The sequence below is a fragment of the Drosophila obscura genome, unplaced genomic scaffold (genome assembly GCF_018151105.1).
Source record: "Drosophila obscura isolate BZ-5 IFL unplaced genomic scaffold, ASM1815110v1 contig_185, whole genome shotgun sequence".
In the NCBI taxonomy this organism is placed as follows: Eukaryota; Metazoa; Arthropoda; class Insecta; order Diptera; family Drosophilidae; genus Drosophila; species Drosophila obscura.
In genome coordinates, this window is record NW_024542773.1 from 1630534 (window position 1) to 1769983 (window position 139450).

General features: G+C 44.5%; 13 protein-coding genes across 32 annotated transcripts; 6 read left to right on the forward strand and 7 right to left on the reverse strand.

The window, feature by feature from the left end:
• Positions 1–4306: 4306 nt before the first annotated feature.
• Positions 4307–10881, forward strand: LOC111077188 (DNA topoisomerase 1). 3 transcript variants are annotated; one of them, XM_022371359.2, is made up of 8 exons: positions 4307–4641; positions 6316–6551; positions 6649–7765; positions 7865–7947; positions 8875–10004; positions 10082–10332; positions 10418–10611; positions 10715–10881. In XM_022371359.2, the coding sequence occupies exons 1-8, from the start codon at positions 4615–4617 to the stop codon at positions 10815–10817; spliced, it is 3141 nt and encodes a 1046-aa protein (XP_022227051.2). In that variant the 5' UTR covers positions 4307–4614; the 3' UTR covers positions 10818–10881. The 3 variants fall into 3 exon arrangements, with proteins under 3 accessions (XP_022227051.2, XP_022227052.2, XP_022227053.2); XM_022371360.2 differs by lacking the exon at positions 4307–4641 and adding an exon at positions 5825–6231; XM_022371361.2 differs by lacking the exons at positions 4307–4641; positions 6316–6551; positions 6649–7765; positions 7865–7947 and adding an exon at positions 8558–8777.
• Positions 10882–13667: 2786 nt separating this feature from the next.
• LOC111077189 (dystrobrevin alpha) lies at positions 13668–16258 on the forward strand. The gene is given in 7 exon segments (XM_022371363.2): positions 13668–14032; positions 14102–14330; positions 14395–14697; positions 14699–15310; positions 15371–15488; positions 15556–15691; positions 15753–16258. Coding segments are annotated over 7 exon segments (2001 nt in total). The 5' UTR covers positions 13668–13791; the 3' UTR covers positions 16115–16258.
• A 46-nt stretch (positions 16259–16304) lies between these two features.
• LOC111077190 lies at positions 16305–18900 on the reverse strand. Its single transcript, XM_022371364.2, is given in 3 exon segments — positions 16305–17210; positions 17267–17975; positions 17977–18900. Coding segments are annotated over 3 exon segments (1941 nt in total). The 5' UTR covers positions 18742–18900; the 3' UTR covers positions 16305–16743.
• A 1311-nt stretch (positions 18901–20211) lies between these two features.
• LOC111077186 (histone deacetylase 6) lies at positions 20212–26875 on the forward strand. 4 transcript variants are annotated; one of them, XM_022371356.2, is made up of 9 exons: positions 20212–20419; positions 20882–21160; positions 21220–21350; positions 21418–21601; positions 22673–22944; positions 23022–24435; positions 24506–25129; positions 25359–25428; positions 26298–26875. In XM_022371356.2, the coding sequence occupies exons 2-9, from the start codon at positions 20939–20941 to the stop codon at positions 26672–26674; spliced, it is 3294 nt and encodes a 1097-aa protein (XP_022227048.2). In that variant the 5' UTR covers positions 20212–20419; positions 20882–20938; the 3' UTR covers positions 26675–26875. The 4 variants fall into 4 exon arrangements, with proteins under 4 accessions (XP_022227048.2, XP_022227047.2, XP_022227050.2 ...); XM_022371355.2 differs by lacking the exon at positions 20212–20419 and having other exon boundaries at positions 20821–21160; XM_022371358.2 differs by lacking the exons at positions 20212–20419; positions 25359–25428 and having other exon boundaries at positions 20821–21160; positions 24506–25090; positions 26298–26387.
• Positions 26876–30049: 3174 nt separating this feature from the next.
• LOC111077172 (p21-activated protein kinase-interacting protein 1-like) lies at positions 30050–31867 on the reverse strand. Its single transcript, XM_022371332.2, has 3 exons — positions 31015–31867; positions 30867–30943; positions 30050–30812 (listed from the first exon to the last, which is right to left on the reverse strand). Exons 1-3 carry the CDS (start codon positions 31795–31797, stop codon positions 30125–30127), a joined length of 1548 nt encoding a protein of 515 aa, XP_022227024.2. The 5' UTR covers positions 31798–31867; the 3' UTR covers positions 30050–30124.
• A 234-nt stretch (positions 31868–32101) lies between these two features.
• On the forward strand, positions 32102–33776 carry LOC111077175 (cell cycle checkpoint control protein RAD9A). The gene is made up of 4 exons (XM_022371335.2): positions 32102–32197; positions 32253–32479; positions 32546–32697; positions 32760–33776. The coding sequence occupies exons 1-4, from the start codon at positions 32164–32166 to the stop codon at positions 33721–33723; spliced, it is 1377 nt and encodes a 458-aa protein (XP_022227027.2). The 5' UTR covers positions 32102–32163; the 3' UTR covers positions 33724–33776.
• Positions 33777–36195: 2419 nt separating this feature from the next.
• Positions 36196–40591, forward strand: LOC111077179 (probable ATP-dependent RNA helicase DDX46). Its single transcript, XM_022371340.2, has 5 exons — positions 36196–36386; positions 36505–36801; positions 36868–38161; positions 38238–39238; positions 39302–40591. Exons 1-5 carry the CDS (start codon positions 36370–36372, stop codon positions 40419–40421), a joined length of 3729 nt encoding a protein of 1242 aa, XP_022227032.2. The 5' UTR covers positions 36196–36369; the 3' UTR covers positions 40422–40591.
• Positions 40592–43980: 3389 nt separating this feature from the next.
• LOC111077182 (inhibitory POU protein) lies at positions 43981–74607 on the reverse strand. Of its 9 annotated transcripts, XM_022371343.2 has the most exons (9): positions 74068–74607; positions 73308–73752; positions 65907–65963; positions 65210–65386; positions 45879–46080; positions 45668–45808; positions 45343–45574; positions 44636–44799; positions 43981–44578 (listed from the first exon to the last, which is right to left on the reverse strand). In XM_022371343.2, exons 2-9 carry the CDS (start codon positions 73431–73433, stop codon positions 44517–44519), a joined length of 1161 nt encoding a protein of 386 aa, XP_022227035.1. In that variant the 5' UTR covers positions 73434–73752; positions 74068–74607; the 3' UTR covers positions 43981–44516. The 9 variants fall into 9 exon arrangements, with proteins under 9 accessions (XP_022227035.1, XP_022227038.1, XP_022227037.1 ...); XM_022371346.2 differs by lacking the exon at positions 74068–74607 and having other exon boundaries at positions 44636–44793; positions 45879–46056; positions 73308–73964; XM_022371345.2 differs by lacking the exon at positions 74068–74607 and having other exon boundaries at positions 45879–46056; positions 73308–73964.
• Positions 50677–52321, reverse strand: LOC111077184 (serine/threonine-protein phosphatase alpha-3 isoform). The gene has a single exon (XM_041592711.1). The coding sequence runs from the start codon at positions 51882–51884 to the stop codon at positions 50850–50852; it is 1035 nt and encodes a 344-aa protein (XP_041448645.1). The 5' UTR covers positions 51885–52321; the 3' UTR covers positions 50677–50849.
• Positions 61992–62855, forward strand: LOC111077185. 3 transcript variants are annotated; one of them, XM_022371352.2, is made up of 2 exons: positions 61992–62012; positions 62161–62855. In XM_022371352.2, the coding sequence occupies exon 2, from the start codon at positions 62203–62205 to the stop codon at positions 62797–62799; it is 597 nt and encodes a 198-aa protein (XP_022227044.2). In that variant the 5' UTR covers positions 61992–62012; positions 62161–62202; the 3' UTR covers positions 62800–62855. The 3 variants fall into 3 exon arrangements, with proteins under 3 accessions (XP_022227044.2, XP_022227045.2, XP_022227046.2); XM_022371353.2 differs by lacking the exon at positions 61992–62012 and adding an exon at positions 62088–62105 and having other exon boundaries at positions 62158–62855; XM_022371354.2 differs by lacking the exon at positions 61992–62012 and adding an exon at positions 62088–62105.
• Positions 74608–76999: 2392 nt separating the features above from the next.
• On the reverse strand, positions 77000–80798 carry LOC111080036 (WSCD family member GA21586). Of its 4 annotated transcripts, none has more exons than XM_022375406.2 (5): positions 80758–80798; positions 78320–78472; positions 78121–78247; positions 77682–78050; positions 77000–77611 (listed from the first exon to the last, which is right to left on the reverse strand). In XM_022375406.2, the coding sequence occupies exons 2-5, from the start codon at positions 78452–78454 to the stop codon at positions 77289–77291; spliced, it is 954 nt and encodes a 317-aa protein (XP_022231098.2). In that variant the 5' UTR covers positions 78455–78472; positions 80758–80798; the 3' UTR covers positions 77000–77288. The 4 variants fall into 4 exon arrangements, with proteins under 4 accessions (XP_022231098.2, XP_022231099.2, XP_022231097.2 ...); XM_022375407.2 differs by having other exon boundaries at positions 77688–78053; XM_022375405.2 differs by having other exon boundaries at positions 77682–78053.
• Positions 80799–84602: 3804 nt separating this feature from the next.
• On the reverse strand, positions 84603–110179 carry LOC111080041. Its single transcript, XM_022375422.2, has 19 exons — positions 109644–110179; positions 106160–106431; positions 99669–99713; positions 96764–96899; positions 96440–96646; positions 95522–95629; positions 95323–95463; positions 95079–95231; positions 94863–94993; positions 94585–94668; positions 93907–94060; positions 93427–93827; positions 93020–93361; positions 92740–92959; positions 91007–91132; positions 89440–90833; positions 88667–89379; positions 86845–87191; positions 84603–86769 (listed from the first exon to the last, which is right to left on the reverse strand). The coding sequence occupies exons 1-19, from the start codon at positions 109791–109793 to the stop codon at positions 85870–85872; spliced, it is 6024 nt and encodes a 2007-aa protein (XP_022231114.2). The 5' UTR covers positions 109794–110179; the 3' UTR covers positions 84603–85869.
• A 1998-nt stretch (positions 110180–112177) lies between these two features.
• On the reverse strand, positions 112178–115327 carry LOC121404090. Of its 2 annotated transcripts, XR_005967689.1 has the most exons (3): positions 113657–115327; positions 113038–113533; positions 112178–112963 (listed from the first exon to the last, which is right to left on the reverse strand). XR_005967689.1 is itself a non-coding variant. In XM_041592704.1 (2 exons), the coding sequence occupies exons 1-2, from the start codon at positions 114596–114598 to the stop codon at positions 113528–113530; spliced, it is 948 nt and encodes a 315-aa protein (XP_041448638.1). In that variant the 5' UTR covers positions 114599–115327; the 3' UTR covers positions 112178–113527. The 2 variants fall into 2 exon arrangements, 1 of the variants encoding a protein (XP_041448638.1); XM_041592704.1 differs by having other exon boundaries at positions 112178–113533.
• Between the last annotated feature and the right edge of the window lie 24123 nt (positions 115328–139450).

The window sequence follows — 139450 nt, forward strand, 5'->3', positions numbered from 1 at the left end:
TACCAATGCCACAAATTTCGTCTACTGCAGACCTAGTCCACGATTGGGGCCAATTTCTAATCTCAGGGGCTTGACTTTCTTTACGCCTCTGGCTCTGTCCAAGATAATAGTTTGTGAGGTCTCGGTGGAGTAATTGCACCTGCCATGGCTTCATTCACATCTCCCAGTAGACACTGGACTAATCTTTTTTCACGTTATTCCAGCTGCAATCATTTTCCACAGATGTAACGAGTGTAGAGACATTAAATACAAAAAAAGGAGTATATGTTTTAGCAATAAAGAAATTTAATGCAAAAAGAAATACTATATGTTAGCAAGCCAAGATAAGGAAAACTATAAGGTACATATGTACATACATATGTATGTATGTTTTTTATACATACATATACATATGCATGTGACTAAATATTTAGCTGAAAATGTCTGAAAAGAGCAAATATTTGCATTGCTTTTGGAGATCAACTTCAAAGCACCCACCCCTACTCGTCTGCTTCAATTTAGTTGAACTCTTTCGATTCATTTCCGATTCTCTTTTCAGTAATTCATTCTCTAAGAACATATTTTGATTATCTTTTCATTAATTTCAGATTCTCATTCGATTCGAACCTTCGATATTTCCGTAAAACAATCGAACCGAAAAATACAACAACAAAAATTAAACATTAATGGTTTAATTGTGTAAAATGTCAACGAAATGTAATGTACATATGTACATATATCAGACAACGTTAACTCCAGGGATAATATGCATTTAAGGGTATTTATTAGATGCAGTCCCTGACACTTTTGTCGGCTGCACGGAGACCGACCCTGCCGCCTGCCTGCGTCGCGACGCGGCGGTGTCCGTGTGTCCCTGCCTTTACGTGAGTGTGTGCGTTTGTTTTACCTTTAACGCACACACAAAAACAATCAAAACAAAGCAAAGGAGCGACAGAGAGAGATAGAGATAAAGATAGATAACGGAAAAACATGAACCTGCCTGCGCGCCTTCGACCGTTGCCGCTGCTGCCGCCGCCGCCTGTGAAGGCAAATAAAATGCAAGGGTATGGGATGGTGTATTGTACGTTTTTCTTTTTTCTTTTTCCCAGGCACAAAGTGGCCTTTGGCTTTGGGATTTGCACAGGTGACACGAAGATGTCACCCAACATCCGCATCCGCAACTGTCTGCGGGGCCATCAGCTGTTCCCCTTTCCCCCTACTCTTCCGTTCCCTTCACAATATACTACTCACCGCAAACATCCAGCCAGCCCTCGACGCGACTGGGGTAGGCGAGGGCAGAGACGCGGCTTAGATACGTTCGTCGTCCCATTGTGTGTATATGTGTGTGTGTGTGGGTGGGTGGGATGCTGAGAGCAGGTGCTCTCTCTCTCTATGCTCCTTATTTCCTCCTTCCAGCAAGTGGTTGCGGTGCTCTCTCTCTCTTTGCTGTTTGGGGATGCTGCTGCTGTCTCCTTCGTATGTCTCCTTCTTGATGATGTTTGGGGATGGATGCTGAGTACCCGGCTTTTGCTCTCCAGCTCTCCGTATCCCACTCTCGCGCGCGCTCTCTCTCTCTGGCTGATAGTGGGACAATGCTCTCTCTCATTTACCGTTGGCCTCTTATCGCCTCTTTGATTGGGGGATGGGGATGTTTTTCCTTTTTTTTTTTGTTGTTGTTTTGAGATTTATTTTGGATATTTATTGATTTTGTGGGAATCGATGCCAATTTTGTTGTTTATTGTGGCATACTATTTGTGTGTGGATATTGCACTTGTCCCATTTAAACCGTAATGTTTGAACGAAAACACACACAACAACAACACGACACAATTAAATGATTTGTTTCTATCTATGGGCCATCTCTTTCAGCTTCCCTTTTCATATCAATATTCAGTGATTATCTCTGTTTTAGCCTTATTCGTTGGCTGGGGCTCTTAACAGCTGAGATCAGCCCCCGGGGCCATGGAGATCATCCGTGGAGTGGAGCTATGCTATGCTTCTCTGCTTTTTGTTTGTGGGCATCGGTATCGTATCTCTTCTGTTTCGGTTTCTGCTTCTTTATATACATACACGTACATACACATACATATTAATGTATAATTTATTGTTTGGTTTAATATTCTCCAATGAAGGCCGGCCGCCGCATATTGGAGTTTTTTTTATTTGTTGTGTCGCGCGCGCTCCACCGAAACCAGAAATCGCTTTCGTCAAAAAATACAAATATACATATACACTATATGTACAGATGTGCTTGCATGTGTGTGCGTGTGCATGCGTTTTATTTTTGTGTATTATTTTTAACAATTTTTTAAACACACGAGAGACAGCGACACAACGAAGACGAGAAAATCACGACTCCAGCATGGGCACAAAAGCAACAATTGTATGAGGTGGGGAGGGGCCCTCTGTTCCACAGAATTTTTTGACACTCTCGAGCAACAATAAAAAAAGAAACACCAACAAAATAATGTACAAATATATTTACAGTGCACTGACACTGCACTGCACGTTGACGATGCGCGGGACCGGACCGGACAGGGAGAAACTTTTGAAACAGCGTGCGCCTTCGACGCGCGCAGCAACCGCCAAAGTATTTGCCAATTCTATAACATCCACATTCAGGGGAGGGGGTATGAAGTCGGTTAGCAAATGTGGCGAAAATCGCGTTCAATTCTTTGGGCTTATCAAACTATCAACGGACCTTTTCTGAACTCAGAAAACACTAATATTTTTTTTGTTGGTTCATTGCTTAAAAGATTGAACCAGCTGACTTCGAACGATTGCGATTTTGGACATGTTTAAAATCATGTTCGAGGCAAGGCCGTTTCAAATACGCCCGCCCCGCCTCTAAATGTTGCTGGTGCCTAAAAATGTTGCTCGGCTGACGGCAAGGTAAAAAAGGGTATGGACAACAGGCAAAACGTCCGGAAAATTTTTCGCATGCTAGGTATGACTCACCCCAATAGTTAATATACTTTGATTGCTTGTAAGCAAATACGGTGAGGTGAGGTTCTTAGGAGCCTTGTTATGTTGCTGGGCCATTATTTCACATTTTCCATACCTTTCCATAGGCCATAACCGACTCATTTTTTCGTTACGAGTATGAGTGCGTCATTGATGCCCTGCATATTGCTGGAACAGCATATTGTCGGCAATGTGAAAATATAATTAATATACCATCCAGATTTCAGATTTTTAAATTCAGATTTAATTTGTCCCACCCTGCAACATACAGGTACCGTCTGCAAGGTGTGTTGGAACCACGATGTAGAATTGTTGCTGGCGTGTTGCGAACTCAAAACCAAGCACATTCCCTACCTAATTAACTTATGTCATGGGTTTTTAAACGGTATTTTTCAAATAGGTATTTGAAAATAAAAAACCGGAACTACTTTTCCGATTTCGGATTTAATATTCGGTGTGAGTATCCAGTCGTCTTCTGGGATTTATATAGTCAACCAATTACAATCTCCATCAATCCATTACAGATACACAGATACTAAGGCCAGCAGCCTGTGAGTCTTGAAAACCAACTTATGGGTCAGTTGGGTTGTTAGAAGGAGGGAGAGGGCTCCTGAGCCATCTAAAAAGGAATATTTTTTAGGAGGAGGATTTTAAAGAGGCGCGAATCCTAAATATCAGCAAGAATAATAAGGGGAAGATGAATCGCCTCCAGGCGGAACGGACCTCAAGGAAAGCTCAATCGAGAGATCCAACGATCTCTCTCTCAAGTAAAATTTTACTTATTATTTTATTCTTCGAGAAGGCTTGCTCGATTGCTTCGCTTCATTTTGAATGTGTCGCCGTGTTCCGTGGCGGAATATAGAATATATGTATCTATATTTTTCGGCTAAATTTCCAGTTTTAACAGCTAGGCCTTTGACCTTATTTTAGAAAGAATTGATTCATAACTTCGATAAAATTATATGTTCAGTGCTGAGAGTCCTAGCTGGCTGGTAATATGTAACCGAATTTCAAAACCGGCAAATATGATTTCCAATCAACTATAAAGAACGTTAGCCCATTGTCGACCACGGGGGTATTAAATATTTCCACGAAAGTTATGAAGATGGAATAAGCGTAGCGTAGTTCATGTGAATGATATCATGCTCATTTTTGTTTTGTAAGCAAATAGGAGGATAGAGCTTTAAGGAGCATTTACACCTTAATTGACGGTGTTCGCCTGTTCAAATAGGAAGGGGCTTAAGTGGACTAAGCCCTTTTACGGTATAATATGAAAATGAGAAGGTATATTTTGGTATATTTCGGAGGGTCAGACGGTATATTTTATCGGCAAGTCCGCGGTCACACTGGTGACCAGCGTGTGTGTGTGTGTGTGTTCGCGTGGTGCGCGCTGTAAAAAGAGAAAGATTTCCCACTTCTAAGTATTATTTTGGACTTGAGGAAAAATTGGCAGTGTTGTGTGTTTGTCGCGCATCGAACTTGGAAAAAAGCATATCGAACCAGCACCGAGCGCTTCGGCTTCCAGCAATATATAGCATATATATATATATATATATGTATGTCAGCATAAGTTGATTAAAAACTATAGACTTGGCGTGAGATTAGCAGCAGAAAAGTGAAGTTGAAACTAAAGAAGCCGAGCGCCGCATTGCCAACCAGAAATTGTGCAAAATGAGTGGGGATGTGGCTGCCGAAAATGTAAGTAGTCTTTTTTTGTGTGTGTTTGGGTTGGAAGGGGCTAGGAGGCGAAAGAAGGCAAATGTCTTGGTATTGTATTTTTATATAATTTACTTGTTAAATGGTGCATCAAGAGTGCAAACGTGTTGAATATTTCAAGAAATCGGGCCAGGCCCAAAAGCCGTGACTGGGGTCGCCGCAGCGGCAAGTGTCTCTCCCCACAGCTGAGATAAAACCCCCGTGTGCGTACAACACATTTCATTAAAAACGGGGCAAACGCAATCGCAAAAAAGCAAACGCATAAAGGCCTTTTAGTAATTGACGAAAATGGCGACAATGCAAGTAGCGCAGAGCAAGCAGGAAGGCCACAGTCCCGAGAGAGTGAGTGAGTGAGTGAGCGAACGAGCGAGAGAGTGAGAGAGAGACAAGAAGAAAGCGAAGTCGAAGTGTATTTGGCACAGTGTGACCGCACATAAATACCGCTTTTGGTATTTTCGAAATTCCAGACCTCTCGTTGGGAATCGTCCAATGATCTTTACCCCTTATCTTACTAAAAAAAAATATCTTCTTCCCCTTTATCTTTTGGATGTACCCGTCACCCCTTGCACCCAAAAATGTCTTGTCATCCCCATCGTTTTAGCAATAATTAAATAACTGCTGAGGCCCTGTCGGCTGTCTGCCGTGAAAGTGTGGCCACACTAAGCATAAACTCAAATCACATGTGTTTGTTGTTGTAATTTACATACAAATGTACATATGTAATTGCAAATGTGTCCTAATTTTTTTTTCCACCTACAATATTTATCCAAATGTTTTTCTGATAAGCGTGTGCATTTAATAGTGTGTGTGTCTACACACCACCCTGAGAAAGAACAGGCGGTGGTCCTGGTCCCAGTCCCGGTCCCCGTCTCCGTCCCCGTCCCCTCCCCATCATCCATCCCAGTACAATCGCAACAACAACCCTGCAGTGCAGCCTTGATCTGATGCACAGAGCAAAGCGCCCACGTTGAAAAATTATGCTCCAAAGAGTCAGAAAAATGAAACGAAACGATTTTCTGTATTCCATTACGTTGCTCATGTACTTGTCCATACGTGTGTGCAAGTGTGTGTGCGATTGTCTCTGAGTGTGTGTGTGTGCCCATTGTTTGGCATCGTTGTCGTCGTCGTCGTCGTCGCCGCGGTCGGTCGGTCGTCTCTTAACCTATTCCAAATGAAAAAAAGAGCACCTCAGAGAGCGGCACGAGCACACACAGGAGGAGGAACATTTCCTGTCGCCATCGGACATCGTTTTGGCTCTTTAGCTGCTTCTTCATACCCTTCTTTTCCACATTGAACATTTTCTTACGCGCTGGGAGCAACAACAACAACAACAACAGCACAGCAGCAGCAGCAATCGAAAAACATTAATTTGTTAGGGTTGATTTTTCACCACGTGGTGAGCGGTGGCACACAGACGAACACCACAGCCAGAAAGTCAAAGAGACAAAAGGGCAAAGAATTAGGCAAACAAAAAAATATATAATTAAATAAAAAATTATCAGTTCAGTTTATGGTTAATTTGTGAGAGGCACAACCCTGCGAGAGCACCCCACAGCGATGATGGCCATACAGGTTCTTGATTTTTCTCGCACAGAATTTTCCAACAGCCATACTCATCCATTTGCCTCCCCGTCTCTCTATCTCCCTCCCTTACAGACTATCCACGTACAAAATGGTGGCGGCGGCGGCGGATGTGAGGTGCAATCGAATGGAGTGACCACCAATGGACACCATCACAATCACCACAACAGTCACCACAGCAGCAGCAGCAGAAGCGGGGGCGGCAGCAGTAGCAAACATAAATCCTCCAGCAAGGACAAGCACCGTGATAAGGACCGCGAACACAAGAGTTCCAGTTCAAGCTCGTCGAAGGATCACAAAAGCAGCAGTCGGTAAGAGGCAATGGGAGTGCACACCCATTTTTCATCAAGGTGTCATACTCAAAAATATCCATTTGTCTCTCTTCCTTTCTTTCTGTCTGTTGTATAGAGACAAGGACAAGCACAAGAGCAGCAGCAGCAGCAGCTCCTCGTCCAAGCATCGGGACAAGGAACGCGAGGGTGGCGGCAGCAACAACAGCACCAGCAATTCGCATCGCAGCAGCTCATCGTCCAGTCACCGGGACAAAGATGGAAGCAGCAACAGCAGCAAGCACAAGTCCTCATCATCATCATCGTCTTCTGGGCACCACAAGAGCTCGTCCCGGGATAAGGAGCGACGGGACAAGGATAAGGATCATCGTAGCAGTAGCAGCAGCTCCTCGAGCCGCGACAAGCATCGCGATCACAAATCCTCATCTTCATCGTCGAGCTCCCGTGATAAGGAGCGCAGTCACAAAAGCTCCTCGTCCTCCTCATCGAAGAGCAAACATTCCAGTTCGCGTCACAGCTCCTCCTCACAGCCTAAGGATCCCTCCTATGATGGTGTGTTCGTGAAGCCGGAGCCCGTCTCACAGCCAGCGCATGCGCACATCAATCACACAGCAGATCCCTTCCATCTGCAGCATCAACAGCAGCTAGATGTCACCGATCCTGCACTCTGCAATGGCCTTAGCAGCGGCAGCAGAAGCGGTGACATGGGTGGCCATGTCCCTGGCAGCAACAGCGGCATCGGCATCGATGGCGTTGGCGGTGTCTATAAGAACGGATACGAGGAGAATGTTATGGTTATCAAAAAGGAGGATGAGAGCTTCAATCTGTCGCAGGCCAGCTCCTGTGACTACTCCATGTCCCAGTTCCGAGCCGATGAGCCACCGTTCACACTCAAGCAGGAGGATAGTACCTACAACGAGGAAGATAGCACCATGAACGATAACGATAACGATGAGGATGAGGAGATGGCCGTCGATAATGATGCTGATGAGGACGAAGAGGATGTACCGCTGGCCATGCGGAAGCGCAAGCAGGAGGCGCCCGATCACAGCCACAGCAGCAGCAGCCACAGGGCCCACCATGATGGTAACGATGACGATGATGACATTCCCCTGCTGGCGCGCAAGAAGGTCAAAAAGGAGCACAAAGAGAAGTCCAATAAAAAGAAGCGTATCAAAGAGGAGGCCGACGACGAGTATGGCAGCAGCAAGCACAAAAAAAAGAAAATCAAAAAGGTAAGGCCATGATCCACCCAAATCTGGTGCGTTACCGCCCCGCCCATACCCTCTGGAGCCATGGTGTCTCTCATCCCACACACACATTCCCATTCACAGGAGTCTTCCGAGATCAAGACCGAAGTTGTCTCTCCCACCAAGCGGAAGGGTGCCAAGGAGGAGGAGGAAGAGGTGTGGAGATGGTAAGCTATAAGCATTCCTTGAGTATCGTTTTTTGGCCATCTGTGTGGATGTTTGGATGGATGGATCATCATCCAACACTCTTTTGCACCCAGTCCACCCTGTGCCCACATCTCTCTGCTCCCATCTCTGGTCTGCTGCCCACGCAGTCGCATTCGAAATTCCCCGTTCGAATCGTTGACGTGTGCACACACACACCTACACCCACAACACCCACACACACATCCAATCCAATCCATGTGTCTGCTGTCTGGCTGTGCGCGCACACATGTGCCTGCCCTGCCGAAGTTTGAATGTCACTGACCTACATTTTGAAAGTCATAATAGCGGCCAACAACACTAAAAACAGTATGTTCCAGAAGTCTGTTTACCTTCGTTTCAGTCGTTGGTTACACGCTTTTCTCTCTCTGCCTGCGTGTGTGTGTGTGTGTCCGTGAGCAATTACTGTATTTTTTTCGACACTGCTAAACATTCGCCGCGCAACGCGTGCGCCTTGCTATCAGCTGTTCGCTGGGCTCCCCCCCACTCCCATCCAACAAAAACACGTAAACCACTTTTGAGGTTATGTCAGCCGCTGCTGCCCTGCCGCCGCCTTGCCGCTTTGCGTAATGTGAAATTAAAAAGAAAAACAAAGAAAAAGCCACAACTGACAAGCGCTGCGCTAAATGGCAACTGCGCTGTCGCCGCTGTGCCGGTGTCTATGGGGAAAACGAAAATTGTATTTTACTTTGCAAGACCAACGTTTTGCTGCAGTCTACGTTTGCGTCGCCGCCAAGAGGCGAAATCAGACAGCGGCAGGCTCCACCACCAGCCAACAGGGAACCATCAAATGGTTATACAGATAAAATAGAGAGAGAGAGAGAGACTAAAGAAGTCAGAACGAAATAAACTAATATTCGAATCGCACGCTGTTTTGTGTCCCATTCCAGGTGGGAGGAGGAGAAGCGCGAAGATGGCGTCAAATGGTCAACGCTGGAGCATAAGGGACCGGTATTTGCACCGCCATACGAGCGTGTGCCTCGCAATGTACGCTTCTTCTATGATGGGCGACCGTTGGATCTGTCCGAGGAGACGGAGGAGGCGGCCACCTTCTATGCAAAGATGTTGAATCATGATTACTGCACCAAGGATATATTCAACAATAACTTCTTCAAGGACTTTCGCAAATCGATGACGTCCAAGGAGAAGGAGATAATCAAAGACTTCCGCAAATGCAATTTCCAAGAGATGCACGAATACTTCCAGGCCGAGTCCGAGAAACGTAAGCAAGCGACCAAGGAGGAGAAGCTGGCCAAGAAGAACGAGAACGAGGCCCTGATCAAGGAGTATGGCTTCTGTATGATCGATGGCCACAAGGAGAAGATCGGTAACTTTCGGCTGGAGCCCCCAGGGCTGTTTCGTGGTCGCGGCGAACATCCAAAGATGGGCATGATCAAGCGTCGCATCGGTGCCTCCGACGTTTCGATCAACTGTGGCAAGGAGTCAAAGGTGCCGCCACCGCCGCATGGCTCGCGATGGAAGGAGGTGCGACACGACAATACCGTCACCTGGCTGGCGTCCTGGATCGAGAATGTCCAGGGACAGGTCAAGTACATTATGCTAAATCCCTCGTCCAAGCTGAAGGGCGAAAAGGATCACATCAAATACGAGACGGCGCGGCGACTGGACAAGTCCATTGATAAGATTCGTGCCACCTACCGCGACGAATGGAAATCGAAGGAGATGCGTGTGCGACAGCGTGCCGTGGCCCTGTACTTCATCGACAAGCTGGCCCTGAGAGCGGGCAACGAGAAGGATGAGGATCAGGCGGACACCGTGGGCTGTTGTTCGTTGCGCGTCGAGCACGTTCAGCTGCACAAGGAGCTGAACGACAAGGAGAATGTGGTCGTGTTCGATTTCCCCGGCAAGGATTCCATACGCTATTACAACGAGGTCGAGGTGGAGAAGCGCGTCTTCAAGAACCTCGAACTCTTCATGGAGCACAAGAAGGAGGGCGACGATCTATTCGATCGCCTCAATACCCAAGTGCTGAACGAGCATCTCAAGGAGCTGATGGACGGTAAGCCAAATGTTTGAAAAAGGGAGAAACCGCCCCCACCTAATCACACTAATCCTCTGCCTCTAATCTCAACACAGGACTCACGGCCAAGGTGTTCCGTACATATAACGCATCGAAAACGCTGCAAAATCAATTGGATTTGCTCACCGATCCGAGTGCGACGGTGCCAGAGAAGTTGCTCACATACAATCGCGCCAATCGTGCCGTTGCCATTCTGTGTAACCATCAGCGCTCCGTGCCGAAGGGCCATCAAAAGTCCATGGAGAATCTGAAGGAGAAAATACGCGCCAAGCGCGATGCCATCGATGACTGCGAGTCCGAATACCATGTAAGTAGTAGACTCCCTCGAACGATTCGTGTTTATATGAGAGTACAACTTAAATCTGTTTTCATGTTGTAAATGTTTTGTTTAGGATTTCAAAAAGGCTGCCAAACGTGGCTCGGTCAAGGAGAAGGTGAATGCCGACAAGAAGGGCAAGCAGCTGGAGCGTCTGAAGGACCAGCTTAAGAAATTGGAACTACAAGAGACTGATAGAGACGAGAATAAGACCATTGCCCTGGGCACATCTAAACTAAATTATCTCGATCCACGCATATCGGTGGCTTGGTAAGTGTTTTCCCCATCTTGCTGTTGCTCCCCCCATCCCCTTTCCCAAAAATTAACTAAAAAACTTTATTTTTCTGGCTGTTTTGGTTCCGTTTCTCTGCAGGTGTAAAAAGAATGGAGTACCGATCGAGAAGATCTTTAACAAAACGCAAAGAACCAAATTTCTGTGGGCCGTGCACATGGCCGATGAGAATTATCGTTTTTAAATATATATACTTTCTCCTCCGAATATTCAAAATGCCCCCACACCACACCACCCCCACACCACACCACCCCCACTCACACAAACACACACACACATATGCATGCACAGTGCAGGATAAGGGTAGACATCCCAGCCAAAAGCATGCCCACCACCACCACCACCAACAACAAAAACAACACCAGGAACACACCCACAAAAGGGGAAGGCGCGGGCACTAAGAACAACCGGGTAGTACGGCTAGTAGCGCACACAGGACACAGCTTTTATGCAAACTGTAATGCATATTAATGGGATTCCTGTCCAGGACTATCTGTATCTCTAAGAATGCCTGCTTCGTGCCTGTTTGCCCCCCACGTTTGTTTATTATAACAAAAAGTGCGCCACTCCGCTGAAGTTTAACTTGCGAATCGTCGTACACTGATTACCCACACACACACACATACACACACGAGTTTACACTTCTCTATACATATTTATAAATGTACTATATGTATGGTATGTGCGTGTGTGGCGTATTCGTGCATAATCATAGACAAAAAACAACATCAAAAACAACTAAATTAAAATGCGAACTTTTTGTGAAAGGAAGACAACAATCGGTTGTCATCTAATGTCGTATGCTGTCTTAAAAAAAAAAAAAACAAGATAAACACCAACCAAGCAAAAGAACATAATTTTTCTAGGTTAAACTTAAAAAAAAAAAGAAACTTTTTTTTTATATAAATATATGATATCTATAAATATTATTTTGAAATAGGTCTTCGGCGTACGCTTGATTAATATATTATTTTAATTTTATCAATATGCATTAAGTATAATCACTTATATGATAAAATTAAATAATTACAAGTTTTTTTATGTTTACCTATAGTTGATTTTTGTTTAGCAAAAGAAATGTCTTTTTTCACTATTAAATATAAACGATTCGATTACGATTCATACGGATTATGTATTAAGTGCAGAGTGAACAGATCGATCGATACAGAGCGAGCGAGAGAGAGAGAGAGAAAGAGCCGTGTAGCCCAAAACATTTTAGCATAGCATAATTTATTCAATTGAAAATTAAACAAAAACTACAACAACAACAAAAAATTCTCGTAAGCAAGAAATCCAAGCAAAAAAGAAAACGTAAAAAAAATAATGATCGGTAATTGATCAATTCAACGGTGTACCGTACCGATCATCGTTGATTGATTCCGATCAAATGCACCGATCATTTTGTACCTTAATCATTTTAGTAAGAAAAGAAACGAAAAGAAACAAAACAAAAAAAAACAGTGTAATAAACGAAAGAACAATTCTTTTGCAAAACAAAACCTTTTCATAATTTAAGTGAGAACCGAAACTGCTTTACATACACACGTACACACATATAGCATACATGTGCACACAAACACAGATAGACAGACAGGTTTCAAAATACTCTTTCTTCTGTTTCGCAATCCAATCCAATCCAAAATCAAGTGCAATTCAATCAGCAATGAAACGATAGAAAAACCACCACTCAAAAACCACGAAAATAAATTTCTTATTTTATACTTTCTAAATTGTTTTTAGCATGTGCAATTAGGCGGAGGAAAATTAACTTAAAATATTAAGTGGGGTAAAGTGTGTTTACAGAAAAGTAAAAGCTAAACTACTTCCAGAGGAAAAGCAATCATGCCAGGAAATCGCTAGCTAATTATTTTGTATTTTATAATTGAGAGAACCAGCCGCTTAGCCTCAGGCATGGCTGTACCTGTACCCTGGCAAGGATAACATACACACACACACACTTTATCTTGCTCTCCTCCCCCCTCCACCAAATCCACCCATCATATGATTTATGATGATGTTTTGTATGTAGTACTGTACTGTATTTAAAATTACTCAAAAAAAAAAACCCAAACAAAACAAACATAAAAAAATGAAATGAAAGCAAAAGTTTCGGCAACTTGGGCTGCTGCTGGAGTTTGGAGTTCGTTCTGCTCCTTTTCAATGATTGTGTGCGAGTCCCGGCCCAAGCCACCCCCAACCCCCCTTAGCATAAATAACTAAAGGATTTATACATAAACCAACTCCCCAGCCCCCCTCACCCAACAAAACACATATGATAATTAGTAATTACACAAAAAACAAAAAAAAAACATTAATAGTTTATATGCGTAAAGTCGTATATAGACAAACAAATACACGTGAGAAACGCTTTCAAAAGGCAAAACAAAGGACCCCCCCCTCCCCCATTTGTCTCGTGTAGTCCCTATCCCAAAATACACACATAAACATGGCATATTACAATATTGATATAAGCAAACAAAAAACAAAACAAAAATGATAACATAGAAGAAAACAAAAGCATAAACAAACCACAAAACTATTTTAAAATAGAAATGCAAACAAAACAATTGAACATAAGTTAATGTAATTGTAATGGAATGATGCAAATATACATACGACAACATATATTTAATTTTAAAACTGAATTCCAATATGATTTATCTACTTTTTGTGTGAAGGGGAGAGGCGGCCGACCAAGGTCAGGGAACACAGTAAGAAAGAGAGGGAGCTACTCTCTCATTGCTCATTGCTGTCCATGAGTTGATTTGACCTACATCTGGTGGTCTATCAAGTTCATGCGCAACACGCAACTAACAGCAAACATCCTTGAAATTTTATTATGTGCCAGATATATACCATACATATACATCAAATAGAAACTTAAGACGTATAGTCCATTCAAGTTTGAATTTGAATTCAAAATTGTACGGACCAACGGTCGACAGATTGATTTTTCTCTGATATCGATAACAGAGTGCAGAGTCGATAGCATGCTGAGTGATCAGCGTTGCCATACATCCCGTTCAAATTTGACTTTTGCGCTAACGAACGCCGTGGAAAAGGCAAAGAACGCGAAAAACTGACGCTCCTCGCGCCAAAGAGAAACCAAACTCCAGTTAAATCGTTCAGCAAGTGCAGTTAACTATAGCTAGAGAAATATGTCGGGTGCTGCGAGTCACACACAATTGATAAAGATGCGTGCCAGCGCCGAGGCTGTGGCGTCTCTGGCCAGCAGCAACAAAGGAGCACAAATGCAACAAGTGGCGTGCAGCAACAACAACAACAACAGCAGGAATCTATCAGCCATTATGGAGCAACTGCAGGTGGACTATGGCAAATACAAATACACGGTCTATCGCTGTGCCAGCAAATTTCTGGCCCTACAAAAGATCTTCCACAGTGAGTAGCACCACACACACACAAACACACACGGAGGATCTTTAATCATTGATCACTCCGCATGGACAGCCGGCAAAATACCATACAAACTAGTGCTGGCCATATTGGAACGCCATGGCATGCCGGCAAGCAGTGGCAGCAATCTCAATCTGATGGTGCCGCCCTTCCAGTTGACCTCGCTGCTGCACGACATCTACTTTGCCTGCGAGAAGCTGGGCCACTTTACCAAGACCAGCAGCTACACGCTGGAGACGGCCACTGCACTGCTGGCGAACTTCTTCTGGAACATCTACGATCCGTGAGTGGTGTCAAGGAGACCAGACCCCCCCTGCCCCATACTTTACTCTCCTCTCGTTTTGCAGGCAGCGACGACATTCGATCTCTCTGCTGGAGATCAGGATTACCTTCCTGCTGCTGTGCAAACTGTACAGCAGCGAGCACTTGGTCGGCGACTTCTTTGGCCTGCTGGTGGAGAGCAGGTCCCAGAGCGTGTCGCGGTTCGCCTTCGAGCAGCTGCTGAACACGCTCAGCAAAATGCTCAGCTATTTGGGGGAGGCCAAGGCCTATGGTGTGCACAATCTGCCACTGATGATGGAGCAGTGCTTTGCCCGTTGTCCGCACAATGCCAGCGGATTGGGGGAGCAGCAGTTCCACGGCCTGTGGACTACCAACACAGACGCGCTTCCTCATCTACGGCAATCTGTTGGCTCTGATCAAGCGTATCGAGGATACCGAGCATTTGATACACAGCAATCCCTGCGCTGGCTGCCGGCTGGAGCACATCATTGGCATTCGTTTCAAGTGCCAGGTGTGCCGCGATTTGTCGCTTTGCTTGCCCTGCTTTGCGGCCGGCTTTGTGGGTGGCCGGCACGAGGCCTCGCATCGCATGTGCGAGGTTTTTGTGGAGGATCAGCCGCCCCAGCGTTGGACTCGCTATTTGGCTCGTCTCTGCGGATGGATTGTCCATCCGCAGAAGACGCAACACGACAGCGCTGAGGAGGAGGAGCGACGCGGCTTCTGCAATGCCCAGGAGAGTGCCAACGGCGGCAGTCTGGGGCAGCCATCCACCGCCCCCGAACTGGCACCCATACCCGCGGAGACGCGTAGTTTTCGCTGCAACTCCACCACAAAGCCACCAATGATGGAGCAGCAGCAACAGGCACAGCCGCAACAGCAACAGCAGCAGGAGCTCTGCTCGCTAACGGGCTTGGCCACAACCGCCAGTCAGGCCTCAAACCGAATGCAATCGATAATCGATCGCCTGCAGCTGCAGAATGCGTAAGGCCTGCCCTTCTGTCCCACTACTGGTATTTGTATAGAGTTCTTTTTTGATTGCAGGAAACTGGAAACACAGCTGCAGATGGTTTCCACAACGTCCAGTGCCCAGATCTCAGAGTTTTTGAGTGCCCATCAGAGTTTTCTGCTGCAGATAATTGAGGATATGCGTCAGCTATCGGTAGGCATTGGCTGCAGTTCTGACATCCCGGCAACCAAATGATTTTTTGTATTACCTTCTCTTGCAGCGGTCCTCCACAACAACATCGCCTTCGGGGCCATCAGCTCCTTTGATCAGCTCCACTTTCCTGAACTCGAGCACACCCCAGCGACAACAGGCGTTCGATATGTATGCGCCCGTGGGTGCCAATCTGACACATTCCAGTGCGTACAGAGGATTCTCTCCATCGGTATATATCCTTCATTAAATGCTTTTCTTTTTCAGTTAATGGCGCCGAGCTGAATCGCAGCTATCTGGAGGCCAACAAATCGGACTATTCTCTGAACGACATTAGTCTGTGGTTCGATCAGCGACGTTCCAGCGTACAGAATGGTGTGGGAGCAGCTGCTCCCCAATCGCTGCCCCTGCCACTGCCCCTTGGCGCTCTGCTCGAACAGCATCCGGTTAATGGGGATGGCAGGGACACAGAGATGGCAAATTTTAAGCTGCTGCTGCACAAGGTCAAGGAGATTGTCGAGGACTCCTATAGCGACAATGCCGAATTGTCGGCGGCCACACAGAATCTGGAGAATGTGCTCGACAGCATCATCAAGACCGAGGAGCATCAGCGGCGCAGCAGCACATAAAATTGTGACTTAAATTCATACGATTTATGGTACATATATACTCGTATATATAGGTATAATTATATGTTTTATATGTTTGTAAGCAAAACGAATCCATCCTGACACGAGATCTAGAGATCTTTATACACTGTAAGGCTCTACACTTCCAATCCAATGCTTTAATACCAGACAAGATCTGACGGATCACACAATACACTCAACATATCCATCCCAGAAAGGTGCAATGTGGCCATTAAACGATCCAAAAAGAGCTTTGTGTGACTCACTGTAAAACTACCGGGAAATGGGGAGTGAAAACAAGAGAAACTCACAGGCACTGGAATGACAGTAGAAAGGTTTCCCTTTCCGTAGAAGTAGCTCTCTCAACTTGCATTAGGACGAACTGCGGAGATATCGATTGAGATATTACCACAAGAAATTGAAATTACTAGAATTAATTCTATGCGGAGAAGCAACAGAATTTGGGATACAAAAACCCAACAAAGTAAAGTCCTTAACTTCATTAAATGCCTAAAAAGGCCAGCACAAAATATGATTATATGGGTCCAAGTGCAACAAGGCCTTGTAATAATAATTATAATTCTAATATATACATAAAAAGTCCCCCCCTCCCCTGACCAACACAAATATTATTCATCCTCTTGCTCTTGAGACTTTATCACAGATGCCAGCACATCGCTGGCCATTTGCAGCTGATGCAGATGCGTTAGTTGCTTCAAGCGATCAGTCTTTTGTTGCTCTCTGCCCTCCTGCGGCTTTAGCAACTGCGACCAGGCCAGCAGCTCCTCGCGCAGACTCGCTTCCAAAGCGCCTGCCACATCGGCGGGTGCCGTATTGTATTCGCTCAACTCCAGAACGGAGAGGTTGCAGTGCAGCTGCAGCAGATCGTGCAATAAACGATGCAGCAGCAAACGGAGACGTGCCTGGGTCTGCGCATAGACATGCCAATGCTGGCCAGGATCATCGCGCAGCAGCAGCACACCACACCATTGCGACAGGGGCTGGCTGTTGTAGAAGATGTGCTGGACGGGATTCAAGGCAGTGTTCGTCGTCGTGGTGGTGGTACAGAAGGCATCAAGCATATCCACATCGGAGCCTGTAACGAAGACGAAGCTTAGAACTATTTATAGACCGATGAGTGGTGTGGCTTACCGCGATCAGAGGAGGCTTGATCTGTGCCCTGCGCCGTGATCAGCTCAAATTGCAGCTTGGAGACGAGTAGCTGCTCGAAACGCGCACAATCCTGGGCCGCCTGACCCTCGATAAACTTCAGACGCAGGGCACAATGTGCCGTCTGGCTCATGATCACGGCCAGAAAGTCCTGATGCAGTGTGGCGGGCGCGAATCGAGGGGCCAGCGCTTCGGTCTGATGCAGCAGTGGCCCCACGTCAATGGTGGCCAAATGCATTTGTCGCATGCTGTTCCCCGAATCCTCTGTACCATTTCTTATCTCATAGATGGCCAGCAGCTGGAGTTTCTCGGCCTGCAGCAGATCCTCGAGCTGCAGACGCACCAGCAGCACAGCCGTGCAGTCCGGCAGCAGTTGGGAGGCCTTGGCCACTGGACGCCAGTTGAGACGACGACTGTGCTGTTCCTGGCACGACCAGAATTGGGCCAGTTCATCGTAGTCCTCGGGCGGCTGGCCGTTTGGCTCCACGGGCAGCTCGTACAGACGATGCTCGTAGCTGAGGCTGCTCCCGCCGTTGTCCAGATGGATCAGCGGGCGTAGGCAGTGGACAATGGACAGCCGATTGTTGCCCGCTATGTTGGCCAGCAGTGTGCCGCAGACCACAAAATCGCCACAGACCCTCGTCCAGACATCGCCAAAGCGCCGCAACAGCTGCTTCTCCTCCAGCAGCAAGGGAACGGTGGCCGGGCGGGCCGAAGGTCTGCAGCTCCAGCGTGCGGGCAAAGTCCAGCTGTGTCTGGGCGCGCTGGCTGCACAGCTCCGCCTGTGCTGTGTGCACCTGCTGGAGCAGTCGCTCGAAATTTTGATTCGGGAAGGTGTCGGCGGCGGCAGTGCTGCTGCGGCTGGAGGACTCCTCTTTGAGTTGAGCAGGCTGAAAATCGGTGCGCTGACGCTTGCCATTGGTGAAGCGCAGCTCCACGTAGGCCTGGTACTTGATGGGACCGTCGACCATCTTGAAATCCGCCACGTGATCGTGCTGGGCCACCAGTTCAAAGTTGGCGCCATGCTCGGGGAGTCGGCGCAGGACCAGCAGCAGCTGCCAGCAGTGTACCAGGATGTAGATCTGCTCCTGCAGCCACACAAACTTGCCAATGCCGATGGGCAGCTCCTCGGCAGACAGCAGCTTGCTGTGGTTCACCGATGGCAGGGATTCTTTGCCATGGCTGGACACGGTCTCGTCCTCGCGCCTGAGAAAGCTGCTCATGGGGCCATCGTAGGCCTGTAGTTTGGCGGCCAACTGTTTCAGCCGACTTTCCTTGAGATCAATGTGATGCAGCAGCTCCTTCTTGCGGAATTCGTAGAACTTGAGGTTGCGGCCAAGCACTAGACTGGACACAGTACGCCCGCGGCCCCGTCCCAGATGCAGATTGGAGCAGAAGGCTATGCTGGAGCGCTGCAATAGCAACTCCGGCACATTCTCCTCTGTAAACGGCAGCATTACACAAACAGTTGGCAATGTTGACAAATTTGAGCGCAAAAAGGAAATCGGAAAACCGCGGCTGGCGCGCAAATAGAGATGTCACAGACACGATTATGGAAACAATCGATACCTAGCTGTGATAGCTTCACAACAATAACTTTATAATTTATATTGCATTTATATGTAGTGACACCACAATCAAATCTAATCCAGTCTAATCAATCTATCAATTATAGGAAAGAGATATATAATACAAGATTGGAACCAACATGGTACGCTTATAAACCAAGACCAACTTGTCAAGGTTGCCTTATCAAATCGTACCTTAATAACTCTTAATAATTATAATGTAATTCATACAGGATTTAGTCATAAAATGCTAAATTTTCTCCATTCCCGAATGGTTAACGATAGTCAGGCGATCGATTATTCAACAAGTTGTGACTATCGGTTCGAACAGATGTTTGCAAGTAAAAGAAAGAAGAAGACGGACCACAAACAAAATTACTTTGCCGCCCGCCAGCCCGTTCCGCCCGCCCAAATATCATAGCATTGATTTGCTCCACTGCTGTTTCTTGAGCCTGGTTCTGGATCTGGTTCTCTTGGCCCGTGGTCCAGCTCAGCTCTGTATCTAGCCAATATCCGACTGCAGCTGCCGTTGCCTCATTAAAGTGCATCACAGTTACACATATATGTATACAAACATCTTTCGTGCTGTGCCCACGTATCAATTGTGTGTTTAATCTCTCTCTCACTATTGAGATTGCAATAAAACTGTTAACCGAATGGGTGTTTGTGAGCTGTGATCAAAACATACCGTTTGTTTTACAACAACTGAAGCGCGACCAGAGGCAGCAGAAGCAGGAGCAGCACATCACACATACACACACCCAAGGGCAGATGTAGGCGCATGCAAGCAGTGCGAGTGCGGGGCGGATTGTGAACGCAAGCGAGATAGAAATAGGCATAATTTATAGCACATATACAGTTAGTAGTGCTAGGAGCGAAAAAGTTGCTGGAATCGATAAGAGCCCAATACATACATATATACACATGTATACCAGAAGGTCTCTCACGCAACCTTAACAATATCCGTAGACCCAAAAAGCAAGAGCTCCACCAACAGTATTACATACCACTGCACGCACCCACACATACTCACACACACACACAAAAACACGCACTGAAGCAACGCGTCCGCCCACAAGTCGCTGGAATCATTGCACCGCCCAGAGCTCCAGCTTCAGTTCCAGTTTCAAGCTCCCCATCCAGCAAACAACAAAAAAATATGGTAAGTGCCTTTTGCCATGGAGTCGCTTTTACCAAATGCGGCAATGGCCACAACAACAACCACCTACACAAGCGCGCACACATCAACAGCCAACACCACTCACAGAACACTCACTATGTATGTACGAGGCGCCCGCTGGCCAAGCTCCCCAGGCAAACTCCAAGTCCCCCAGTCAGTGTCTGTGCGGATTTCGTGGTCATCAGGTTGGCCCGCTCTAATGTGCCACAAAACGAAGTGAATTTAATTAATAATTTGCGCTAATTTATAATCGTCCGATGCAGCGATTTAATCGCCCGACAGCAACAGACAGTCCCCCACCGCAGCCACCACAACCCACAAGCAGGCGTAATCAGCCATTATCAATTGCTGTTTGTAGTGTAGAAATCCCCAGAGCCCAATAAAAAGGTGCGACGGTGTACAGTGAAAGGCCCCTTGAACGGACATGCAGGGTTTCGAGGGGATTAACAAAGTTTACACTATTAAATGAATGCTACAGATTTCAAAGTTTCAGAGTAGAACCCTTTTGCATACAGTAAAATCTGTGTATAAAGTTATCTGGAAAGGAGACTCAGAATATATAAATTTGCGATAACATAAAAATAAATAATATATGAATAAACTGATCGAGAAGAAATAATATGGACCATCATTTTGTTCTGTTTGCACTCAAAATCTCTTGTAAAATGTGTGCTCATTTATAGAAAGAAGGGCGACCCCCTAGAAGTAAATGTCACGTACAAAATTTCGTGTGTATTTTATTTATTTTTTTATAGTCGGGGGAGCTACATACATACACAGTACAACAAAAACATAAACACACATTAACCACAGAAAATTCCAATGCAATCTCTAAATTTATTCGCACAGAGCTCACCGGTCGTAACGAGACGTGGGGCACAGCAGGCAAAAATACAAACACGAGCCATGGCTATGAAGTCGGGTTCGAATTCGAAAACGGCATCGGCATCGGCGGCGGCATCGGCTTCAGCATCATCGTCGGGTGCGATCAAAAGCAGCAGCGTTGGCGGCGAGCTGCCCAAACGGAGCGAAACACTCTTGGAGGCAAAACGTCGCGCTCGGAACATGCTCAAGAACCAAGGCAGCACTCAAGCCATGCAGGAAACGGTGACGGATATATTCCAGACAGTGAGTATTCTCCCGGAATCCTGCCAGTTGAATGCTAGGTAAATTTTTCCCCAATTCAGGCTGTCAAGTCGCTGCCTCTGGTACGTGGCGAAACGGCTATGGTTTACCATCAGTCGATGGAGCAGCATTGCTGCCGCTGGGATCCCAAACACTTGGAGTGTCCGGATCGTTTTAATCGCGTTTTGGATCGGTAAGTTGTCCCGCCCAATAACAACAAAAAAGGAGGCTCCCCCCTATCTTATTTTATTATGCCTCAGCTGCAACGAATTGAAGCTGTTGGATCGCTGCCTGCCAGTGTCCCCCAGGCTGGCCAGCAAACAGGAGATACTACGCCTGCATACGGCTCAGCATTTTGAACTGTTGGAGCAGACGTCCGAAGTGTGCGACGATCAGAGCATGGAGGAGCTAAGCTCTCGTTTCGATTCAATATACATACATCCGGTGAGAAAAATCAATCATGAGGATGGGTTCCATTGTTTCATATTCCATATTTACATAATAATAAATATTTATATATTTAATTATATTTATATGCATAAAGATGAGCTCCAATTGGATTTGATTAGATGATTAGATAGAAATAATTGCATATTCATTAGACTATTCTACTAATGCGGGGCCATACCCCCGTAAACACTTGGAATCAGTGGAAAATTGTCCGGCGAGGCTAGGCACTGTGCACTTTTTGTGGGTGCACGAAATCTTCAAGCTAAAAGCAAACTTCACTGATCATATCGATCAAGGAAATGCCCTGCATAGTTGTATGGGCTCAGCAGACCACAGTGCTGGGCCCTGCATACCTCAGAGAAATTTCTGCAGCAGCTGTCAAAAGTTAGTCAGACACCGTTTCTGAAGCCTTCTTACCATACGATCCTCATGAATATTTATTTTAACTCTAAGTTAAAGATGCTATAAGTTCTGGGAGCAAACCTTCTAGAAATTTACAAACATTTCCACAATATCCCTTAACTAATCTACGCTATACGAGGGGTGCTTGTTATGTTTCTGGCCTCGGTCACTTCTAGTCGTACTAGGACCAAATGTTCAGTTGCATAAAAGAGTTTGAAGTTTTATGAGTTAAACATACATACAACTTTTTCATGTACGACCACGTTTGAAATCGATTAACGATAAATCAAAAATTCATCTTTGGCAAAAATTGAAATTTAGAGATGAAAATGTCTTTGTCATGATTTCCTACCATATTTTAGGTGGATTTTTAAGCAAAGAATGCTTAGATCAGCTTAGTTCAACTTTTATTGATGAAGCACCATGAAGTTGTGTTTTTTATAGTTAGGCCAGAAACTTAAATAGCAGCCAAAAACCGTTGTGCTAGGGGTACTTTGGGAACGCCATCGGGCATTGAAAATCCGTTTTTCCGACTATATAGTATTATGCGGTTAGCTCCCTCTAGTATTTAATATTCAAACGATTATGCATACATATATATTTTATGTGTGCTTCGATCTGTGATAACCTCCCCATAACACACTGTTCTCCTCCGTCCTCTAGTCCACATTTCAGTGCTCATTGCTTGCCAGCGGATCCACCATCGATTTGGTGGATGCCATAATTACGGGCAGGGCGCAGAATGGCATGGCCATCATTCGGCCGCCAGGGCATCATGCCATGAAGGCCGAATTCAATGGCTATTGTTTCTTCAACAATGTGGCTCTGGCCGCCCAGCATGCCCTCGATGTGCACAAACTGGAGCGCATCCTGATCCTTGACTACGATGTCCATCATGGCCAGGGCACACAGCGCTTCTTCTACAACGATCCCAGGTGAGAGAGAGCGACGCAGAGAGAGAGAGAGAGAGAGCGAGTGGAGGATCTTGAATTTAACTTGTTGATTTTTGTAGGGTTCTGTATTTCTCCATACATCGCTTCGAGCATGGTGCCTTCTGGCCACATTTGCAGGAGTCCGACTACCATGCCATAGGCGAGGGCCCTGGCCTCGGCTTTAACTTCAATGTGCCGCTCAATGAAACCCGGATGGGGGACGGCGACTACATGGCCATCTTCCAGCAGCTGCTACTGCCCGTAGCAATGGAGTATCAGCCGGAGCTGATCATCGTCTCGGCCGGCTATGATGCGGCCCTGGGCTGTCCCGAGGGCGAAATGCAGGTGACGCCCGCCTTCTATCCGCATCTGCTCAATCCGTTGCTCCGTCTGGCCGACTCCCGTGTGGCCGTTGTGCTCGAAGGAGGCTACTGCCTGGAATCTCTGGCCGAGGGAGCGGCCCTCACGTTGCGCACCCTGCTGGGGGATCCCTGTCCCGTGCTGATCGAGCCGCTGCTTCCGCCGAAACCATCGCTGATCAAATCAATTCTCAACTGCATCTTTGCTCATCGGCCGTACTGGCGTTGCCTCCAGCTGCAGGGCACCTACGATCCCCCCGAGCTGATGGGCAAGAATGGCAGCCAGGACTTGCATATTGTGGAACGTACATGGGTTGGAGGACCGCCACCCGTTACCGTTTATCCAACGCGGGACACCTCTGTGGAGCACCTCATTCCCGAGCCGATAGTGGCCGATAATACGGCCCGCCTGCGCCGACTGCGGCTGGAGACCATTCTGACGGTGCCTGGCGTGCGTGTGTGCTACGCCTACAATCCCGAGATGATGGAGCATTGCAACCTGGACGACCTGGGCCATCCCGAGCAGCCGAAGCGCATTCAATTTATCCACAAAATGCACGAGGATTATCAGCTGCTGGGCCGCATGAAGCAGCTAGCTGCGCGGGCGGCCACCACCGACGAGATCTGTCTGGCGCACAGTCGCTCCCACGTGAACACAATGCGGCGAGTGCTGGGACGCGACAAAGACGATCTGCAGGCGCAGGCAGCGACCTACAATTCGGTGTACCTGCATCCGGCCACCTTTGGCTGCGCCACCCTGGCCGCTGGATCCGTTCTGCAGGCGGTGGACAGCGTGCTGCGCGGAGAGTCCCGCAGTGCCATCTGCAATGTCCGTCCACCCGGCCATCATGCGGAGCCGGACCAGCCGCACGGTTTTTGCATATTCAACAATGTGGCCATTGCCGCCCAGTACGCCATTCGGGAGTTTGGCCTGAAGCGTGTGCTAATCGTCGACTGGGATGTCCACCACGGCAATGGCACCCAGCACATCTTCGAGTCGAATCCCAAGGTGCTGTACATCAGCGTCCATCGCTACGAGAACGGTACCTTCTTCCCCAAGGGCCCCGACGGTAACTACGATGTGGTGGGCAAGCACACGGGAGCCGGCTTTAATGTCAACATACCGTGGAATAAGGTGAGACTTCTCTTCTCCGAGTCCGACATTCCTGTGCGCTCCTTTGCTCATTCATTTGTTCGTCTTACAGAAGGGAATGGGGGATCTGGAGTACGCCCTGGCCTTCCAGCAGATCGTAATGCCGATTGCATACGAGTTCCAGCCGGAACTGGTGCTCGTGTCGGCGGGCTTCGATGCGGCCATTGGGGATCCTTTAGGCGGCTGCAAAGTTTCCCCCGAGGGCTATGGCCTGTTCACCCACTGGCTGTCTGCTCTGGCCGGAGGACGGCTAATTGTGTGCCTCGAAGGCGGCTACAATGTGAACTCCATTTCGTATGCCATGACCATGTGCACAAAGACGCTGCTGGGGGATCCGGTGCCGACGCCACAGCTGGGTTCGGCTGCCCTGACAAGGCCGCCGACAACGGCCTTCCAGAGCTGTCTGGAGACGCTGCAGTGCTGCGTGGAGGTGCAGCGTCAGTATTGGAAATCGCTAGAGTTTGTTGGCTACCGGCTGCCGCATGGCTATCAGATTGGGGAGAACAACAACGAGGATTTTCTTGCCGCTTCTTTGGTGAAGTTGAATATTTCAAGTGACGATGCCCAGGGTGCGGCGGGCGGCGAACAAGCCGATCCTGGGCAGGAGAGGCCCAGCGACAGCAAGCCCAAAGTAAAGGTAAAGCCGCCCAATCATTCAACGGCCGCGCCAGAGGAGGTACGATGAGATTCGAGCACGTTATGCTGGACGGAGAAAACGAAACACAGAACTAATCTCTGCCATCTTTTCCGTCCAATCTCTTTCTTATTATTCTCTCTCTGTCTCCCTCATTGCCGCGATGCACTCTCTCGCTCGCTTTCTATCTCTCTCTTTCTGCCTAACAATCATTTGCATTCTATTCCAATCTCATAATCCCATGGTGGTGGTCGCGCATGCGCGGGACCAGATGTTTGCCATTCCCCCAAGCAAGACCTGTCCGCACATGCGAATGCTGCGACCGGAGCTGGTGCCGCAATGTAAGCAACAATCAAACAAAATGCCCGCCGTTTCTCCTGCTCCTCCATTCTGTTTCGTTTTTACGCGTATGATTTTGCACCCAGAAAGCACCCAACAAATGCATGAAGAAAGGATTTGTTGGGAGCACACCAATTTAAAAGTACCCATAGAATTATATTTGTGTATGCAATTTATGTGATTGCAAAGGATTCGATCCCATAATATGTATGTATAAATATTCTTAGCTAAAAGCCATGGCGGTTTAGTCTTTAAAGCCACGTCTGTCTGTCCATTCCGTTTCCCGACTAGTTCATAGAGAGTGTAAGAGCTAGAGCAAACAGATTTTCTGTAAAGGCTACTGCGAACTTTTTTTAAATTTTTTCTCGCTTCAATTTTTAAAATACGAGAAAATCGTTCAGTCATTAAGTTATAAATATTGGCGGGAAAAAAAGTTTCCCCATGCCTCTCCTGCCATTTCATACCCTGGATTTGCGTGTTTTTTTGGCTCTATTTTTTTATAGAGAAACATACAATTTATATATGTAAATATATGTATATATTAAAACTGGATTTCTGGATATCTTAGCTTCGAACCAAGTTATATACAAATCGAATTGCAACATGATTTAGCTGACTAGTAAACTTTCCGCAATCTGCTGGCTTTCTGGCCTTTGTCTGGCTCCTCAACGCTTTTAAATGCTGCTACTTATGGTGCATATATATTTTATTCGTTTTAATTGGAGATGTCTTAGGACAAAACAGCTTTGTGTATTTGGCTTTAACCCTTAATATTTTGTGTTGCTTTATCAAATGCTTTTTTTTAGATTTTTAAATATTTATTACTCCCTTGCACTCCCATTAATGCTGATAATTTTTCTAATATTCACAGCAATAAACACGAGGGCACCGTGCGGCGAATGCATCTCTAGGTCGGATAACTGGATGTGTTTGAGCTGCCACTATATTGGTTGTGGGCGCTATGTGGGCCGGCACATGCAGAGGCACTGCGAGGCACTCGAACATACACTGGTAATGCGGTTGCAGGACCATGCCGTGTGGTGCTATGTGTGCGGCATTTATCTCGATAATCCGCGACTCTTCGAATACAAGAATCGGGCACATCAGGACAGATATGGCCGACCGCTGGCCTGGCGCTATCCCTGTGCGAAGCGTGCCGATGGCTGTTATCCGTTAGATCCCGAAACAGATTCGGAGGAGGAGGCCGATCATATTGCCAATGGGAGCTATCTCCAGGAGGCCCAGTGACCCTTGCTGCTGCGCGTCCTGCACGCCCTCACAGATTATATGTGCACGCTGTGCCCACCATTCAGACATATACTCCAGTTCCTGGTCGAGCACATGTGGCCGCTGCTGGAACGCATTTACCTTAAGCTGATACAATTTTTTTTGGGCAATTGAAACAAACACCGCACGCTGTATGTGCTACTCTCTCTCTCTCGTTCCCCTTTGGGTAAAAAATGAGCGCGTATTAAGCGCGTTTGTTGCATAAATTAATTGTTGCATGGGAGCTGGCTGTTTGCGGTTCCCTTAAATGATAAAAAAGAAACCCCCCCTAAAAAAATAGAAATTGTTAATGTTATGAACTAATAATTAAAGTATATTATATATATGTAATAAAGATGTCCAGTGTTAAGCAATTGTAAGCAGTGTTGTCTACGGGTTTCTCCTTTCAGCGAGCAAAGTGTACTTAGCTCGTACTTCCGTAAGAATACCAGACAAAACGAGAGGGAACGTGTGAGTCGCTTCTGCGGACGCGACTCTACTTTTATGCCCATACTCAGTCAGCAGCGCCGGAGGAGGTGGGAGAAGCAACTGAATATTAATTTCTTTATTCTGACTATAAAAATGATCCGATCTGATTCAGATTGTAAATTGTAATTTATATTGATGGTAAATTATAACTAATGAACACAAAATTTAATTTGGAGCTAAGTCAGCCCCGGTAACTGTGTCGGTTTGGGTTTCACCATCGCAATTCTCCTGCTCAGCCTCGGGGATTAAGTCGTTCTCCGGCTCACACGATAGGGGTCCTTCACTAGGTCCGTTACTGGTTCCGCCAGTTTGTAGTTATGGTTTGGTCCGTCAATGATACGTGGGGCTGAACGAGTTGCCACCTTTTCTGTCCCTAGCTTTTTTCCCGAGCGGAGTACCTGGCCCGGGATGAGGGGATCATCGACGCTGTAAGGCTGGCGGCCGTTCTCGTCGCTGAACAAGAGCTCCTCGTCGACTTCATTCAACAGCGGCTGCTCGACCTTCTCGACGCTGCGGCGAAGATCAGTGTATTCGACCTCGCGACTGTCGCGAGGCGGCTACTCGCTTGAAGGGCTGCGTATGGGCAGCTTGGTGACAAGGCGGACCTTGCCATTTGAGTGGGCCAGTAGGCCCATGTCAATGCCCAACGCTATGCCGTAGTTCACAGCGGTCATTGGAGTCTCAAAGGCACGGATGTGCCGCATCACAACATCATCCGTCTGGGCAGTGACCTCAACTTTGTAGCACAAATTAGTGATTCCACCCCACACACTTGGTCCTTAGGTTACTCACTCTGACGTGGATCGCAATTCAATATGGCTATGATGTGCGGCAGCACCGATTCATAAACGTTTGAGTTTGGGGTCTCCATTCTATACTAATAGAAATCAAATAAAACTTTTAGACAAATTTATTAAATTTAAATTTTTGTTCGACGAGTGCGAGTTTTCAGTTTTTAGTTGTTACCTGTTAGATCTCTATCGCAATAATAGATTTTTGTTTATTTCTAAGGACTGTAGCTTGACTTTTGAATACAAGAGGCAACTGGGATCAAATATAATTCTTTAATTTATGTGACTCCCAAGAGGCCTTTGCATTTTTTCCTTTTTTCCCCCGGGAATATGGTCAGTTTACCCTAAAACCTAAAAAAAATATTAAAACGAATTCTTTAAATTTAAAATGTCTAACTCCAACCCTAACCCGCCCGATGCTACCCCGCTCCCATCGCTGCTACTCTATATAGTTGGCTTTTTGCAAAGCCAGCCTCATCATTTTAAGTAAATTAGTGGGGTAGGGAATCGGAAAAAGACTACACCCTCTTCCTACTCGTAGGCGCCTCCATGAAGCAGATTGAAAAGGATGTCTTGAGCAATCAAGAAATATTGCGCCACATTCAATCGTTCGATGACCTCAAGGAAGCCTTGAGATTTGGAATGATTGTGGGCATATCCCTGGATCTCTTCGCGCTGTGTAATGACATTTTGCATATTTCCTGCGAGGGCAGGCCACTTCTGAAGAGGACATATTCGAAGTACCGTGCCCAAGAGCCGCAACTGGTAGGCAGGCAAATCAGGATACAGATCAGACCTGGCAAGTGGAGCATAAGTGGGTCGCTGAAACGTAACGCGTAAAGCCCAAGGCCGATCAGGTGGCGCATTAATTGCCACAGAAGATCTCTCAAAAACTGTGAGAAAGTCAACTGGCTGCTGCCTCCTGCTGGGTCCCCTACCTAATGACTGGCAGCACTGATTGCCTGTGGAAGGACTCGCCGTAGCTGGGGTCCTGGCAGATGGCTGCCCGGCGGAAGTGACCTGCGGCCCCAGGGCATCGAAATGGTGGAGCTTGCAATATTTTTCAGTCTGAAAATGATTGAAAAAGTTACATGACTCCATGAAAAATTAAAGTTAGGTCACAAGCAACTATCGATGGAAATGGGTGAACGTGAACTATTTAACTGGCATAGTGACCCGCACGAAAACTGGATGAGGATATAAAAAAAGTCATAATGGACAATACGGAAATTTTTTATGAATTGGAAAAAGAAATGAGAAGGAACGTAAGAGTCGCTTCTGTGGACGCGACTCTACTTTTATACCCGTACTCAGTCAGTATATAAATTTGTCAGCTTATGATTTATGTAGAATTTTAAAATATTTCACATTTTTTTTTGCTACATCTGTTATCTACAATGTCGATTACACATCTTAAATGTTGATTATACATATACAATGTAGATTCTACATCTTATCCGCTAGAGGGCGCACGCACATTGCACAGGGCAGTGTGTGCAAGCGAGAAAGATAATAAGTAGCGTCAGCATCGCCGGAGGAGGTGGGGGAAGCAACTGAAAATTAATTTCTTTCTTCTGGCTATAATAATGATTCGATCTGATTCAGATTCGGCAATCTGAAAGATATGGTCATTCTCTACGATACTGCGTTTTTAGTTTTATCGTATCTTTAAAATTGTGGCTGGCACAGATTTCCGTCCTTTGACGGAGCGGAGGGGGCGGGCCGAAATTTTGAAATACACAAACAGTGTGATATTACATGAGTCTGGAATAAAAATTTGGTTGCTCTAGCTCTAGGCGCTCATCAAGACGGACAGACAGACAGGCAGACATAGACTCTGCTATTGATGCTGATCAAGAATATATACACTTTATGGGGTCGGAAACGTTTCCTTCTCTGCGTTACACACATCCACTTTTACTACCTTTTTGAGTATGGGTATAATTAGAAGATGATTATGTCTATGCCTATGCCACTTTGTAATTCTCCTGTTAGTTTGGGGCGACAGGATATGGTAGTTTCCCGAGTGGAATCTGTTGGATCGCCGCCTTCTAGAACAGTACTGAACGATGTGTTATTTGATAAGCCACTACTTTTAATTGTCAACAGAGCAAATTAAAACGAAATTAAAACAAAATATTAAACAATATTTCTATCGTGTTTGTTTTTTCACTTTGCGTTTGACGGGGGCGTGGCTGGGCGGCTGCTTGCGTTTGGGTGCACTGTCACGGTCACTGCCGCTGCTGCTTTGATCAGTGTTCTGCTCAGCCTTAGGTTTGGTTCCTTTTTTGGCTTGCTTTGATTTCCTTGCCTTGGGCTGTGGCGTTGCCTCAGTGTCATCGGATGTATTCGCATTGGCATCTTCATCGTCCTCGATGCTCACAAAGCCTTTTGCTTTGCTGGGCTTTTTTGTAACTTTTTTGGGTATTGGCTCCGGGTTGCTGTCGTTGTCGCTATCGCTGTCGGTGAGAGCCTCGCTCTCCCCATCGCTGCTATTTTCGTCAAAGTCAATCTCCGCCTTTTTGGGCTTCTTGGCTGCGTTCTGTGCTTTTTTGGCTGCTTTCTTCGGTGTTGGCGGCGGCGGCGGCTTGGCATCGTCATCAAACTCAATGGTGACAAAACCTTTTGGTACATCGATCTCCGCGGCCGGCTCGACTTCACTTGGCCTCGATGTGGCGACTGGCACTGCAGGGCTCTGTTTTGGACGAGCAGCGCTGCTGTCGATCAGCGAGAGATCGACCAGACCCAGGCTGGTGGGACGGCAGCCAATACTCGTGCTGGCCATGAATGTTAGTTCGCGTTTCTCCAGTTGACAGCGCCACACTTTGATTTCGCCAGCACTGAAGGAAGAATCGTTAGAGCACCGGGAATGAGGCTACTTTCAGTCTACTCACCTGGACACTGAGACCAGTGTGTTGTTCAGACAAGCCACGGCCTTGACACGAGCCGCATGTGCAGGCAGTATCTTTGGCTGTAATGTGGGGAATAGAGACAGAAATTAGATCAATAAAATACAAGCAAAATACTCATTTCAACACTCACCTCAGCCTCTTTATCGTCCGTGAGGGATATCCAAGCGATGCTGCCATTCTCCAGACCCGACAGGCATTCCGTTTCGCCCAGCCATGCCACACATATCGGCCTGGATGGGGTCTTTGCCCGCCTCGCCACATTGGCCGTCTTTATGTCCCAGATCTCGAGCACCTGATGACCAGTCAGTGTGAAGTGTTCGCCATCCGTAGACCAGGAGAGACAGTCGGGTGCCCCACCCAAGGTGGTCTTGCTCTTTAAGTTGGTTCTGTAGACGACGCGGCCTTTGACCAAGTTCCAGGTATTCAGAATGCGATCACCGCCAAGGGAGAGGCACAATTTGCTGCTGGGATGGCAACTAATGTGTGTGATGGGCGTGCCAGCATGCGCCTTCTTCCAGTCCCCAGCAACGGCCCAACTACCTACGCGAGTGGCCTTCAATTGGCCATCGGAGCTGCCCGACAAGAGGTGCGACATGTCCGGGGCGAAGGACAGAGCGTTTATGGTTCCACTGTGCGAGAGCAGGACTTGGGATAGCTTCCGCTGGCGCATGTCGTAGACAAATATGCGATCGTCGCTCCCACCGCTGGCCACCCAAGGGCCCTGCACCGAAATGCATTTGATGGCGCCGGCATGGGACTTGTCTGCAAACGTTTGCTTCAGCAGCACCTTGGTCTCGTCTTTGACCTCCTCCTCCACAATCTGGTAGCCCAGTAGGTACTCCTCGTAGGTGCCCACAATGATCTCAATGTCCGGACACATCTCTTCAGTGGAAACTTCTTTCTGTGGCGGCATTTTAAATTTGTTTATGGACGACACGAATCTTAGCACGTGTGTGCATCGGGGTGGCAACCTTTTGTTGCTTCAATTTCGATAACGATAGCAAGGTCCGATAAGCGCATTATAGTTTATTTATTTTGAAATCCATGCTTAATCGTGTCTTATGCAAGTTTAACTCGCTTAAATTGTTTTAAAGGAATTTAAATTTAGAACTGATGTGGCGTTCGAGCTGCATTCAATACCAGTATGCATATTCCAGTATATTCCAAAACCAGTATTTTGCGGCATATTTAGTCCCTCTGGATTTTTATTTGCTCTGGCCACACTTGTCTATTTCATTTCGTGCCGCCAGCAAAGATTTTTGCAATTTTGTATGGCAAAATGAAGTACACTTTGGAGGGCAGCAATGCTCGCGGTAAGCCATGGCTGTGCCATCACATACTGCTCATACTCAATCCTATTCTTCACAGTTTTGGCCAAAGCTATGCAGTCGCTGTCCAAGATTGGCAAGGAAATGTTCATCGAGATCGAGCAGGACGGTCTACGAATGAGGGCCATAAACGTTACACAGTCGGCTGTGGGCAGCATATTCTTCAAAAGGTCCATGTTCGAGGTGTTCGACATGCCACCAAGCTCGGACTTTTATTGCAAGATATCCATGAAGTGCTGTCTGGCCGTGTTTCGCAATATGAGCGAGGTGAGGCGGATTGTGTGACCCAAAGTTCGCACCGAGACTTTCATTATATCAGAATGCACATTTCAGGTCGAGTACTGCGAGCTGAACCTAATCGACAATGGGAACAATCTCCGGGTGAATCTGCGCTGCAAGCTAGAGACCACCAAAGAGGCCACCATTTCCATAATCGATGATCAGAACATCAACACAAACATCGACACGGACCAGAGACCAAATGTGTAAGTTTGTACCGTCAAGGGAGATTCATTGAAGAGTCAATAATAATGATAGCCCCTTTTAGAATAAAGGGCGACCACAAGCTGTTCATGGACATCTCCAACAATTTCAATACCACGGAAATGGAACTAACCCTGGAGGCCAACACAGACAGCTTGGTGGCCAAGAACTACATCGAAGGCTCTCGGGTGAATGATAAATTTATGCGAACGCAGCTGAAACTGAAGCCCAGCGAATTTGACCAGTATCAGGTGACCAACGAGACGGTCATTACGTTTTGCCTCAAGGAGTTTCGGGCCTTTCTGCTCTTTGCCGAGTGCTTGAATGCCTCGCTGTGGCTGGAGTTTGACGAAGCGGGCAGTCCCTTCATGTTAAAAATCAAGAAACATGGCGAGATAGATTGTCTCCTGATTATGTCCACACTGTCCCCAGACGATGTCAGCTTCTCGGACGATTACCGCCAGCGGGAAATGACCGTTCAAAATGATGATGTGCGAACTGCAGGTTCAAAGCGCAAGAGCAGCACTCCGGGACCAAGTGTGCAGCAAAAGCGACGACAGCACGATAGCCGGGAGGATAGCCCACCGGAAAGCCCGCTTTTTGAGTTTCGAGACTCGGAAGCACCGTCCGTGCAGCAGGCACGTATGCTAGCGGAGGTGGACACTGTTGTTCTGATAGAAGATGAAGCTGAGGAAGAGGCACTGCTGCTGGCAGCAGCCGATGCCGCATTAGAGGCCGTACGGTTGGCTCCTCCGACAACTGTGCCCGAACCACCAGCCGCAGCCGCACCCGCACAGCCGAACAGCACAGAAGTTTGCTTCTTCAATACAGACGATGTGCCAGCCACGCAGTCTCCCGTGCTTCCGGCCGACGATCCTGACGATGATGATGATGAGTGCATACCGCAGTCCCCCGAACGCGTGGCCAAGGTGCGCACCATCTTCTCACGTTGCTTTCAAAGCACATACGTTCCACGCGAGCCCTCGCCCAGCAGTCTGGCCTATGCTCCGAATTCAGATACAGAGTAATTCTCTGTAATTCGATGTTTGTTCATTTATTAATAAAAAGTATTAAGCTAGTAGTTCTCAGGCATTCCTTAAGCCTTCAGCCTCAGGCATCACGACCGCTGAGCCTATTGCAGGGATGTGTGTGTGCGGGTTGGCTGGGACTTGATGAGCATTTGGTCAGTGGTCGGCAGCGTTCTCAGAGCTCTCTAAATGTTGTTTTCAACTGAAATATTGGAAGTTTATTGGACTGGACTCTGAGAGACGAGAAGAGGCTTTGCCGGACGTCAAATGGGTGCCCCTCTGCTCATAAATGTCTTCATCGTCGACATCAGGGTAACCGTTGTATATATATTATATTATTCTGGATATTTTGAAGTCGAAATTGAGTTCAAGGTATACTTACGGTATAAAGGTATAAATCAATATATCTCTTTTCAAAATAAGAGCATGCTACCGCCAAATCGTCCCAACTACCACCGATATCTAGTCAAGCTTAGCTGGTCAAGCTGAAAAAATAGAGAGATAGCCTTATGTCTCTCATGCTATCCCGCTCTACGCAGAAAAGTTAGCCAAGTCTGAAAGAGCTCCGTTCATTTATTCTGAAAACTTTGTTTAATCGTTTAACTCGCTTAAATCGTTATAAGGCTCTTTAAATTTGGCTAGAGCGGGGCTAAGCTATTTTTTTCTCGGTTTCTGAGGTTCCAGTCCCACTCGACAAAACAAATCAAGTGAAATATTTATTTTTCCATATATGTATGTACATTTGAAAATGACCGCCAATCTCATTTTTCAAAATTTGCTCTCAATTCGTGGTGAGTTTTTAAAATTTGCTCTCTTTTCAGTGGTGAAGAGAGCATTTTTGTGGTGACTTTCCCCTCATTTTCGTGGTGTGAGAAACATGTTCTTAACGGGAACGCGAATGGAATGAAGATTCATTGTTGCGTCATTCCATACGCGTTCCCGTATGATACATTTGATTTGTATGGGAAAAATTTCAGCAACATGGGGAAATGAAGTAGCAGCATTGTTGTGCAACTTTGGCACGGAATGAGCAACAATCTGCATACCTTGGGAAAATGGATATTATGGACTTGAGATATTGTTTGTAATTTCAGGCTCCAATTAATGCAGAAACTACTCAGTCTCTGTTTTAAAGATATTAACGACATTTTTTAGCTCACGGGTACCAATAATAGGTATCAGAACCGGGATAAATGTATATATATAAAACAAAACATATGCATTAATAGTTAAAAAACATGTCAATCTAGTATAAAATCATAAATAATGTTTCAATGGAGCTTGGAACAACAAAATTAGCATCAATTAAAAGAAATAAGGTGTACAAAAGTACATACGCATACAAGAAACTTGGTTGACCAGCAACACTGACGTCACATTTAGTCAACATATACGTTTTATGCTTTGGCCGCTTTTGTTTGAACCTTAATATGTAAACAATTTAATGAAAAATAGTTCTGAAAACTATCCAATCCTAAACAAAATTCATTGAGGAATTGGATAAAATTATTTTTTTTAGGGCTGAGAGGGCCATCTATATAGTAATATTATAGGCCGTTTACACTGGGGCTGCGTCATGCTTCTTTGCGTCTTGGCGAGACGCGTTTTTTACTAGGTCTAGGGCCCTAGTGGTGGCAAAAGCTGCGTCAGTGTCTGATTCATGTGCGTCTATTCGGTATATTCGATTGATTTTGCTCATTTTTGGTATTTTCTGCCTATCAGCGCAACTATCACCACTAATAACAACAAAAATTGTAGATCAAAAATCAAATTTTGGCGCTAAAAATGTATGATTGTGTAAAAAGGTGAAAATATACATAAAGTCATTAAATAAAATACTTGAAACTGATTGTATTATTATCATATGAAATTTTTCTGACCCCCTGATGCCATTAAGACACTGCTGGAGACGAACTTCGGTGGTTTTCATAATTTGAAGAAGAACTCCCACAAACTTTACAATGAAATGTCTGAAAATAATATTTAAATATGAGAATCAATTCTTTTTCGTCCATTTTCCTGACGTCTTGCTTAATTCTGTTGATTTTCAAAAATTTGTGTATCTTTCCTTGTCATCAAGCACCCAAATCAAAATTCAAGACGCACATTTGCCAATGTAAACGCCTTTTCTGCTTCATTGCGTCTATGCCGATATCGATAGCAGACGCGCCCAGTGTAAAAGGGCTATTAAACTGAATATCAAAATCGAGAAATATCAACGTTGAATGTTTTGAAAAAACAATCGATACTATCGTGATAGCTCTAATAATTATTAAAAAACCATTGAAACCTTCTAGGAACTTGTCCATTGTAAAAATTAGATGCCACCTGTCGATGATTTGTTTACAAATGTGTCTTCGTATCTTATAGCAGACAATCCAAACATATTAAAAGCGCAACGACTGTAGCTCGATACTATCATGATAGTCTCAAAACCATCGAAAAAATATCGATACTATCGATAGTGCCCTCGATGGTTTGACACCTCTATGCCGGAATTTGCGAGAAAATTCGTCTAAAAATTCAATTAAAACCATAACGCAATTATCAGATTAGTGCTTCAATCGTTTGAGTTTTAACTGAAGGGCTGATAACGGAGGACTGGCGCCGAAAGACGTGGCCTAACACACAGGAAGACGCGCCACAATGTCGAAGAGTTCCGGGTGGGTGTTTTCTTGTTGTATTCGGCTTTTACTTTATTTTTTCTGCAATTCCTTATTGTTTATGAACTGTGGCCAATCTGTGAATAAAACGTTCCTGTCATCTACAAAAACAAAACAGGCGTGACCGGGAGCGAGAACGCGACCGCGACAGAGATCGCGAGCGGGAGCGCGACAGCAAGCATGAAGGCCGCAGTCGGGATAATCATACACATGAGAGCCGTGGAGGTCGGGGGGACTATGAGATGAGCAAATCTCGTAATGGAGGCGGCAACAGTGCCGGCGGCAGTTCGCGCGGCAGCCGCGATGATCGCAAGCGGGGCAAAGAGCAGTCCAACAGGGACAAGGACAATGATCGCGGGCGGCGTGATGACAAGCGCCGGCGGCGATCTTGGTCGAAGGAATATGAAAAGGATAAGTAAGTGGATGATGGCTGAAACTGGTTTGATAAGCTGTGCTTAAACGGTCTTCCACATCTTTACAGGCGCCAGGACAAGGAACGGGACAGAGATCGCGACCGTCAGAGGGAGAGGGAGAAGGATCGGGAGCGCGACAAGGAAAAGGAACGTGATCGAGAGAAGGATCGAGACCGGGAGCGGGACCGCGAACGTCACCGGGATCGTGAGACGGAACGACGACATCCGGTTACTGTTGCCCCCCTAGTCATACGCCTGTCCTCGTCCAGCTCATCCGATGCGGAAGTGGAGGAAATCGACAAGGAGGAGCAGCAGCGCCGCCTGGAGCAGGAGATGATCAAGCGTCGCGAGCGCATCGAGCGTTGGCGGGCGGAACGGAAACGTGAGAACAAGGCGTCCGCACCAGCCGTTGTAAAAACGGCCAAAAAGTGGAGCCTAGAGGACGAGTCCGAGGAGGACGACAGCAATCACGCACCGCCAATGGAGAGTGGCGCCAAGAAAGACGCAGAGGAGCCCGACTCGCCCCCATCCAAGTTTCACAGCATTCGCAAGCGTTTCGACGATGATGTGGTCGAAGCGAAATTCTCGCCCATGAAGCGTCCCACCTTTAGCAAGACCTTTGGTGTGAAGCTTGGCATGGGTCTGTCTCCGAGCCAGTCTTCCAAATCGACAAAAGTCGATAAGAAGGAGATGTCCGGCGGAGAGTCCAAGGCAAAGATCAAGAAAGAGTCGGAGGCAAGCAAACCAATTGAACCCAAAATAGAGCCTGAGGAGAATACGCCTCCACTACCGCCAGTAGAACCACCAGAACTACCAACACCAGCAACAGCAACGGCAACGGCAGTGACAGTGGCAGTGGCGGTGCCAGAGGCAGCAGCAGCAGCAGTCGTCAAGCAGGAACCAGCCGAAGCGAAACAGGAAGAGCCCAAGAAGCAGCCGGAAGAGGAGATTGATCCATTGGATGCCTACATGCAGGAGGTCAACAAGGAGATGCGACGCGTCAATAACTTTGTGGAGCCGCCCAGCCAAACCCAGGGCGTTGTCATACTCACGGGCGTCGCCAAAAAGAAGTCAACGGAGTCGAAAAAGGGCGAACTGATTGAACAGAATATGGACAGCCTGGAGTACTCGAGCGAGGATGAGCTGGAGGACATACGCGACACGGCCGTCAATCTGGCAATGAAGCATCGCAAGGAGCTGGCCAAAATCGATCACTCATCGGTCAGCTATGCCCCATTCCGGAAGAACTTTTACGTGGAGGTGCCCGAGCTGGGGCGCATGACCCCATCGGATGTGGAGAAGTATCGCACCGAGCTGGAGGGTGTTCAAGTGAAAGGCAAAGGCTGTCCCAAGCCCATTAAGGTGAGTCCCGCAACAGCATTTCCCCCTCTATCCATGAACGATCAATCCAATTTATCCGTGTGTGTTTTATCCATAGACATGGGCACAGTGCGGCGTCAGCAAGAAAGAGATGGATGCGCTGCGGAAGCTGGGCTTCGAAAAGCCCACGCCCATCCAGTGCCAGGCCATACCGGCCATCATGTCCGGACGGGATCTGATAGGTATTGCTAAAACTGGCAGTGGCAAAACGTTGGCATTCATTTTACCAATGTTTAGGCATATCCTGGACCAGCCGCATCTTGAAGAGGGCGATGGTGCCATCGCCATCATAATGGCACCGACCCGCGAGCTCTGCATGCAGATCGGCAAGGACATCAGGCGCTTCAGCAAGAGTCTGGGCCTGCGGCCAGTCTGCGTGTACGGCGGCACTGGCATATCCGAACAGATCGCCGAACTGAAGCGTGGCTCTGAGATAATTGTGTGCACACCAGGACGTATGATCGATATGCTGGCCGCAAACTCTGGCCGGGTGACCAATCTGCGTCGCGTCACTTACGTGGTGCTGGACGAGGCCGATCGCATGTTCGACATGGGCTTCGAGCCTCAGGTGATGCGGATCATTGACAATGTGCGCCCAGATCGCCAGACGGTGATGTTCAGTGCCACGTTCCCACGGCAAATGGAGGCCCTGGCGCGTCGCATTCTAAAGAAGCCCATCGAGGTAATTGTTGGCGGGCGATCGGTTGTGTGCAAGGATGTTGAACAGCATGTGGTCATACTCAACGATGAGTCGAAGTTCTTCAAGCTGCTGGAACTGTTGGGCATCTACCAGGAGGCGGGAAGCATCATTGTCTTTGCGGACAAGCAGGAGAATGCCGACATTCTGCTGCGGGATCTCATGAAGGCCTCGTATCCCTGCATGAGTCTCCATGGGGGAATCGATCAGTTTGATCGTGACTCCACCATCATTGACTTTAAGTCGGGCAAGGTGCGTCTCCTGATTGCCACCTCGGTGGCGGCACGCGGCCTCGATGTCAAGGATCTTATCCTGGTGGTCAACTACGATGTGCCCAATCACTACGAGGACTATGTCCACAGGTAACTATTCCGGATCCTCCTATTCCCATCTCTCCTCCCATTCATTATTCAATTCGATTGCAGATGTGGTCGGACTGGTCGTGCGGGTAAAAAGGGTAGTGCCTACACGTTCATCACACCTGAACAGTCGCGCTATGCTGGCGACATTATACGGGCGCTAGATCTATCTGGTGTCCTGGTGCCTGCCGAGCTGCAGACCCTCTGGACAGAATACAAGGCTGCCCAGGAGGCCGAGGGCAAGAAGGTGCACACTGGCGGCGGCTTCAGCGGCAAGGGCTTCAAGTTCGACGAGCAGGAGTTTAATGCGGTCAAGGAGAGCAAGAAGCTGCAAAAGGCCGCCTTGGGTTTGGCCGATTCGGACGACGACGAGGACATCGAGCAGGACATTGACCAGCAGATCGAACAGATCTTTGCCGCCAAGCGCACCGTCAAAGACACTTCGATTACGGCCGCCACTGCAGCTGCTGCTGCGGCTGCTGCTGCCGCCGCTGCTGCCGGTGGCAATGTGGCACTGGCCACGGCGGCAGCCCAAGCGGCAGCAGCGGCTACGGCAGCCAATCTGGCCATGACCTCCGCTTCAGCGCCCACAGCGGCTGGACAACAGGCAACGCCCGGCATTGTTATGAGCTCCGACAAATTGGAATTGGCCAAGCGTCTGGCATCAAAGATCAACAGCAGCAAGAACCTGGACACAAAGGGCAGCCAGGTGTCGTCAGTGGAGCCTATACTGAAGGGTCACCCCGCAGCGGGATCTGTGCTGACGGCCCGAACGGTGGCCGAGCAGATGGCCGCCAAGCTGAACAACAAGCTCAACTATCAGCCGAAGGAGGATGAGGAGGCCATTGGCACACTGATAGCCAATAGCAATTCGTTTACCAAATACGAGGAGGAGCTCGAGATCAATGACTTTCCCCAGCAGGCACGCTGGAAGGTTACCTCAAAGGAGGCTCTCGCCCAAATCTCCGAATACTCGGAGGCGGGCCTAACGGTGCGTGGCACCTATGTGCCCCAGGGCAAGCCACCGCCCGAAGGCGAGCGCAAGCTCTATCTGGCCATCGAGAGTTGCAGCGAGTTGGCCGTCCAGAAGGCCAAGCGCGAGATCACACGCCTCATCAAGGAGGAGCTGCTCAAACTAAGTTCGTCGCATCACGTATTCAACAAGGGACGCTACAAGGTGGTCTAGTCCTATACCCGCATCTATACTATTCGTCTATTCTATGCTAAGTGTAGTGTATTGTTCTCTGGAACTAATTAGCAATCAATATACACACAATTTAATTTTAGTAAAACAAAATAAAAGGCAACGGACCTTAAGAAGACGACCTCCCTTCTACGGGCTGAACATACCACATACCCCAACAGAACCTTTCCAAACGAACGAGCCTAGAAGGGGGTACACAATAGATCGATGTTCCAAGAGGTTGTAGAACATGAACCCGTCAAGTATTATTATTTTAATTTGCGGAAGAGGCGAAGGATATTCAAGTTCAGAATACTGTAGACCCCATAGGTATATGTTCTCCCTGGTGAGAATTATTACGGGTCTCCACTTTCAGCGTCCAGCATGCACGAGACAATATTCAATTGTTGACCGTTTGTTTGCTGGTTCACTGTACTGAGATATAACTTCTCATATAAAGGGAAGATCATTTCTAAAAGAGGATGGATGCATTTTTTGAATGATTTGGAATTAATCATGCACAAACAAAAAGATTTTGCGAAACGTGACCAGCCAACGGGCATGGTGCAATGTGTTGGATTGCAAACAACAGCATAAGCAAACGCGCCTGATCATTCCATGTTGCTCCCCAAGTACCAATAATATTTAAATTGTCACAAATTCGAATTCCATTTGCCCCAAAAGCCAATAACGCCAGACAAGCTAATAGCCGCAAATTTGTGACTCCTTTCACAAAATGAGAATTCTTTTAGGTGGTGGGTTTTTTTTTTCGTAATTTTTGTTGCTTGTCTTGCTGCATTTTTATTTTATTTACTTATATATCTCCCGCCAGCACTCGAGCGCCTCTCAATCAATTGATTTTCTTGCTACAGTATTTTTCTTGTGTCTAGAAACTACTAAAATTAAATTTAAATGTAGTTATGAGCTTGGGGCTTTTCCGTTATCAATGGTATGTATTATAATTTTTTATAATTATTATTATGCGCTTTTTTTTTTGGTTTCTTTGAAAAAAAATTGTAAGATTTCTTTTTGGTTTTTCTTCTTTATGAACTAATTTGTCGGCAAATTTTTGTTTATTTTTTTGTTTCGATACAAAACTATTTTTAAATTTATTTTGTTTTCTTTTGGTTTTTTTTTTTTTGTATGTTCTTCTTGGGGTTTGGTTTACGTTTCTTACTTTAAAATTATTATTGCATTTTTTTGCGCTTTTCATGATTTTGTTTCTTTTTGGTTGTTGTTTTTTTTATATGGGTTTTCTTTATTCCGTTTATGGTCTACACATTCAAAATCATTCACACGCGTCCTATATATATATATATATGTATATATATATGTAGGTATATATATTATCATCATTGTTTTTTATCGCCTCTTTTTATATGTACAATTCTATGTTAAAACTATGAAGTGTGCTAAATTATAAAAAAAAAAACAACAAAAAAATTCTGTGTATAGTATATAATTTTGTCTTTAAAATTTTTTATATATATACTATATATTTATACGTAATTTTATAGTTTTAGTAGAGTGATTTATTTATTTAATTCTTGGTTTCCGTCGTCCCGCTCTTGATCCTCGTTTAGTTTTTTTTATTTTTAGTTTAGTTTGGCAACATTTTAAATTCGTTGCAATATCTCCAGTTGCTGCTAACATTTCATTTCAATATTTTATATATTTTGTTTGTGTGGTGTAGGGGGTCTCTTCTTTCTTTCCTCCTGGCATTAGTTTACTTATAAATAGACAAATAAAAAAAAAAATTGAATTATGTTTCCTTTTTTTTTTTTGGTTTGTTTGTTGGTTTGCTGTTCTCCTGGGTTAATCGTTAGCCCCTGCGCTTAGTGTGTGTGTGTGTGGAGGAAACGACGAAACAAAACACGCACTGAAGGAAGCATCTTAAAGGCTGCTCTATAGAGAGAGGGGGGTGGGACAGGGGGAGTTCTTAGTGCCTTAAAGATCTGGGGTTATTGGGATGGGTTACTACTGTAAGCTAGCATGCTTTTTGGATCTGTTTGCGTTGTCGGTTATATTGCTGCTGCTGCGGTATTTACAATCGAATCAAAGTTCTCTATTTACTTAGGTATATAATCGTAGTATATATACAGTGGCTAATGCATATATATGTATATATATATATCTCTGGTTGGGGGATGGGGGAATGCGTCGTGTATGTTTTGTGTTCTTGTAGTTTTTCTTGTAGTTGCTGCTCCTAATGTTGCTGCTGCTGTTGCTGTTGCCGCGTCTCCAGTTCATCCATATCTTCCTTTCTGCTTTCTCCCTTAGATCTATAAGCTTAGAGTCTTATTATCGGATCACTTGAAGCAATTTCTTGGCATATCTTCTTCTTCTTTTGTTCTTTGGTCTTTCGTCTGTCTGTGTGCGTGTGTGCCTGTGCGTGTCTCATGGTGGTTGGGCAGTAGCAGAGACACAGGGTTGAGGAGGGGTTCAATTGATTTATCATCTCAATTTCATCTTCCTTTGTTTTTTTTATTCACTTTTGTGTTTGTTCTGTAAAATAAATACCAAATTGGAGAAGAAAAAAAAACGATTCCATCGATTAGTTCTACTTATTTTTCAATCAAATACTTGTTAGCAAAATACAGTTCTAATCCACATCTCATATCTAAATATTCACGTATCATATATTCTTTACAGCATTTTATGTTGCTAAATATAATAACCTGTTCACAAATATTATCAATAAAATTTTAAAAAACCCATTAAAATGTTATTGGTGAATGTTTTGTGGCTGTTTTAGTACCCAATGGACACGTTGACATAATATAGTTAATCCATGAAGATGCCATTTTAATAATTATGAGGTATTTTGGACCAAGCATGGTAGTCTTGCGTAATATCAGAATTTTCATTTCGTTTGGAAGGTAAGTAATTAACTCTGGAAAACATATGTATACATTTTCAATGAAGTTTTTATTACGAAAACTGGTAAAGATATTTCAATGCTAAAGGGGAAGTGATGAACAATTTCCAAATGATTGTTTATACATTGCAATTATATTTTGTAAGACTTTTTTGGAGCGTAATTTTGCTTGAAAATTATACACAACATCAGTAGGAACGCTTGGTGTCGCGGCATACGGGTCGCGACTTAATAATACCCAGTACCAATTTCCTTTCCACTAATGTATAGTGTGTATTTCAATGAAAGAAGTGAAATAAATCAGTGCACTCTTTGAGTACCGGGCATAGCAACTTGGGTATATCTATTTAAATATCTAAATGCTAAGATCGAGCGAGACTTAACTGATCTGCAAATAAAATGTGTGTGTCTAGTATAGCGTTGGATACACGTGGGCAGGTCTTACCTTTTTACTCTTATACAATTTTAATAAATTATTGCATTTGATATGTTGGTCCATTGTTTCATTATTCGTTCCTAAAAAAATTCTTGTATATCTTGGTTTTTTTTTCTCTTTTGTGTTTGCTTTTCTTTCTTTCTTTCATTCTTTTGTTTTTTTTTTTGTTTTTTAATATTTGCAATTTGTTTGTTATTAATTTTTATTGGGGATGGGGATTGGGATTGGGAGTGGGTGGGCGAGGGCGTGGGGTATTCGCTCAAGGATTGTGAAAGGTGGGTATGGTGGTTTAGGGGGAAGATTGGATAAATGTTGATAGTTGTGTTTGCTGCTATTTATAAGTATTAGTTTTTGCTGTTGCTGCTGCTGTTGCTTTGGTTGTTGTTGTTGCTGTAGTTGTTTGATTAATGAGAAGAGTGAAGAATTGAAGAAAGAATCGTTTGCTGCTGCTGCGGCTGCTGATCATCATCATCATTCCATCTCGTTCATCATCATCATCATCTCAACATCATCATCATCATCATCATCATTATTATTATGGTTACCGCTTCAAACCCATCATCACATCACATCGTATCGGATCCTTTTTGGAAATCTATATCTGATGAATCCCCTAAAGATAATAGTCGCCCGTCATGGACAGTGACGTTGCTGTTGCCGCTGCCGCTGCTGCTGCTGATGATGATGATGGTGTTGTTGCCGCTGCTGCTGCTGCTGTTGCCGCTGCTGCCGCCGCCGCTGCTGCCGCCGTGTTAACCGCCGCCGCTGCCGTCATAAACGACTATCAGTATCCGAATCCCGCCGAACCGTGGCCAGTCATTGATGGTGTTACACTACTAACTATACCTAATTGTGTGGCTGTATTATTTGATTGTCAGTGTTGTTGAGCGGCAAATTTCATACGTTTTTGTTTTTGGCGTTGATTGCAGAACCAGACACGCACCACGTTTTTCTTCAAGTCCAGCTTTTCTGCGATGGCCGCGATTTTCTCACCGGATGGCCTCGGCTGGACGGCAAAGTAGGCTTCCAGGGAACGCTTTTCAGGTGCCGCAATGGAAGTCCTTTTTCTTGAAAAAAGACTCGATATAGATTACTTTAGAAATGGGGCCCTAGAGTGGGTACGGTCTATGGTGTGGGAGGATGCAATGCGTTTAATTTTTTGTTTGTTAATTGGGTCGTTGTGTCGTGTCTGGGCTATCGGTTGTCGATAATCGCCGATAATCGCCGATAATTATAATCAGCTATCAGTTATCGGGAATATTGTTAATGTTCAAACGATTATCGACAATTTACGACAATTTGTGTGCAATTTGTTCGTTCGATAGGTTGTCGGTAATCGCCTGTAATTGCCCATCGTTTTTTTTTGTTTTTTCGATTATTGGGTTGATCGCTCATCGCTTTCATCGATTATCGACCATCGGCTAACTTCTACTCGGAATCAGTCTCATCTCCTGGTTCTGTGTCTGTGGGCCAATTACTTCGAGCTTTGACGGGGATTGTGGTGGTTTATTGGGGAGTGGCAGGATCAGGGGTTGGTGGGTGTGGGGGGTGTGGGATTGGCTCTGTCAGCGGGAGTCGGGCGTTACCGTGATAATTAAAACACTTTCTACCTTTTCTTTTCGCCCGCCGGCAGCACACTGGGCGCATCCGGATCACGTCGCTTGTTTTTCGCCTGCGCCTCGGCCTCCTCCAGCCACGCCTGCAGTATGGGCTTGAGGGCGATCATGTTGTTGTGCGACAGCGTCAAGCTCTCGAACCGACAGATTGTGCTTTGCGACAGCGCACCGACGCCAGGTAACTTGAGATTGGCCAGGGCCTTGCCCACATCGGCTTGCGTGACACCTGGCAAACGGAAACGGAAGCGGGATTTGAAATCAGTTAGAGAATGGCTTAAGAGGTTAGGAGGTTAAGGGGCAATGGGGCTATGGGGCATACCTAGCTTAATGCGCCGCTGCTTAAAGCGCTCCGCAAACGCCTCCAGCTCTCGGGGATCGGTGTCGGTGTCGGGATGCAGGCCAGCGGCAGCCACCGCCGCCGTTATAACAGGATGATGTACCGCTGAGTGTCCATGGTGTCCTGTTTAAACAGTTGGATGGATATAAGAAACGTAAATATAAGATCTAAGTATGAGTAGGGATTGACTTACCCCCCGTGTGGCCACTTAACGTGCCCGGATGGTGGTGGCTCATCATGTGATTCATACTGTGATAGGAACCGTGCAGGTGCTGGTGTGTGGGCGTTAATGGTGACTCCGATATGGGCGCTAATGTTGTCATTTGGCCCGTCGGATCCAGCATATCCAGTTGATCCATTGAATGGTGCATCTGTTGCAAAGAGCAAAACGAATTCTTAATGAAAAATTGACAGGAAGAAATCGAAACATACGGAATTATAAGAAATATGTTTACACAATAAATGCAATTTAATTGTTTCTATAATTATCATCTATTTATATTGAAATATACTTAAGTTCAGTACTTATATGTATGTAAAAGGAGAAAAGTGGGCCCTAAAAATGTATAGAATAGTATTTATATTTGTGGAACTCTCATATTTGTAGAGAGCGAACATTGACTGTAAATCCTCGTCAAGCTGTTAATAATTGAACAATAATCCCAAAATAAATGTAATATTCAAAATTAAAATCCCATCAAACAGAGCAAAGCAATCAATCGATTCATCTAGAATTTGTATCATCATTATTATTATCATTATTATTATCATTATTATTATCATTATTATCATAGCAGAGATCTGCCCTTGTCCTTCATCAAACTCGCTTAAGCAGATAATTTGTAAACTTTTCCATTCTGATGGGGATAAGGCATGTATTTAAAGTTGTTGCTAATTAAAGTCCTCTATGCCCCAAGTCGCCCAATTTCAGCCCACCTTCCCCCCACCTGTGTCTTGCGATGGAGGCAACCCTTTAGCAGCCAGGACTCGGGCCTGCACTTGTCAAGCCGAAGGCCTGGGACGGGGGTGTGTGTGTGTTTCGAGCTTTAATTGAACGGGAAATCAGGCCCATTCTTCTCATTCCCATTCCTCCTCAAACCCTAACCTAAAGTGGGAATGAAACGGAATGAAACGAACGGGAACGAAACGGATACGCTCTGGGGCTCACAACTCTTTTGTCTAGGCATCAAATATTTATAGAATTGTTCAATTATTAATGCAAATATGAATAGCAACTAAAAAGCTGGAGCACACGACTGTGTATCTCCCCCCGCCACCCAGCCTACCCGAAAAACCCCATTCTGTGTCTTCCCTTAGCGTTCTGCATGTAGTGTCCCTCCTCTCTCTCACTCCATCTCTCTCTCTCGCTTTCTCACTATATCTGTCTATGCCTTGATGCCTTGCTCTGTCTCTTTCTTTGTGTAGTTTCGCTCCTTGTTGCTCCTACGATTGTGTTGCTTTGTTAAGCATTTAAACTGATTACAGCTGAAAAGTATGCTACAACAAAACGACAAATAGCCCCTCAGTCCATGTCTGGTCGGTCAGTCCACCCACCTCCACACCCACACCCACTCCCACTCCCACTCCCAATCGCTATCCCACTCTTCCAGTTTCAGTTCCAGTTACAGGCAGTGCTGCCCATTTTCATTTGAATGGGTTTGCCGTTGCCAGAGGGAGCCAGAGCTAGGGAGCCACTGCAGTGGCAGTGGCAGTGGCAAGGGAAGGAAGGGGGTCACTCATATTTATTTATCTTTTTGTGAATGTGGCGCAATCGGGCGGGTAAAACTAGAGCTGCTTCCTCCCCACTCTGCTCTGGCTGCTCTCCTTTTGCTATGTACAACAAAACATACCACGCCCCCGCTTAGAAAATGCTGCATGACTAGGACAAGGGGCGAGGCACCAGGGAGCAGGGACCTGGACCAGGAACCTGGACCATGGGCATGGGCATGGCATGGAAACGGACACGGCTGGACGCTGTCGCTGTGCCAATTATGTAAAACTCTAAAATGATAAGCAGTCATCCGTGAAGGTGTGGGTGCGAAGTGTGGGCTTCCCAGTGGGGTGGGTGCGGGTCTGAAGTGGGAGTGGGAGTGGCAGCTTAGGCCTATGCAGAACAATGAGATATATGTACATATAGCCCCCACCATGCCATATGAATATATATATGCATGTATGGGGTGTGTGTGTGTGTATATCTCCAATGTATATGGAAAAACTATGTAGATGCTGTGCCCTCCCCCTGTGGCACGACGCTCGGGTTCCGACGCTGTGCCGGGCCGCTGTGGGATGTAGCAAACACAATGGCAAACTCTTCAATTATAAACCAATCCCAAAATTAGTCTGACGGTTATTGGTTTGCACCCTTGGCGCTTTCTCGCTCGCTCTCCTATCTGCCTCTCACTTGCTCTGGCTCGGGCTCGGGCTCTGCCTGCTGTTCCTGTCTCTGTCGTCGACGCAGTGAATGCTCAACCACCCTGCGCAGGAGACAGAGAGACAAAGAAACCGAGTCAGAGCAACAGAGAGAGGCAGAGGGAGAGCGAGAGTGAGAGTGAGAGAGAGAGGCAGTGACAGAGAGGGAAAGAGAGGACATTTTGGCAGTAGTGGAGACTTTGGCCATGGACCCGGAATCCGGAAGCCGGGAGCCAGGACCCACGACCCGGCATCAGCATCGGTACAACAGTACAACGGCAACGGGATATGTGCTGCATTGTGGTTGGCTGAGGCTTATGCAAAATTCATTTGGGCAGGGCCCCCCATCGATGTTGATGTCGATGCCAGCGTCAGCGTCAGCATCAGCATCGAAGGCTGCTGCTTGCCACCGCTCACCAACACCCCTCAGGTCTTCCCCTGGACTAAATCCAGTGGCAAAGGCAGTGGCAGTGCCAGGAGCAAGGACTAGGACTAGGACTAACGCTGGCCATTTCATTAGGCGCATAATTTGCACAATAATTAATCAAATTATTTAATGGCCACAGGGCACTAATCGGTGCAGAAAAATAAACCATGATGGATCTTGGTTTCTTAAAGCTTGTGGCATGACCACAAAACTGAGAGCTAGATGGCGCCGCATGCCACAAAGAAACAACAGATATGAAATGTCTCCTCGCTCTCTTAAAAATGTCAGAGCGAGACGGCAGACGGCCCCCCAAAAATGGTGTATCGTGCAAGTGTATGTATATGTATGTACATATATATAGATGTGAGTGAGTGAGTGAGTGAGTAAGTGGGTGTGGCATGCCATTTATATTGTGCCACCGCCTTCTCCATTGTCCTATGCTCTCTGCTTGCTCCCCTCCAGGCAATAAGACAAATCAAATGCAACAATGTAACAAAGACTAAAAAGAGAATTAAGAAAAGAAAAACAAAAACATAAAGCAAATAAAATTAGCCATAAAAGAAGGAGAATAGAAATGAAACAATTGCATTGCCAAATTTCGTCTGCATTGATTTTCCTTCACTCACAGACACACAGCAACACAAGTGTAGCTGCGCTGCAGTGACTCGTTCATGTGTGAGTGTGTGTGTGTTTGTGTGTAAAGACGCCATTTTATGTGTGAAATACCCTATGTTCTCCAGGTATGTTCGAAGTTTAGCTGCAAACCAGAAGGACTCTTTGGGCTCTTTTGGGCGATCAAAGATTATTTTCTATCGAATAGTAATCCCATTTGAATGAAGAAATAAAGCCTATACCCTACATACTATTTTGAAAGCCAAACCTTGAGTGGGAGGGCATTAATTTGGGCCGCTGTTATTTGATAGGCACTCCCAAACAGATAAGATTTCATTCACAAATAAAGATGACTTCCATCTGACACTTGGCAGTGCATTCACAGTGCGCTGTTTCCACTGGTCGTCTGCTTCAATGAAGAAATTGTTGCTGGGTATTTTCTTGGCGGAATTTCCCCCTTGCTCTCCCGACTTGTGCTCTCGCTTGTGCTTTATAATTTATTAACAAATCTGCGAACATCATTTATTTATTTGCCAGTTTGTGGATAAACATGTGACTATGTCTTGCTGTGTCTTGTCTCCCCATCCTTCGGTTCACTTTTCTTGCTGCCTTTTCTTCGTTTCTTTCGCTTCTTTCCGGCTTCCGGTGGGTCTCTCTGATTGTTTACGCGCAAATGACCTCATTATATATATAATGTAATTTGTTGTTGTCACTAGATTTTTTGTTTCCCTTTTTTTCTTTCACTTTTTCCCGTTTTCTTCCATCTCCTGCTTTGGGTTTTTCGTGTTGTTTTTGGCATATTTTGACATAATAAAGCGTTTTTGGCGCAATTTGTTGTTGCCTCTTTCGCCCGTTTTGCATTTGTTTTTGTTGTCTGTCTGTCTGTCTGTCTGTCTGTTTGCCATCTCCTTCTGCCTCTCTCTCTCTCAGTGTTAGTGTTTGGGTGTGCTTTGTTATTGTTCATTAATTTTTAAGCATGGTTAATATATTATGGCGCTGACTTTTGTCACCAAAACACACCAACCGATCGACCTGGAGCCCGACCCCTACTCCTGCTTTCTCAGCATACTTTCCCGCTGTCTCAGGACTTTTGCATCTTTTCGATGACTTAACCCACCTGTGGGGGGGGGGGGGGGGGGGGGGGGGGGTCATGGCTTGGCAAAGTAAGAAGATTATCTCTGGGACTAGCAAGTAGAGGGTTAACTTTTAACTTTTACAATTTAGAATATATAGCAAGGATAAGATTTTCATAAAATTATGGCTTTTATTTGGGGAATCGACAGAATAAAACTGACAACACCAAATATTGAAGGCAAAATGATGTTTTACTTTGTATATTCACATTTGTATATTCACAGAAAGCACACAGAAATAGGAATTTCTTTTCAATTGTTGAAATGCAAACAATGGAACAAAGTTTTAATCATTCCTTTTTTTCGTTCTAGAGACACAGCAAGTGATTTTCTTATATTAATATATAATAAATATTATATAATAATTATATAAATATTTATTAGAATAAAATAAATTGCTTTTGTTTCCTTCAACAAAATATGAATATTATTTATTTTAATTAACATTGACAAACTGGTTTATACTTTGGAATTTGGAACATCGCGTGTGTGCTGTCCTGTGCTGTCCTGTGCTGCGGTGGTATTGTGGGGGTATAAGGTGTGGGCGGGGGCGGTGGTCCTGGCTGTGCAGCGCCCAGCTCGCCTACTTCTTGCGCTTCTCGGCAGGCTTCAGGATCTGGAACGAACACATAAGCGTGTCATCGACGGACATCATGGCGCCAGCATTGTCGAATTCGCCGCAGTAGTTGGGCGCCGAGAAGAGGGTGACCAGCTGGCGTTTGGCAAAGAACTCGTACCCATCCTCGACCACCTGGTGGGCACGGCAGACGAGATCAAGATCGTGCTTTTGCAGAAATTTGCCAACAACCTCCGCGCCAAAGGTGAAGCTCACACCGCGATCGTTCTCGCCCCAGCCGACGGTGTCCTTGTCGGGATCGGACCACAGCAGGTCACAGAGCAGGCCCTGGTCGGGCACATCGGTGGGCCGTGCGATGCGGCGGATCTGCTCCATGGCGGTGAGATCCGGACTGAGACCGCCGTGGCAGCAGAAGATCTTCTCGTCAACAATGGCCACCACTGGCAGGCAGTTGAAGCAGTCGGTGAAGGTCTTCCACAGCTTGATGGTGTAGCGGCGCTTGCACTCGTCGTAGAAGCCGTAGATGCGGTTGATGCTGGCGCACTCGTGGTTGCCGCGCAGCAGAAAGAAATTCTCCGAGTACTTGATTTTGTAGGCCAACAGCAGGCAAATGGTCTCCAGCGACTGCTTGCCCCGGTCGACGTAGTCGCCCAAGAACAGGTAATTGGACTCGGGCGGATAGCCGCCGTACTCGAACAGCCGCAGCAGGTCATAGTATTGACCGTGTATGTCGCCGCAGATCTTCAGCGGTGCCTCCAGCTCCAGGAGTATGGGCTGCGTCAGAAGGATCTCGCGCGTCTTTAGACAGAGGGCGCGTATCTCACCCTCCGATAGCTGGACGTTCTTGCCGGGACGCGAGCCCCGCACCTCTAGCAGCCTTGAGATGATGCTGTCCAGGTTGAGAGCATCGCCGCCCATGGGGGCCTTTTGGACGGCGCCTCCGACGCCAGTGGCTGGGGTGCTCTCCGGTCGCTTGCTCGTCTGTGAGGCCATCGGGGCGGCTGGCTCTTGTGGCTGTTGGCCCACTTTTGGGCGAACCATAGATAAGAATAAATTGATGGGAGCCCCAATTAAGAGTCTCAAAAGTCTGCTTCCCTTTCCCGTCTTGGATACGTTCGTGGTATCGCTATGCGTAGTAATATATATTACCTCCACTCAACTCGATTAACTGATCGCTTGATCGCTTCGATGCTCCGTTTCAATGCAGATTCATTGATCTGTAGATCTGCTTGATCCTTTTTGTCCTATATTCTTCTGGGCCTTCCTTTCGCTCGTCCAGTTAACGTCTTACTCTGGTCTCCTTACTCGCAAGCGGATGCGAATGTGCTCGAAATGCAACGGTAGTGGAGTGGACGGGACCGGCCAGAACGTCGATTCTAATTTTGCCAACCAAATTTGGATCGAGATTACGATACTAGTGTTACTTATTTATGTGACGATGAATATCAAGTGCTGTTCGGCTCGATAAATATATGACATTTGAAGCGTTTTTCCGATTGCTTTTGCTGACAGTTTTCCCATGCCAGTATCTCAATGTACGCCCTGATGAAGCTGTTGTCTGCCCTTCGCATGGGGCAAATCATTTTAAAACATAAAAACACCCAACTGAAGTATCTGGTCACTGCACATTAATCGTTGATTTATTCTCCCAAACGATCTTCAGAATATTTGTATGCGCTCTATAAAAGTTCCTTTCTTTGTTAACTAAGAAAGAAAACTATCCGTAAATTCTCCCCGCTGATAAGGAAACCTTAAAGCTGTGCTTCTTACTCCAATCTTACCACGGAAGACGCAGACAGGCGTCTGTTTTCCACTATTTGTTTTCATTAGAACTGATGGAGTGGCAATCTTGAAGTGAGGCCTCTGAGGGTTACACATGCTCCGTGTTGCGACCACTTTTGGGCTGCTTGGGGTCCATTCATTTAGTTGTGCCTGTAATTAGCTGCAATTTGTCAGCGTCGCTTGAAAAATTGCAACGCAAACAAGCTGAAGTGGCACGTGGAAAGTGGCATGTGGATAGAAGGGCAGTGAGTGCGAAAAGATGGAGTATCAAATGCAGTGGCCTAATGATGAGGCAACAGTCTGCACCTTCGCACCATCCATCCCTCCTCCGCCGCAACATGGATTGGAACTGTTGTTCTGCCTGGGGTTGAGGTTTCTGGGTTTGGTGGCGCACCTGCACAAGAGACTTGGCCACCCCTCGAACAGCTCCAATCCACTTCACTCCACTCCACTCCACTTCAGTTCTGGCTCTGCCACTGCTCTGGCTATGCTCTCATTTCTGCACCGCAAACAAACAGCAGCAGCATCGTTTATTTTGGGGAAACAAAGGAGACCTCATTTCCTCGATTTGTTTAACCAGAGAGCCGAACGACAACAGCAACAAAGTTTTATAAATGGCTTGGCCCATTGTTGTTCGGCTGTTGCTGTTTGTTGAAATTAATTGGTGTTACACAAATGAGTAATTTTCAATGTACATAAATATTTGCACAAATTGCAATTTGCTGTTGAACCGTTTGGTCGTTCGGCCGGCCAGGGGACATGTTCCCCTCCCCCCACCCGTCCAAGGAGGCCACAAAGGCAGGCAGCACCAACTAGTATATGGTGTGTGTGTGTGTGTGTGTGTGTCTGTGTATATATGGAAGTATATATTTCAAGAGCTGTGCAAACACCAATTTTTATTGTCAAGCGTTAATAATTTGAACAATGAATAATATGAACGGTAAGCATCTGTTATTATTCCAAACAAATCAAAACAAGTGCATGCCCGGAACGAGGGCGCATCTCTACTGCTCTACGGTCTTATAACCCCCGTAGCCGTAACCGTAACCGTTTGGGCGGGGCGCAGAAGTGCTCTCTCTCCCATCCCATCCCATCCCATCGCATCCCCCTCCCTTCCCTGACATCGGCCGCACCGGCCACACACAAATCTTCATAAATTGCAACGGCCGGGGCGACAGTTTTGGGAATTGAGACAAAGTGCGAGAAGAAGGACTCGTATCCGAGGATGTGCGCTCGGTAGGATGCTGTGTTGATGCTGGGGAGCAGCAAAAGGGGTCGACAAATGGGAAAATGATACACTTTACTTATTTTCTACTGCACACACACACACACACACACACACACACATACAGACACAATCGAGAAACAACAAATTGCCACATAAATGTGGGGTGGTTTGCCACGTAATAGATTTTATTTTACTTTTATATCCACCAGACACGGGGCGAGTTCCATGGACAAGAAAGAACACGGGTGTCGCGAGGGGTTTATGTCGTGGCCTTACTTACTTTTACTTTTTACTTTTTACCTTTTGCCGTCCTGATCGGCCAGAAATCAAAAGGGGAGGGAGAGTGAGCGCAACCATGTATAGTACAGGGGAGCGGGATTCAACAAGGGAATTCCCAGGACACTGCTCGTGCAGTGCACTGCTCAAACTGGGGGGCGTCGCAGCTTCCAAGCCGTATAACAATCATGTCTATATGGCAGTTGAGTAAACTTCAAGTGTACGAATTTTTATAGCCATTGCAATGAATGAAACCAACCAGTTTGAATTGAATCCTTTAAAATTTACGATACATCATCAACGTTTTTATCGTTAAATTGCAATGAAAAACGCGAAAGGTGCCATACATACCATACCCATACCCATACCATCCATATTAATAATCGAATTGCATTGAAATGCATATAAAAAACATGTATGAATATTTGTGTGGAAACTAGTTGGGAAAAACACTTGTATCTCTGGCCTGAAATAAGTGAGAGAGTATCACTCATTTTTTATCATTTACTAGAAGGCAAAAAGCTTAAAGATTTAAAAATATTTTATTTTTAAATCTCATTGACACGACACGATGAGTCCGCAACTTTTTATCTTTTTTAAAGCATTTTTCCAGCCTTAAATAACTAGAAATGTTATCGTAAATATCTTTACACTGAAGGAAATGCATTTCGTGACTGCTTTGAGTGTATGGGCTGTTGTCAGGTGGCTCATAAACTTCCACAACCAACAACAACAAACGCTCGAGCAGATAGAGAAGAAGCTACACGCACACACACTAATAAGTTTCAGGGTTAACGGCAACATATTGTTGCTGGCTCATCATGCGTGGCAGTGGCAGTGGCAGTCAGCAGCACTGAAGCCTGGGCCCAAAAATAATGAAGAAGAAGTGGCACGAAAGTGGAAGGAACACAGCCAGGCCAGAAACTCCGGAGTTTACCCACCTTAGGCAACCACCTGCCGCCAACCAACTTCACCCTTCGTCCTTCGTCCCCGTGCTCCTGTTTCAATTCTGGGGCTTTTTTTTTGTTCTTGATTTTTGTTTTTTTTTTTTTCTCGTTTCAATGTTGCTCGTAATTTTTTACACATTGCGGTCCCAGCTTAACTGTGCTACCGGCTGTTTCGGCCTGCTCTACTGGGAGACATATCAATATAACCGGCACACACACACACACACAGCACATCATCCATCCCCTCGCTACCTCCCACTGCCCCCACACTACTCCCCTTTTGTCGCACGTCACGCACACGGCTGTGGAACAAGTGCAGCCAGAAGGTGGGTGGGGGGGTGGGGTGGGGGGAAAGTGGCAATCACACGGCTCGGCGCTGGGCTCTCGACCCTCGGATCCGTTGCGTCGCAAGTCTGTGCAATAAAAACAACAAAAAGTACAACGACACGCTGCACAAACACAAGGACAGCAAGGACACGGGGGATTTCAAGCAGCGCGGCAAAGAGTGAGAGAGAGAGGGAGTGGGAGTGGGAGTGAAATCTAGGGCCGGGGGAGACACGGTAATAGAAATGACATACAAAGTAGCGAACAAGCTTACTATCAGCCTCGGATTCAGAGTCGGGGTTGGCAAGGACTTCCACTTCCCCCCTTACCACTCACCATTCACCACACACCGCCACTCGCCTTCACCCCATCTTTGGTTGTTTTTTGTTTTCGGCGGTGCGACATTAATATGTAGATGCATTAAGTACATTATCCGGGGTTACAACCTCCGGGATAACAGCAACAGCAACAGTAGCATCCTGACAGAAATAAAGGTAAACGTCGCATGGCCGCCGTTTGGCACACTGGTCTGTGATCGATTGGAGACGAACGAGTGACCAAGAAGATCATGAACAAAAATTAAGTGTCTCTCCTTTTTTCTGATACACTTTTGCCAACATTATGTATGCACATATAAATCTGAGATCTATCACACCTATGCAGATTTGATGGAGCTTAAAGAATGTTTCATTTACAGCAGTTTCTATAGAAATTAAAACAAAACTTGAAATCGAGTCTATTAAAATTGCAAATAACCCACAAAATAGACCACAGTAGGCGAAAATCTTTCGCAGAGCCCCCATTTAATGCACAATTTCATCGAAGGAAATCCCTTTTGTTTTCCCCACTGATGATTCCGAGCCCATATATTTACGGCCAATCCCAAATGTCTCAACCCACTGTGGATGGGCGGGCGTATGCATGAGAGGCAGGATGTCTGGATGTCAGGATGGCAGGGGCGGAACAAGCGGAGGAAAATATTATGATTTATTTTTATTATAGCGGGTAAAGTGGTCTTTACAAGCATCAAACAGGGGCACACCAATCGCCCACAGACGCACCGAGTAAAAAGGCAGTTAGTTGGTTTAGCCAAAGGTTGAGCAGAGAGAGCAAGAGCGAGGGAGAGTGCCGCAGGGGGAGTGACGATGCGACTGCGAGTGTTTGTAGCTGGTGGGAGGATGAATAGAAGGAGGAGGAGGAGTAGGAGTAGGAGGAGGGTGGCACAAGTTGTTAAATGGACGGGTGGATTTGCACTTGCCGTGCTGACTGTTATCTTCATTTTTGCTTTCAGTTATATTGCCTGGGAATTCCTGTGGGAGATGCACAGGAGGGCAGCACCAGGACCAGTACCAGCACCAGAATCAGTATGGAACCCTCCTCGTTTCGTAGCTAAAACAAATTGTGTGCCGGGCATGGGCATGGGCATAAAAACAAGCGGATCAAACAGCACAGCGCTATAGGATTCAGGTGGGGTTGGACTGGGACTGGGACAGGAGAGATACAACAGACAGACAGACAGGAGCCGCAAATCGAAAAAGAGTGTTTCCCCCGGATTTGCTCTGCGTTGTTTTGACCGTAGCTCAAGGTTCATTGAAATTGCATTAATGTTCCGTTTGGCTGATAGATAGATGCTACGAGTACCATGCCACCCTCCCCCATGGACCATGGACCATGAACCATGAACCATGTACCATGGACCATGAACCATGAACCATGTATGCATGGCCCATTGTTCTGTAATGGAAATCTGCGTGTATAATCCTCAGACCCAGCTGATAGAAGGGGCGGGATAAACTAGTTATGGCCATTAATACGATCAATTTGATGCTCACTTCGGTGTAAGTAAATAACAATCTTATTGAAAAACAACCAGAAAGTAAACCATTTAGAAACGAAGCTGTAGATACCCTTGCAAAATCCACTTTAGAGTCTCCTGTTCCTTAAATCGTCATTTGATCTTGGCGTTTGATTTACACACATACATACATATATACTGCCTGCAGGAATGTTTCTATTTATATTTTATAGAAACAAATATGCATGTAAATATATCGCTGATCAGGACTTTTATATAGTTTACACATTTGTATTGCTCTCATATATTTTTTGCGCTTGCCATTAACTTAGCGAAATCATAGTACCCTCTGCAAGGGTATCAAAACAAAACATATTCGCTGAAAAGCCATTCGATGGCAATCCCCGTACCCTGATGTGCTCAGCCTCGTCACAGTTGTAACTGATAATTGTAGGGCTGAGCTGTGCCTGGGTTACGCTAAATCTACATACAATATGTCGGCGAGTGTCCTCCGTGCTGGGGTGGATTGTGGGTCAAGTGATGCGTTGATGTGCATTTTAAGCAGGTTAACCTGTTAACTGTCAACCCTTCTCCATGGGGCTGCTGTGCGGAATTTTCTGGGGCGGGCGGAGGTTCCAGTTAGTTAGAGTTCAGCCCAACTGAGCTGATTTGTCAGGTGCGTAAGTTGTGGACAGATGGCCAGGACGAACTTGCTAGACAGTGAACTTCTTCAATGCTACTTTGGTAAGCGCCTTGTCAATTGTAATCTGCAATTTTGCCCATCAATTGGCGGGCGGGCTGTAGGGTTGTAGGAGCAGCCGTAAGTCGATTACGGACCAAAAGCAGTTTACACGAAGTGCAATATTAAAAATGAATGAGTGGAACTGCAGCGACACAAGATGATTGGCTTGGCGAAAGTGCAATTTGCTGTTGGATCGTTCCATTCTTTGGCTGTAATTGTGGAGCACTATTAGGGATACCCCCGCCACGTTTTACATTCCATGTTCCACATGGCGTATGAGTGATGACCATGTCTTGGGGGCGCTGTCCCCCCTCGCATGGATAGCGTCGTCTCGCTCGCTGTCTGCGTCTTCGATTGTCTCGTACATACTCGTAAAAAAAAGCAACAGAGCCGTCTAAATAATTGATGAAGAAAAGGAAACTAAATAAATAAATGAACGAAATAAACGAAATAAACAACGGAACGAAGCGGAACCGTGCGGAGCGAAACGAGGAGCAACGCAAAACAATACAACACGAAACGAAACGGGCGGCAGGAAAAAGCAAATGAAAGTGGAGCCGAGTCGAGTCGAGCCGGAATGGGAACAGTAAATTGTCACTGGATGACACAAAGCTTTCTGCACAAAGAGCCAGCCTAACAAAAAAATGGTACAATGAAAAAATAAAAAAATAATAATACACACACTATACGGACAAATAAGGGAGAGATACTCATAGAGTGGAGAGGGCTGGGCATGAGAATTGTTGAACTTTCACCTAAGCAACAGAAACAGCAACAACAACCACAGAAACAATTGCGATTACGATGATGATAGCCAGTCTTGCCACTAAATAAAGTTAATGCATTAATAATCATAATTTCTTCAATATTTGATGAGCTTTTTTGTGGTGCTCGCTTTTTATGCGCTTTCTGTTATTGTTGGGCCAACATTAAATATGGTCACACATTTAATTATGTCAATCAGTCGGGCAGTAATCGATAACCAGGCAATTGAGTCGATGACTGAGTGGCATTGCAATGGGCAAATGGGAAATGGAAAATGGTAAATTGGTTCAAAAATAGAATCGCAATGCAAAAACCATGTCCAACCAATAAAGAGTCATGGCCCATTGTTTTTCGCCAGAATTTTTCTACAGCTTCTGGAGCACAGCAACAAATTCTACTGGTGGATCAATTTGATTTTGAACTTTATTGCATTTCAAGCGATAAATAAATTGCTTAGGTATTTGCCTGGAAACAACACCCAGCTGGGTGTATGGGTTTATTATTATATCCATCGATTTTTGGTCAACAGAATATACAGATTAATAATTTTGCACACTTTTAATTCTTAAAAGGAATAGGGCTTTTTAATCAGAGTTAACTGCAACATTAAGTGCAATATGTGTGAAAGTTTTACTTGCTATAACATTTCAAATCAAATGGATACTCAAAAGTGAGGATTGGTGATATTATTTGGGGAACTAAGAAGAGCAAAATAAAACCTTTGTAAGATCAATAAATTAGAATCAATGTTAGGCTATTGAGGCAGGCAGATTACTGCTCACTCCGGTCATAAGATTTACAGATGTTTTTTAATGCAGTTCTTGAGCAACTTGTGCCAAGTCATCTCCCCCATTTCAGGGCCTTTCGGAAGCCTCAGCCTTAATGATGATTTATCCAGTTATCCAGTTAGTCTGTGAAGGTTCCCTTCACACTTTTGAATTCCCGTACTCGCATGGGGTTTTTTTTTGGTCTCCGCTGATGGCCAACCCCGCGTTCGACACCCACTCACCCCGCCCCGAAACCACCCTAGTTATCGGTAAGTTGTTTCTAATGTGCACAAAAGACAAATATTTGCTGTTGCCGCCTGTCGCCGCTGGGGCGGAGTGCGGCCAAGGCAAAGGCAACGGCAGGAACAGGAAGTGAATTTCGGTTGCGTGTGGAGTGGCAATCCTAAGTTAACGATATTTACAAAACAATATGCCGACCGCACAACGACAGGAAAAATCAAACAGGTGCACTAAATGAATTTCAATATGATAAACCACTTGTGGTTGCCCTCCGAGCGGGACTCGAAACTGGAACTGGAACTGGGACTGAAACTGGGACTGAGACTACAAATGTATGTATCTATCCCTTTAGGCGGTTGGGATCGGCACGGGATAGAGCGGAGCGGAGCGGTGTGGTGCGTGCATGGAAAATGATTTGAGGGAAATTGAGCCATATGTTGCAAATACTAATGGAAGGAATGGACTACAGGGCAGGATATGGCTGGTCCCCGGTCTCGCCGGAAATATGTAAGTGTAATTTAAATTGAATTAAGTGTACTGTGTGTGTATATTATTTTTTTGGGGGTTAGCGAGAGGGATGGTTCTGCGGCCACGCTGCAGAGTGTACATGGCTGGCTACTGCGCGGGGTGGGGTGGTGTGGGGTTGTGGCGGGTTGCAACAAACATAGATCGGAGCATAAGTTAGCCCAAGCCGAGCCTCAAAAATCTGTGTGATAAATGCCTGCCAAGTGGCCATCCTCACCCTCATCCGCAGCCATAACCAACTATCCAGCTTATCCCCTCTCATCATCCTCATGCTCATCGTATTTCCACTGCCCTCCTCCATGGTGGGCTGCCCTTGCCCTTACTCATTTAGCACAGTTGGGATGAAATTGATAATGGATATTTTGGCTGCTGCCTCTAATTGTTACAAATGTACTTACAACCTGACAACAAACCAGCGCTCAAGCCAGCCCCCTCTCCCCCGGCGATGTGCGTTGGGCGTTGGAGTTTTATGATGGATATGATTATTTTAATTAGCATTATATTTACTCTTATTTACCCTTTGCTTCCTTCCGTCTGCCACTGTCTGCTTCTATTTTGATTGCCTCTCCACATAATTGGCTTTTCATATGCTCGCAAAAGCAACAGCAAAAGCAAACGGAAAACGGGCAGCGGAGTGTACCAGAAGGATTTGGGGCTGTTGCCTCGTAAATTAGTTTAATTTAATGAGTTTTATAATGTTTGTACCGTCGCTGCATCGCTGGGGGTCTTCTGTCTTCTGGCATAACGATTATGACACATGTTACCAGACTTTCTGACAGTTAGCTCGCCCCCTCCTCCCTATCTCGTGCCATTCATGGTTGTTCGCTGGAAAGTTCTGCCTAAGAAGGGGTTGAGGGGTTGTTCTGAGGTGTTCTATGGGCTGGGGAGCTGCGACTCACTTCTTGACGTTTGGTTGAGTGAAGCTGCGGCTTTTATTCAAAAGAGGACTAATCCGATTACATAAACAGACAAAAAATAAGAATCACCGATTCACCTGTCAATGGAAAACTGAAACAATTTTGTTTCTGATACGAAAAGATGTTTCAAAACATACAAAGTAAGTTATATCTTGAATGTGTATAGTCTGTAAAGTATTATTTATTTAAGCGTTACTTCCGCAGAACTGCTGTTTCAAATTTAAGACTTGAAGGGAAAATGTTACCGCCTAACAAACACCTTAAAGATAGGCCCCATGTGGGCCCCTTGCCAAGCGAGGACTCCTTTGAAGAGGCCTCCGCCCTGGGCTCGATGACTAGTGTGGAGCTTAGTGACAGCCAAAAGGTATTACTCAGCGATGGTAGCTCAACTACGGACTTGGAGGAGCCAAAAAGCCAGGCCTTGCGAGAGCGCCCAACCAAGAAGAGTGGCAAGGATGTGAGTCCCACTGACGATCAGTTAAATAAAGCCAAAAAGTAGCTGAAAGAGTTTCCGATGGCGTCATTTAAGCCATACAATGTTATAACCTTGTGGGCGTAGCTAAGTTTATTCAATAAAATTCAAATCTTTCGGCATAATAGTTATGGGATTTCTTTGCTTTGGTCGTAAGATGTGCTGCACCAAAAAATTCCCACCGATTGGTGTATTCCAAAAAAGAATAGTTTTCAAAATCAAAAATCAATAGCCAAGTCGGATATGTTGGATAGCCATGCCTTGACAGTGAGTATCGAGGCATTAAAAAGTTTGGGAATGGATCGGTGGTGAACTTTACGTACTACAATTTCACCATTTAGGTTCCCGGATGGTAGGCCCTGATATCACTCAACTTTTGTTCAATTTACGTAAGTGTCAATCTCAATATCCATCGAATTTTTAACAAAACATTTTTAACTGCCGAATCGGATTCAACTAATCGTCTGCGGATACAAACAAAAGTAAGTACAAATTTCTTCAGATCCAAATCGGTAATTTAAAACAAAACTCCAGCAGAACTGTTGTTTAAATTAAAAGTACTTTTGGCACCAGACGAATATGTCTGAAATTCGCAACCAGGATGAACGCTCGGAGGCCTTGGGCAAGAAGGAAACTGACCAGGACTCGAAGAAAGAAGTGGAATTGGGTGACAGCTCCGGCCAAGAGGAACCTTTGAATTATGATGATGCATCGGTTGAGGAATTGGTCGAGAAGTGGAAGCAGCGTTCCGAGGAGCGCGACTGTCAGTATGCGTCCATCGGTTTGCAGTCTGAGAAGATACTTGCGGAGCTAAGCTCCATTTCTAAGCAAATAAAGCAAATCCAAATAAGCTCTGACGATGACGATACAGATAACAATCAAGCAGTTGGCGATCAAGCAGTTGGCAATAAAGCAGTTGGCAATAAAGCAGTTGGCGATCAAGCAGATGACGATCAAGCAGTTGTTGGCGACTGTAATCAAGGCGAAATTTATCAATATCTTCTTGGTGATCAAGACGATGACGATAAAGAAGAAGATTCTAATGAAACCGCTGCTGATCAATGGGATGCCGCTAAATTATTTGGTTACCAGGGGAATGCTGGTCAAGGGGATTCGGATCAAGACGATGCTGGCAAAGGCGTCTCGTCGGTGCTGCCGGAATATTTTACCTTCTAGGCGCAGTTTACGTTGTTTATTTTTATTTTTTAATTAAATTTTAACTTTTTCGGCCAGCTTTTGGTTTTGGTGATTGTCAAAGCATATGCAGCCAGGTGTGCTCTGCCAGGTCATTCCCAGGCCCTCCCCTCCTTTTCGGTGTCAATATTTGATGTGAGACTCGAACGTGTGCTATGGAGGCGGAGGCCACTGTCAAACCTTTTCATCGGTTAACACAATGTGCGAGGTCTCTCATCGTGGCGGCGTTTGTGGTAACGGCCTGGTGTCCCGGTTCGAATCCAGTTAATTTTAGGCTCTTTGATTAGTTCCCTTTTGTGGCTTAAGCCTTGGCCAGCCATTTATTTGGTCCTTGATGAGTCATAGGCTGCAATTCGGGGGAGAGAGTCATCGGTCATGGGTCATAGGTGAATAGAGGATATGGGATGGGGGTGAATAGTTTTCAGTGCAGCTAAATGGAATCCCGGCCTGCATCTGACACGTTTAACTCTTTGTGAGTGCGACTATTTCCAGGTAAACTGAATCCCAGAAAAGAAAACTAATTTGTTAATAATTCCTTTTAGCGAAGAGATGCCCTGGGGTGGCTTTCGGGTTCATCTTTCCGGGGTGGGGTGGGTGATTGAGTGGCATTTGCTGGCGGCACCTGAGACCTCGACATCGACATCGAAATCGAATGGAAACTAAGCACAGTTCTCGAATGCGTTGCCTGAAGAGTGTTTGCCGAAAATTAAGGACTGCACGAGTCGGCCACGCTGCACGCACTGGCAATTGGGAATGGTTATGGGTTATGTGCCAGTGGGGGTTGGGTTGGGTTGATGTTGGGACACAGCCAACCACCGGCGGCAATGGCGCGTGGACAGTTCGCCCTTTCGTCATGCTCGATTGTGCCGAAAACAAGTGCCAACTGCAACAACATGGGCCACAGGAATAGGCACAGGCACAGGCAACAACAACAACAACAACAAGCACAAGAAATGGAAATACTCGTGAGGCTAGAGACCTCAAAGGGAGTCCAAATGGGAAACAGGTTGCTTGTGTAATTTGATTACAATCAACTTCTAATAGAGCACCAACCACCAGCACAGCGACACAGACATAATTCACTTGTGCCACTGTCTGTCCCCCCACCCCTTCGCCCAACTCCTGAAGCCCCTAGTCACCACCACCACCAACGCCTACGCCACCATACACCCATCCATCCATCCATCTATCCATCCATCCGTACGGGAAGTTTCGGAACGCCCAGGACCAGACCACGTAGCCCGCCTCGAGTTGAAGTACAATACAATTAACGACACGAATCATGATGTGCTTACCTGGCAAACGACCGTCACGTGGCACGTTCCCAGAAGGCTTACACGTCACAATTTTAATTTTATTAAAGAAACATTTCAAATTAACCGCACACACACACACACTCGTACACTTGCATATGTATCTGTGTGTGTTTGTGTGTTTATCTATAGGTCGACATGCGTGTGACCGCTGAAAACGGAAATTGAAGTTCTCGACTGTCCCAATGCGACAATCCGCTTCCACCTCCACATCCACTACTCCCCCCAAACATTGTTCGTCATCATGGAATGACTTTCAAAATTTTCCAGCCTTCTAGAAATTGGCTAATATCCCATATCCGATACACACGCACACAGGTGCTACACACACTCGCAAATACAAAAGCTGAGCTGCACAGGGAGCCAGCGCAAGGTGAGTCAGTCCAGTCAGCCATTAGAGTCCAACTTCCGGACAGGATTTGGCTCTTTAGTTACCTACTTAGTATAGCAGCAAAAATGGTCAAACAGAGCCAGAAAGCTGAGGTTTTTGCGATGGTGGTAGCTCACAGGGTAGCAGAAGGGTGCAGTTAAGAGAACCCACCCCCTCCACCGAATTGATAAGGTCTGCCTATTTATATAATTAAAACAAGGATTGGTATAAAGTAGGCTCTAGTGGTGTTTATGTCCGTTCATCTAACAATTTAAAATTATAAAAATTATAATTATAAAATTAATTAAAAATAATAATAATAATTATAAAAATTATTATAAAATTACAAAAATTATTATAAAATTATAAAAATTATATTGGGAAATGTATGAATTTCGGCAGCTGTCCCAAGTGGTTTAATGCCTTGTAGGGGTATGATGTGTGATTTTTTTCAAATTCTTTGATCTTAATGCTCCCCCGAAACTGACCCATATTTGTATGTATGTACATAAATATCATCTGCGAATGTTTCGATGCATAATAATTGCTGCAATTTCTCCACTCATGCAATACATTTAGGGAATTTTCAAGAGGGATGGAAATAATTATAAGGGACACAATAACTCTTTCTGGCAACTTGAACATTCAGAAAGTCTACAAGTTGTTACTTCTAGAGTTATAATCATGTGAGGGTGGGTGTGGGACTCACCTGTAATGGTCGTTGCGGGGGCCCACTCATTGTGTGGTGATGATACATCACATCGTGCTTGATTTGGGAGGGCATTTGGCTATGTACATGCTGGGCTTGGTGTTTCTGGATATCGACGGCAGCCAGGGCCTCCGCTCTGCTGAGAATGCCATCGTTGATGCCCGCAAAGATATCACCCTGTAGAGAGAAAAAAATAGAGATAAAGAGAAAGAGAGAGAAAAGGAGCGGCAGGAACCGAGCGATTAGTGTAATGCCGATACATAATTGGGCACTATATGTCTATGATTATTATGACTAAGTAGACACATCTAAGACCAGGCAGGAACACATTAAAAAAATATTCAGAATAAATCGCCAAAATTCAATTCGAATTTTTCGGTTAAACAAAGGCAATGATCGACATAAGATATAGTATATACAAATAGTAGATAACATACAAATGCATATATGTATATATAAAGATATACGCATGTACATAGGTAAATACAAGTACATAAGTAGATCTGAGTCGGCGATATCAAATGAGAGAGAACGAACGTGAATACGAGAGATCAAATATGTAGGTAGTATCAAAAATAGGATATTGGGAAAGGAAAATCAATCAGGGCTGGTTTCTCATTTTTTTTGTTGGTTTTTTAGTGTTTCTATATACGAATAGTTTTTTGTTTGTTTTTTTTTTGTTGTGGTTGTAACTTACGTTCTGACGTGCTGACCACGAATTGCATAATAGGGAAGCATCTTCTAATAAACGACTCTGAAAAGACGAGACAAGCATCGATAGTATGTATGTGTATAGATTGGTAGACGGATTGATCGATGATCGATTGATAGCTATCGATGGATAGAGAAGTAAAAGATTCGGTTCAGAAATACCCTCAATATGGTTTCGAGTCCTACAGGTTGCCATCACGATCAATCCAACGGATTTATATAATTGTTCCCCCAATTCAACTGGCCTTAAATTGTGGCCAACCTGTCGCGTTTTTAAGGATTTAACCAGTTTTTGGTCTTATTGATTTTTAGTACCCCGCTTAACTCTCCCAAAAAACTCTTTCCTCCTGCCGCCAGCCCGGCTGGCCCGTACTCGACCCGTTGGCTGGTTTCTAAATAAATAATATAAAAAGTTTTTGGTGCTTGTTTTGGTACAAAAACCTTCTTGTTCATCTTTACTTCGTCGCCGTCGGCGTCTTTATTATTCCAGTCATATCGATTTTATACATACCTATACATACACACATATACATGTCTTTTATATATATAAATATATGTATTGGTATGTGTACAAACCTCCTTGTGTATACGAAACTCGCACGAATTTTTCAGTTAATCAATTATTTAGATGCGCACAAAACTTCCAAACGCCGCACGTCGAAAACGAAAGACATGTTCGTAGTACCCCTGGTACCAGAGGCACGGCACAGGGTCCACTTGAGCCACGGATGTGTGGGCGAGAGGTGAACGGTGGGTAGGTAGGAATAAGGCTTCGACAGGGAGTGAAGGGTGACGTTTGACGGGTGCCCAGGAGACAGAGCCAGAGCCCACATGGCCAAAAAGGCATCGCTCACGTTTGCCGCACATTTCGAGCCGAAAGGCGTAATTCGATGGGCCCATAGACATTAGCCAGGCTTTTCCATCTTCTCTGTCTATTTCCCTTTCTCTATCTATATCCCAGTCTCTTTCTCTCCAAAGCAGAACCGCAATAGGCAAACGACGGCCATTGTAGAAATCAAAATGTTGTGCATTCTTAATGATGTCTTGGCCATACCAAACCCTTCCATTCCACGGACGACCATGGCCGAGGAGCCCAAAAGCATAAACTCGGTCGGTACGGCCATGCCATTTTGTGGGCGTTGTGCAAATAATGTGACAGCGACAGTCTGTTGGCCCGGTCCGGAAACCCTTTTTGTGTGAAGGCAACGGGTAACTTTACGCTTTGAGACAGTTTACGTGCAACCCCATCCATTTCGGTGTCTTCCATAATGGGCTAAGACTTTCAATCCAAATTTAAGTTTTCCTATGCCTCAAATAGTGCTAAAATTTACCACAGAGTCCAGCATGAGAAACTAATCTGACTAATAAAGCAGAAAAATACAAGTTTAATTGTTAGTCAGAACCGATAATAAACAAAATATCAATCATTATATTGTATGAAATGTTTATTAGAAATTAGTTCACGAGTCAACAGGAGAGAGGATCCACCCTATTTCAGTCATTATCCAATGGTAACCATGTTCGGGAATTCCCTGAATTGAGGATTCGAAATATATTTGAAACTTTATTCAGTTCGGAGTCTGCACACAAAGTCCAGCTGCTCTTCGTCTTGATTGTTTCTGATCAGGAATATATTGTAAATATGTAATGCTTTAATGCTTTACATATGTACATGTACATATGTACATTAAGATACATTTTCCTTGTATTCATTATTCAGGGGTCTAAATCCTAAAGAAACGATGGAAACGATTTATAAAGCTGCTGGCTTCATCGAGCAACTGACAATGCAGATTACTATAGCGGAATTCTACAATTACAAAGCGAGAAGATGCATAGTTTTTGGGCCTACGGTAAAGCGTATTCCTAAATACTATATATTATGTTTAATAGTCAGAATCAATCACTGAAACATTTCCCCATTCAAGCAAGCTTTCCGACCAGGAGAGCCTTGCTATAAAAGCACCGCACAATGCAATGCTATATGCTATATGCTGTTCTCTGTGTCTCTCTATCTCTGTTTGTCTGGCAACAGTTTGTAATAAATTATAACAGTAAATTAATTTATGAATTAATATGCGCAGTCATTCATCAAATTATGCAACACCGGCTCGCACCCCAATCCTCTCTCCTACCGTTAGTTCTCGGCCTGTCTCGCTCTGGCCACGACCTAGGACATGCCGGAGCCTAGGCTCTGTCTTGACCTGCTCTCCGACATCACAAACACACACACACACATGCAGAGAAAGAGGGGAATAGAGAGAGAGAGAGTGTGTGAGAGAGTGAGTGAGAGGTGAGAAGGTGGCTGGTGGAGCAGGGCGCAGGGGGCGGTGTGGAGCCCGCAGTGCAGGTTGACACTTGCACATAAATTCTTTATTAGTGTGAAAAATTAATCAAGTGAACTGTTTTTTTTTTTTCTGCCGTTCTCTTCTCGTGAGGCAAACACGTGAGCACCGGCTTTCCTCTCCCTCCCTTTATCTGTCTCTTTCTGGCAGTGGGTTTTTGTTTATGTTATGTGTATTATTTGATTTTTTGTTGTTGTGTATCTTTGCTGGAATTTAATATTTATGATGTGTGTAAATAGATACGCATTGCTGCATGCTTAATTTTTATCGATTTACGCTGCCAAAAACACACTTCCCAACACTGGAGCGATGCCAGCCACTGAATGGATTTAACATTGAAGCTGAAATCAAATGAATTGTGACGCTTTAAAGGGTTTTATTTGTGCCGAATGGAATGCGGAAACTGTTGCAGGAGATCCGAGATCCCTAAATGTACGTACGTACATATATAATTAGAATTATAATGAGGTGGTTGGGTTACGGAGACTTCAGGAGATGGAAGCATACCATTAAAGTTGGATTACAACCTGAAGGCATTACCATTACCCATTCTAGTATTTAAAGAATTTCTCTAACGCTGAATTATTATAATTATTTTATCACTTGTTGAACTGATATTTTTATGTGCCTTATTATGCCCAGAACAAATCTCTTATTTGTGGACTAATAAATTTAATGAGAATAACTTGCTAATTCTATTAAAGATCTGTTTAAGTATGGGAAGTTATAGTTTTGGTCTGTGGGACAGCGTATAATCGAAAACATATCCAGTGCTTCTTAGGTTTATTATTTTGGTAGCAGATTGGTAGCCAGTGGAAACTTTTAGAAATATTCTTTTTGAAATTGAAACTAAAAAATGCGATAGCTTGTATGGAAAAACAGGACGAAATGTAGAAATTCTAACTGAAATATCTTTTATATAAAAAGAACAAATACCACTTAACGTAGAGCCAAACACTAATTAAACTACAGTCAAACTACCCCCACAGTAAATTGTAGCCTCTCCATGGGTCTAGCGATAACAACAGTATATAAATCATAAACCTCATAAATCGTTTGTAAAACTTATATATGCTTCTCATTCTATGAATAAAATGTAGTTTGAATTTACAACTCAGCTCGCAAATGTCTAGACTGCTCTTCACATAATATGCTAAAATTGTAATGTATTGTACTTCAAATCTCATTAATCCGATTTTCCTGATGAGTGGAATTTTGTTGTGGACTTAAAATATATTCAGAGGCCGTTTATACATATGTACATACTATATGTATATACATAGCAATGGCTCAACCTATTTCACCAATCATAATCCATAGTAGTTCATTATAAATACATAAAGCTATCAATAAGATAATTGCATGTGATTCAATACAAAATTTTTCTCCCCTGCCTCATCCTGGCTCCTCTTTAATCTCTCAGCAGCAGAAATCGAACTTGTTAATCCGCTTTTGCTGCCAACAATTAAAATTACAATGGATTTACCTGCGTAGGGTAGGTACTATGATTTGGAAGGAAGTATCTCCGACCTAATGGCAGAGTTCTAAGAAGTTTAATCAAAATCGGACAATGCCTGGCTCAGTCAGCAAACAAAGTTTATGTATTTTCTATTGTTCAATTAAGTTCTTAATTAACTACTTATTTGGCAGCGTATCAACAGCTTCATTACCCACCATCAGTCATTTTTTTGTTGATCTGCCAATAATTTGACAATTGTTTTACGCTGGTTTCGGTTTTTAATTTCAAGCACATTTGTCGCGGCCATTAAATGCAGTTTATGAATATTTAAATCAAATTAACACCGCCGCTGTCCATTTAACGCTGCCGACAAACAATTCAAGTGGCGGGCGCCGTCTGCCATCTGCCATCTGACAACGGGCACCAGCCAGGGCCCTCGACCTCATCCGTATCCGTATCCTCATTCTCATCCTTAGCACCCTCTGTATCAGTCTCACACCCTCAGAACAAGCCAACCAAATCCCAATTCCACTCCCAGTCCCACTCCAACTAGAACCCGCCACCTGCTGCCGCTGACGTTGTCTGTTGTCTGTCTCTGTCCAAGGGGATCGGCGACAAATTTCCATTTAATGGACTGCAAGGCGTTAAGTGTTTTTGTAACCAGCTAAAAAGCGCGTCTGTCCCACTGTCCTTTCAAAGCGAAGGACTCTTCGATGCTTGCTTGCTTGCTCGCCTTGATTCAACTTTCAGGCCTAATGCGCTGCCACAGCCAAGGCAGCCAAGGGTAGCATATAAATCCTATAAATCCGCCGCTTTGATCATTCGCCTCGGTCCGCTGCCAGCTTCCAAAAAGCCGAAAAGTGGCTAACTGTAATCAGCCGGGGCTGAGCTGGGCGGGGTGCGGTGCAGTGCGGCGCTGAAGAGGTCAAAAAAAAAAGAGCAGCACGGGTCGGGGGAAATTGGGCAAGTAAATCCGATAAGCAAATGTAGTTGTTGCCTCTTAAAGACAAATACACTTGAAGTGATTTCCTCTTCTGCCGCTCACTTTTTTCCTTTTTTTTTTTTATTCTCCCTATTTAAAGTGCTTCTCTGTCAGATTAATATGGAAAGAAGGCCAGGGATGCAGGAAGCGATTGGAGTGTTGGGAAGGGGGGTTGAAAGATATCACCCCCTCCCCACCGCTCTGGTACTGCCAGTCACCTGTTCATGCCAAGCAATCAACTTTTCCCTGCTCTTCCTCTTTGGGGTCTCGGCAATTTCCCCATTTATAATGTCTGCCACCTTCCAGCCCAACCCTCCTTAACATTTTCACTTTTTTTTTTTCCTTTCTTTTCTTTGCATTCCCGTAGCTCATTTGTTTATGCACATTTTGTAACGGGGAAAGGGGTATGACGAGTAACCCTAAACAATTCCAGAGTTTTCCTATAAAATCTGATTGAAAATGTATAGGGTTGAAGATTTACCTTTCAATTGGTATGTCCTAAAAAAAATATCGAGTAGAAGGTTTCCTCAAACTCTTTAAACATTAACAAATTAAGGAAGAATACCTAGTGTTGATCTCCTCGAAAACATTATTATCTTCAATAATTTCTTCTATATTCTTTCTTGGCTCTAGAAAAATATCTGGAAACTGATTTAACATCAAAGAACAATGAAAGCAGAACTTGGAACATTGCAATATTGACAAAGGCTGCTACTTTTAAAAGTGTAAGTTCTCTACATCATAGTATTGAAATTACTTCCAAGTATAGATTAATTATATGTGTACAAACATTTAAGAATGTCCCATTAACTATCCAGTGTAAACCCCACTTCGGTGAGCCCGGGCGTAACATTTTCTATTTTTGTTGACTCTCTGTGTTTAAACAGTTTTGTTTTTTTTATTTGTCTCGCTGGTCAGCGCATACAATAGTAAATAAATAATTAATGCAAATGAATTACAAAACGCTTTTCAAGGTTGCAGTCAGTCACCAGCCAGCGCCATTTGTGGGCCGCATAAGCCCAGTAAGTCTAGGCTAGGCTGAGGCCGCTGAGAAGTCGGTAACTTTTGCGACTCTTGCGCAATAATTAAGACAAATGTTGCCTTGCCGTTGGGGTTCGAAAATGGCCAGAGTAGAGTGGAAATGGCCAAGCGAAAATGCGAGTGAAGTTCAATGTCAGTTAGAATTTTGTTTCGCTCTCCGTTTCCGCAAAGCTCCATGCCGTGTTGCTTCCTGATGTCAGTGACCAGACCCTGGCATCAATAAACTTGTCTGAGAACTGTCGGTAATAACCATTTAATGTCTGCCCGTGTTCCTTTTAAATTTTTAACTCACGCCTCATAAAAGATTCAGAAAGTCAGGTGAACTGCGAGACGTCTGCCAAATCCTCCCTATTATTCGTTATTAATACATTCATGCAGAAAGACCCTGACATTGTACTCGCATATACATATGTAGGTACGAGTATGTAGGTGGCAGATGGTAGATGGAATTTCCTGAGTTTCAGGTGCCCCTAACTGGGTTGGCATTGGGAACAAAGAAAGTCATTATTTAAACCATCCAAAGAATAATACCACAGGCTCTATGAGTTCTGCGTCTAAAGCCAATTTTTAAGAACTTATTTCCATAAACATTGTAGGAAACGGATTTAAAATTCTTCATCAATTTTGAGTGTAAAATCAATCTGCTTATCAATCAAATATGACCCAGTAATGGCTAGTGCGTATTGCTTTTGTGTAGCAAGAAATTTATAGTGCATCATTTTTAATAAACCCAGAATATAAAAATCGAATATTAATCATTGCAAACAACAAATTGTAGACTAACGAAAACATATTCAAATAATCGTTGTTGGTTTTAATTCTTAGTTCAACAAATGCTTGGACTTGCTTCGTTTTCGATATACTTATTAAAGTATCAAGGATCCAGCTACATTAGACATTCAAAATTATCTGAATTTTGTATTTGAGAGGATTCAGAATGGGTTCAGTTCGATTTCTTATTGGACTTTGGATAGATTTAGCTTTAAGGCTGCCAAGTCACTTCCGAGTCATCTTCTTATGTGACTGATGGATTCGAACTGGAGTCCATCGGACTCTAATTGGGCATACAATTGTTCCTAAGCGAATTTTTTAACTTTTTTGGAAGCGACTTTGGAATCAGATTAGATTTAGTTTTTTTTTCAAGTAAGAAGCTTAAAATTTACGAAAAATACTTTGAAAGAAAATATGGAGAAAATAGCTTTTCCAAATAGAGATTTTGAAGTAATGACTAAGGGGTATACAAAAACTGATTAAATATGCAAATCTCAAGGAGAAGTTTGACCAAGCCAAAATTTAGATATGTACAATGTTCATGTTCATTTTTTGCAGCATTCAGGTGAATTGGAAATTGCATTGAAAGACTTGGACTAATATGAATATTTAAATTCATGGATCATAAGCACAATAGCAAAAAAATGGTCCTGTTCAACTAAACTCTCTATCGAAACCCTCTGATCATCGTGGATAGCTCCTCCGGTATAATGGGAGGGCCACAAAAACCCTTAATGAAGGAGGGGCGGGGGCTGGTGGGTGGTGGCTGGTGGCAGCGGGTATACTTACAGATGGATTTGGCATGCAGCGCCGCATTTGCTCCGAACTTCGATAGGAGGGACTGTAGCGTCCTGGAAAACAACTGGGCGCTGACATTTTCATTTTATCCGTTGTCGAGTACATCGACATTGTCATGCAGCCGCCGACGAAATCCTCCTCCAGCTTGAACGCCCTTGAGGCGTCGAATGTTGTTGGCGAGTAAATCTTGAAGCACTTACTTGGACGATTTTAGCGCGTGTCCTGCATGCAGGATCAACTATATCGAATGCACAAAATCTCTCTACGCGCTCCCTCTCTCAGCGCTCGATTTTCTTTATTATTTGATTTTTATTCTTTTATTCTTATTCGATTCTCTGGATTCTTCAGCACTGCACTCGAGAATTTTTAGCTTAGCTTTTGTTGGCTTTTCTTTTTGGGCGGTAGTTTCTCTGCTTTCGTGTGACGCGGATTGAAACTGAGAAAAAAAGCACAGGAAAAAAATGTTGCATACAATGCGTCGTTCCGCTGTCGGTAGGACCCACGGGTAGGACCCACACGTTTGCCGTCGGTGCCAAAAAACACGCGCAACGGTAAATTCAGTTAGCGGTTCGGTTCGGTTTGGTTCGGAATTTGTTTGTGGGTCTCACGGAACTGTAATTGGATTAGCACCGCCAGACCAGGCAGGCAGATGGGCAGACGGGACAACCAGCGGGCAAGGGTGAATCGAATCGGTTAAGCGGTTGAGCGGTCAACGAGTGCACATCACACACACATTTGGGGAGCTGTTTACCGTTTCACGTTCGACGTTCGACGTTTGCCGTTACACGTTTGGCGCTTATCGTTGCGTTGCGTGACGTTGCGTTACGCTAAGAGAGCGTCTCTTGCTCCTTTGGCTGCGTTCGTGGGGTAAGCCCAAGCCAAGCTCTGGGCCAAAGAGCCAAGCGGAGCTTCTTGTTTCGTACCGGTACCGTTCTCAAAAGCTTGCTTCCGCTTTCGCTTGTGCCAGTCTCTGGGTGTATGTCTCTGTGTGTGTCTGTCGGTCTGTCGGTGAGGAGGATTGTGTCAAGCCGTCGCTCCAATGAGCTCCTGGATCTTGGGCTCAGCTGTTCGATGGATGCGTTTTTGCTCGTGTCGCTGTTTTGAGATGTATCCTTGGCCGGGTGTACTTTAATATCGGGTATATCCTTTTTTTGTCGCTATTTGTCTCGTTGTCTCGCTATCTCGTTGCCGCTACGGCCCGCACTCAGCGCATTCAACGCATTCAACTTTGGTCGAAACTAAACGCAAGCGAACAGATTTCACAACTAGACAAGCGCGCGTGGTGTTGTGATAAAGAATTCTATGATGAGTTTCGCTAACTTCGGAGTTTATTTTCAATGGGGCGGACGACATGTTTTCATTATTTATCAGCGTGGGCGTGGCCCACGCCATCCACCCCTGCAAAATGGCAGCCACGTCCTTTATGTAATGCCAGCCACTCGCCTCCGATTGGTCGCTGTCGCTGTGCTGGCAGCGACGCCGGCAGTTTCGTTCAGCTGGAATTGGACAGAGCCGTTGTGTCTCTACCTGGCGGCGGCGGCAAACTTGACGAAGCCAATGCCAGTGTGGCGGCCTCAGAATGCGGCCAGGCGACTGCGCACTGCGCCACTGGGGGGGGCCGGCAGGAGGCCCAGTTCCACTTCCATGCCCATATCCGGACCCAACCACCCCGCCAGCCCATGGCCCAGCCGCATCCTGAGAGCGAGCGAGCGAGTGAGCATCGCAATGCCCCGCGTCCGGCATATGGCACAATTTTTGTTGTATTTTTATTTTACCTTTTTTTTCTCCTTATTTTTTGGACAGGCAACGTGGCAGCGAGGGGACAGGGTGCTTGGGAGAGGGTCAGAGAGGGGCACAGAGGGGCTCAAACAAAAGGCACAAAACGGCAACACGGCCAACAATGCCAAAACAAAAATGGGCGTACATGTCGTTGTGGGTGTGCGAGTGGGCGGAAATTCGAATACAATGTGGTAGGTGGGGCTGGCGTTGGCGTTGGCATCGGGGATATGTTGCAGGTACTGCCAGCTGCCAGGGAGTGGAGGAGTTGTGTCAGTTTGAAGTGGAATGGATGAGGCCTAGTTGTTGCACTGTATTGTAACTGTTAAAAGCATGCAACATTGCAAATCTCTTAAAGGGTGTTATCCAACGAACCGAACAGGGTGCCTCATCCGAAGAATGTTGCTCCAGAGTAGATTCGGAAGCTCAAATGAAACCTCAGCATAATTCTAATAATCTTGACATTTACATATTAATATTGCATATGTACATATTTATGTTCCTATTGTATAAATATTTTTCTCTCAATTTTTTTTTTTTTTTCATTTTTATAAATTTTAAAAATGTACTTAGCACCCAATGGATGTGCTGGAGAATCTCTAAAGGATTATTGGATCTTGAAAACAATATATTCGTATGTCAGTGTACGTTTTGTGTTGCATGATTGATAGCAAGAATAAGTTTAGTGAAAAGAAACGACTTTCAGGTTCTTCGCCACAATTGGACCGGATGCAAAGTGTCAGCCTGGTTAATCAAAGATATAGCTATAAGCTTATAAATATATCAATCATGCTTAAATATCAAATATTTTTGTGACTGTTTCAGACTGAAATCAGTTCAAATAAAAAATGTATATGTGTAAATATATCGGAAACTATAACTTGAAATATATATCTTTTCCAAGCATAATTTTTGCCATTTCACACAGCTAAAATAGTTATCAGAGTATCAGAGTTTTAAATTTTGCGCCTATGCCGCCATCTATATCTGGCGTATGGTCACAGTCCTGTGAGATTGAGACAGCTATATCTGGGGTATGTCATTTGAGATAGCGCCATCTATGTCTGGCATATGCTAAAAATCCTGTGAGATAGAGCAGGATGCTTTGAAGCTTTCTTTAGCTTTGGCTTGGCAAAAAAATGTTGAAAAGCACCAAAAAGCCCACGAACTTTGAGCTTCAAGAAACTTTTTGCTAATATTATTGAAGCTTTTCCAAAAGTTCTTAACCACCTAGCCCAAAAAATCCAAGAAACACACAATTAAATTTCATTTTCTGAGTTCACTTTCATGTTCATTGTTTTCATTTCATTTTCTGTTCGTTTTTTTTTCGCGTTTGTTTTTTGTTTTTGTTTTTTTTTTTTGGTTTTTTTGTACAATTATCTAATACATTCGAAATCGTTCATATTTCACAAGTTATTTGTAGAATCGTGTATAAAACTTTTTACAAGGATAGTCTAGTACGGGAGTTCAGCATGACCAAGAGTACCCCCCGCCCCCAGTGGCAATGTGTAATGCACACCGGAGATGAGAATGTATGTATGTAATTACGAATTGGGTGGCTGGTGGTGGGTGGTGGGTGGTGGGTGTTGGGTCTGGGTGATGAGCAATCAATGAAGCACAACATGGCCTATAATGAATTTCATAAATTCGTTCAGGAATCATAACACCTTGTTGCATACGCAAGCTGATCTAATCTGATCTGATCCAACGATCCTCTCGATCCGATCCGATCATTTTCTATAGCCTACAAAATACGTACATATTGAACCTAAGTTAATTGCATATATCTAAAAACATTTAACAAAAATTTGAACTAATGCGCTAAGCTGGCAGCAAACGATTGGAAACGATGTGCGAGGAGCGGGGAAGGTTCGATCTTTGGGAAGACTTGCTTGTGGGGTGGGGGTGGGTAGCGTAAGCCTACTTAGTATTCTAGCTATTCCAGATTCCAGTGAGATCTATGGTCCTATGTCAAGTGTTATTATTTTGTGATGTGATGTGATGTGCATTGCAGTCGCCTATGTATGCAGTTAGGCAGTTAGGCGGCGTGTGTGGGATTTGTGCTCCAATTCCGGTTGGTCTGTGCGTCATTTGGTGGTACGATTTGCATTGCTTTGATTTGCTTATCTCGTTGCACAAAATCTTCTCTTAGAATCATCCAAAAGATGATAATCACATAGCTTTAGTTCTAATAATCTAGTGCTCCTTTCGGCCTAGCAGGCCGTAGACGATGCGTTTCCGGGCCTGAACCTCGGCCCGCATCGCCTCTGTGTAAGGATCGAAGGAGAGCAGGCGTTTCTTTCGCCTGAAGATCCCTTCCTTGCGCAGAATGGCGCACCGCAACAGTGTCTCGTCGATGGGGAACTGCAGGAAGTCGAGGATGGCCCGCAGCTCGCGCTCCGTGTGGTGCACTAGGTCGTCGTAGAATACGACTTTAATACTGCCCGTAAAATTGCGCGCCCAGCTGAGATTCATTAGCTCCCAGCCCTTGAGCTTATTGCTCACGAATTGCTGCCAATCTGTGAAACGGAAAGAAACGAAAGAAAATTAATGAAAATTGTATAGGATTTCGTGAATTTTATGACGTACATTTACCCTTTGTGCGCTTGTAGCGATCAGGTGAGGCGAAGCCGATGTGTCCTCCGCTCTGGCGATTGAACTCGGCTATGATCGCCTTCTCGGGATCCCGCACCAGGAGGATTGCTTTGGCGAATGGGGCCCAGGCCTTGCCGCCCCATTCGTGCGTCTTCACCAATAATACTGAGCTGTTGCACACGTTCTCCGCGGGGAAGCCCGTCTTGAGCAGTCCGTAGTCTTTGTAGATGCTGCCCGTCAGCACTCCCGTAGCCTGCTGCAGCAGATACCTTAGCCAGGTGTTGCCACTGCCTGGGAAACTGGCCAAGGCCGTCAGCGTGGGCGAGGCGGCCTGCAGGCTGGTACTCACATCGCTGGGCAGTGCTGCTGAATGGAATGTAAGGGATGGGGATGAATGCGGGAATATTGGCATTGGGAACGGATTGCTACTCACTGTAGAAGTCGGCCCTGTAGTCTGTGTAGTTTGGAAGATCTCGATTCATGTACTTGAGGTCGCGACACCAGCGAATGGTCATCTTGCGGCTGGGCATGGGGAACCGAGGACTATGAAAGCTGGGAAACTGTAGGTCGTCAGATGGATGAAATGAATGTTTGTACTCAGTCTCCAGGGGGAGGGTGAACAGCAGACTTACCTCGGCAAAGCGCTCGATGCGCGGCCGTTTCGGATGCGACCCGGGTATGTTGTTCATGGAGAGGAATAGGACGCCGCCTATGTAGATGATGATGGTCGCCGAGACACCGAAAAAGCGCCAGCCTTGTAGTGCCATAACGCCGTCTTTGCATTACTGAAAGCGGAACACGGATATGCTGTATTATATTGGGTTTATTGAATCCAATATGTAAAAATAATTCAAATGACTATGTTCGCATTAATGAAGCCAATTATCCCGCTCCTATACCCACCCCGGCGGCTCCTTCTGTTCGACCGTCGACCTGTCTGTCTGTCTGTCTGTCTGTCGGTCTGTCTGTCTAAGCGAAAGCTTCGAACCGAACGGGAATCAATTTCAATTTCGGTTTCTGTTTCTGGTGTTTTTGTTATGACAACGAAACAAATGCGCAAAGACTAGGCCCCATCGACAGCCATTTCCATGTGCTCTTTCGAACTTCTGCGGGCCTGGCCCTGGGCCTCCTGGGCCTGAGACTGTTGCGGCCTGTCTTGTAACCCCGAACAACCCAACACAGCAGTGACAGCAGCGGAAACAAGGGCCGCACTTGAGCCCCAAGTGAAAGGCGATGGAATGCCGAGTAGGCAACATTTCACCCCACAATTTTGTCAGCAAAGGCGACTTCTGTATACGCTTGGAATTTATTATATAAGGTATAGTTTCCGCCTGTGGGTGATACTTTTCTATGATCTCAAAGATCTCATTTCACGCTTCAATTTTATTGCAATCTAAATAAAGTTCAGTCTTTAAATCGTTTTTATTTAAATTAATTCTTCAGAAAACTTTTGCTATAGTTTTAAAAAATTTAATTCAGGCTGCAGTAAATTTCTACAATTTTAAATTTAATTTCATGATAAAATTGAAATTTAATTTGTATTTATTTCCCAAAAATAAATTCCCAAAAACTAGGAAAGACTTTTTTCCCCATCAATCAATGTCAAGAAAGACACACCCGACCGAAATGGGTCAGGATCTGGCCCAATTAATGGCCAGAGGAAGCTTATGGATAGGACTCAATTTGGTGGTGAGTAAAGTTAAATTGTGTATGACCACAAAGGGAGTGTATTGAGGAGCAAGAAAAGAACAAGAAAAGAAGGCTTTTGCCTTGTCATGCCTTGAACGAGCAACGAAATTCCTTGAGCTGCATAAAACGCTCACGAAGTCCACAAAAAAACACCCATACACACGAACACATATGCCTCACTCACACACACACACACACACACATAGAGAAGACAAGCAGCTAAATGCGAAAATTTATGCAACAGCTGGGCAAACTGTGCGAGGGGTGCTCCAACCAGGCAACCAGCCAACCAGCCAACCCTTGTCCTTGGCTCGAGAGATCCTTCAAGAGTTGATAAACCTTTGCCTCAAATGACTGTGGACAAAACCCCACCCCCCAGCCACCCCCTTCCTGTGGATCCCGTTGGCAAGAACCCAGCGGAACCGGAGATGACGATATAAGATATCGAAGGAGAGCCAGCCCACTCGCCCACTCCACACACCGCGAAACTTCTCGGGCAACCCACCACCAACAGCAACAGCAACACCAACCGACCCGAAACTAGTTCATGCTGTGGAGAAAAAGGGAGAACAGAATAAAAAGAAAGCTGACTACATAATGAAATGAAATGTCGAGGCAGGCGAATGAAAATAGAGAAATAAAATAGAAAACGAGATGCGGAAGGGGAGGACGAGGACTTGGGTCGGTCCCATAGCACGGGGCAAATACGAACAATAATTTGATTCTTTTGGGGCATAAATCAGACAAAAGCCACGCACATCGCTACAGTCAGCGACAATAGCTGGTGAATCCCTCTTCCAGGTGGCACCAAGACCCAGCCCTGCCCCGAAAATCAGGCCAGAGAACAGAACCGAACAGAGAAGAGCAGAGCAGAGCGAACAAATTTTACATAATAATTAGAAATGGGAATGGGGATGGGGATGGGTAGGGGAGCCAAGGCCCAACCCCACCTATAAATATGCATTTTGTGTGCGACCCCTGATCCAAGCCAGATCCGAACAATTGTGCAGAATAATCACCATAGAGGGGGAATTCACGCGGACAATCATCATCGTGGAAGCCCCAAAAGAGGGGCACCCAAAACTAAACAACAATATATGTACGTAAGTGCGAATACGATGCCGAATGCACAATTTTCGAATTAAATAAACAAACAAACTATGCAGAACCAATTTCAGCTCGTACGAGTACATTTTTGGTTTCTTTGGATTTGGTGCTGCTCTGATTTCAATCCAGAAAAAGCTTTTAACCCTCTCCCCGCCCTGCCCACCAACAAACAGCCCACACGCATGTCGGGAAAATGTAAACAAATACATTTTGGGTCTGTTCTGGCTCTGGTTTTGGTTTTGGTTCTGGAATTGTGCGATGATATTTGACTTACCGATACCGATGGTGATTCCTCTGGCCTACCCCTTTCGCTCCTTGGCAAGCGGATGGCCTTAGGTACAAACACAGACACACACACACACAACAAACTACACACCCACCACACACTCACACACACAGACACACTTGCTGGAGAGCAAACAAATTCCCGCTACATGACACAAAGATGGAATCGGAATTGCCAGCGTAATTAGAATGGCATTAGGAATTTGAATTGGAATCCGAATTGTAACTTGTCTTTAATTGAGACAATTGTGCGGACAGGTTTAGCGATTGTTTTATAAATATACGACGGGCACATGGCACGGACACTGACAGACACCACCACACACCACACAAAAACTACAGAAAAACAAAAAACAAAACAAAAAACAATCACAAAAAACCAACGAACAAAAGCAAACAAATGTAAACTATTTGTGCTGTTTTTTTTTTTTTGCTGTTATGCCTGGGGCCAGCCGATGCCGATGCCGATGCCGTTGCCGTTGCTGTTGTCGTTGCCGCGTCCGTGTCCCGTGTGCTGTGGCGTTCAAGAATTTCTGCTCAGAGCAGCAGCAGCAGAAGTAGAAGTAGGAGTCCGTGGCAGAGAGGCGGCAGGCAGCAGCAGAAGCAGTCAGTGGCAGTGGCAGCATCGCTGGGGGATGATAAAAAGCTTATTGACAGAGCGTTGCCAGACCTCCCCAATAAGTGTGGCCGCAGCACCGTTAGCTGAAGCCACCCCCGCCTTGTGTAACTGATTTTCCAAAAGAAAGGCGCAGGTCGGTTGCCCAGTGCCTGCCAGCAGATGGCACCACAAACGGTGCCACTTACGGTTAACCGGAAGCATGAGTATCGAAATCGGAGACAGTGTTCCCACTGAGAAATAATATATCTTAAAAAGATGGCCATCTTCGTGTTTCCCCATTCAATAAGCAAATAGATTGTGGCATTTCTTTGTCATGTTTTTTTGTTTTGTTTTTGGTTTTCTCTCTTTCTTTTATTTAAATACGTTTGTATGTTTGTTCTTTTCTTTCATATTTTCACCTTGGTTGCATTGGGTATTACGAGCACGTCTCTTGCATCGGTTTCTGTTGGTTTCTCTTGATTTTAATGTTCGTATCTAGGGTCGTATTAATTCTTTTTTAGCAACATCATACCTTATGGTGAATACAAGTTGATATGATGTAGATTTGGCACACTAAAAATTAACTCGCAACCGAAGGCAAGTTCGCAGTTAGTTTTTCTGTATTTTCCCCATTTGTTCTTCATTTCTTTGCGGCTCTTTTAACATGTGCTTATTCGCTTGTTTGTTTCTTTGTTTGGTTTAGGTATTCCTTTTTAGTTTTGTTTAATTTATGTATCCCTTTTTTTTTTGTTTTTTGCATATAAATTTCACTATAAGTACATGCTGTTTAGTATCTGTCAACATTGCGAAATTAGCAATTAGGAGAAAAAAAAAATATATATATGTATGTACTCGTATTTATACAATTATGTAGGAATTGTTAGACTCTAGACTCGTGTGGGGGGACTCTTTATGCGCTACCTTAAACTAATGTACAAAAATATCGGTAACTTAAAGACGAGCAATTTAAAATTTAAAATCAACAACGACAACAACTCGCGGTATTTTACGAATAATTTAATATAATACAGAGAGTAATACATAATTGGTTGGGTTCACTTATCCTTCTGCTTTTCCTCCTACTCCTCCATCTTTAGCTAGTATAATCGTATGGTGGGGGGGGTCGGGGGCACGTTAAAAACAATCATTAAAACTGTACCATTTACATAATTGACTCACAGAGTTTCGTTGGTTGGCAACAATTGAACTGAGAGTGAGTTAGTTGTACGAAATAAGCTAGGTGGAAATGGGCCCTGGATGTGGACGGGGCGGTCGGGTCGAATCGGGTCGAATCGGGTCGAATCGGGGGTACGTTTTGGTATAGCTATGTGGTGGCATTTGGGGCTATTTATAGTCTCTCTCTGGAAATATCCCTAAGTGGACATTTTCCCCCCCATTCTCCTATAAACAGTTTTTATATGTGGCTTTTTATTATTATCATTAAAATTTGCTCGATTTTTGTCCTTTTTGTGTCTACACATTACGAGTACTTCACGTTTTTATAAAAAAGAGAAGGCAAAACAAAAAAAAAACGTTTTTTGTGGTCCCTGGCGTGTGTAATTCAATTGAAATGGTAAATGGTTTCTTTTTGCATTTAAACATTGGCATTCAACAACAAAGAAACCCAATAAATACCAATAAAGTAAATCAAAAAATTCGTTTCCTTATAGAGTAAGTTCATCTTCTTTGGCCTTGTCTCCTTGTCTGCTTCCCTACTTCCCTACTGCTTGCTTCTACTTCTCCGTCTAGTTGTATTTTGTAACTATTTGTATTACTTAAGTGTTGTGCTTGTCGTTTTTTGTTTTGTTTTGTTTTGTTTTGTTGCTTTTGTTTTTGTTTTTTGTTGTTGTTTGTCTTATTAGATTTAGTTGGACTGCTTAGCTGGCTGTGACCCATTTAGTTGTTCTTGTTGTTTGTTTTGTTTTGTTTTGTTATATTGAACCCATTTTTGAGTATTTGTTCCTTGAATTTCAGTTTTGTGTTTGTTTTGTGGCTAACTACATGTAGTAGATAAGTAGATATAGTATCCGTATAGTTAGTTTTTCGTTGAAGAACGCATGTGTTGAGTATATGTGTGTGTGTGTGTTGTGTGTGTGTGTGCGAGTGCGTGTCTGGAGGTGTGTATCTGTGTGCGCGTGTATGCCTTAGTGCGCTAATTACAATACGAGAGCTATCGATGTTATCGATAGCATTAGCCATAGCGTTTTCGATTGCGATAGCGATAAGTTCCGGGGATAAGTTGTGAGTACAGTTACGTCATCGTCAGCTTTTTGCTGCTAAGTAAGTTAGTCGCTACGAAACGATCTATTGGTGCCTGCTGTTAGTGTTAACATCACTACTGAATATTCTTGCTGGCTACTCTGAATAGAGTGACTGAGATTTGGACCTGCAACTGCAACTGTCTTGGTTAGTGTTCTTTAGTTTAGCATTAGGTTAGAGCAACAAGTAGATCGATGGGCTAAACCAAAAACAAAAAGAAAACAAAAAAGTTGTAACACAACAAACCTTACTATCGGTTCCTTTGTTTAGAATTCCTTTGGATTGGTTTTCGCTTAAGATATACACATTTAAACAGCTCTAAGCTTATGGCTTGAGTTTCGGTTTCAAAATTGATCTAGAACTGCACTAAGCTATTTAAGTGTTAGAGTTGCCTTTCTTATATCGAAATATATTCTCAAGTAGGGATCGTGTATGATGAATGGGATGGGATGAGCACTGGGAATTGGGAACAGCAAGCGTGACATTTGGCAAACGAAACCGAATGAGGGGGTTGTTTTGCTGCTGGTGGTAGGGGAGTAAAATTCGAATAGTGTTGGGGACTAGTCATCTAGTCTAAGTTTTAGATAGGTTTGACTAACGCTTAGATAGGCTTAACAGCACAAACTGAAGGGTTTTCCAACAGGTAATTCGCTAATCTATGCATATTATAAGCTCTATATATAGATAATATATGTATGTATGTTTGTGTTTGTGTCTGTGGGTGTGGGTGTGTATGTGGTGTTTGTGTGTGTGTGAGTATCGTTAGAAATAGTTGCCTGTTCTATTTCAAAACATTTGTCCGAATCGATTAGTATTTAAAACATTTCTTAAATAGTTTTCTATATAAGTTATTAAAGCTTTCGGTTTTCATTAGACTAGTTCATATATATATATATATATATATATATGTATTTATGTGTATATTATATAACTATGTATATTTCTGTGTGTATATATATATATACGTACTTAAAATATATATGTTCCATAGTCTCTAACAATAAGAGGTATTTACATTTTTATAAAGAGAGAGAGAGCACGTCCCGCGCCAATGTTCCATAAACGAAAAAGTAAAAAAACCAGCAGAGAACGATTGGTACACCTATACAGTGAGGAAACTGGCAAATTCTAGTATTCAGATACGATTACATATGCATATGTAGATAGAGACATTGAACAAACATGCGCGTGATGGCATGGACGTTTTTTAGGACGGTTTAATGTGGGAATTATATCATCTCGCTCTCACGCACACACACATTTCTCAATCATCCATCGAACAGTCACTCAAACACCCAGATACTATACATATGTATGTATTTAGTACTTATTAATCTAAGTCCTATCAAAATGAAGCAAGAAAGGCAAGAAGAGAAAGCCTAAAATCATCCGATCGAATTGGAAGAAAATCCCACTAGCTTTTTTTTCTCTAAGAGTACAAAAAAATCCTAGCATTATCTAATGAGAAATACGCGGACTGAGATCATCATTTGGGGCATTTAGGGCTCACGCACACACTAGCTGAAAGTGGAACTGAAACGGAGCCAAAAAATCGAACATATTGCTCCAGTGTAAGTGCGCACATTGCTGCTTAGCTGAGCTGAAAACTCGCCCAATGATGTCTGTTTTTATCAGCAAGCTGATTGAGCTCCGATTTCAGCTAGTATGTGCGTGAGCCCTAAGAGCCCTAAGATATATATTTCCGGGGGGTTTCTATGGCTAGAAATGAAAGCGAAACAAAATGCAGCTGGTGTGCTGGAACATTGGTGGAGAGAACTCTCCGGTTTTTTTTGTGTGTTGTTGTTGTTCTTGTTCTTGGTTTAGTTTAAGTTGTTACCTTTAAATCTACTTTGGAATATATATGGTATATATCCCACTTGAATGCTTTCACTTTATATATGTACGTGTATATGCATGTATATGTATATATACTATATTTTTTGGTTTCTTTCCTCTTTGGTTTCTTTGGTTTTTGGGGGTTCGTTAGGGCTAAACATACAATATAGAATATAGATCTATATGTCCTCTTTAGTTTGTATATCGTAGTGTATATTCATGGGGTCTTCATATATATTATATATATATATATTTAGTTGTTGTACCATTGTGTAATACTGTCCGAATTGCTTATTGGTTGTTGTCCTCGTCCAGTGCTGTGGCTGCTGTGGGGTTGCAGTTGGGGTTGGATACGGAAGGTGTTCTCTGGTTAAGGGATGGGGCGATACTTGGCTGCGGTTATAGTTCTCAAAGCTTGTCTTTATCACGATCGATGCTCATTGCTTTGAAGATGCCACGCCCGATGCCGTAGCGCAGGTTGAACTGGTCCAGACTGGAAGCCCTCGGCCGTTGGCTGCCACTTTGGTTTCCACTGCCGCTGGATATGGATCCAGCTCCTGTTGCCGGTGCCTCAGCAGTTGCGCCTGCGCCACCGCCAATGCCGCTGCCGCTGGGGCCAGAACCTGAGCCTCTGGCCAACTGCTCGTCCATGTCCGTCTCGCTCAACTCCGTTTCGGTGTCGCTGAACTTGCGGCGGCGCCGCAGGAACGTGCTGCAGTGCTTCAGATCACCTAGATTGTCGGATAGTGAGTGGCCGCGCTTGCGCTCCTGCCGCTCCATCTCGGCGGCCAGCATCCGCACCTCCCAATCATTGTTCCCGGGCCCACTGGCGGTGAGTTCTTCATCCGGCTCGGCCTCTGCTTCCGCTTCCTCTTCATCCTCGTCGTCCTCCTCTTCCGCAATGTTCAGCTTGCTTGACGAGGAGCTCGAGCTGGAACTCTCGCCAATGTCCAGGATCACGCTATCCGAGAGCCGTGTGAGGTTGCCCGTCACGTCCGACACCACCACGCCGCTGGGCCCACTACCGTCCGCCCCACTGAACCTGCCAGAGCCAGCGGCTCCTCCACTCCACTCGCGATATCCCCTGCTGCTGCTGCGTCCATTCCCCTGCCCCGTATAGAAGCTGGGATGGCTCTGTGCATGCCGTGTGCTCAGCGTGCCCGGTCCGCTATAGTAGCTGCTGGGACAGTTGAGAGCGTTGGCCGAGGCGGCATGATGCCGACTCGGTCCAGGGCCAGGCGATATACTGCGTCGCCCGCCTTGAATGGGTGGCGAAGAGGTAAACACCGTGTCCAGGGAATCGCCGCGCTGCAAGAGGGAGGAGAGATTCGTTTAGATACGATATTCGATACGAAAGATGCTGCTGGCACTCATGGTACTCACCATGAAGAGAAGCTCTGCGGAGGAGCCCGAACTACTGTTGTCCTCCTCCGCTGGCTCGTCGTCGTCCACCGAGATCTGCGAGAGCTTCTCCCGCTTCTGACGGCGGGCAATAGCTTGGGCTGAGGCTGGCACCGCAGCCGAGGATGAAGCTGCTGAAGAAGACTTCTGCTCGATGGATCGCAGCTTCAGCTGGAGCTGGGCAATGATGGCATCGCGACGGTGCACCTCTCCGGCCATGCTCGAGAACTGCGTCTCGAATTTCGAGTGCATCTCGTTCATGTGCGTCTTGATCACGTGATTGATGCCACTGAGTATCTGATTGAAGTAGTCCTGTGCCTCTGGAAAGCCTTGAAGAGCAAAATCACAATCCATGATTAGCAACAAAAGACAACAAGAGCGTTATAAAGGGGGTACAGTTGTGTCTGGCGAACATGAGTCTTGCTAGGCGTGAGGGGACGTTCCAAATACATATTGCAAGTAGTATTTATCGGGCTGTGAGTATCAAAGCATCGTGGCACTACATACTTATAGCTATAAATGTGTATATAGTACTTCTCTGATATCGCATTTCATCGGAATCGAATAGAAATACGAGTATTTAAGCAGTTGTTATGTATTTACACGCATTCCCATACAAGTTACAGCTGTGATTGGCTTGCATCTCCAAAATATCAACCAGGATTTATATGTTGGGTTTTGGGTTGCGTGGCTGGGTTGACTATTTACAAGGAGAATTAGCTACATACATAGCTACATTTGTAAGTGTTAGTTTAGGTTACATGCTTCAGCGAGTGAGCACCAATATGGCTGCTGTTTTATTCCATTGCGTTTCCAAAGCGTGCGAGCGTGACTGTACCTTGAGCAGCTGGAAGACCTGCCTCCGAGCTGTGCATACGTGTATTTCGTGTACTTAACCAAAGCTTATATAAACTTAAATGTGTGTTTCGTATACGTAATGCGTTGAAGGGTTGAAGCTCATAAATTATAATATCACAGGGAACACTGCAGCGATGGGTACGCATGTGATGACAGGGACTAAGGGACTTAGTCTACAGTTACAGATAAGGCAGTTACATTCACAAGTCAATTTTTAAATATAAATTAAGGCCTTTGTACATAGATCAAAGGAGAGCAGGCGATTCGTTAATTTAAACTTAAGGATATTAGTAATGGCAAAAAATGATAAGAATAATTGCATAACTTTGCTTTATGTGTACACTTCAGGGTGTTCAAATGTTCCAAATGTTTACCAATCAATGATAGTACTTTAAGCAAGGTTCATTAATACGTTTCAACTATAACGATATCCGAGCGGGATTGAAACTGTTTAGGCCTCACTCATGCAAATAATTTTGACAATTCAATTAAATGCAACGACGAGGCGAGGAAGAATATATATTCATAGATAGATAGATTTGAATAGAGACAGAAGATTCTATATGTATAGTTTGAGGAAGAGAGTTAGACAGAAAGCAAAGCATAGGAGCAAAGTTAGAGCAGGAGAGCATGATGTTGAGGTTTCTGTGTGTGCGTTACCACTCCGCAACAGACATGCAGCGGTGTGTATATGTGTGTGCGGGAGATAGACGGACTATGGAAGATACAAGTTTAATAGACAGATATAGAGAGAGAGAGAGGTAGAGATAGATAGATTTGTTTGCCAAAAGTAGAGTTGTGTGTCGGTTGGGGTTGAAAGCGTTGCGTTGGTTGCTCTTGTTCACACATGTCTGCTTGTTGTACGATTAATTGCTGTTGTTGTAATTGCTGATGTTGATTCGTGTGGAGGTGGTTAACGGATTAGATCTGATGCAGATATATTTACCTTCGGGCCGGAGCCCCTGGCTGCTGCTCGCACCAGCCAGCGCACTGTTCGTGTTGGAGGTGGTGGTGTTCTGTCTGAGCTGCAAATTCAAATTCAAATCTGTGGATGTTGTGGATTGAGCATGAAATGCGGTATTCTGTGAGAGTATCTGATTCGATTTTGATGACACCGACGACGACGAGCATTCGACAACATATGAGGTCGATGCTGCTGCTGCTGCTCCACCTGCTGCTCCAGCTGCTGATAAGGATGATAATGTTGATGAAGCCGCTGCTCCCAAGGCCGACGACGTTGAGGCGCTGCCAACGCCAGCAACGAGTCCGCCATCACTGCCCTCCAATACAGGTGGCGGCGGGAACTGGAGATGAGGCTGCTGCTGAGACTGACTCTGCGTCTGCAGCTCGTACGCGAAACTCTCTTGAGGCGAATTCGTTGGCGTTACCAACGTCAACGTCGGCGACCAAATGTGTGTCTCGGTAGCCGGAAGTGAAAGTGGAACCGCGATCGGAAACGGATACGTTGGATTCGAAGTAAAAGGTGCGCTACCCATACCGTTACCGCTAGCGTTAGACGCGCTTTTACCGTTACCGTTACCGTTACTCGGACTAATCGCGATCGCGTGCTGCGAATGTTGCGAATGTTGCGAATGGGCCACGCCGGAAGCGCCGCCAAAGGCAGCGAACTGACCTTCCTCTTTGGCACTGGCGGGCGGGCTGGAAAGAGTTGAATGGAAGGTTACACTCTTCAAGAGCTTACTGTGCCTAGCCACGTACCCTTCCAAGGTCGGCTCCGCCAGCAGCCCCCTCGACGACGCGTGCGCGTGCGCGTGCGCCGTGGCCGTGGCTGTGGCAGTCGCCTCGTCTTGGGCATCACCTCCGCCGCTGCCGTTACCGTTGCCGCTGCCACCGCTTCCGCTACTGGGGCCGCCGCCCTTCTGCAGCTTCTTGAGTATGCTCTTCAGCTTTCGACGCTCGACGGTTTCGTTCGATTCCGGGCTGAGGGGCAGCGGCACATATTGCATCTGTCCGTGCCGGGAGTTGCCGGTGTCCGATGCGGATGCAGAGGCCGATGCCGAGGCGGATGTATTGGTGGATATCGATGTGGAACTGGTGGTGGACTCGTAGGCACTGAGAAACTGTGAGTAGATGCCGGAGGTGTCGCTGTAGCAGCGGTAGAGCGACTCCGTGATGGGCAGATTCCCTCCCTGGTCGGACTTGGAGCAGTCCAGGCTGAAGCTGCGCGTCTGCAGGGCCTTCTCCAGCTCCGCCAGTTTCTGGCGCTCGTTGAGGATCTTCAGCCGCTTGACAAACGGCAGGCCACTGTACTCCGGCGACAGGTCGAACACGCTCTGATAGAACTTTCGACGCGGCTCGGCCAGCTCTCCATCCGGCAGCTGCTGCTCGGGCTTCTGCAGGCGCAGGCACTCCCGCTTGGTGCTCGCCTGGCTGGCCGGTGAGCTGGTGTTGCTGGTGGAGTCGTGCCCGTGGCCATGACCATGGGCGTGTCTGGGCGATCTAGAGCTGCTCCTGGCACTGTGGTGACGCGGACGGGACAGGGACTGGGACTGGGCCTGGACGGTGGCCTCCATCTGCTGGGGTATGTTGCTCAGCGAGTAGTTCTTCAGGGGCGTGGCCAGGTCATCCGGCGAGCAGTTGGTGAGGCTCGTGTAGCTGGAAGACATGAGAGTCGCCAGCTTCAGCTTGGACCAGGGCTTGGAGATGGGCGTGCCGTCAGTGTCCGTGTCGGATTGCATGGGGGTGCTAAGCTTCTGGGACGGCTTGGTCACCTTCTTCGATATCGTGGCTATGGCCAGGGCCTGGCCAGGTCCTACTCCCCCTCCCGATCCCCCGATTACCCCCAACGCTGTTTCCTCCGCCAAGATCGCTGGTGGTAGGGGCAACGCTGTGGCATGCTTCGCAATCAGGGGCAGCGACCTGGGCGGTTCCTTCTTAGCTATTGCGCCGGTACTGGGACTCGGCGAGGATCCACTTGCCCCGCCGCCCTGCATCTGCTGGATCTTCTGCTTGAAGGAGACCTTCATGATGGGCTTGATCTGGGCGACTGACAGCAGCTGACTGCCCGAGGGCAGTCCTGTTCCCAATCCTGCTGCAGCTGTTGCCGCTCCTCCGAAGTCAATCTTGCTGCTGATGCTGGGAGGCGTCTTGACCTGACAGTTGGGTAATGGGTTTGGGGCAAAAGTACCAAAAGGTAGGGAAAGAAAAAGAGTTATCAATGTTAGTGAGGGCTCAAAGTAGCGGCTTGTGGTTTTAGATTGATTGTTTGATTGACTGATTGGGTGTTGGGATCTATTGGGGGACTTGGTTAATTCTTAGGCTTTACCATTACGGGGCCGGAATCGCCTCCGGCGTTCGCTTGCGGCTCGTTCTTAATTTTCAACTGCTGCAATCGCTGGATCAGGGGAAAGCCCTCGTTGAACTCTCGTTCGGGCTCTTCCTGTATCGATTCCTGCGGCGATAACGTACACGTTACATGTGAGTGAGGTGGAGATTTCTGTGGTGGTGTGGACTTAACAGCTCGCTCTTCGCGATCCTAGTGCAAGACACATAAAGACACATACAAAACTACTTTTTAGGAGCCGGGGAATTAATTACATACAACACGAATTTTTTGGTGATTCTCATATTTGGGCGGGCATTTTTGGAAGCTAAACCAAACCAAACCAAAAAAAACAAAAAACATAAAACATAAATAAATGCAACGCAAAAGCAGTGTGGTGTGGTGTGGACAATTAAAATTATGAATTATATGGCATGTCAGTGAATGTCTTCCTGTATCTGCAGCTTTATCTCTTTTTGTGTAGCCTGTCCCTGTATTCTACTATCGGGCATTTGTTTTATGTCCGTGTAACAAGCATAAGCAGGAAGGCAAACTATGGGGATCATTCATCCAGCCAAACAAAGTAAGCAGATTGATAATGTTAGAGGACCATTAGATGAGTTATATCATGAATCATGTATGCAGAAAATGGACAATGCGTAGAAATATTATTATTTTTATTTGACACAAATTTAATGCACTTCTTACAATATGATTATCGTTGGTGTACTCAGAACGACGACCATTTGAATAATGTAGCCTGAAACCTCTGCTTGATTCGTTTTCTCTTGCAACTGTTCAGCAAGCAGTTGGAACTAAAGCAGTTAAAGATAAAGCGGTGCGTCGCTAAAGCAGCTCATCAACTTAACCGGAAACAGTTAATTAAGCAGTGCGTCGCTGAAGCTTGAAGAATTGATTTGTTTTTGCCTTTCAAAGCAAACTACACTGACCCCTCAAAAAAAATAAGGAGATCTGTGTGAAGAAATTGAGAGTCCATCTTCATACGCTGGTTCGCAGAAATCGAAGTCAGAGTTCAGGATGGCAGAAGAATTATTTCGTGATACTAATTTTGGCGAGAGAAAGTTAATGCGAAAAATAAACTGCATAATTACACGTATTTTATCCTGCAATTGTTTCTTAATTATTTGAAGCTTGGTTTGCATAACGTGCTGCTAATTACAAGAATGAAGAATAAGATAAAGCTAAAACATTGAGTTGGGTGGAGTTTGATTTTGATTTTGAAGGTGCACTAACAACTGCATTACAATGGAACACACATGAATGAGCAACTAGAAGTAATTGAGGAAGCATCTCAGAGACAACTGGATTTCCGACTATGTCAGAGTGTGTGTGGTGTGTGTGTGTGTGTGTACATATCTGTAACTGAACTGTAATTGTATATGTGGCAGTGTCTGCAAGTGCCACAAATACAGATTGTGGCTGTATCTGTGGTTGTTTCTGTGGCCATTGTCTGTGTTGTTTTTCCGTTTGTCAAGCTGTTCATTCAATGCGTTTTATGTGTTTTATTTTTAAAGAAAAACCATTTAAAGCTTTGGTGGATGTGGATGTGGGATGGGTATGTGGATGTGGATGAGATCATCATGAACCATTGGCGGGTGGGTGGCGTGAGTGGTGAAAGAAAACGTGAGTTGCGTGTGGTGGCTGTGGCTGGTGGTGGCTGGTGGTGGCTGTTTGGTGTTCAGTGGCATCTGCCACTGTGGGAGCTCTGTCCTTACCTGCTTCTCCTTGAGCAGCCGCAAGCGTTGCAGTAACGGTAGCCCGGCCCCAATCGGACTGGGGGTCTTGTCGTGCAGCTCGTCCTTGGCCTCGGCGGTGTCTGCATCCTTCTCGTCCGAGCGCACGCGCGACATGCGCTTCAGCATGATCTTGCTGCCGCGGGGCGAGGTGTTGTGCAACGGCTGCATCTCCAGCGACTCGTCGCTCTTGCGGGTGGTTCTGCCCATGAGAGAGAAATTAGGGAGTAACTTCGTTTGGTGCTGGGGTCCCAAATCCCACCTGGACTTCTTCAGCACATTACGGAAGCCCTTCACATCGTGCTTCAGCTTGTCCACAATCTTCTTGGATGCACTATTCTCGCTGCTATCGCTCTGGTGCACCTGACCCTGGTGATGGGCCTGATGGTGGTGCGGATGTGCCGCCGCATAGGCCGCGTTCTGCTTATCGAGTGCCGCCTTTGCGTACTTCTTGTTCACGCAACGTACCTCCATGAGCCGCTTGCGGCCGAGCGTCTGCAGGATCTCTTGCGCATCCGGATAGTCCTTCATGGCAGCCAGCACATCCTCGCGAGAGAGCGAAAAGAGCTCCGAGTAGCCCACGGATCGTACGTCCGCAGTCCGCCTTCAGGATGGACGAGTCATATGGAGTCAAATGATCATCAGGGATTGCTCGATTCTAACACTCACTTGTTCAGCCCGTCCAGATTGAGGATGCCGATCTCGCCGAAAAAATCGCCAGCCTTCATGGTTGTCAGCACCTTGCCCGTCTCGCTGAGCACCTCCAGGATGCCATCGGCAATGATAAACATCTCGCGGGCCACCTCACCCTTGCGGCAGATGGAGTCGCCCGGCGTAAAGATGTAGGCCTTCATTTTCAGCACGAGATCGTGCAGAAACTCCGGTTGGCACTCTTGAAATATGGTCACCTTCTTCAGCACACTCAGGTTGACGTGTAAGGCCAATTCGGTTTTCAGTTTATCCGGCAGCAGACCCAAAGCTGTGTTGATGTCCCCGCCACCCTGTATCCGGCCCCGCGACCAGCTGTAGTCGTACCATCTCAGCACGCGACGCTTCATCCCACCCGGCACCTGAAACCAAATACCAAACAGATTGATGTCAGTGGGCCAGGCACGAAAGTAGTAAGTGTAAATGGAGTAATGCAGCCACCTTGTGATGCCTCATGTAGGTCTTGGCCCCGTCCAGCAGACGCTCGAACTCCAGGCGATTCGCATTCCGATTCGTTATCACATTGCCCACTTGGCCCACAATTGTCGCAAAGATAAAAACACCAATCAAATAACTAACGATCGTAAAAATATATCTGCGAATGAGAAGATCAGCAAATCAGACAATCAATTGGCATAACGGAACTATTTTTTGGGAGATCATTTTATGCGTATAAGAGAGAGAATTAATTTAAGAAAAGGGCAACTTTACTTCCATAATTTCCCCGCTCTCTTATACATATAATATGTATGATCTAATCCCCTTCATTTGCAAGATCAATCAAAGTTTTCGAAAGCTCTCAATGCTGTTGTGAAATTTGTTGTATCAATTTTTTTGCAAAGTATTTTTTTGAAATTTGAAATTAAATTTTGCGATGCAAATAAATATCAATGAAATTGTTCTAGGCTGTCCGCACGCTTTCGAAAACTTTGTTGTCAATGTTTGAAGAGAATGCAACAGATCAGATCAGTTAGAATTAGTACTAGAACACCAAGGAAGACGAATCGGTGGACAGCCCCAATAACAAATTGCATTTGATATTTGATACGATTTGATTGACTTTGCTTAGAGGTATAACGCGTTGATGTGATTTCGATGGATTTTAATTGATGATCATACCCATAGCTAGAGCCAAACTGAAGCAGTCGTGATTTAATGCCACGTCTTGGTATTGATCTTGGGCCGTCCACCGAAAAGTTCGGTCTGTTTTGTGTTTGTATATATATATGTATATATCGGTGCATTCATAATTCAAATTCGAAATGAGAGAGCAGAGAACAGAACCCGCAGGAAGAATACATATAACCCAAACCGATCGGAATATGTGTCTTTCGACTGTTAAACTGGCATACACTACGAGTAGTATGTATACCATATGTGATTGCTGCAGTACTCACTCTGCATTCGTCTCGGGTGTCGGCAGGTCCCCGATGGTGGTCAGCGTCAGTGTGGACCAGTAGAGGCTGCCCAGATACTTGCGCGTGAGGGTGGCATAGTCACCCGGCCTGTACGGATAAACCCAATCACCCTGGAACATACAACATACATAGTCCGGTGGGTTAATCACTGTGTGGAATGGAAACGGGAATGGAAATGGGTACTACGCTACTCACCTGGAAACCCTCCGCCTCGGAGAGTAAAAAATAGAAGCAACCGAACCAATGTGCCAATATTAACAGGATATGAATTAGGTTAACAACGCGCCATAAATTTGGCCAAACTGTTCTACTCTCTACGATGTAATAAAATCTCACAGATCGATAAACCTTTAAATGGAAATAGCAAAATGGAATTAACATGTTTTCCCTGATGTTTTTTTCAACTCCGGTGTGGCGCTGAGCTGGTGGTGCAACTCACTTTAAAAAAGCGCGTAAAACGCAAAAGCGGATGTGTGCCCATCTTGAGCTGCAGCAGATCCAATGGTATTAGCGCAATCATATCGAAGATGAAATCGCGCGAGTGAACGTAGTGGCAGGCCAGCTTCCTGTCATCATATACCTGCAAAAGGAAGCGTGCGGTTACAGTGGTTCAGAGTCCAGACTCAGGGTCCACTCACCATTAGGCCCTGCTCCAGATAGCCTGTGCGTAATTGAACTATTATATCTAAGATAAATACAACATCTGTCATCGAATCGCAGATGAGCCAAAAGGTAGGCACAGATTGCTGTCCATCCGAAAGTACAAAGTAGATAAAAAGTGAATTAAAAATAGAGCAAACACTTTATCCTGTTTTTTTTTTTTAGTGTTTTTTTTTAGGGACAGGTCAAGGGCAATTATTATTCAGGCACCATCCGGGCTGCAGTTGACAATTGCCAGGGGAAAGGCCTTCCCCAGTCTGTCCAGGCAACGGTACGGTAGCCACAACTGCGGGCCTTTGTGGTCAGGATAAAGGTCAGCTTAAGACCGGAGTTTTGTTTGCCATAGTCAAGCCGTAGCCACCTCTAATCTGATGACAAACACCAGCTAACTGGGCCATAAACAAACATTTGCCCAGGCCTGGGCTGCGTGTCTTATAATTGAGTCATTACAAGCCAAAGAGCGGGAACAAACAGATAAAAAACGGATAACTTTTCACCGCCAGCCACACGATTCGTGTAGTGGCAACGGGATAGATACCCTTGACCCAACATCTACCATGAGACTGTGAACAAGTCCAGTAGCTGTGGAAATGTACCCCCGGCACTGGAAGGGACAGCGACTGGGACAGCGAGGCAGCTCGCATTACACAAAACTCTTTAAGCGTAATGACAAAAATGTGTTGGCTTTCACAAAGGCGAACAAAGGTCTGTCTGGACCACCTTTGAAAGGGTGACTGATGGACCTGAGGGCTGTGCCTCTGTGCCTGTGCTGTGGCTGTGGCTGTGGCTGGGGGAATGGCAAAAAAAAAGTAAGAGAATACTGAATGGCGAATGGGAACTGTAAAGGTAAAAGGTAAACGCAAAGGTAACTGTCTGATGGGACAGATAAGACTCACCTGCAGTTCAGGAAAGCTCTGCCTCACAATTAGGGTCCATAGATTATATAGAACACATACAGTTAACATCATTAGCCAATAGAAGTAAAAATTTTCATCTGGATTAACAACGGATCGTCGTTTCTGCAGATAGCGTCGTCTACTACGTTTAACACTTTTGTCGACGTCACCAGAGGCACTTTCTGAACCCGTATCTTCAACAGTTTCCTGCAAAAACAAAAAAAAAAACAAAAAGCATACATCTACTCCACTTCAGTATTCATACACTTCACTCCACTACTCCACTTCACTCCACTGAGTGTGTGATCCGTGTGCGACTCTCACCTGTGTTTCGGGTATCTGTCTAGTCGAGAAACGCTTCAGGAAGGAGTCTTCTCGCTTGAGCGGTGGTTTTTTCTGTATCGCCGACGAGATCTGCACGGTGGTGCGCAGCTTCATCCAGCGCTGGTTCGATCGTGTCCTGTTTTTTTATATATATATTTTTTTTTGCGTTGGATGGAGAGAGCATACAATTAGGATCATGAAACGATATCCACCCAAAAAGAGGGTTCGCTTTAGGGATTGTCTCACACATCGAACTACAGTAACTACAGTACAAAACGGAAATGAACTACGTGGGATGGGGGGGGTGGTAGGGGGGGCAAAACTAAGCGTGCGCTCACGTTACGCTAATGTGCTGGAACGCACAGGCATTCACTTACGAGTACGTAACAGGAGACATCAAACACTTACGCTATGCTATTGCTGATGACGGAGTACGGTTACAGATACGCTTATAATACTGGTTTCGGCTACGGTTTTACGGCTACTTAGTAGTGGCAACGCAAACATTCAAACGGTTAGGTTCGGAGGAGAAGAGCCTAAATGGCCGTAACGTAAAGGCACGCTACGTTTACGGCAACGGTAACGGTAACAGTAAGGTGAAACGGAAACACAACGAACAAAAGACGCAACAAACAAGGAGGAGGAAGAGGATGAGTGGGAAGACAGTGGATCAAATGGCTAAGAGATACGGATGTACGGTGCAATGGAGCCAAGCAGGCATGCAAAAGTAAGAGTAACGCATATTGCAGAATTATTTCTACTCAGTTTTCATAGATTTAAGATGAAAGTTTAAACATTATATGGATTGGATGTCGTTGAGGGCAGACAGACAGGGGAATTCCACGGAAATCAAATCAAACCAAAGGAAATATCAATCAGAGACGTTATGCAATCCACAGGAAGAAATTAACAAGTAAATTGCAATTGGAAAATATTTCTGAGAAGCAGCAGCAACGACAGCGGCAGCGCGTGGCAGAGACAGACAGAGAGCGTAAGAATGAGAGAGACAGACAGAGAGAGAGAAATGGGGTATAGTGGGGGCTGGGGCGGAAGTTGGGTAAAAGCTGAAGGGGGTGGCGAGGGAGGGTGGGTTAAAGTCGGGGCAAGCGAACAAGAACTTTTCGCTCCCGATATAAATAGCACTTATTGTACGAGTGCGAATAGCTGTGAGGAAAATATGTGTGTGTGGGTGTGCCGTTAAGCTGTCGGCCAGGTGAAATGTGAGGCAGGCTTTCGTGTTCGCAGCACTTTTACCCTTCAGCGAAAATCCAATGAAACTGAAAACTTTCTTTCTCAATTAAAATAACTAAAAAGCTGACAAGAAAGGAAGTAAGGATAGCTACGGCATGCCGAGGCTTCGAATACCCTTGCAAGGTCGCTAAAAAATCTTTGAACATTGTTGCCTTAGCAGTTGCCAGTGGGAAAGTGCGAGAATTTTTCTAAGCCAAGCTGGGAATGCTCATCAGGATACCAATATGTAGAGCGGACCAGCACAAGAATTACTCTAACGTTGAGACTTTGCGATGGCGTAATCACATCTGAAAAGTATTAGCCATTAGCTCCAATGATTATTTTGCACTTAAGTCAAACGAATGTGAGTGGTTGCCACTGATTAACAAATAACTCCATTACAGCGGACAGTAAGACAATCGGCTGATCCTTCCGTTGGGGCTGGGGTCACCTGCAAGGGCATTGCTATGCACTATCTACAGACTCGATCTAGGACTAGTGTACAACTACTTATGATTGGGGAGGTGGGCGGGGTTGGTAATCGGAGCTTTCGGGTTGGGATTGATGGGGGTTTTTGGGTGAGGTTTTACCACTTTAAACTTTTGCTCAAGCCGCTCAAGGTCGCCATTCAATCGTCTGTTCTGCTATTGCATGATGTACACAATTGATTTTGATTTTCTATATATGTACGATATACGAGGTACATATGTATGTATATACATGGCTTATGTACATTCAAGTTTGATTTCTTGCTGATTGGTTAATTGATTGTGTTGGCTTTATTTATGCACAGTTTAATATTCTCATTCAGCATAGCAAATGCCAAGCTACGGAATAAATGTATATCGTTTTATGTTTAAGGTTTTGCATTGTTTTATTTATGTTTTTTTGTTTTGGTTTTTGGTTTTTTGGTTTTCGCATTTGCATTTGGTTTTTTTTTTTGTTTTTGGTTATTTTTCGTTGGCTGGTTTTCTACGCTTTTGTTGTACTATTTACAGCGTTGGCTAAGTGATTACGCATACGTCATGTGGTACGATGAGGTACGAGAAAAGAAAGCGATTGGTAGCAATGCAGTTGGCTAAACGAAAGATAAATCAAAGGAAAACTATGATAGCTATAGGTGTGGTTGCCAAGTATAAGTATTTGTGTGGTTCTTTGTGTGTGTTTTGTGTGTGTTTTTGTCTTATGTCTGCGACTTTATACAAGGTGTGGTTCTGGTTCTGGTTCTGGTGCTGTTTCTGGTGCTGGTTGAGAGGAGTTTGCGGTTCTGGACACATGGGGTTGGCGGTGGCGTTGGCGTTGGCATTGGCTTGTCGCTACCAAATGGTACGCCCCACCAAAAACCCTACTCTCTCTCTATATATATGTTCTTGTATATATATGTATGTATATATATATATATGTATATATTGGTTTTCTTTTGTTGCCTATTCAAAATGCAAAGCGCGCACATGCCGATCATCATCATCATCAGCAGCATCATTATCATAATCCATAAAGTATAACCAAATGAAAAGAATGAACAAAGCTTAGCTGTGTCTATTCTATATGTTGTGTGTGTGTGTGTATATGTCTATGTGTTTGTGTATATATTTTTTCATTAGTGTTCGTGTGTTGTATGTGTGCAGAGACAAAACCGACAAAAATCATAAGGAACAAAAGAAAATAAACTTACCAATCGGAATCTGGATCTGAAGCTCCATCTCCGATACGCGATTTCCTAAACGAGTTTCCAAAGTTTTTCATTTTTGGTTTGTTTCTTCGTATTTGTTTTGGTTTTTGTTTAACATATATATATTTTTTTTTTATCATTTTCATTTTTATTATTTATGTTTTTTATTTTTTTTTTTGTTTTTGTATTATTTTGTTTGTAATGTTTAGAGGCAAAGTGAGAGAGAATTCAATAGAAATAGATTGGCACAGAGAGACAGACAGAGATATATGTATGCATGTAGAGAGTTAGAGACAGAGACAGTGAATGAGAGAGAGAGGGAGAGACACACAGACGCCAAAAGAGAGAGAGAGAGAGAGAGAGAGCATTTGTATACCCACGCCCGCAAGATAGACAATCCATTTGGCTGACTTGTTTGACTTGGCCCTTGGCTGTTATGCGGGCCGAGCCCCCCGCCCCATGCAGGGCATCGCACCGGACTCATACCGGAAACCATCCGGGAACACTTCCTCCCATCCTTATCCCGTTCCCCGTTGTCCGTTCCCCTTTCCCTTTCCCTTGTCCGCCAGCCAAGCGGAAAAAGGCTTGCTGCACGATAAGATTATACCCCATGTGAGTGGTTAAAGTGTGCGTGTGAGGGTGGCGGGGGCGGAGTGTGGATGACCCCATTGTTGTTTTGGGGTCAGCTGAACCATTTGTGGACTTTCGATTTAATATAAATTGGGAATGAGCTTGTTAGTTTTGGCATTTCCCGCTTCCCAATTTCTGCTTTTCGTTTTGTTTCGCTTCGTTTTCGATTTTGGGTTCGAAAAAGGTTAAAGAGGTTCTCGGGGGCTCGGCCCTTAGACTCAGTCCCCGTCTCCGTCTCAGCCTCATTCTTAGTATAGTTCTCAGTCCTAGTCTCAGTTTCGATTCGCCCTATTAAATGGCCTTCTTGATTGCATCACAAATCATCCAACGAAATGTTAAAGGACTCTCTCTCGTCTCCCGCATTAGTCCTATTTCGTGTGTGTGCTCATGTGTGCGGTTCGGTAAAATTGTTATTGTTTAATGGCTGCATGATGTCCAAGTTTTGGATGTTTCGTGGAACCCTGAGTTCCTAAGCCGGATTTCAATTAACGCCTGTGGGCCAGCTTGGCTGCGTGGTGGGTGTCCTGCTGTGTGTAAGCTATCAGGCTGCAACCATGACCAGCCAGAATGTTTCCAACAATCGCGTTCGGTTCGCCACTTGACTGGCATCAAATGAAATAACAATTGAAAAATTCCGCCAACTCATCCAGCCATCATGAGGCAAATCTCTGAACGCTTTCTGCCCGTGTCCGTTTCCGTGCCCTGCCCGTGGTTGGTAGGGACAAAATTTGACTGTGATCATGGAGGGCCCCCCCAGACCATATGCCACCACACTATACTGCACTGCTCTAGATGGGATTTGGTTCTGATTCACTATCTAATTTCAAATGATATGCCCAATAATTATAGCCCCTCTGTGTCGTTGTTGCATTTTCAACGAGCATTTGCTTCTTCTCTAGGGTCGTTGAATCTTTGTAATTCTCCTGTAATTATTTAGTTCTCTTATTCAGTATCATGGCTGCCGACACAATTAATTACTAAAAGCTTTTAGACTGCACTGCTTTTAATTTCCACCTTTCAGGCCAATCATCAGTACATTTTGTTGGCTTTGGCGTTGCAGCTGGAGCCACTTAAAATCTATCCATCAATTGATCAATGTCCAATTATGCGTTAACTGGCAGCTAAACAGACAGTCGACCAAACTGAGCTCCCAATTCGGACAGTTTTAATTACAGAACTTTCAACAACATACATATACATATATATAAAGCATAGCCAGCTATTGACCTGAGTGTATAAATAGATTGATGCAATGCTCGTATTTGTTATATGGACGCATAAGCCGCTTGGCATATTCGAGTGTACCTGTGCCACACGACAGAAGTGAGCAGCATCTCAAGTAGCTGAAAATCAAAACATATTTGCCGACAGACGACAGATCGAACAATGAATTGATTGCGAATCAAAGTAACTTGTAAGGGAATTACCTTACAACAAGTTCTCACTTGAGAGAGAGAGAGAGAGAGGGACTGGGGCAGTGAGATGTCTTGCATATGCAGGCACTGGCCCTTTCCTTTTTTTTATTGTGGCAGGACTCAAAGAAGACTGCATAGATTTTGGTTTTCCATTATTTTTTATTTTCCTTTCTCCCCTTCTCAGGGCGCTGTGTCTGAGTCAGTGTGTTCACTTGGCTTCTACATAAATTTGCAATTTTCTAAATTCAAATTCTTTGTAAGTTGTCAGTCAGAAGGCAATTTCCCATTCTGTATGCACAATGCCAGGCGGTAAGCGGCCAATGGCAAACGGCAGCAAGCAATGTGGCATATGCATAGGCGCATGTTATACTATGTGCATGTCTGTGTGTGTGCCTGTCTGTGTGTTGGTGCATTTGTGTCAAAAGTTCGCCTACATTGCAGTGCAGCCGGCAGTCAGCAGCAGCAGCTTAAACATATCGATTCACACATACACACACACACAAACACACTCTCTTCTCTCTTCTCACACAAACAAAAGCCACTTTAACTTTTGCTGTTTGCTGAGATTTTTCAAGCAAAAGTTCTTTTGCTTCTTCAGCCCCCCACCCCACCATTACACTGTCATGTTATGTATGTATATGTTTGTGTGTGTGTGCATCTGTGAGTTCTGTTTCTGTGTCTGTGTGTGTGTGTGTCTTTGCTTGCCTCAGCTTGGCATCAACTTATTTAGCTGGGGTAAACTTTTAAGTTTCCCCTTGCCAAAAATGAACCGAAACTAGAACAGAAAGTGGTTAAGTGTACGAGTGGAGTGTTGCGGGCCCTGACACCTTTCGCTCCCCTCTAAATAATACAGTGCTACCTCCCCCATATAGAAAAATACATACATACATACATACATACATACATACATACATACATACATATAATATATTATGCATATGCTTAATAGTATATGCAAATTTCGTGTCAGGCGATTTCCAACACTTATTAAACGAGTAAATCCCTGTAGAGTAACGAGAAAGATTTCAAGTTGCGTGCTGAAATTCATATAATCCGTAACCAAAATCGCTTATCTCTACATAATACAGTGCTACCTCTCTTAAACATGGTACAGGACATATGCATGATTGATGAACTTATTTAAAATTACTGACAAACGCTTTTCAACACTGCTCAAGCGTGAGAGTGTGTGAAGAAAGTTTTAAAGTTTTGCAGTTGAAACATGAGGTAATTTATAGTACCTAACTACGTCTCTTATATTATGCACTTGGTTTTAAACGCTTTTTTGTAACTTATGTAAATTTCTGCTGGATAAATAGAGCTATAATGTTTCAAGTTTCAACTAAAACTACAGAGCTTAATGCCTTATACAGCAAGGTATTGTTCCTATGGTTAATCATATTTCTGTCCAATGCTTTGCAATATTTTTAAAAACTTATACTTAAGCAAGTTCTGTGAAATAAAATATTCATTAAAGTTTCTTTGACAAGACTTAACCATCCGCCCATAGAGAGGGATAGAGAGAGACACAGAGAAAAATGAACAGATCTAGAAATGGGCTGAGGGAAAGAATTGAGCGAATGAGCGAGCAGGCGAACGAGCGATTTGGATAAGAGTTGAGTTGAGTTTTGAGTTTTGAGAGAGGTCTGGCATTCGCTTACACATCAATGATATATATGAGATATATAGATAGTTACACATAGGTTCATACACTACGATTAGATCGGGTTAGTAATTAGTTACAGAGAGACAGAGAGAGAGACAAAGAGAATGTGTGGGTGTGTGTGAGAGAGAGAGAGAGCGATCAATGAGAGTTAGTCGGTTAGTTAGTTAGTATCGAGGGGCATATCGAGGCAAGGGCTTTACGATTATTATCTGTGGAGGGTGAGCAAGAAGGGGTATTATCTCACAAACAAGTGCGCACGCGGGCACGCACACAATGCAAGAGGGTTTACACACACACACACACACACACGCACACACACGCACACACACAAAAATAAATAGGTTAGATAACGCTAGAAAAACTTGAATCGCCAGTTAAACAGATATTGGTGGGTAGGTAGATATATACGCATATGTATATGTATGCACGAGTATATGGATAGTAGAAACAAGTAAGTATGGAAACATTCCTCTTGATGCGTCGCAGTGAACAGTAGTAGGCCATTACGGCCCTGAGGCTCTTCCATTTGGTCGTCTGCTGGCCATTCCCATTCCCATTGGCGCTGGCGTTGGCCTGGACGCGACTCGGCTGGGCCAGCTCCTCGGGATGCTCACTGATGAAGGAGGATAGCGTCTTCATTTTGGTGCAGCTGCCGGAGTTGATCAGTCGCTGTGGCATCATTGTGCCGTTGCTCTGGTCGGAGGACGGACTGTTCTGTAGGAGCCGCACCTGGCGGCGCTGGCGCGCATGCTGCTGTCGCTCTCCCGGCGTCACTATAAGTCTATCCCTCTCTGTGTATCCTAAACTACTGGTTGTGCAGCCACATGCCAGCTGGGACGAACTGGCCGATCTGGGCGATGCGATGCGAGAAGTTCTTACACTGATTAACTTTTGCTGTTCGTTGATGGTGGGTTGGTTGTTGGTTGATGGTGGGGTTTACGAGTACGAGTACGAGTATCTATCTGTATGCAGTGGTTGGAGTGGAACTGAGTGGCCGTGTTTAAAGAGATTAACCCCAACTGAGATGGCCCATTAGGGCATGAGTAGCCGCAGCAGCAGCCTCAAAGAGTTACTTACTTACTAACTCTCTTTGTGTATGTGTCTCCTGGGACAGTAACTCTTCGTCTTGGCCTTGCTTGACTCTCTCATTCTTGTCTCAGTTAATTAATGAAATCATGTACAAGAAACACACACACATACACACCACAAACACACACAGGCTGAAACACGGACATGGGCAATCCCGGCTAATTGTCATTGCTAATTTCCTTTTTGTCACCACAATAAACACAAACAAAAGTTCTCCTGTCCCCTGTTCCTGTGCCTGTCCACGTCCACGCTTCTTCCTGTCTGTCTTTGTGTGCGTGTGAATGTGCATGTGTGTATGTTTGGGTGTGGCTGACTGTCTTTGCGACAGATCCATTCAACTGCAAAAGCATAAAAAGTTGAAGCCGCAGTCTCAACATTCCACATGCAGTGCGTTTCAGTGCTGTATGACAACACAGTCTGTCACCTAGACTTCTAGGTGCTTCCAGACATGCCTAAGATACTATTCAGTTCTTGAATTTAGTCGCTTATCAAATCCTCTGAGTAATCTAAATGTTATTCGGTTATCGGTTGAGCTTGGTATATAAAAGAGCCTTTAAAATTTTTTACAAAGTATTAATTAAGTTGATGCATTCAATTTTGAAATTTCTCTACACATAAGGCAGCCAAAAAATATTCTTAGATCAGCAAAAACACTTACACATTAAATTGAAGTAAGCTATCGACTAGAATGCAATGAAGATCTAAGAGAATTACGGATTACCCAGTGAGCTTATATATTGAATGCTGCAGAGAAATACGTTTCGAAAGGAGAATCCATTCTTTTATCAAGTCAGCTATCAAATTATTCATCAATAGTCGCCCCTTCTATTCAAGGGTTATTCAGTTACTCCCTTTTTGCCAAGAACGCTATCCAGACAGCTTAGAAACGCACTGTAACTCTGTATCTAGCTCTCTTAATTAATTTTCAGGTCCAAGACTTTTGATTAGGTTAACCAGAATCCGAATTGAAAACTTTTGATGTTACACCCGGTCCCCAGGCCCAGGCCCAGCTTCCAGGTCTCCCGCTTCCCTTGCTGTTCCATCCCATCCAGTGTCAACTCCAGCTCCAACCTCAAAAATATCTGTGTTGTACGAAATGTACGAGTGTACGGGTACGCCTTTTGGGTGGGGGTTGGCGCTGGCTAATTGCTAATTAGATTTAATTGAGTCAAGTTTTGTTTTTGTTGTTGTTGTTGGTTTTTTTGTTTTGTTTTTTTCGGTTACCAATACGCATACGAATACAAATGTGAATGTAGCTTACGGTTGATCAAATACAAAAAGCTGCCAAGCTGGCATGGAGCGGCGCGGAGAGGCAAGGCGAGGCGAAGCCCAACAAAGGTATGCTACACATTTATCAATTACGCTTACTGCACGTGTCTATGTATATGTAAACGCAATGTCTACATGTGTGTGTGTGGCTGTGAATGGAGGATGTCTGTGAGTGTGTGTACTTATGTTCGTGTTTGTCAGATTATGTTCATGTGTTTGACGTAACAACTTTTGTACGGCCGGCGATTTGAATAAATCATCTTTGTTGCTTCTCCTGCCTTTTCTTTCACCGCTTTGGCTTTCGCTTTCAACTTTTATTTCACAGTTATGCACGTGTCAATGTATACGAGTATGTGTGTGGGTGTGTGTGTGGGTGTTTTTTTGTGTGTTATTTCTGATTGTGCCTATATGTGGCCAGAACTTACCGCTGACTGGGACTCTTGCTATCCGATGAATGCGGCGCACTGTGGTTGTCATCGTCATGGGCCATCTTATGGTGTCGCTTGTGATAGCCACCAGAGCTTTCGCCCGTGGCAGTGCCACCGGCAGCACCACTGGCGCCACCACCGCCGCCCCCGCCAGAGCTACTGGTCCCCGTTGGACTGATGACATCCGTGTCGCTGTTGCAGTCGTGAATCTGGCGTGCCACATCCTTGACGAACTTCCCAGCGCTGTGCTCCTGGTCGTGCGTTTCCATCTGCCGAGTAAAGAGGATTATCATGGGGATAAGTCGATTATTTTAATTGGGTTCATCACATCGATGTGTCTGTCCAATGTGTGTGCCATGGAGCCATGAAGTCATGCAGCCATGGAACCATGGAGCCAGTTTTCCCGTGTGCATGTGTGAACTTGCAATTGAGCGCAGCCTCATTGCTTATTATGCAAATTTGCCTCCAAATGGGCCTGGGGCCAGTGTTATGTGCAGACAATTTGACAACAAATGCAATATTCAGGAGTACCGACAGCAACAGCATCAGAATCTGTTCGAGTCTCTGCCTTTAAACATCTACCCAGTGCCCAGAGTCGTTTCCCGCTTGGCTTGATGCCTGGTGCATTCTAAATCGGATGACGATACTTAATAATTTATCTCATTTCTGCCGACACGAAAACTTCCTCAACTACAGCTACACCAGTCTCGACCTTAGCCGTGAGCACTTGTCAAGGCAGTGGAGCAGGAAAATGGCAGGGCAATGGCGCTGGGCTGTTGACTTGTAAAAAGTTGCAGGCAAGCATAGGAGACGACTCGCATTCGGCAGCTTAGTGTCAGTCGCTTTCTTCGAACTTCAACCTGAGAAAATCAGTGTAATAACGCAGCTCAAATCAGTTGGCAATTTATTTTTAATGAATTACATATAATCAATAGAATCAGCTACGATTACGAGTTTTTCCTTGGAACTCCTCCAATTAAAAAGAACGAATCTCTTCATATATTTCCGTGGCAACCGCTTGAAGGTCAAAGTACCAAATGAGATGAGCTAATGAAGCTTATTATCGATTTAAAGCATACAAGAAAATCAAACAAAAATTCCTTGCGAACGTGAGAGTAAAATAAAAATCGCCAAGTCGAATATAAATTTAAAGCTTCAGCTGGTGAGAAATGGAATTAAATTATCGATTCATCCGTCATAACTATTTATGGATTTTAAGGGCTAGCATAGATTAAGTTTTTGCATTTGACTTAGAAAACAATTAAAGCCATTGGCAAGCATCGATTAAAGCCATCTGCTATCATGCTTATGGACAGTGTGAATAGAATCAGATGCCTGTGCCAGCTACTGGTATCTTTTACCAAAGCTTGGCAAAGGCTAAAATTAAATCAAAGTTGCCCCTCCCCTACATCGAACATAAGCCCGGGATCTCTACCAATAAGCATCGGCTATCAAAGGTTATTCTGTCGGTATAAACAAGTTTCCCGAACTTTTGCGTAACTGTGGCAATGAAATCAGAGTGCCCCTCCCACCCTACTCCCTTTTGCCTTGCTATAACAACCTTTGGTCAGTCCACTTGTCCTCTAACCCATTACAAATTTACACTCAACTTGGGGTCATGCCGCCAAAGTACTTGGGTAAGTACCCGCTCGCCGCTGCGCGAGTGCGGTAAACTTGAGAGAGCTGAGCTTCAATTTGCCCATAGGGACAGACTGGCAGGGACTGTCCCTGTACCCTGTGTCCCGTGTGTGTTCGTTACATAACTGGCGATAATCCGGCGGAGAATTTCAATTTGGCATTCAGTCTAAAAAGGCTGTTGGGAGGGAGGGAGGAAAAACCACATAACATATCTATCGGGATTTGTATGCCGCTCCCACCAATTAGCTGACAAATCGGTTTCCTGCCAGATTAAGCTCCACTCAGTCCAGGGACATCCCAATTGTATGTGCCACAAAACTTGATTGGAATTTATTGTGGTTCACATTCTGGGTCCGAATGCGGGCCGGACTGGATATCGGTCGGAGCTGAGGGCCCCCACAAAAGGGATTCCATAAATATTTATGACCGAAACTTTTATGGGCTAAAAAGTGAATTGGTCGTGTTTGCTGCTGATGTTATCCCCTTGCCATGGTCTTCACTTTAAATTAGGCAATGACAAGTCGGATACGATGTGTTATGGGGAGCAGTTCCGATTGCCTGCACGGTTCATGTGCAGGACAATGTCAACGGCCCCGGCACCCGGTCACGGGTGCAGCGAGGAGCACAAAAAATTGCAGCCACAAACCAATTTTTTATAGCGTCGGTGCGCAGGGTGGTTGGTTTTCTTTATTAACTTTTGAATAATTTATAACAGGTTGGCCTGATGGCGGTCTCGATTCATCAGTGGGACATTAACCGCGAATGGTAAATGCTCTGTTTGGATTTGTTGCCAAAGTTTCCAAGAAAAACTTCTCGGATCTCGCAGCAAAACATTTCAAAGGAATTTTCTATTATTGCAATTGCAATTAGATGGCAAACCTTACAATCTCTTTGGCGAAACAGTGTTAAATTTCTGCTTTGATGCATCGGACGAGTTACAAGGAAAAGCTGTGTGCGGCTTAATGAAAAACATTTCCCCTGAATAGGAAAAGTACTGCAACTTTTTGAAAAAAATTTCACTGAAACTGTAATAATGCACTGCGTAGGATGGATTCATTGGTCGACTTGAGCAGGAAAAAACTCTTGGAACCATGACAAAAACATTTCACTGAAAGTGTAATTGTGCGATGGGTGGAATTGCAATGGCAGCTACCAGGAAAACGATTCGAACGTCTGCTTATGGCAGGCAACTGTAGCACAGGGAAGCTCTTTAAATGCAAGTCCGGCTAACCAACTATTCAATAATTGAGTACTTCACCTCAATTTTTAATTCAGGCTTGAAGTTATATGGCAGAACCATTTTTATGGGTAGCTTTGACAAATAAATTAAATGATTTCATGGCAATAAATTAAACGATGGAATTAAAATATCGCTTCTATCTTTGGTATGTCAATGGATAGGCATCCCATTTAGTGGCAGCATAAAATAAATAAACAGAGCCCAGATTTCAATACTGAAAAACACTGAAAATCTATGCACGAAACTCGAAACACGAATGATTCAATAACTTTAAGGTTCTGTAAATATTTAAGTTTGGGTTATATCAATCGCTGATATCGATATGCCCAGCCCCACGCATCGAATACCCTACTGCAGCGCAGCAAATATCAATATCAAAAAAAATAGCCACCAAGGACATAACCGTAAAACAGCATAATCAAAAATGTTTAAACTTTATGTCCCGCAGCACGAAAAAATGGTTCCAGATGGCAAATGGTAAACAGAAATCTGGGATAGACAGTGGCAGGGGGGGTCGGTCGGTCGGTTGGTCGGCTGTGTTCTATACATACATACATACATACATACATACATATGTACATACATATGTATAGAATGACTCACCGTATATAGGCCCGTTGCAGTGGCCCCCGACGACGAGGAGGATGCTGCTGCTCCAGTGCTGCCGTAATTGAGCTGTGAGTGATAGCCGCTGGAAAGGATCTTCTTGTGTGCGGATGCATGCGCCCGATACGCGCTCACGCTCAGTTTCATTGTGGCATCAACGCGATGCCCCCCACGCCCCCACCTACTGTGGGCGTTGCCACTTGTAGTTGGATTGGTGTTGCCGTTTGTGTGTGTGCTTGCCCCTGCGTGGGCGTGGTCGCTTCACTGCTCAAATGGTCCTGCTCCTGCTCCTGCTCCTGCTCCTTCTTCTGCTTCTGCTTCTGCTGATGTTGTTGTTGTTGCTGTAGTCGCTTTCAAGTTGCGTTGAATTGGGCTTAATTGAGTGCCCAGAGGCGGCTGACAAGGACGACACCGTTTTGGGTTTTCTGGCTAACAGTGGGTTAGGCGTTTTTGGCCAGAGAGCAAAGCAAGAATGTGTCGACACCCAGAAACAAAGCAAACTTTTTATTGCCGCCTTTAGTGGTGCTCTTGCTCGTCCTCCTCGTCCTCCTCCTCCACCACCACCACCACCACCACCTCCACCGCCTTTGCCTGGTGGTGCTGCTGTCGCTGTTGCTATTGTTCGTTTGCCTGTTTGTGATGCGACAGAAAGACAAAGGTCCTGCCTGGCAATGGGTGGAATGCAGATGATGGACTATGTGTCACTCTGTGGACTCTGGTGTGCCCGCTCTGGTCTGCTTCTGGGGCCGCTATTTAGTTTTAGTTGGTCATAAACGTTGCTGCTGCTGGCATTGGGGGGGCTGCTGCGTTACTCCTCCACCTTCTGATTTTCTCGTTACAATTCCTGCTGCTACTCCTCCTTTTGCTGCTCCACTCACTTCTGTTCCTTTTCTGGGCGTTCTGTTTCTGTGTGCGGGGGTCGGGTGAGGTCCTGTCCTGTTTTGCTTGTGGGTGTGCCGCCTTTACCGTTGTCAAGCTTTATGGAGGATCCTTGGTCGTGTTCTCTTTTAATTGTTTGTAATTTGGTTTTTAGTGCTCTACGGTTGCTTCTGTTGTTGCTGTGTCTTTTGTTGCTGTATTTGGGTGTTGCTGCTGTTTTTGTTGCTAAGGCCTCATGTCACTTTAGTTACAAGTATCTGTAGCTGTTGTATCTTCTGCTGCTGCTGGTGCTGGTGCTGCTGCTGCTGTATCCGTTGTTGCTGTTGTATCTCCCGTTTTTGCCTGCAGCGAAGAAAACATTTAGCTAAGTAAACATTAAAGTGGAAATTAATTAAAATGTCTAACGTTGGGTGTCGTGTGTGTGTGTGTGTGCGTGTCGTCCAACTTTCAGCTCATTTGGGCTTTGGATCGGTTTAGTTTTTAACTGAATTCCTCGAGCAAAAGTCGTTTAAAGGGCAGCCACAATTTGCACCCTCCTTCCCGCTTCCCGCTCCACCCTCATTTGTGTGTCTATTACCCACACTTGTTATACCCTTGCAAAGGATATTATTGCAGTTCCATGTTTGCAGCGCAAAGGAGTTTTCCACTGAAAACTGTTCGAGTTACACAGCCACGAGTAAAAATCCAATCAAATGAACTTTGAAATAATAATTATTTATTAATTAATTGAGCGAATTTAAGAATTTTTGTTCGCAATTTTTGAAGTGTCTGTTTTTGAGATACGCATATTGTATATTCAGATCTAATCTGTTTTTCTTATTTTGGAGCAATAAAACGAGTGCGTGCACTACCATCTTTGGCATTGATATTGTACTGCTGTGATAGAGCCAAGCATATATTTATTTTTTTTTTTTAAACTAAATATATCAATGTAAATTATTTCATTGCCCAAACTATGCTAAAACCAATCTATGTGCGACTTTTACCTTTCTGATATTGTAATATAAGTGATTTGGTTGGTTTAGTCGGAATTGCCCGTATGGCCAGGCAACTTCGAAATGTTTTTTTTTTTTTTTTTTAAACTTTTTTTTTTTTTTATATGTTCTTTTATAGCTTAGTAGCTAAGGCTAGGGCTGCCCGAAAGGCCAGGCAGCTTCTGTGTCGGTCCATGAAGGGCATGGCCTTTTTATGCTAATTGGAATGGTCAGTGCTTCAGGTTTGACATTATATCGGCAGCAGAGCCGATCTGCTATCAGCGTCGTCGCGTCATCATCTTCGGCTTGTGATAAGCACAGATATGCATACGTATATACGTATGCATGTGCACACATAGCGGCAGCGCAGCGCCGACGAAGCGACGACGCTAACTTTGGCACGATCGGTCTATGCTTGCCGTTTATGTTTATACAAATGTTTTGTTAATCTATTTGCTAGTTCTTATGAGTAACTGCTTATACTACACCTCCCTTTTTAAGAAGAATAATGTAATTATTCTTTAAGTCTGGGAATGTTATTCTTTTGTTTTATACATACATATATCTAAATTTATTTATTTAAAATATTTTATCTATTTTTTTTTTTTTATATATATATTTTTTTTTCTTAATCCTTATAGGCTAATTTTAATCGATTTTTGTGTACTATTATTTTCTTTTTGTTATTTTCTAATGTAAAATTATGTGTTTCGTCTATGTTTATGACTTTATAGGGCCCTTTATAAGTGTTGTCTAACTTATGTCCTGTTTCGTTTTTGACCAAAACTATATCTCCTAACTTAATTTCAATACTATTTATATGTTTGTCATAGTTGTCTTTCTGTTTGTCTTTTGCTTTCCTTATAAGCAAGTTTGCTCTCTTATGGGCTATTTGAAGTCTATATCTAACCTCTTTGTCGTAAGCTTCATAATTATATAGTGGACTTACTATATTAGTTTGTAGAAATGTGTAGTTTGGTGAATTTTTTGCGAATACCAGTTCGAAAGGACAGTAACCATGCACTGTTGATGGAGTTGTATTATAACAATAATTGAAATATTTTAACCATGTGTCCCAGTCATCTTTTTCTGTTGATATGTATGTTCTAACGTATTCATTGAAGCTTCTATGTGACCTCTCTACTGCACCCACAGTTTGGTGATGATGGGGAGTGGATGTTTTATGGTTAATTTTTAGCAATTTGCATAGTTCTGTGAAAATACTATTTTTGTATTCCGTACCCATGTCCGTTATGAGCGTCCTCATTGGACCATAGATAAGAATACAATTTTCAAATATGGCTTTGGCTACAACTTTTGCGTGTTTGGACGGTATTGGTATTGCTATTAAATACTTTGTTAAATCACAAACTACTGTTACCGCATATTCGTTTCCATTCTCTGATTTAGGTAATGGTCCAATTGTATCTATTTGTACGATTTCGAATGATTTTGTAGGGGTCTCTGTAATAATTAATGGTTCCTTGTTATGTCTGGTAGTTTTGTTTTTAATACAATGCGCGCAATGTTTAACATACTTTTTTATATCCTTGGTCATATTTTTCCAATGATAATTTTGTTTTATCTTGTTTGTTGTACGATTGATTCCTGGGTGGCCACCTTTAACAGGATCATCGTGAAAGTCTTTCAGGATTTTAGTGATCACTTTTTTGTCGTTTACATATATGGTTATTGGCGTTAACGCAATTTGAATGTCATTGAGGTGTTTATTTCCCATATGTTTAAATTCTTCTACCCGGGTATATTTAAACAGATTGTCGCCTAAGGACAATTGTAATTTCTTGATGGCCAAGTTACCGGCCGTCTTATTAAGCCTCGAAAATAATTGTTCTAAATCAATTTTCTCGGAAGTAACTAGGTCATTCAAGTTAATATAGCTCAAAATTTGTTTCCCTTTTTTAAATAAAAAATTAGGGAAGTTAAAAATAAGCTCGACATGTCGTTTAACTTCACATTTGTATAGCGCTTCGTAAACATTGGGAACCTCAAGACCGCCTTGGCTGTTATTTAGTTCTGTTATTTAGTTCTATTGTGGTTGCCGTCATTGTTGTTATTGTAATAATTTCTTCTGTAACTATTTCCTCTATTATAAAAACTACTACGCCCACGTCCCCGATTATTGTTAAAAGGGCGGTTTCCATATTTCCTTTGGTAAAATAATATGGTGTTTGTATGCCCTGTGTGTTGGGTGCAGGCATTTATAAATTTGGAAACTGCCTCATCCATGGTATTAAATGAACCTGCTTCCATGATGAGTTTAACAGTATCGATGGAGCAGTTATTAGTTATGGATTTGACAGCCTGTTGCGTAGAATATTTGGTTGCTAATTCAAAAGAAAGGCCATCTGATATGTAAGCCGTTTCAAGCAATTTTGTAAGGGACTCTACTTCTTTTGTGTAATCATTCGCTGTTTTCGATTTTTGTTTTAAATTCATTAACTTGGCAGAGAGTACTTCTACCGACTCTCCCTTGACCGTTGTTTTTAATTTGCTGATAATTTGTTGAAGGGTAGTTTCATTGCCAACGAAGTTACGGGCTGTTCCCTTTAGTTTTGTTTTTACAATGGCGACGGCTTGAATGTCGTGTACTCCTTTAATGGAGTCGACAAGTGTTAGGGCGTCTAAGAAACTTTGCAAATTTTCTGCCTTTCCGTCGAATTCCGGAATTAATTTACAGGCAGTGTTTAAAAATTCTACCACTGACTGCGCCATTGTATTAGAGTTTTGGTGTTCTGTCTGAAGTTCTTGAATTGGTTCTTCTTCTAGCATAATGAAAATTATGGGCTTGTTAATGCAGTTCGGGACTGTTATATTTAATGAGTGTTTATCTATTAAACTATTAAGTTTGGTCAAAATACGCTTATAAATGTCTACTATTTCATGCTTTTGTGAATTGTTATATATGGGTTCTCCTAAATGGATTAATTGTTTTATATTGTTCAACGTTTCTACCAAAATAAATGAATGCTTATTTATTGTTGTGTTTGAGATATATGTGGTCTTATTGAGACATTTATATGATTTCTCGAAATCCTCCTTGTACTGTAATATTTTTTCTATATTTAGTGACCATTCCATTACTACTATTCCATAATTTCTTATTTATTTTTTATTTATTATTTGTTCATTACCAATATCCCTACCTAATATTTTGTGCAGGATGTGACTCCATTTGCACTCTAGAAAGTCCTGCAGTAAGGGTACCGCAGTGCTTTTACAATTAAATTAATGTATACATATATGATTTAATTATTTTTATTCTTAATTGTGCACTTTGTTGCATTGTCGGGTTCCAGTTGTCATCCTTCTCTGTGATTCCAACGATGGTACAAGAGGCGGCCTATATGCCACTCGCACGTTCTTCAGGTTCAATCGATGCATTTGCAATGCATATAGTAATATTATTACTTTGTATTTGGTTTTGATTAGTATTTTTTTTTTTTGTTGATTGGTGTTCGTGTTGCGTGGAATCTCTTTGTCGTCGTTTTTGTTCAAATTTTTCTTTTAATTGGTCCAATTCTTTTGTTAGAATATTAGCATTTTCCCATGTGGGCGGTGGTTGTTGTTGATAGAGGATGTATTTGAGGTAGCTTATTCTTTTCTTGTCTTTGTATAGCTGGCCTCCTCGTTTTCGGGGTACTTTTACTATCGGTATGCGGCACAATTCAGCATCTTTTCTTTGCGCTAGACGCGCTTTATATTCCTCAATGGTTAGCTTAGACATTCCCTTTTTCTCTTTTTTTTTTTTTGAAACAAAACTAATATTAACCACGAACACGCACCTTTTATTTATTTTTTTTTTTTCTATATTTACGTATTTAGAAATACATAAATATTTTTATTTTCTTTTAATATATGTATTTTTATTATTATTTAGTTATATATTATTTATAAAAATTTTTTTTTTTTTTTATATATTTTTATATGTTTTGGGCTCCTGGCAGGATCGCCATGTAATATAAGTGATTTGGTTGGTTTAGTCGGAATTGCCCGTATGGCCAGGCAACTTCGAAATGTTCTTTATTTGTATAGTAAACGTTATGTTCTTTATATATGTTCTTTTATAGCTTAGTAGCTAAGGCTAGGGCTGCCCGAAAGGCCAGGCAGCTTCTGTGTCGGTCCATGAAGGGCATGGCCTTTTTATGCTAATTGGAATGGTCAGTGCTTCAGGTTTGACATTATATCGGCAGCAGAGCCGATCTGCTATCAGCGTCGTCGCGTCATCATCTTCGGCTTGTGATAAGCACAGATATGCATACGTATATACGTATGCATGTGCACACATAGCGGCAGCGCAGCGCCGACGAAGCGACGACGCTAACTTTGGCACGATCGGTCTATGCTTGCCGTTTATGTTTATACAAATGTTTTGTTAATCTATTTGCTAGTTCTTATGAGTAACTGCTTATACTACAATATTCCAATAATAAACCAACAGTTTCAAGTGTTTCTTCCCAAATCCCCTTTAGTTTCAATATATCAGAGAAAGAGAAATTAATAAATCTGCAAGGGTATCTTAAGCTTCGGTCCTCAAAATCTTACCTCTGTCTCTTGTTTGGATTGCAATTCAAATTAATATTGTTGGAGCAGCGCACACACACACACACAAACACACACACACACACACACACACACACTTACACTCCATTTGCAGTTAAATACAAAACTTTTCGCCCAAAGTCATCTACAATAAATAGTCTCGAGAGTTCTACGGAAAGGGGTGGCAGAGAGGTGACTAGGTGTATGTATGTGTGTGTGCGTGTGTGTGTGTCTGTGTGGTATATTCTGGGGGCAAGTAAAAGTTCATTAACTTTGTGGCAAGTTTGATTTGGGGCGTAATTGAAGCTTTTGCATGGAGAAGTTACTCGACTCCAGAGCACAATGATTGATGGCCGTGATTGATTGGTGTGCTAATCTACCCGTCCCGTATCAGCGAATTATTTTAGTCCACCTATTTAGGTTTTTTGGATGTATGTATGTATGTATGTATGTATGTATATATTAATGTGTCTTTTAAGCAGATTAGCCTCTGGGCATTGCCATTTATTAGTTAAGCTTTGCATCAGTGCTGAAAGTGGTCATCAATCATCAATAAAAATACCAATCAATTAACAATGATTGAATCTGTACTCATGAGTATCTTTTGGATTTTTGCAGCTATGAATCATTCGAACTTTTAATCTGATTTAATCTGTGCTCCAATCATTTAGGCTAGACAAAAGCTGATCTTGCATATTTGGCTCAATACTCGCCAAATCAGCCATCAAACCAACATCTGTGAATCAATCGAACCAAAGATCAATCAACATGCCATCAGCCATGTTTCACGCTGTGCGTCAATTCAATCAGTTGGCAATCAATCACGCATCATTGCCAATCAATTTGGCGCTTAATCGAATTGATTCAATTCTCTCATTCAGCGGCACTCACTTAGCATTCACTCGGCATTCATTACAGAGACAATGGCGTCGCTTTATGCCTTCCCACAGTGGCAGCGCATTTATTACGTTTAACAATGGGACAAGAGTATTCGTTATTAAAATACGTCCGCAGGGGAGTGGTGTGGTTGGCCACCCTGTGGTGTGGTTGCTGCTGGCTGCTTCAACTGAATAACAAAACACAAAAAAAAAAAAACCACAAAAAAATGTTCATGCCTCAAACGAGGCTGTAAACATGTCGCAAATGTAAATCAAATGTGTGGCAGACAGAGTCCCATGGATGGCCCCAAGAAGAAAATACTTACTTGTATTGTTCGTTCATTTTTGTAGCTCTCAGGAGTAGCTATGTATGTATACCTATGAAGTAGCCTTTAGAGAAGGATGGGAAGGGCATAAAGTTGGAGCAATTACAGCAGAGAATCCATTGAGCCGAAGGCAAACATTCAATCAAGACTGTAAATTAAATAAACGATGGCCAAAGGAAGGGCTCTGTGTCCCGGACTTTGTGCCACACTCAGCCCCGGAATTTGCCCCGGAATCTGTTCTGGAATCTGCCCCCAGACTCGGACTTTACTCCTGACTCTAGACTCCGGCTCCGACTCCATGAATTGCACCTGTTGGCATCCTATATACTACATACAACCAACGATGGCACATAAAATGTAATTATAAAGCATTCAAACATCCGCCAAGGAGATATAAACTTGGCCAAGCCAGAGGGGGGGAAACAAAGCGGTTAAATCAGGAGGGGACTGAGTGTGTAAGGCACTGAGAGGGACAGAGGTGTCGAGTGTGGGCCAAGGGGCACACAAAGTAAGAGACTTAACACTTTGTGCGAACGCTTAACCGGCTTACAGAGCTGAAGAACCCGCTGCAAGTTTTACGATCTATTGCCTGGTCAGGCTACCCATCAACATGCTAACGTGTATACATATTAAATATATAGGATATAATATATATATATGTATATGTATACGCAAGCTTATGTATGTATTGAATGTCTGTATATTTAACGTATCTGCGCATTTTTCCACATAAAACTCAATGAAGCATCCACTGACAGGCGAGAGATAAAGAATAAACTGGCAACGGCTGCTGCTACTGCTTCTACTTCTGCTTCTGCCTGTGCTGTGCTTTGCTGTGCTGTGCTGTGCTCCACTCCATCGCCCTCCTTCTGATTTCAATTTCAAAATGTACGCTCCATTGGGCAGTAAGGAATACCCATTCAACCTCCCGATACCCCGATACCCACGATACCAAACCCCCAAGCGTCCAACAAAAAAAAGTGACATTAAAAAATGGTAGCCACTTGTCAGCCTGGAGCCTCGAGCCCCGAGACCTGACAGCCGAACGAACACACACCACACCAGAACAGAGAGAATATTTATCAAAAACCTATCGTGTCGGGCCCATGCGTCGTATACGTAATGTAAAAATTCAAATTTTGAAACAGAATATCACACAGGAAAAAATACCAGCATTTGCAGGATTTTGATTGGTTTTTTTGGGTAGTTAATTAAGGGACATGTCGCTGAAAATAACGATGTGAGAAATTTACATTAAAATGCATAACTTTTTCTATATTTGGACGAAGTGATTATTTTTATATATATATTTTTTTTTGTTATTTTATGAATGCCTACGGGAATCAAAAGTATGGAAGGTGCTTAAAATAATACACCAAGAAAAAAATTTTATAAAAATGCGCAAAGAAACTTGAATAAAAAATGTATATACACACACACATACATATAGTATATACAAATTTGCATATCATTCATTAAGGTAAAAAGTATGCAAATTTTGCCATACAAGCATCATTTATAAAGCGAAAAAGTATTTCAATTTACATACGACGCGTCGTAAATATATATTTATTTTGCCGATGCATGCGTGATAAATCTTTGTTTAAAGGATTGAAAATATTTTCCGTAAATTGAAATCCAGCAAGTAATCAAATAAATCAAATAAAATATGGGGGACAGAAAAAAACACCAAAATGCTCATTTATTTAAAAATAGTTCTGCACAATATTCGTCCGGATCTTATTGACAAATTAATACTAAACTAAATCAGTGATATTTCATGAATAGAAGTAGCTTAAATGGACATAAAATAATGAATACATACGTATATTGTATAGACTGTTCAACATTGTAAGAGAATTGGTGAATTGACGTCTGAGAAAATGCAGATAAATGCGGAAAACATAGTAAATGGACAGCAGCACTGCTCAAATCAGTGACGGAATCTTGAATGGCTGAAAACCTCTGCATTCACTTGACCCAAAAAAAAAAAAAAAGTTCGTAAAAAAGTTACTAAAAAGATAGCCTGCCCCGCCCCGTGACTATCCCACAAGTCGCTAGTCAATTGCTATTTTAGTTGGCCAAGAATCTGGCCCAGAGTATTCAAGATTCAGCCAGATACTCGCACAATTGTCCTTGGCTTTTGTGCTCCTTCTACTCGTTGCGTGTTCCTTTTCGCAGTTTTCTTTTTCATTTTGTTTGGGAATCCCTTATCAACGATTATGTCAAATGTTTGGCCACTAAGTAGCCAAACTGTTGTCCACTAGGCCCGTCCTTTGTCCTTTTTGCCACTGCCGCTGCCACTGCCGCTGTCACTCTTACTCAGTCCCAGTCTCATTCCCAGCCTCATTTCTCAGTCTCAGTCTGTGTCTTTTCCATTCCCCTTGCCCCATTCTGATACGGATGGATTGCTTTTACGCTTGGCGTTGTCTCAAGACCGCAACAAGGAGCAGACAGGCCGCAAGCTCCAGTCGCTCCAAACGGCGAGGCAACAAAGAAATCCTGTTCTATGTTATGAATATGAAGTTATGTACACGAAGAGGACGCCTCTCCGGCTCAGCCAAATGTTGCCATTGCTCATGCATATAGCCCGACTTAAGTGATTCTGAATGAGGGAATGGGCAATGATGGTGGTGATGGTGATGCTGTTGGTTGATTTCGAATGAGATGGGTGGGGGCGACTGGGAGCGGAGGAGGTCAAGCAGCTGCCGCCGCTGCTGCTGTCCCCCCTGGCTGGCTCATGTAAATTTTGTAAACTGAGCCGAAGCATAAATTAGGATGAGACACGATTTGCATGAAAGAGCATCACCACCGCAGTGACAAGGATGAGCCCCTCAATAACTATCTACCCAGTCGCAGTGCCTCTGAAATTTCCCTCCCACGCCACCCGCTCACCCGCTTCCCCTGGCTTCGTGTGTCTCTTTTCTTGCAAAATTTCATGCAGAATCAACAGCCGTGGCCAAACCAATACCCTGGGGTCGTTCTTGCAAGATTGTCGACAAGGTGCTACCCAGATTTCTATTGGGGATGTTGGTGCTTCGACACTCTTTGCAGAAACTTTCGCTTATCTATGCTAAATAGTAAATAAATTATCATTTTCGATGACAAAAAAAAACAACAACAAATTTATCGATCTAAAGATTTTTTGCTGTGCTTTGGTTCAGTTATTGAAACCTCTGGCTATGGGGATTTGAGGTATATTGAAAAATGCAGAAATAGTTTCTGTCTGCAATCTCAAGAGAAAATGTGACTCTAGCATTGTTTATTGTCCAATATTTTGGGTGGGAACTAAGGTTGTGGATGTCGTAGCAACCCAAGCAAATAAAGACTTTGGATAATGACAAATAATCACAGGATTATGGGCACACAAAAGAAGGTTCGATCATAGTCATTTTCACACCTGATGGATAGAGTATGCTGCTGTTCGTTTAGCCTTCCATGGGGAAGTGTGGGGGGTGGTGGAACTGGTGGGCCGCAGCGATAGATACCATCTCGGGTAGCCGAGCTGGTAATACTTTGATAATAAGCCAGCATGCGGCAGGCAGGCGGCGGCTTTCGTTATGCGTTTCGCCTTTTGCCTGGTGCTGCTCGTTACGTGGATTGCCATTTGCCTCATGCATAAACATGACACTCAGTAGTCAGTGAGCCCGGGGGTGGGGCCAACCCTATCACAAACCCTCTCTCACTCCGAACCCCGATACATGCCCCCCCCCCCGCCCCATCAAAGATGAAGCAATTTGTGGGACTGTGATTTTGTATCAATTGCCGGGAGTGTGCCATCCATGAGGGAATTGCTCATACGCCGCATAAGCCGAGAGCGTAGTAAATTTTTGCGAAGATGTGGCACCTCTTAAACCGATTTATTTATCGCCAGCCAGCGCAGCAGCAGAATCAGTAGCAGCCCACATCACACCCATAATAAAGGTCATATATCAGGTGGGGTTGGTTGGGGGATAAAAGATCTTCCCTTCCTGTTTGTCTTCGAATCGAATCGGGGATTGCCAGAAAGTGATTTATATGGGCAGAAAGAACCCTTTGGAGACGCCAACCAACTTGGGCACTATAGACACACATACACTCGTATGCAAATAAGCCAATGACGTAGAGCCCCCGTGCAGGGGGGCAAAAATTCAATTAAAAGAAAACTGTTTTCCCAGCGAAAGGAATAATGCAATTACACCTCAACACACACGCACAGAGACACCGACACAAACAGTCGCAGGCCAGAAGAGCACGGAACACGGGGCACGGTGCACGGGGCACGGTGCACGAGCATAGGGCACACACAAGCAAAAAGCTTATCGTGCAGCCAGTCCAAGCATAAAGCGTAACCAAGGGCAATAAAATTATTAAGCCACACGCCAACGAGGAGAATAAAGTGAACGCTGGGGAAATGAAAGCACACATCAAGGATCTGGAAACCTTTCGGTCGGGCTGTGCTGTGCTGGGCTGCCTCCTGCATGAAACATGATGCAATGAACGCAATCACAAGGCATTATCATCATCTTCCACCCCTCCAGGCAGCTCTCTCTTTCTCTCTCTGTTGCCCCCTCCCCCTTGCAGGATCCCCTATCGGGCCGACTATCTCCATCTCATGCTGAAAGCAAAGTGAAAAATCATTCGCGGAGACGTTGAATTTTTAATGCACTTTGGCTCTCGATTCTTGTGGACCGCGGCGCCTGCCACAGTGACTCGGTGACTGGCTCACAGACACCACTGGCTGGCTGGATGGATGGATGGTTGGTTGGGTGATTGGGTGACTGGGATGACTGGATGGATGAGAGCCGAGCCGACCCTGGCGATTGTCGCTTTAAGTGTGCCAGTTGCTTACGTAATTGTTTGCCCATGTGGATGCCCCTGTCACTGCCATCCCCCTTCTTCCACATTCTCATTCACTTGCTTATTCACTGCCTATTTGTGTTTGCGTGTGTGGGTGTGCTTTGTTTTTGGCCACCTGATTGAAGATTGCTCCGTTAGTTAGTCGAGTGTACCGTCAGGCGTATACGCAATGTGATGCAACCTACAGATTCCTACATTTGCTCATTAATTTCTACATTTATGTCTTCGTTCGTTCCCTTATTATTTCCCTTTCAATTTAAATCCCTAATCGCTTACTCGCTTAATCGTTTATTCATTCGTTTACTCCTTCAATAATTTATTTCTTCGTTTATTTATGCCCTCGCTTATTCCTTGCTTTCTTCCTTCCTTCCTGCTAACTTTATACTTTTCTTAAGTTATTCCATTTCTCATTTTTTTGCATCCCTCCTAACTTCATTAATTTTTTTTTTTAATTTTCTGCTTTTTTGCTTTTTTCCTTTATACTTTTTAAGGTCTTCTGTGCAGCATGGAACAATCGGCGGCAGAGGCTTCTGCCACGGCAGTAAATCATTTTTCATGCATCTTCTCATACTTGCACTCATTTCATTTTTACCTTAAGATGCGGTTACGGAACTCGCTAGTTGTTTGCATCATTTGATGGATTTTTTCCGTTAGAGATTGATGAAAAGAAAAATCCCAATCAATGTACATAGATAGTTTTTGTTTTTGTAAACATTTTCCAAGCAAGGCAAATTCTTCCAGAGTCTTCCCTCTCTGGCATCCTTTTAGATATATTATGTATTCATGGCCGCATCCTTCTCCTACTGATGTATGGCTTCCGCTTTACGTACCCTTATTAATTCCTTTAAAGGTTCACTCACTCACCTATTCATTCCGCCCAATTAGCCCTGCAATTGTGTGAAAAATGAATCGAAACAACCCTTCGATTCATGATAGTGGGAATCGCTACAATTACCCATCGCTGGAAATTCTCATCTCTTTTTTGCCTCTGTTTGTGGGGTGCGGCTGGTTGTTGGCTGATTAAAGCCGATGCTCGCTCCGCCCACGTTCCACGCTCCATGCTCCACGTTCCACGCTCCACGCTTTGAATGTTTTCTCGCCTGTCGACGGTTCGGTGTTTGCTCTTTATACCCCCGCTTGGCTCAACAATTTTTCAATGTCAGAATTTTCTTCTTTTCTTCTTTGCACTTTGCTTGCTTGAGCCACCTTGCAACCTGCTATGGCTGCTGTGTGAAAAATTGAAAAGCTTTTTAATGGTGGCGGTGGCAGCAGCGCTGGCACCGTTGGCAATGGAAATTAATGGCCAGCTGTTGGTGGCTGCCAGTTGGCTGGCGTTTAATTTTGCTCAATCGCTTCGCCATATTACGCATACGCCGCGTGTCTGAAGCCACTGACGAGTCGAGTAAATGCAATTGTCGAATGCCAATGGAAGCAATGAAAATGTGCGGGGGCGAATTGGCTGAAATTGACTTTATACTGCACGAACGGCATGCGAATCCCCACTTCGATGAATGAATGAATAAGTAAATGGTTGAAATGGTTGAAAATAGCACAGAACAATGACATCGAACACTGGCGTTGAACAATGGTTGGTATCCCTGGAGATTGCCTTTCAACGGCGATAAGAGTTCAAGGCCATAATGGCTATTTACACCTGAATTTAAAGCAATGTTTCATTGTAGCCGTCCGTAATTATTATTTATGCGAGTATCTTTCCACTATTGTTTCCAAATTACTCGCCGAATAATGAGCTGATAGCAGCATGCAAATAATTGAAAAGCTGCCTATTTAAAGAGGCTACACAATCAGGAACGAGTACAGATCAAAGTGAGGACCGACAACTCAACAGTAAATGTGGCAAAAACTTTTACAATTTACTCGTAGTACAAGTTGTCGCCGCCACCCCTCCAACGTTTTGGAATTTCACAATCCACAACCACTATTCGAACAACCAGATGCTGTCGGAAACAGTAGCCGAAGCAAACGTTGTGGTCCGAGCAACAGTTGCGGTTGAAACAGGAACCACAGCTGCTGCTGCTGCTGCTGCTGCAGTAAGAATTGCGGTGGAAGGTGGAAACTTGAGGAGGCAGCTTGACCTGTGGCTGGAATTTGCGCAGGAGAGCTTGACGAAACGTCAGGACAGCAGCTGGAGCTGGAGCGGAGGATGGAGAGTGAAGAGGGGCCTCAAAATATTTCAACTGATTGCCAAATTTCCACGTCACATTCCTTTGTGCTCATCACCAGTTTCAGTGAAACTAATTAGCTAATAGCTAACCGCAGATGGAACGGATAGCGCTGCAATGCAATTGCAGTAAATTCTAAGGTGAAAATTATTATTTTGCGACTCCTTCAAATTTGGTAATCGGTTCAGAAATAATGAGAGGCTCAGCCATCTAATTGGACCACCACTTCCTGCTCGAGTTGCTTCTCCTGCCTCAGCTGCTGCTGCTGCTGCACATTTGTATAATTCTAATTCCAATTCCGCTGCCAAAATCTGATTCTGATGTAACCGCAGCTCTTGTGCCAGTGCTTCAGCCTCCTTGCCAGTGCCAGTTTGAATTTCATTCGCAATTTCAGCTGCTACTTGAGCGCATTTTGCTGCTCCAACCACAACTCTTTTACTTGAACTTTGTTTCCATCTGCTACTCGTTATGCAGCTCCTTCTATAACCGCATCTGCTGATACTTGTAGTCTTAGTGCCTGATCTAGTACCCAGCACCCAGCACTCCACATCCTGAGCAAAGCCCATTGAATGAGCATCAACGCACAGACACAGACACTGACACACACACGCAGTCACCTCCACTTACACGCGAACCCTTCACCCGGTGCTCCGATTCATCTGGCACGCTTCATTGGATTGGCCCCTTAATGCCTTTGCACTTAATTGCACCACACACACACACATTCTTAACACCCACCCAGCCACGTTCCACATTGAAGGTACATATATCCCAGCCATTTATTCAGCCGATCCAAGCACCGGGCCACAGGAGGCAGGAGGCAGGAGCACAGTGGCAGAGAAGAGGCGGAAGACTGGGCGGGAGAGCATAATTATTTAACGCTTCGCATCAATCAACTTTTGTCTGGGTGTGAAGTGTAAGCTAATTAGCTTAAATATTTAATTGAAGCAAATAAAATCTGGCCCTGGAGTTGCCTGAAAGTATGCAACGGAAATATTTTCGCACAATGGATATTGCACACACAGAAACACACACACACACACAGGGAGGAAAAAACGGAAAGGCAGACAGCGGGCCAGGCACGCACACACATAATTGGCAAAAAAAAAAACACACACACACACACACAGAACAGTTGGCATAAAACTCGTTCGCGCTGGCTTCACTTCTTTTCTTTCCCCCCCTGCGGCACCCATCAGGGCCTGTCAATTCAAATTCAAATGATGAACGCTGAACAGCAGGGGGTGGATGCTTAGAGGATGCTGGCGGTACTGTGCGAGGGTGTGCCGGCTAGGTCACAGTCACAGTCCCCCGCATGTGCGTCAAATTACTTCCGCTGGATTTGAATTTGTTGTTAAGACTGACGACAGAGCAGCACAAAAAGCAAGCAAAAAAAAAAGAAGAATGTGGTTATATACTGCCTCCGACACCGTAGATGCCCTTGCAGATCCAATGCCATAGCAGACAATGAACTGATAATGAATCTTATTATGGGAGGATTGTGTGAAAATATATCATCATATATGTACAATATATGCCCTATGCAATTTGGTTGGATTATCTTTAGGTATAACAGACAAAAGGTCTGTGATTTTGTGCTGGAAATTGTAAAATTCCGAACAAACGATAGATATTTGACTTATTAATACGATTATGACTCGGGCAAAAAATTTTTTTTACATTTTTTAAACCTTTAAAGATTTTTTAGCCCCAAAAGATACCGAAATAAAGACCGATTTGGGTATAAAATAAATCTGACTGACAGCAAAAAGATGTACATATAGTTACAGACAATCGAACCTACACGTTTTCTTTGTTGCCTGTCATCAAGTTCTGCCTGAAATATGAATACCTTTTGTGAGTGCATGAAAAGGTAACTTGTTCGCTGCTGAACCCAACTGAAACGAGCTCAGCTGAGGCTGAGGCTGAAGCTGTTTCCATCAAATGCCACCAACGCACACACACACGCACACACAAAAGTCACGCATACAAATATATATGGACTTTCACTCATACAATTACGCGAATGACAGGAAAAAGTGCGCACAATGCGCATGAAAGCGTAAAAAGCAAAGCAGCAGCAGAAAGTACCACGGCACAGGAAACCGAAATGTGTATGCAATGAGTGAGGTGGGGAGGGGAACCGGGGGAGATGAGAGCGAAGAGAAATGGAAAAATTATAAAATATACACAAACACACACACACACACCAGGCATAGGCTCTGTTAGCAGGCCGATGAATGCCAATTAAGCCTACACTTGAACCCAGCGCGTAGAAGGACGAAGGACGCACCCACGAAAACGGAAAATGCCGCGCGCGCCTTCACTAGCAATCAACAAAAGACGCTCGTCCAAATAATAAAAGCGTTAAAAAGGGAATATATATGCGTGTCTGTGTGTGTGTGTGTGTGCATATTGTATGAGCACGAGTATTCGTGTAAAATAAAAGAAAACCTGCTGAAGGCAAGGGCGTGACGGTGACGGAGTAGAAGGTGCCTGCCCCAGCCACATGAGTACCCTCACTCGCATGTCGATTCAAGTCAAGTCCGCAGCGCAAACACAAAGCGGGGGGATGCGGGGGAAATCGTAATAAAAATAATTGACAACTATTTGACATGCCTCATGTCCGCACACACAGAAACGCAAAGGCCATGCAAACAGCCTCCGCCTCCTGCCTCAAATGGATGGGAATGTGCGAATGGGGGGGAATGGGGATGGGGATTCAGCAGGAGCTGCTCTCCATCTCTCATGTGTGTGTGTGTGTGTGTGTGTGTGTGTGTCCCTGGTGTGCATTTACTGGGGCTGCCTTCGAGTCATTTGGCTGCCTTAGAGTTTGGGGTGTCGGGCCTTTCCATGCTATCCAGTAATGTGGGAAAAACTTGGGGTAGATGGGGCTCATAGACCACTCATACATACGTATACGTATGGCTAATTGATGGAGAACAGTGGCAGAGGCTTAAGAATTTGCCTTCTTGAGTGAGTTTAACTTCTGAACGTCTCGGATCAGTCACAATCTGTGTGTGTATCAACCCTTTTTGAGTGCGTGGTGGGGTGAAGGCTGGAGCTGGGGCATGATTGATAGCATTTGCAGACAGAGCCACACAATCAATTTCTTTGCCAGGATATTCGTAATTAAATGAAAATTGCTCAAAAACCAAAGAAAACAAAACAGAGAGAGAGAGAAAGAGCGTACTTTCTTCTCATCAAACAGAAACTGATGTTTGATTGATTTGCCTGCTGGAGAAAAAAGGTTAAAAAAAAGGATGTGCTCGTGTGCGTGTGTGAAAGGCAATCAAAATGGAAATTAATGGTATGAAGTGTCTGTTACATGCAGACCTCAACGGCATACCCAATGCCCTGGGCAGACACCCACTCACTGGCAGGACAACGCATTCAAATGAAACACGTTCCGGCTAATAGGCACGTCCCACGTGGCAGCGCCAAAGATGCGGCGATAAAGCTCGCTGGCAAATGAGTTAGTTGCCCCTCAAAGCCCGGGTCTGGGTCTGGGGAACGTATCCAACTGCTCCTGGCTCCTGTTCGTTCAAGATGAAGATGCCTCGTTGGAGCTGCTTTGAAAGCGTCGCGAATGGGATGACCAAATGAAACAGAGATGTTTATGGTTCCCGGGTACTTAGGTACATGGATAATCGAAAGTAAAGGCCCAGCGGAGAAGGATGAACAAACAGAGAAGGTGAAGGTGGGAAAAGATAAATGGAAGAAAGAGATAAGGAGAGAGAAAAAAGTTAAATTCAAAGGATAAATGCAATAATTTTGTATTTCTTTCATGGCACTGTATGGTGTGAAGAGTTATGCAAAGAAATACATTCATACATTGATTATGTAATCGATAAATAATCGATTGATTGAGTGCCCCATCGATTGAGCTTTGAATAAAACATAAAATTGTAGTTTATTCTTGGAATTTAATTCCATTTGAATTGACGTTAATTGAGTGAGACATCGATTAAAGTTAATTTTCCCATTAAATCAGCTTCAACACGGATTAAATTAACCGCAACTTTTAACCATTTAATAGCGAAGAGGAGGCCGGAGAGGTGACGGGACTCTTACCAAACGAGCCTCACAATTAAATACTCATATTGAGTTGGTTTCTGATACATGATGCAATTACTGTATAGGATCAATTATCTCACTCACACACACACACACACACATTTATGCATGCAAATTAATTAGTTTAACGAATGGTAACCGTAATCGAATCTGGTTAATAGTCTCATAAATTCAGACATATTGTCGAGTGTGTGTCAATGGATATGATAATTTAGCCTTGAATGCAATTAGCAAATTAAAATCCGGTCTCAGCTACTGGCAGACATTGAATTAAAACAATTATCTGATGCATTTTGTAGAGTAAAACAATCAAGCAGCTCTCTAGATATTGCTCTCCCATATTCTTGCTAAGAGAATCGCTTAAGGATTTATATTTTTTGACTCCTTTTAGTCCTTAAAACTTCTACATTCTAGCATGTCCTACATGTGAATTGGTAATATCTTCTTGTGCCATAAATGATGTCTCTATGTTAGGTAGAGTGCCCTGCTACATAACTTTAAATATCCTGAGGGGGCCTGCCCCGTACAATGGATGGTTTAGTCCTTTACCTGCCACTTAATCATACAATCCTTTTGCATTTAAACGATTTGGATGAGATCCATTTAATACTCCCTCTGGTAACAAAAACAAACAAAGAAAATTGTTCTTCATTTTTTCAACTATTTTCAAATCATCGTCATCGTCTCCCTGCCACTCCGTACCTCTCTGCCTGTCTGCTGCTATATCTCTGAACATTCCCAGCAGCATAATAACATTTATAAATAATCTGCTGTAGGAACCTTTTCAACTTGGCATCCATTACAGACACATTTGTCCATTGCTTACACATACTCGTGCTCGTGCTCGTACACTGGCAGACCATAAAATCAAATCAACTGAAAAGTAACACAAAAAACTGAGAGAGTGAGAGAGAGAGAGAGAGAGAGAGTGTGAGAGAGAACATAGTGCGAAAAAAGTGGGTAAAAAGTGGAAAAAGAAGAGGGGTAGAAAGCAAAGGATAAAACTTGCCCCAACTAAATGCAATTTATGAAAAAGCACACCATTTGTGTCGTCGGTCTGCCTGTGTGGGTGGCCATAAAGCAGTGCAATTCTTTCCGTTTCCTCTCGCCAGCGCACTATCTTTCTCTCTTTCCATGTGTGTGTATGTGTGAGTGCATTTCATGCGTTGGCAGGCCATCGTTGGTCTATGTAATTTCATTAGGGCAGTAGGACAAACTCACACAATCATCGCCCTCACATTCACATGCGAGAGAGAGAGAGAGAGAGAGTGACTTAAAAAAAAAAATGCATTCAACATACGGACACAGGACACAACGAGGGCGAAGGACAGACAGAGAGAAGGACACACAGAGCCAGTGAAAAAAATAAAGGAAAAAGTGAGAGAGGAGACAGAGAACGGTTGAGAGCCTGAAGGAGCTGTTAAGCAGCTGAACAGAAATTCAGTTCACTTTCACTTTGCGAGAGGCCCCCTGCCCCCAAAGAATTTCTAGCAGAATTTCACAGCTCTCACCTAAACCTAAACCTTACCCTTACCCTTCCCTTCCCTCAACCAAGAATGCACTCTCGCTCTCAATGTTCACCCTCACCATCCTCCCAAAAACCCTCCGCATGCCCCACCGCTGGCAGCGCTGTCTGTTTGAGTGTCGCTTAATCAATAAGAGGGAAATCCCAGCTCACTGTGGCATAGTTTTGCTCTGAATCTGAATCTGCTCTGCTCTGTTCTGTTTCCTCGCAGCTCGGAAATCAAAAAAGGCTTTAACAATACTTTTCGTCTTATGTGCGTACCATATTATGTAATTGTAGGGCTTACACACACACATAGAAATGAAGAGAAAGAGAGAGACAGAGAGTGTGGCAAAGAGAGAGAGGAGGAGGCAGAGCAAGAGGGAGTCTGATTCCGTGTGTGAAAGAGAAGCACTTCATTTCTTGGCATTTCCCTTTGCCATCTCCGTTGTATGTGTGTGTGTGTGTGTGTGTGTATGTGTGTGTGTGTTTGTGATACACATACACATGGGATTTTTGCCTGCTTCTAGGTTTTTATTATTATTGCTGCTACACACACACACACGCACACATACACATACATATTTACAGAGAGGCAAACATGTCGTCTGCTTGCCATTGTCCTTCCTTCATAGTCGGCATCTTCGCCTGCTGCTGCTGCTGCTGCTGCTGCTTTTTTTCTTCTGTTTCTGCTTCGTCTTTGGCATTTTTCTTTTATGCCAAGTGGTCGGTCTCTCTTTACCTTCATCCCTCCCTCACTCTATCCATCTGGTTGCTTCTCTGTCTTTAGCTGTTTCTTCCTCTGTTTCTTCATGCTTTTTTGTAGCTGGCTGCTCCTTGAGCATCTTTTGGGTTTCGGTGTCGGTTTCGGTTTCGGTGAGTGTGTGTGCTACTTTTGCCGCTTTTCCTTCAGTGTTTATTTTGTGAATATTTCGAATGTGACTCTGGCCGAGTGTCATTTTCTTTTCCCCCCTCTTTCTCACTCTCTCTTGTCTTGGCATTCTCTCTGCCTCAATCCCCGTCTCCTCTCTCCTCTCCTCTCCTCATCACTCTTGCGCTCAGTGTCTGTATGTGTTTGTGTCATTGCTATTAATTAAACACGTTTATGGCAGGATCCACAACCAAAAGAAAAAATAACCCATCGCATGGACAGGAATAAGGACAGCGACAGGGTTGGGCAGGGAGATGGCCAGAGAGAATATGGAACAAAAACGCCCGGCAGCAGCAGTAGCAGCAGCAGCGGCAGCAGCGGCAGCAGCATCCATTTTCCACATTAAATTATCGATTATGACATTCATTCACAGCTCTGAACCGAAAATAGCATCAACAGCAAAATCGGTAGCCAATCTGGCTAAAAAGAATCCACTCTCTGACCCGCTTAGCCTACCTCCCCGCCCCTATCTGACCTATCTGCTGTGCGGCCCACCCCCCACCCGTGTCAATCCCCTTATCGTGCTCCCTGGAAGGCATTGCATTTTCACCCATCAAAGTCACAAACGACCAGCGGCAGCAACCAAATAAACAAGCAAACATTTTTCGATGGCGATGCTGAGGGGCAGGCGGGAGGCTGCTGCTGGCAGGACATACGCGGCGTATGAGCAATATCAGGGTCCACTCCCGTCAATGGGGTATCCATGCACATGTGCATGCCACTGTGTGTGTGTGTTTGTGTGTGCAAATGAGTGTGAATGTCGGTTAATGGAAGGCGGGGGTGCCGCGGGGAAAGGCAATTTAATATTCGACCCGCGACAAATGGTGGAATGTGTGGCATGCAGCAGATTGAATGTTGCAACATTTTTACCCAACACGCGCACACGCTGGCGAATTTACGTTGTGGATGCGGCAATTAAATTAAAGTGGAAATCGTCTACGGATTAATTTAAATGAAGCCCAATCATGATTCCAACGAAATGAATTGGAGAAGTCGTCAATTTGGGAATTCCCAAAGAGCAAGAGAGGGAGATTCTGCTTGTCATAAGAGGAAATCATCGAATAATTAAGAGCGTTTCTGTATGAAAAAATTGGGTTTTGGTTTTGGGAGATGAGCTTCGAATAAGGCTGAACTTTATACCGATAAACCATAGTTTTCATTGTCTAAGTTGTCTAACCAAAGACATACCTGCAAGATGCATTTTATGCACCAATACCCAGCTTTGATAATTGTCTTTAGAACCAACGACAAATAAACAATGAATTATGCATTGTTGGACACATATTGATACTTCTCCTTGACGTGGAAGCGATTGCTGAATAATTTTCTACAGAAAGGAAAGACTTGATTTCCCTTTCCAATTTGTTTACCTTCAACAGATATATCTACAAATTTTAACAGCAACAAACATATTTAGTTTTAGTTTAATCTTTATTATTTGGAGTTTGAATTCCGTTCTTTAGAAGTCAGAAATGTGAGGGAAATCCTTTGATGATGTTTCAAGAGTTAGAAAAAAGGGAAACCCTTCCGCACTTATTCTTACTGAGAAAATGTGAATTTCCATCTTGATTTTACAGCTGCATTATGGATGTAGAAATTCTGAACTCTACTTGACACCAGTATGAAATATTCAATCACTTTTTCTAAGTGTCAACGATGCCTTAAAGTGACAGCATTTATAATTTGGATTTAACGACTTGTAAGCATCACCAAGCAATGATATATCTGGCAAAAAAAAAGGCTCTCCTTCAAACTACTTTTCTTAAAATTATTTTTAAGTAAGATTTCGTCGTACAAAATGCAGCTGGCATTAGAAATTACAGATCATCGATAAAAAGACATTAAAAAGCAATTTCCATTCAATTTCCTTAAATAATATTCATCCTGAAGCTAAATTTTTCAAGATTCGCACACACACAAAAAATATCATTAAGAAATCCCATTGATAAAGGGCCACAAACACACACACACACACAAAAAGGGAAAACTTTATTAATAATGGAGCTAATAGAGTTTTGAGGACCCTGTCGCCCCCCCCATCACCCCACACAAAACCCCTGCGGTGGAAGCACTAACCCCCTGTAGCCACCAAAATCCGCTTAAAAAAAACACAAAAAGAAATTACAAAAAAAAAATGAGAAACGGAAAGGAAAGCAAAATTCTGGTCAGTGGCTCAAGGAGCTGTAAAAATAACAAGGCGCAGACAAGAGGCGGCTGTGGCAAAGGCAGCCATAGGCCTAACCCCCGGGGGTGGCACACACACACACACACGCGTACACTACAAACGATTGAGTAATTTTTTTGTTCCCTTCAGCCACACACAACTTCATTAGGGTCGAACCGAGATGAATATACAGTGTATAGTGGACGGAGAAGGGGGGGCAATGGCACCAGGATTTGGGGCTTTCAATTGGGATGAATCCTTGCTGTGTCACTGTATGTCTATATGGGTGTTTGTGGGTGCGCTCTCTGTTATGTTATATAAATAAAAATGTTGAAATGCTGAAGAACAGCCAGACATTGTGGCAATTAAATGTTGGCATTAGTTTTGCGTAATTTGTCAACTAATTGGCACACACACACACACACATACGTACAGAGCCACACCAACACTAAAGAGGGGGCGCAAGAAAGAGGGGATGCACTGTTGTGGTTGTGTGTGTGTGAGGGACAAATTGGATTAGGGCTAACACACAAAAGCAAGCGGCCAAGATGTGGCTGCCACCTTTGAATAATTCACATTTGCCGCGTCACACACCACACACAAAGACACCCCTCAAAGAAGATGTCAAACACTCGACAAATATACACCACACAACAACAAAAAAAAACATTTACTTATATATACTTATGCTATAGTATATAATTTACAGTGAAACTACGCTAAGGCGGACAGTTATTGAAGCATCCTTTGGCGATTGAAATTAAAATAATATTTGATTTTTATATGGAAATTGATGACATTTTTGTCTGCCCAACTGCGTTCGCTATGGGGCATTTCACTGTACATATATACCATTTGCAATATAGTGGGCTTAAATGTGTAGAAAGGTAAAAGATTTGGTCACATTTTACGCACATTTCCAGCAGCCCATTATCATCCTTGTTGTAGTCGTTGTTGTTCCTCGTGTTTGTTGTTCAAATGATGTTTGTTCCTCGTTTTGATGTTGTTGTTTGTTGGTTGCTATGTTTGTTGTTGTTCTGTTCACCTACAGCTTCTGCTCTTGCTGCTGCACACGCGTTCAAGACACACAAAAACAAAAACTCCCAAAAAAAATATATTGAAATTGTGTATTGAAATATTTAAAGATCTGCTATAATATTTCGACTATTTTGAATATTTTTACTGCTTCGATGAATGGTTGGGTTGTCGCTCGCTGTCTATCTTTTTGTTGGTTGTTTTGACACTTGAGCAGTCTCTCTCCTCCTCTCTCTCTCTCTCTCTCTCGCTTTCCTTCTTCTCTATCTCTTTACTCTCGCTCGCTATCGCTCTCTCTGTGGGTGTTTTTTTTTGGGATAACTTGCTTTATTTTCCTGGTTTTGGTTAAATGTTGCAATGAAATCAAAATTTATGGAATCCATGGAGAACAACAACGCGGGCTAGCGAGCGGCGACTCGGCAAAACGAACGACCGCACGGCATAGCACTAACACAACACACACACACACACACACACACACACACACACACAGGAAGAAAAAAAAGTGAGAACGCGGAGAGATGCTGTGCCTCTGTTTCTCTGGCCGTGCTTGTTCTGCGGCTGTTTCTGCGGCTGTGGCTCGGACTCTTGGCGGCTTCAGTGCTTTCTTTCAGTTTCGGTTCTGTTACAGCAAACCACTGGCTCAAAGGACAGTTGGAGGAGAGCGCACGCTGGCTCCGCACCACATGACCGCACTACACGATTGACAGTTTGGCACTGAGGGCCAGCCAGAAGCCAGGAGCAGCTTATCAGCCGAGAGCCGAGAGCAGATAGCCGAGAGCCCAGCATACAAACAGCGGAAAGCCGAACCTCACGCCGAATCCAGCCGAACAGCTGTGCGTGCGGGGGGGGTGTGTGTGTGTCTGTGTGTGGTGGATGGGGGGGCGGGAGCAAGTCGGCAGAAGGATTTGCGCGACTGTTACAAAAAAAGTTTGTAGTCAAGCCCAAAGGAAAGCACTGTCGCCTGTCCGCCTCCCTGTCCGCCTCCCTGTCCACCTCCCTGTCCCTGTCCCTGCCCCACGCCGCACACACATGTTCATTGAAGAAAGCTCAGCCGCAGCCTCAGTGCGAAGCGAACCTGAACGAACCCGAACCCGAACCCGTACCCGTAGCCGAGCCGAACCCTGGCCGAACCGAAACGAATCGAACCCCCACTGGGAAATTAAGCGACACCTGTGATCTATGTGGAGTAAGCAATTGCGATCACTGCGGCTCAGAAAACCCATTTAAGCGCATTCATCAAGGTGAAGCATCAAAATCCTCCCAAACAATTGGATTTGGCAGAAAATAAACGTTAAATTTGTATTTCCAATTTCAGTAACATAATATTAAATTCGAAATAAAATAAATTTTCATCGATTTAAGAGCAAGATATCATCCTCAAATCAAGCCCATAAACTGCGCCCAAAAGTATGTGGGTTGCAAATGCCTGCCCTTAAAGGTGTGCTACGCTTTTTGCTTGCGGCGAAAGTGTCCTTGTAAGTAGACAACAAAATTTACAAAAACATTTTCGCCCTATTTGTTTGTGCCTGCTAATGGAATGTACATACATTAAATTTTGAAGCTGAAGCTGTAGCTGTAGCTGAAGCTGATGAAGGCGGATGGAGAATGTCGGTGATGGGGAATTGAAGATGACATTCCCAGCTCCATTTGGCAAATGAAACTTGGAACCGGATTTCCAATTAAGACAATAACAGCATCATATTTGAGATATCGCACACACACACACACAAAAAACTTAACCGAAAACGCTCAACTGAATGCACGGCTGGCTGCTCGGTGGCACACGGCCGCTCGCTGGTGGAATTGAATAAAAATAAAAAAATAAACGAAATATTTGCCCGCCGCTGGCGATGCGCATTTCCCAGCGGGGACAAAGCCAACACCAGAGAACAGCATCAGAGACAGAAACAGAAACAGAGGCAGAGAAGCAGAAGCAGAACCAGAAGCAAAAGCAAAGACACAGAAACTGTGTGGACGAAGGAAGCGGCAAGTGCCATGTGCGGCGCTTCAATGTGATTTTGTCTCTGTGTGTGTGTGTGCTTGTGCGGCCTTGCGATGTATCTATGTATGTGTGTGTGTGGAAAATAGCATTAAGGACAAGGATGAGAAGAAGCAAAAGAAGAAGACGACGAAGCACGAAGAGCACAAACAGAAACGGCACAAAACAGCAAACGTGATGAGCGCATGTGTTTTATCTTCAATCTCAGTTGAAATCATCTGGCCGCCACCGCCGCCGATGCTGCTGCTGCCGCCGCCGCCTCCTCCAGTGCCTCCTCTACACCCACAACCATCCCCCCATCACCCGCACTCCTGTGGCATTATGAAGGGCAATAGGTTGTATGCGATTTGGTGTACTCGGGTCGGGTCGGGTTGAGTTGGGTCGGGTCGGGTCGCTGCCGGGTTGGGGCCTGGGTCTGGGTCGGATTCAGGCTCGTGCTCGGGTCTTCAACCGCCTTCGGCTATGACTTAGCTCTGACCAAGTCACTAAGCCAGTCAACCCCACACTATCCGGCTGCGTGTGCTCTACTCTACCCTCAACCTTCCATCCCGGACACCATATATTCCCTTTACCGGGAGTGGACGACAACGACAACAACACCGACACCCGTGTCCAGGGCAGCATTTTCAGGCGCGCTTTGTAACATCAAGAAATTTGTACTTCCGCCAGGGGAAGATTTTAATTAAAAGCAGCAGGAAATGTGACCCAAATAATACTTCCGTGTAGTGTGAAAAATTGGCCCCGACTTGGCAAATGCTATTGCCATTTGCTCGTTGCCTTTGCCTTAGCCGTCTCCGTTCGTCTCCGTTTCTGTCTTCCCTTCTTCTTTTCTTTTTTCGCATTTGCCGCCTAATTTGTCGTCGGTATTTCCCCCCATGGCGTGGCGTGTCGTGGCGAGACGAGACGAGCGTGCGAGGCGTTTAGCTGCCGGCGGGATAGGGCATATAATTTAAGTGATTCTTAAGATGCGGATTGGCCAATCGAGTGGGAAACGTTTATCAGCAGAGCGTCTGGGAATTTCGACCAGAACGCAAGTGTAAAGAGTAGAAGAAGGGGTAGGCTAGAGGGGAACTAAGGAAAAATATAAGATAGAATCGGAAAAAATTATGAATTGGATGAAAGTAAAAGTGGGAAGGCATAAAGAAAGAACAGAGAAACCTAAGGCAGAGTAAAGCACTCAAAAAAAAAAAACAGCTTTAGTAAGAATCGAAATATCTGGCAGTTCCATATGCTTGAAATCCTGTGACACTCTTTATCAAGAAAATCAACTAATGAAATGTTTAATGGCCCAGATATTTATGGATTCCCAACCAAATAAAATACAAATCTACATTAAATTCAGGATCTATGCTCTAGATAATTTAATAATCAAAATAAAAGACCTCAGACCTTTTTGAGCCGCCAAAAGCTGAGGAAGATCTCTTCAAGTACTCCAAAACAAGATCGTCAACTTAGAGCACTAGTAACCCCTTACAACCAGATCATAGAGGATCGCGAAATGGCTTGAGGCGCGGCATGGTTCAACTCTGAACTTAGGGACGTTTCCATGGGGAGTGGGGTGTTTGGAGTGTAGGCTGGATTCAGGCTCTATGAAGTTGCGGACAGTCGATTCAAAAGCCATTTGAGTTACGTGGAAAGTGACTGCTTGGTTATTCTTGGCATGGACATAAAATCAATAAGGTTACCTTGTCACACGGCATGTCCTTTGACTTTGCTCTGTGTGCTCTTGGCACGCAAGCAGCGTGAAAATGCAATCAATAGCAAATCGTTGTCAGCAATTAGCGTCCGATACGAGTAGAAGCCCAACCCAAGGGCCCAGTCATAGCCACAGCCAAGCCCATCCCAGCCCAGCAAATGAAGGTGGGCTTGTAGGCTTGTGCCTTTCCTATGACTGTGGCCCACTTTCGGGGCAAGTGGATTCAGCTGCAACACGTGAGTGATGCAGGCTCTCGCCTGAAGTGTGCCAAACTGGATTTGCCACTAACGATGACAATGTAGCATCGGACGTACCAGATGTAGAATGAGCAGCAACAGCAAACAGCAGCAGCAGCAGAACTCTTGAGCATATTTGCTCATCATTCTCGCTTTTTACTGCATCCAACCGGCCTTCTATCCTCCCAAACCTGCTGCCATCTCCCTCCGCCCTCCACCGAACCTCCAGTGCTATTCATAGACTACTCTGTGGCTCTCTCGATTGCCAGCAAAATGGCAAACAAATCGTTGCAAATATTCCCCCAACGTGGCGTATGCGCAATTTTTGCCTAAACTGAATGCCAGAGCGGTGGATGGATGAGATGGATGATGGGTAGAGTAGGATAGGGTAGGGTAGGGGTCTATATATGTCTCACACAAATATTTGATAGGCCAAAAGGGAGGACCCCACACGTGTGTGTGTGTGTGTGTGAGTCTCTGTATGTGTGGTGTGTGGATAGAACCATTTGCTGTTGTTGATTCAATTCAACATTTGCCAAATGAAATTTTCATCTCTCGGTGACAAACGTCTCGGAGACAGGCACATTCCCAATTCCCTTCCCCCCAACCCCATTACACTTATGGGAATATCAATCAGTCGGGAAATCCAAATCAATCAGAGATGGGGTTAGAATGCGGGCCCATGGGGTTGGTTGTACACTTTTGCAGGGGCTTTGGGAGGGGAAAACTCCCTCGATTCCCCTCCCTTGACAACTGAAACCTATTCCCATGAATCTTTATGTGATCCAATCTTTTATTTATGCGGGAACGTTATGCCCTTTGAATGGATAAGCAAACATCTCAACAGGTTTGCGCTATACATTGAGCAGAACAAATAATTATGACTCCAAAATCATTCAATCCCGAATTAAATTTAATTAAAGTTCTGCGCCAGTTCTCGTGATGGAAGACTGTTCAAGTGGTGTCTTCTTTTTTCATTCTGAGTGAAAAAGCCAAATGCTCAAATCCTTCAATTTTCTATAATATTGTGTATCGGATACCCAGAAAACATCCCACCAGGTAATGAAACCCCCAATTGACGTATTCTCTCTGTGAAGTGTCTTAGAGTTTTTAAACCCAGGAAACCAAAGAAACCATCTTTCAGTGTTCGTTGACTGCCTTTCCAGTTTAAGATTCCCAAGTAGTTTTCACTTGAATCCGGTGAATCCTTGGAAACCTACTCAAAGGACACTTAACTGTAATTATCCACACGAAACACACTTGAACAGGCCTCCTTACATCTATAAGTATTTATATTTATTTTTCTGAATTTATCATAATTTTGCTTGAATTTCAAATACACAATCGACAGATCATCATCGCGCTTTCAATTTAAGAGATAAATATACATATGCCATGACATAACTTTGTGTGTTTTGTTGTGTTTTGTTTCGACTTGCAAGCAAACGGAAGGCGGCTGGAGGGTGGTGGGGGCAAAAGGAAAAACATAAAATAATTGTATCTAGAAAATGGGTGAATCA

Excerpts from the sequence above, each read along its gene's own strand:
- LOC111080041 (XM_022375422.2), bottom strand. The coding sequence starts at position 109,793 with ATGAAACTGAGCGTGAGCGCGTATCGGGCGCATGCATCCGCACACAAG. Across the intron at positions 99,714-106,159 it reads AGCAAGAGTCCCAGTCAGCG|GAAATCGCGTATCGGAGATG; the intron begins GTAAGTTCTGGC and ends AAACTCGTTTAG. Across the intron at positions 95,232-95,322 it reads GTTTTACGCGCTTTTTTAAA|GTTTATCGATCTGTGAGATT; the intron begins GTGAGTTGCACC and ends TTCCATTTAAAG.
- LOC111077188 (XM_022371359.2), top strand. The coding sequence starts at position 4,615 with ATGAGTGGGGATGTGGCTGCCGAAAAT. Across the intron at positions 7,766-7,864 it reads AAAAAAAGAAAATCAAAAAG|GAGTCTTCCGAGATCAAGAC; the intron begins GTAAGGCCATGA and ends TCCCATTCACAG. Across the intron at positions 10,612-10,714 it reads CCACGCATATCGGTGGCTTG|GTGTAAAAAGAATGGAGTAC; the intron begins GTAAGTGTTTTC and ends GTTTCTCTGCAG.
- LOC111077182 (XM_022371343.2), bottom strand. The coding sequence starts at position 73,433 with ATGACAATGTCGATGTACTCGACAACGGATAAAATGAAAATGTCAGCG. Across the intron at positions 65,964-73,307 it reads GCTGCATGCCAAATCCATCT|AGTCGTTTATTAGAAGATGC; the intron begins GTAAGTATACCC and ends TCGTCTTTTCAG. Across the intron at positions 45,809-45,878 it reads GTTAAGTGGCCACACGGGGG|GACACCATGGACACTCAGCG; the intron begins GTAAGTCAATCC and ends CTGTTTAAACAG.
- LOC111080036 (XM_022375405.2), bottom strand. The coding sequence starts at position 78,454 with ATGGCACTACAAGGCTGGCGCTTTTTCGGTGTCTCGGCGACCATCATC. Across the intron at positions 78,248-78,319 it reads GCATCGAGCGCTTTGCCGAG|TTTCCCAGCTTTCATAGTCC; the intron begins GTAAGTCTGCTG and ends GACGACCTACAG. Across the intron at positions 78,054-78,120 it reads CTACAGGGCCGACTTCTACA|CAGCACTGCCCAGCGATGTG; the intron begins GTGAGTAGCAAT and ends CATTCCATTCAG.
- LOC111077175 (XM_022371335.2), top strand. The coding sequence starts at position 32,164 with ATGAAGTACACTTTGGAGGGCAGCAATGCTCGCG. Across the intron at positions 32,480-32,545 it reads TGTTTCGCAATATGAGCGAG|GTCGAGTACTGCGAGCTGAA; the intron begins GTGAGGCGGATT and ends TGCACATTTCAG. Across the intron at positions 32,698-32,759 it reads ACGGACCAGAGACCAAATGT|AATAAAGGGCGACCACAAGC; the intron begins GTAAGTTTGTAC and ends AGCCCCTTTTAG.
- LOC111077179 (XM_022371340.2), top strand. Across the intron at positions 38,162-38,237 it reads GCTGTCCCAAGCCCATTAAG|ACATGGGCACAGTGCGGCGT; the intron begins GTGAGTCCCGCA and ends TTTTATCCATAG. Across the intron at positions 39,239-39,301 it reads TACGAGGACTATGTCCACAG|ATGTGGTCGGACTGGTCGTG; the intron begins GTAACTATTCCG and ends ATTCGATTGCAG.
- LOC111077186 (XM_022371355.2), top strand. The coding sequence starts at position 20,855 with ATGCAATCTCTAAATTTATTCGCACAGAGCTCACCGGTCGTAACGAGA. Across the intron at positions 21,351-21,417 it reads TTTAATCGCGTTTTGGATCG|CTGCAACGAATTGAAGCTGT; the intron begins GTAAGTTGTCCC and ends ATTATGCCTCAG. Across the intron at positions 22,945-23,021 it reads TTCTTCTACAACGATCCCAG|GGTTCTGTATTTCTCCATAC; the intron begins GTGAGAGAGAGC and ends TGATTTTTGTAG.
- LOC111077184 (XM_041592711.1), bottom strand. The coding sequence starts at position 51,884 with ATGGTTCGCCCAAAAGTGGGCCAACAGCCACAAGAGCCAGCCGCCCCG.
- LOC111077172 (XM_022371332.2), bottom strand. The coding sequence starts at position 31,797 with ATGCCGCCACAGAAAGAAGTTTCCACTGAAGAGATGTGTCCGGACATT. Across the intron at positions 30,944-31,014 it reads CGGACGATAAAGAGGCTGAG|CCAAAGATACTGCCTGCACA; the intron begins GTGAGTGTTGAA and ends CCCACATTACAG. Across the intron at positions 30,813-30,866 it reads ACACTGGTCTCAGTGTCCAG|TGCTGGCGAAATCAAAGTGT; the intron begins GTGAGTAGACTG and ends TTCTTCCTTCAG.
- LOC111077185 (XM_022371352.2), top strand. The coding sequence starts at position 62,203 with ATGTCTGAAATTCGCAACCAGGATGAACGCTCGGAGGCCTTGGGCAAG.
- LOC121404090 (XM_041592704.1), bottom strand. The coding sequence starts at position 114,598 with ATGGAATGGTCACTAAATATAGAAAAAATATTACAGTACAAGGAGGAT.